The 144,179-nt window shown below is 32.2% G+C and overlaps 5 protein-coding genes across 9 annotated transcripts in view; 2 read left to right on the top strand and 3 right to left on the bottom strand.

The window, feature by feature from the left end:
• Positions 1–296: 296 nt before the first annotated feature.
• LOC134712674 (transient receptor potential cation channel subfamily V member 5-like) lies at positions 297–58,913 on the bottom strand. Of its 2 annotated transcripts, none has more exons than XM_063574435.1 (16): positions 58,772–58,913; positions 50,823–51,291; positions 43,251–43,494; positions 37,075–37,230; positions 29,264–29,418; positions 28,044–28,187; positions 21,912–21,993; positions 18,999–19,114; positions 18,382–18,498; positions 16,554–16,661; positions 15,490–15,641; positions 13,600–13,709; positions 12,820–12,926; positions 8,745–8,906; positions 7,680–7,892; positions 297–3,830 (listed from the first exon to the last, which is right to left on the bottom strand). In XM_063574435.1, the coding sequence occupies exons 2-16, from the start codon at positions 51,099–51,101 to the stop codon at positions 2,982–2,984; spliced, it is 2,994 nt and encodes a 997-aa protein (XP_063430505.1). In that variant the 5' UTR covers positions 51,102–51,291; positions 58,772–58,913; the 3' UTR covers positions 297–2,981. The 2 variants fall into 2 exon arrangements, with proteins under 2 accessions (XP_063430505.1, XP_063430515.1); XM_063574445.1 differs by lacking the exon at positions 13,600–13,709 and adding an exon at positions 14,896–15,005.
• An 865-nt stretch (positions 58,914–59,778) lies between these two features.
• On the top strand, positions 59,779–65,528 carry LOC134712682 (cysteine-rich DPF motif domain-containing protein 1-like). The gene is made up of 4 exons (XM_063574459.1): positions 59,779–59,881; positions 63,377–63,485; positions 64,415–64,498; positions 65,222–65,528. Exons 1-4 carry the CDS (start codon positions 59,787–59,789, stop codon positions 65,240–65,242), a joined length of 309 nt encoding a protein of 102 aa, XP_063430529.1. The 5' UTR covers positions 59,779–59,786; the 3' UTR covers positions 65,243–65,528.
• An 18,927-nt stretch (positions 65,529–84,455) lies between these two features.
• Positions 84,456–86,958, bottom strand: LOC134712685 (prostaglandin F2-alpha receptor-like). The gene is made up of 2 exons (XM_063574474.1): positions 86,033–86,958; positions 84,456–84,848 (listed from the first exon to the last, which is right to left on the bottom strand). The coding sequence occupies exons 1-2, from the start codon at positions 86,888–86,890 to the stop codon at positions 84,507–84,509; spliced, it is 1,200 nt and encodes a 399-aa protein (XP_063430544.1). The 5' UTR covers positions 86,891–86,958; the 3' UTR covers positions 84,456–84,506.
• Positions 86,959–90,617: 3,659 nt separating this feature from the next.
• LOC134706300 (uncharacterized) lies at positions 90,618–94,630 on the bottom strand. Its single transcript, XM_063565118.1, has 4 exons — positions 94,557–94,630; positions 93,588–93,693; positions 91,325–91,479; positions 90,618–90,926 (listed from the first exon to the last, which is right to left on the bottom strand). The coding sequence occupies exons 1-4, from the start codon at positions 94,615–94,617 to the stop codon at positions 90,793–90,795; spliced, it is 456 nt and encodes a 151-aa protein (XP_063421188.1). The 5' UTR covers positions 94,618–94,630; the 3' UTR covers positions 90,618–90,792.
• Positions 94,631–99,725: 5,095 nt separating this feature from the next.
• The window catches only part of LOC134712692 (copine-8-like), a 46,806-nt gene continuing 2,352 nt past the window's right edge, over positions 99,726–144,179 (top strand). The window contains exons 1-21 of one of the 4 annotated variants that reach the window (XM_063574505.1): positions 99,743–99,839; positions 103,213–103,300; positions 104,068–104,171; positions 104,789–104,828; positions 105,722–105,795; positions 106,183–106,211; positions 107,439–107,467; positions 107,925–108,028; positions 116,398–116,502; positions 117,111–117,152; positions 118,047–118,125; positions 120,613–120,666; positions 134,608–134,669; positions 135,226–135,378; positions 136,902–136,974; positions 137,632–137,759; positions 138,208–138,310; positions 139,538–139,595; positions 140,432–140,505; positions 143,712–144,015; positions 144,046–144,179. The exon at positions 144,046–144,179 is cut by the window's right edge and continues 2,352 nt beyond it. In XM_063574505.1, coding sequence (XP_063430575.1) covers positions 99,772–99,839; positions 103,213–103,300; positions 104,068–104,171; positions 104,789–104,828; positions 105,722–105,795; positions 106,183–106,211; positions 107,439–107,467; positions 107,925–108,028; positions 116,398–116,502; positions 117,111–117,152; positions 118,047–118,125; positions 120,613–120,666; positions 134,608–134,669; positions 135,226–135,378; positions 136,902–136,974; positions 137,632–137,759; positions 138,208–138,310; positions 139,538–139,595; positions 140,432–140,505; positions 143,712–144,015; positions 144,046–144,179 — 1,905 coding nt within the window. In that variant the 5' untranslated portion in view covers positions 99,743–99,771. Of the gene's footprint in view, positions 99,840–103,212; positions 103,301–104,067; positions 104,172–104,788; positions 104,829–105,509; positions 105,565–105,721; positions 105,796–106,182; positions 106,212–107,438; positions 107,468–107,924; positions 108,029–116,397; positions 116,503–117,110; positions 117,153–118,046; positions 118,126–120,612; positions 120,667–134,607; positions 134,670–135,225; positions 135,379–136,901; positions 136,975–137,631; positions 137,760–138,207; positions 138,311–139,537; positions 139,596–140,431; positions 140,506–143,711 lie in introns of those variants that run through there. The other 3 variants (XM_063574486.1, XM_063574495.1, XM_063574515.1) reach the window with 3 other exon arrangements.

Raw genomic sequence — 144,179 nt, forward strand, 5'->3', positions numbered from 1 at the left:
AACTATCCCAGAAAAAATTAATCAAGGGAGAATGGGAATGAAAAGGTGAGAAAAACAATCATTGAATCAGGAAAAATCCAGATGACAATAAATTTTTATTTATATTAAATCCAAGGGAGATAATTCATTCTTCTCATAAACTGTTTTGAAAAAAATATATATACATAGGGCTAGTTTTGGTGGATTTTGAGGGTAAAAGTGATCTGTAAAATTAAATGTTTAAAATTGAAAAATTGCAGACTTGGAGCCAGAATTTATAAATACCACTATCAACTAAAAAAAAAAAAAAAAAAATCTTGAGAACCAGGAAAATTGGAAACACAAAAATGAACAATTACTTCTTAGTGCCCATGGGTTGTGGGCTACATATTGGTGCTGTGAAGTAGGTTTGTAAGAATAACTGTTATGGCCCTCTAAATAAGTGCCAGGATAAGTCTTTTCCAATCCAATCCCCTATTTTTTCTGGAATAGTTAAATTGTAAATTCTTTTAAAATATTAATTTCTCATCCTATGTAACAAAGACCATAAGCAAGCTAAAATTATATTAATTAAAGCTAAAAATACAAAATTTTATTTGTAATTTGTATTTGTTGTTTGACAGTATGCTTTGTAACTTGCTTAGGACAATTTTATTGTAAAATCATGATTCATGCTAAATGCCACATTGCAACTTCACTGTTTTGTTATTACAGATATAAGATTATTATCACAGTTGCTTTTATGTAAAAAAATATTTACACTTAAAATTCTAACATAATACATAGATGAATATTAAACTGAAATACATGGAGAAAAACAATGATATGTTACGCTTTCACTCTCAATATTAGTTAATGATACAATCTATCTTTTACTCATTAATAGACATCAGCTGTACAATACAATCATTCTTTTAATCAATCTAAATTTACAGTGAAAATTAACAGTGGCATTTCAACATCTGATATTGCAATGGGGACTACTCTCTCTTGGCACAAACAGACTAGTTTATACAAAAATTAAATGAACATATTGCACAAGACATCAAAACCACTGAAATCAACTAAAACATCACAACACGAAAAAGTTGTAATTTTGATTTTTGAAACATTTTTATTATAACAATAAGAATTTCTTAACTAAGAATCTATTCATTAGAAAGTACAATATAGATTCATTATTCCTTTCCTTTCACATAAAAAATAAATAAAATGCTATAAAAAGGTTCTAAAGACGTCGATATCTTAAATTTAAGCAATTTTATACATTAAAATCAATTGAGAATACATGAATCAGATGACCTAGCAATGAAAGACAAAAAAACATTAAACCCAAAAATATGTAAGACAAACTCGAGCGTTAATAACCAGAATGACTGAGAATTAAGCAACTTGTAATTAGTTGTATTCATAAAAAAATTGTAAGGGTTATGTGAACCTTGTGTTTCTCCTACTTTTGCAGTTAGTTGAAGGCTCAACAAAAATGGGGACAGAATCATTATCAAAAAAAATTTCCCTAGATACTATCTTTTGATTGTAAGATGCTTCTGACCAGGTTTGGTAAAAACACAGGATGTTTTATGAATCTAATAATGTTTTTAAAACTTTAACTGCAGGCCGTATGTACTGTTTACTGGAAGAAAAATTAATAAGTTCATATAGAAATAAAACTAAAAGAAACATAATTCTCTCTTTGTAATTATGTTAAAAATACTGTAAATTCTCAAAATTTTTAAGTGTTTTCATTTTTTGGAAAAATTGTGAAGGAACAGGCGTTTGAAGAAAAAAAATCTCATTTTATATTGCAAAAGCATGAATTTTAAGAAGAATTTCCAGAAATTGCAAAAAATATTCTCAAATTTGTGTACTTATTCATCGATTGCAATAATAACAAATATTTGAAATGAAAATACTACTGTTATGTTAGTAGTCTATATCAGGAGTCGATAGCTTACTCAAAATGGAACTAAATGAATACATTGTCTCCCATGCATAAAGTTAGTATAAACCCAAATATTAGTCATTCAGTATTAAAATACATTGAAATGTTTTGTTTGTGTACACATACTCCATAAAATGTAAAGATAACAAAAACAAATTATTACCCTTTGAAAAAATATTAAAACAGTCATTTAAAAATAAAACTATCTAAAATATAAGTAAATAAATGCAACTCTATAAACATGTATAAAAATAAATAGTATTAACAAATAGATATAAAATAGATTTTTAAACTAGACTAAGGAAATCAATGGACGGATATCATCAATCAATGTGTAATATAACAGGACACAGGACATGTCTGTACAAACATTTTGTACAGTACCGTTTATATTACAAGCAGTTCAAATATAAATATTCAGCAGTATTTTTTTTGGTTCAAACACCTAAATTTTGGCAAAAAATAAAATGCAAATCATTAGCCAAAGATGTTATCATACCAATTACTCAGATTTTATGTATACTTTTGGTAAATACATCTGATTCTGAAGTGGTACAGTTTCTAACATATAATGTACTTTGTTGGTAATGACTTATCTCTTAACATTTATTTAATGGAATTGAGATCTAAAGAAATACAATGTGTGTGGTCACTTTACATTGCTCTGAAAAAGTTTTTTCCAATAATGATTATGGCTTTGAAAGGCACACATAATTAATCACTTATTAAATTATTTCTTATGGCATTTTCTCAAAAGTATTGAATAATTTTCATGGCCTTTTCTTAAAACTATTGAATTATGTTGTATTTCTTTTCTTAAAGTATATATTTTTTTATAGGTTTTGCTAAAAAATATAACTAAATACCAAAAGAAGAACAATGTAAATTCCACAGGAATGGCTAAAAATTCAAAATATTGAATACATGACGAAATAATCACTGGGTAAAATATTTTCAATGTACAAATGTTAATAACTTTTTAAACATAAACTTAGTTTATCAACAATTAAATCAACAAATTTAAAAAAAAACAAGAAAACAATATCACAATTTTGAGACATCATCCTTCACTTTCTTTACTAGAATATTCGGCTAATTGTAACAATGATGTTGTTGATGAGGATCTAGGTGGGTCTTTCTTTTTGCCCGGTGACCCGTGACGTTTATGGTGTTTTTTGGACTTTTTAGGTGATTTTTTGGGTGACTTTGCAGGACTTGCTGCTCCTTTAGAGTCTGAGTCATGACTAGCAATTTCCTCTTCTGTCTCTAATTTTGGCACAATCCATGATTTTTTCGGTCCCTCCCCTACACTAAAAAGATCTGAATGGTCACTACCTGAAGCATCCTTATCCTCTTTATCACTATCACTTTTGACTAAAATCACTTTATCCTCCCTGGCAGTACTTTTTGTTACATCTAAATCAGTACTTTTAGAGAGATCGTCCTCTATATTAGTACTCTTTTTCTTGGTGTCCATATCACTATTACTTGATTCATCAGTAGATTTCACCTCGTACAACGGTGATATTTTATTGACCGTTAAAGTACGTAACGATGGTTTTGGGCTAGATTTTGGAGTACCAGGTGGTTTTTTGACAAATTTTTGAAATGTTCGAGGTTTGCCATTAGGTATGGCTGCACCGTTACTTTTTACGTTATTTTCTTTGTCAGTTTGACCTGATTTTTCTATAACATTAGCGTCTGTCACTAATGCTTTGCCCTTTGTCAAATCTATGTCTTTTGTCCATGCTAACTGTTGGATTGCTGCAGCAAATGACTGATTGTTATCATCGTCACTAGAATCTCCATCATCGTGAGATCTTTTTGGCGCTGGTTTAAGTATGATTGGACCAATAGAACCTTTAGCTCTCTGTACCTTCATCTGTCTGACAACTTCCTTACCAACTCTCTGTAAAACAGAAGATTATTTCATTTAAATATAAAATTCAACTACAACTAAACAATTTTTTTCTTCGATTCTATTTTTTATGCGCTTGGGTAGCAAAACAGCATTAAAATAAAGGTCAAAAGATAAAAAAAAATCAGGACACGAAAATGTCAAGGTCAAATGAAGGTCACAATGAAAGACAAGTTTGCCGACCTTCTAAAACATGCTTGGTATAAAATCAATCCTAAGTTTCAGAGAAGGGCTTGCATGAAAGAAATGTTAAAGAAACCAAATTGATAAAATGATGAAGGAAACATACAAATCTTGGGAAGCTAATGAAAAGCCTTACATAAACATGTACTTTGAAGACTACCTGACACAAGAGTTTAGTAATTCAGGAGAAAGAATTCAACTGGCTTGTCAACAAAATCAATTAGTCCATAGGACACATACAATACTCTGTAATACTGGTAATAAAAAGTTCTATCAAGAATTCTACTAAAATATTTGGTATTTGGGGTAGGAGGGGTCCTAATCCTGAAATCACAGACTTTAAAACAAGAAATCAAGAAATCATGGGCTTAAAAATACGAAATCCAGAGGTCCCGAAAATTCGAAAAAATAATTCCCGGATCCAGAAAGGGTCAATCACGAAATCCAAAGCTGAAAAACACCTGATCCCAGTGTCCCGTTAAAGGTCCTATCCCCCCTCATATGAATAAAAGGATAATTGATTGATTCTTGTTTACTTAATATCCAGTGGCAAATATTTCATGCTTTACAGGACAACAAACAAAATGAGTGTTATCTGCAAAACAATACTGCAACCCAGCAACAAAAAACAAAACAGGATATCTAGCACTATAAATAAATGGAGATACAGAATTATTTCAGCCTCCATCAAGATGGGTATCTGTATAGTACATGTATTTAAAAATCTGAATCAGAATCAACCAAAGTCAATATTTGGTAGATACAATGAATCAAGCTCTAAATTGTCATAAAAAAGGTAGTTTTCACATCTCAAACCATGTATACTTTATCATCCATTCTGACAAAGACAATTTGCTGTACCAGTATATGCATATTTTAATAATATATATATATATTTTTTTTTTTCAAATCAGACTAAATTCTAACAATCCTTACCTACTTAAGTACATGTACTTGACCAAATATTTTTAGGAATGAAAAACTTTTTGTTTGAAAACAAACCATGGGCAAACTAACTAAACAGGCATAGGACTAAAAAACTAAATATATTAGTGTAAAGCCCTGTCAATTAAATGCTTTACAGATATTGCATTTTTCTATGTAAGATAAAAAAAAAATTGGCATTTGGTTAAGCTATCTATATTTTAAAGATAAACATGCATTCTGGAATGATTTTTTCCAGTGTTTTCTAGTAATGTTCAACTATAATACTTTTTCTCCATTTTACGTTTGATTTCCTAGCAACTTTAAGCCATTACTTGGTGAAATTGTTTTATTAAAAAAAAATCTTCTGCTGTTGTTGTCTCTGAGACACATTCCCCGATTCCATTCTCAATACAAAGATTCTGAACAATTATTATCTGGCATAGTGGTAATTTAACTCATGGAATTCATAGCATAATTTCAGTCATGGAATGGTTCAAAGAAGCTTATACCAGAGAGGGAATGTTTTGATTATGAACACAAGTTTATAAAACAATTAGCTAAAATTGAACCAAAAATCTTATAACTACAGGTGCATTGGACATAGATTCATTCATTATGTTTCTAACACTCCAATTTCTCTTCTATAAAAACATATTATAAAACCCTATGCACCATAAATTCACTAATATAGAAAAAATAGTTATTGAAATAGGTACGAAGCAGTATTTTTGTAATATTTAAACAGGAGTTCAACACAAAAGTTACAGAATATTAAAAAAAGGAGGATAAATTTGATCGAGCATAAAATGTAGGTCAAATCAGTTAACCAATAGAATTTTTAAGTGAAATATTGCTTATATATTTTTACAAGTTTAAAAAAAAAGACTTTAATAGAAAATACACATAAAAAAAATAGAGAATTAAAAACAAGAATAGACTAGTTCATGTCTTAGACACCTGTGCTTGAAATCCAATGAAAGCAATCACTCAAATCTACTGAAAAAAATTGTGCATTTGAAAAAAATATCTATTGCTTAAAAATCAAGTTTTCTATGGCCAACTGTAGGCTAAAAAAATCACTAAGATAAACAAATAAAATCACCTAAAAATCTTTAGAATCATACCATGATGTGGATTACAACAAATATTTATATATTGTAAAAAAAAATCTTATCCATTTACTAGAAAGGGTGAATATTTAAATAGACTTTTTGTTTGTGTGAATGTTTGTAATTGTATATATATTGATACTTGAACAATTTAATTAAAATACAGATTCTACGCCTAAGCTTACAAGTATCTGAAAACACTCCATTCTACTTCCTGGTTTACTGACTTTTGGGATCCTTAGGTTTTTTTGTAGTAACATACATCCTTCAAAAATTTGGAGGTGGAAATTTCATTGGTTGATATAAAATTTATCAGAACAGAAAGAAGTTGAAGTGTTCTCAGATCCTAAGCGAAACATACAATCTGAATTTTAATCAGACTGACAACTGAATGGGTCGAGACAGATTGTGCTTATATAAGTACATATGAGTGACTGCTTTATAAGTATGTATATCAACAACAAATGAAGGTTCAATAATAAAGAAAACGAAATGAAAACTTTAGATTATATCCAAAGGATGATCTTTCCAAATACAATGTCATGTCCAAAAGTAAGACAGAATGAAAATGGTAGCTTATGGAAGGCTGTACCATTCACATGGAATATATGGGCAGGTTTTACTGAAAAGTTTTCAATTATGTTTTAAATGAAACACTGTTTACCACTTACCACCAAAGGTATACTTGTATTTCTATAATCTATCTGGGTTAAAAATAAATTTTGTAACAACAACCCCTGCCCCTCCCACTTTCGTTGTTGAGTTTAGTATGGATCTGCAAACAGTTTAGTGATTCATCAGAGAAAGATAGTCATAGCCACTCTGATCATAAGATCAAGATGAGAACCCTGGACTGTAAATATTAATTCCACAAAAAGATGACATGGAGAATGAGTATCAATATGGAAATAAGTTTAAAAGAAAGTTTACAGATACTTTAGAAAACTCATATACAGTGATATATCACTCTTTTAAAAGTGTTTCTCTTAAGAGAATGGATCAAAAGAGAGAAAGTATTTATCAGTATACATTACAACTAGTTAATGCTTTTGTTGTTTTCATTATCAACACATCAGCCAACCTCAATAAGGGATATCTATATACATTCAAGAGTACAAAAATAGTTACCTTTACCGCTCTCTGCAATAAGTCACAGTTTACAAATGTAATATCAATATTTACAAAATCTCAACTCCTAAGTTCTACGATTTGTTTAAGAACATAAGTTAACAATTATTTTTTTCATAGATCTCTAAGTATATATAGGTACCAATTTCAGTGTGCATCCTTCCTATATAATATATAGATATGGTATGGCATTACCTTTATCTGGAAATCTTAAGACCAAAAGTTAAGGCAGCCAAATGAAATATTGAATCCAAGTTTGAATGCCATTTCCCTGTATAACACGTGTGCATCCTTCCTATATAATATATAGATATGGTATGACATAACCTTTATCAGGAACTCTTTAGACCAAAAACCAAGACAGCAGAATAAAATATTGAATCCAAGTTTGAATGTCATTTTGCTGTATGACATTAAAACAAAGTGTATTTCTTTTCAATTTTATTTTAAAATCTTGACTATGATTAATAATGAGACAATGAACTAGACTAACCTTCCATGCACTAATAGCCCCTTTACGTTGACTAGCTTTTGTTTTATTGGATGTTTTGATGACCATTAGGCCTCTTGTTTCTGATACTTTGCCTTTGCCTTCACCAAGATCACAGTCTTCAGTATTAGTTAATTTAATGGAATACTCTTGTTGAAATTTCAGAAGCTGTTTCCTAGTAAACGACCTCTCTAGAACCACAACAATTTTAGCCCACTAAAAATATACATAAAATGGTTCAATATGAGCAATTGTAATTGTTAAAGGTTTCAAATAACGTACATATACAAAGTCAATTTCAAATGTGAGATTATACATAAAATTGTCATTCTATAAACTTTATGTTATGATAAGGAAAAAATCTTATTAGTTATTTTATTTATCCACGATGAGAAGTTGACACAGTTTAGAGCTTTTAGTGACACTATTTATAAGTGTATTTTGCTTTGAGACGAAAAATTGACAATTGACAAGCAAACTTTATGTAATATTTATGCATCTTCATATGAAATTGGAATATGAAACCTGAAAGACTTTATTCAATGAATCTAAATTTGACACTGTACAAAAAAATCAATTTTTTTAGCTGCTTCCCTTAGGTCAAACATAAATATTCATTGACAATGATAATGGAAATAACAAATCAGTATATGTGAACCGGTATTGTGTGGTGTTTTTTATTTTAATTCCATTCGATCTTTTGTTAAGCTAAACACTTTTACTATTTTAGGTTTTATTTTTTATTAAACTTATTGTGCTTTGCATAGGCAGCAGCTTATTTTGTTCAGTCTGGCAATCCGCAAAGGGAGACAACTTATTTTGAATTTGTGAAATAACAGAATCAAATCAGTTATTGGAAATTATAGAATTTAAATGTTTTTCATACATGTCTTAAGTTAAACCATTTCAATTGATATTTATATAGTGTGTCTTTTTGTATATTGTAATGTTACACTATTATCTCAGGTAAAGATGAAGGTTGGCATCTGTTAAAACCGCTGTATTTGTATGAACCAATCCTACATAAAAAAATATATATACAAATCCTGACCCTGTACAAGAACATACCTGTTTTCTCCACTCTTTCTCTGATTTATTTATAACTTGTGTATAAGTATTGCCCATCATAGCTATCAACATGTTTAACAGTAGTATTGGTACTAATATCATAAAAACAGCAAATACCACTTTTGTCAAACCTGGATACTTTGTATAGTTGAAATCTTGATACTGAAATAATATTAACATGTATCTATTACTCTCTGCTATTTAATAGTATTCTAACATTCTCTATTCGTAAAACAAATGTACATATCATTTTTGACTTCATTGTCCAATGTTGTCACCACTTAACATTTATTTTCATGATAAACTATATATAGTATAAAATTTCTACTGTACTTTATATTGTTGACAGTTAAATGTATTCAAATATTGTAGAAGTACATTCACCAGTTATATTGCTGCCTCATTCATGTATGCAGCTGCTTAATATTTACTGGTATTCACTTGTATTGTATACTGTTTAAAAATGTAATTCCAGGATTTCAAACTCATATTAAACAGACAAGGCTCAAATTGTCATCTGACACATCACTTGTATGTAAAAGATTAACCATTTACAAGTTCAAAATAAAACAAAATAGGAAATAATAAAATGTTGTGTTTTTTTCATGGTTATAAAAGGCAATGAATTAATTTAAAGATCTTTAAATAATAGAGATGAGCTGTCTTTATACATTTGACATGAAATAGAATGGTTACTAAAATATGTTTTTAAATGGAAACTTTTAGGAATTATGAACTATCTTGACAGTTCTAATATGAAATTAAACATAATGAAATGACTTGACTTACAACTGGATCTCAAATGATCAGCATTATTAATGCTGAGTTCACAGGTAATTCGAATTCAATTCACATTAACTAATTCGAATTAGTTTAATTCGCATTAGAAACGTTTTACGCCCCAACATCAATTCAAATTCGAATTACAATGAGTGTCAAATTCGCTTTACTGTCCAAACCACGTTAACTTTTAATTTGTATTAGCAAAAGCGTATTTCTAATGCGAACTAGTTAATTTGAATTAGCCAATTCGAATCAATTCAAATTAAAAAGAAGAGTGTGTGAACGCTATAAGCAAATTCGATTCGCATTCGATTCAAATTGCATAAGTTGAAGAGATGCATCAAATACACTCTAAAACAATGTACAACTACTGTGGATTCATTAGTATTCGTTGGAATTTTATTTTCATGGATTTAGTTGGCGCAGGTGACCAACAAAATTTACTTTTATAGAATAACAAATTTCACATAGGTTTGCTGGATGCAAACTTCGGCAAAACCCTGAAATTAACATGTAAGCTTTCCTTAATCAACGAAAAATTGGTTCCCAATAAGTGAATCCACAGTATAGAATATTGTTTTTTTCAGTAATAAGGTAAACAATCTTTATAAAATTAGAAACAATAACAACATGAATACAACTATTATTTGTACATTACTCAAGCTAACATGATATTTTTAAAAGATTTCCTCTACTGCTAATGTAAAATAAAGAAAGTTCCTTAACACTGAAATGTTTAGAAATTCAGATAGAATCACTATAAGTATATTAAACTGCATCATATCTTAACCTGCTTCATAGCTATCTGAACGTTTCTATTGGGAGCTATTGCTCATTTTTGAAAGCCATACTTTGACCTTTATTTTTATACATTAACATCAGGGACTCTGTTGAATGAACTTGTCTGATTGGCAATCATACCACATCTTACCGGTATATATATATGTGTCTTAGTATTGAAAGCCACACAAACACATATTGATATTTAACTGTTTTGGAATTTTCCTGGATACCAGGAAGTTTCATAAACATTTCCTAGAGAAATCTGTCCTGAATCCATTAAACTCAACACTTATTTAACTGGTCCATTTTGAAAACTGCAGGCTTTTTGTTAACAGCTTATCTGCTATTTGTTTTTCTGTGGACAGAGGTTTATCCCTTTAACCCTACTTCCTTTGTAAGACAACATACATGCCACTTTACTATGTTTTTTGAACCCTCTTTTTAAATCCATATGAATGTTTGACATGACACATCAAAAGAGTCAAACAGCAAGAATACAAGACTAGAATCTCAGACAAAACATTTCTAAAATCTCTGATACCCTGGGTACCCTGGGAAGGTTTTCCTATCATCACTGTCGTCAGAAACTGGAAATCTTATCCTTAGGTGTCTTAAAAGATTTCCCTGTTTTTGTTCTATCCCAAGGTTAAATCTCAACATTTATCTTTATTCTGTAACCCTATTTGACTACTCATAACGATTTCTTTTTCTAAATACTTTTATTTCCGAAGACTTTTTATATCTACCATTGTCTAACATCTAAAGCATCAATAGTAAAACAGAAAAAACAACTTTACTTATTTCGCTCTTTAGGAAAGCATATAAATAAAAAGAAGTAAAAACAATTGATATTTTACAGTATAACTATAAAGATAACTTACCAATTACTAATATTTCTAAGCACATGTAACAATGTCTAAGCACATAAAACAATGGGTAACACAAACATCCAACAATGCAAAAAGTGTGAAAATAATCTAAAATGTGCTAAAAGAACTACATATGATATTCAAAGATACCTGAGAAGTATTTCTCCTGCTTAACTATAGCATGCATGTGTGAAGAAACATAGGTATCAAAACATTGGTATAAAGTGTCATGTGAAAGGGTTAACAATCGGGACATTCTTTACATGTGAAAGGGTTAACAATCGGGACATTCTTTACACAAGACATAGACATTGTCATGCAAACAAGTTTATATCAAATAATGTTTCTTGGAAGTGAAGATTAATGCTATCAGAAATGAAACCTTAAAAAAACAATGTAACTGGCAAAAAGAAATTTTAATAATCTTTACACTAAAGGTGAACAAAACAGGATGAAGCATTTTCAGCATCATACATATACCAAAACAATTTAATAATGCATTCCCATGATTTTTAATTTGAATGAATTAAACAAGATTTCCTTATCAAAATTACTAGTATAAATTCTGAATGCTATCAAATCATTTCCTAATAAATGTTGTCTCAGCGGTAATATTTGTTTTTTATGAATCAATCAGTTTTGCCACTTTTAGATAATATATTTGCAAGATTTGTTTAAAACTAAAAATGTATTCCTGAAAAGAAAGCATAGAGTTCTTCTGATTAAAAATAATTTCCTTAATCATAGAGGTTATATTTCATGATATTTCCACAATGACAGCACACCAGACAATTACAAACACAGTAATGTATTTGCATGCAATAAACAGTCATTCACATGAATCAGTATGCTGTTTTCACATGCAATCAAGTTACTTTGGAATTTCATGCAGAACAGGTACTGTGCACCATAAAACACATGGTCTCCTTATTTTTTGTTCTTTGTTCTCCCTATTTCACATATTGTTCTATTTGATTAATTTCCTTTAATTTCACAATTAAAAGACATGATATGGTTCTAAATTAAGATTTGATTAATTTGTGTCAATATTTGCTTATTTGTGGTTTCCTAAAAATAAATCTGTCAAGAATTCCGTTCACCATAAATAATTATTAGGATCAATATATATAGGAAGATCAAAAAATATATTTTGTAATTTTTTCCCACTACCCACTTTGATAAACCCCCTCTCCCCCCCCCCAGAAAACAATGCATGTGATTTAGATGTGCATTATAGGGATGGTAATGACTTTTTAAAAACTTGTTTCCCTGTTAAATGACAATTACACAGATTGTTTTTTCTGAACTTTACTACTTTGTCAAGGAGTATCCAAGCACACATTTTAAGTGGCGTTGAATGATAGTAGGACAGTGAAAAATCCCTAAACCCCTACTCTTAGTGAATTATTTGGTCAAAATTCTATTGATTGCCTCCCTTTTTTCTGTATGTCATCATGTTAATAACAGATGATCTTACATGCTTCATGCTTGGTAATAGTGAAGGAAAACGCAAGGATGTGACGTTTTGTAATCAATTCTTATACAAGGATGTTATTAGTATTATATATGATGGTTTTCAGTACAAATATACCGTACAGGGAGTGTGTATATCATGATTATTATATGGTTGTTATACTGACCTTGAATTCACCCAAGGTCATCTGAAACAAAGTCATGATGGTATCTCCTATAGTGAGAAATCCTTGAGATTGATTATCTGTTGACCCTTGGAACAGGAAGTAAAAAGCTAAAAAATATCAAGACAAAAAATAATGTTATTTTAATAATGAAACTGAATGTTCAGTTCATAATGTACATACACAATCGAATATAAAATTCACTAATGAATTAAAACATTATGTTGCCCTTAAGATACCTGGTTATTTGAAATGTTGGAATGCTGTTTCATTGACTTATACTCTCCATTGCTGTTTCAATGACATAAACTCTCCTCATCCCTTCATTTTTTATCAATACAAAATCTGTTAAAGATTAGGTGATGACTTGCTGACCAGTTCTGCTAATACATTTATTTTCAGGCAAATGAATCTTATAATCATTTGTTTTCTTATTGATCATCTTTATCCACAGATACATGTATGTACTTTACTTTATCCACAGCCTATAACTTCCCCTTTAGTATGAGACCACCTAGGTCCACTAACTCTCCATTTTCAGTGACTACTGTAAATTCAGAAATGATTGCAATGTTTTTATCATTGCCAAAAATGTGACAGGGTTATAATTGCAATATTCAATCTCCCATTTTGAATTTTTTATATGAATTAAACAGTAGTTTTCTCAATTTCTGAATAATCAAAATCGCATTTTCGTCTCAAAATGACAAAATCGCAATAATAAATGCACACAATAATTTCTGAATTTACTCCATATAACATTTAAATCAGTGTACATCCTACCTTGTGTAAATCCAGCTAAAAATATGACATATATAACACCAAATCTGACCAGGTCTCCCATACACATTTTATAGATCATTGAAACAAATGGTCCCGTCAGCTTGACACTTCTGTAAACAAATCATTGTTATGTAGTGCATGGTTCAAACAGTGAGGTTACTCAAAGCATGGTAGGGCTGTATTTGTTAATATTTATTCTGCATGAAAGATTGTATAACTGTATAGATGCACTTAATAACAAAGAAGAAAGAAACATGGACTCCATGGTCAAGAAGATTGATCTTACACATAGTACTGAGTACACGAAGTATAAAACTTTCTTTTTATTCCTTTGACCATTCTATTTAGAGAGAAAAACATTTTTGGAATGAGAATAAACTCTTTTATTCAAATAAACAAAATTAAAATACAATGAACTATAGTTATTGCAAAAGAAAGCTTAATACTAAACATGCTTTATGTACAAGATTTATGTTTATATCTTATCTTTACAATAATATTTATTCTATAAATGTAGGAAAAATTGACTATCAAAATTTACAACAAAAAAAAAAATCTTTCTTTTTATTTGAATGCTGACATCAATTCTGCAATAAAAACCTTGAAAAAATGTACACTTTTTTTTTCAGCTAAGTCTGCTTATTCATCATTAATTTTGGTTGAAAGATGTTTTACACTGTAAACACAGCATATCTGTTTTATCAGGCACAACAAAGTCATTGTATAGACTGTTTGACCAAACCATATTTTGAAGACTTTTACCCTGTTATTTATGCTATACTGGTTAAATAATAAATAACTATATTGTAAAACACAAGCTTCTTCCCTCCATTATCATCTCTGATTATAACATGTAAACCGTTCATGCATAATAATTAAAACTATTACAATATACTCAAATCTTGCTTAAAAAATGACCACACCAAATAGATTAACCTTTGGCAAATGGTTTGTTGAACTTAATCATAACTGGTTTATTGATTCACAGAGATGGACAATTAACCTTTTCACTATCTAAATGACTATGAGTTATCTCATTTTTTGCACACCAAAATGATAATAGTGCTGATTCATAACTTATCATTTAATAAGAACATAAAATAGGCGAAAAATCTTCTAAAATTTGTCTTAAAAACATCTCTTATTCTTCTCCATTGATTTTTCTTAAAATTGACCTTATGGTTATTAACTATCTGGTGGATCTCACACTTTAATGTGATGCAATATTAGATAACACGCTTGAAGGATTAAACAATCATGGATATCAAATATGCATTGCAATCTACACACAAATACCTCCAGAAAATTGGGCAATAAATATAGCAAATATAATGCTAAATTTGAGAAAATCTGTTCTAAGCATAAGATACATCATAACAACCATAGCTCCTGTCCCTGGATACCCTCTACAATTTATAAATATTCAAAATATCTTGCTATGAAATTTTCTTGAGATTTTATTCTTGAAACATGGTTTTAACAATAAAACTTTCCAAGTTCTCCATGTATATTTGTCGCTAAAATACTTTTATAATAGTCTATGCTAGATACCTGAATCTTTTTTTGGTTGAAAACGAAAATTTAGGCAAATACTGCAAAACCCCATGTATTTTCAAATCTCAATGGCACAATTCATAGCTAATTGGAATAATGGCTTTTACTGGTTTACCAGAATAAATAAGGCTGTCAATATTTCAATGTTATAACACAAAAAAGCTTAATTATCATTTAAATGTCAGTTTAAAAAAAGAATTTATTAAGCATTTACAATGTTTTGATGTATACAGAATTTCACAAAATATACTGTTTTTTTAATTGGCAAACTGCATTAAAACTGGATCAACAAAACACTAAATCAGTTCTGCTTTATTCCAATAAACCTTACTTTACCTTGCAAAAAAGAGTAGAAATGACCAAGCTGTCGGAGTTGCTACAATAAGCAGTATATCTTCTACATATCGTAACCTCAGAAAGCGGAATGGTATACACGCCAGAAGCAGAACACATGACAATAAATATAACGTAAGAGCTGGAGCATGTCTCTGTAATACAAAATGGTACATAATTAAAAACATACTGACTCTGTGGTAAGAAGTTATATCTATATAAATAGATACTTCTCTAGGTCATAGAATCAAACCATATAAAATGTTGCATGAGGGAGAAATTACGAAATTATACATCCCATTATTGTGTTATTGTGCTATGGTCAATTTTTGTATTCTTGTCTTTCATTTTGCTTACACTATGTGCTTTGTCTATATGCCTTTTTATGTTTCTTTGGCACATATATTCTTGCTTTTATAGTGATTAAAATGATAACACTATGTTGACCACATTATCCCTAAAAGTAAGTGAGAGGTTTATAATAGGCTAGCTATACCACCAGGTTTAATCCACCATTTTCTTTATAAGAAAATGCCTGTACCATGTCAGGAATATGACAGTTGTTTTCCAATTGTTTGATGTCTTTGAGCTTTTGTTTTTGCCATTTGTTTTATATGAACTTTCAGTTTTAAACTTTCTTCAGAGATCAGTATTTACGTATTTGACTTGTAGATTTCGAAAAAGAGTAGGCTAATGCCGCTACAAGGCAGCACTCGCACTAGCAAAGTGGAGAGGGATTAATATAAGTTGCAAAACTTGTTTCCCAATCCACTATAAATAAATATGTTTAAACTACGTATTTGACTTTTTGCTATTCTAATTGAATAAAAGAACCCTTCTTAGTAAAAAGAAACAAAATGCGGAGTGCTAAGTAGATGAGCAGTCTATTGTAATTTCCAAGACCTAAGTTTGATTGTCCCAGGAACTGAACTAAAGACCTCTTTCACCCAAGACAAGCAGACTACTATTTTTAATTGACAGCATTGGCCTACACAAATAAAGTCAGTGTCCAGAACTGAAGTAATAACTTTAAAACCATGATGTCTATGCAATTGGATGGTACTTACACAATTATTTACAAAACTCCAGAATCCCTGAGCTCCTATTTCAAAGCAATCTACAACTAATGTTACTATACATCCTAAAACAGTTAATATTTCAGCTACAAATCGAATCTGAAATAAAGAAAAAACTAAATTGTGAAAAGTAGTCATGAATTGTAACAATCTATTAAATGTAATGGTAATAGTAGAAAGAACATATATCTATAAATCATTAACAACAAGAATGTGTCAATAGTATACGGATGCCCCACTCACACTATCATTTTCTATGTTCATTAGACCATGAAATTGGGGTCAAAACTTTAATTTTGAATTAAAATTAGAAAGATCATATCTTAGGAAACATGTGTACTAAGTTTCAAGTTGATTGGACTTTAACTTCATCAAAAACTACCTTGACCAAAAACTTTAACCTAAACTTCACACTATCATTTTCTATGTTCAGTGGACCATAAAATTGGGGTCAAAACTATAATTTGGCATTAAAATTAGAAAGATCATATCATGGGGAACATGTGTACTAAGTTTCAAGTTGGATTGGACTTCAACTTCTTTAAAAACTACCTTCACCAAAAACTTTAACCTGAAGCGAAAGGACGCACAGACGGACGAATGGAGGCACAGACCAGAAAACATAATGCCCCTCTACTATCGTAGGTGGGGCATAAAAATCAACGATACCATGTATGCCTAAAATTACAGAACAATTCTTTCAAATTTCACACCTCTGCACTTTTAACCAAGTAACTTTTATTTTGTCAGGATATAACAATTACATTTCAATGCAATAAAGTCATGAAAGTGTTTTAAGACAACATTAACTCATACACTACAGATTATGATTTCAGAATGGCGTTCAGATTTTTTTCAATCTTCAACCCTGATGTTCTTAAAAGGCTTTGCTCATTGTTGAAAGTTGTCTCATTGGTAATCATACCACAAAAAGGCACATCTTCTCTATCATATGTAGCCTTGTGAAAGAATTACAAATAAACATAACCAAACAGCACTTTTTAATGTCTGATCTGTGCAAGTACTGTAAATTCAGAAATTATTGCTAGGTTTGTATAAATAAAGAATATCATATGGCTTTTTCAATATCCCATCCGTATCAACCTGAGACACCAATATAATTCCAAGAGCTCTGCTCAAGGGATTATATTGGTTGAGGGTTGATACGGTGTGTGATATTGAAAAAGCCATTTCATATACACTTTGGTTTATTATATACATATATACTTCAAGTAGATTTTTTTTAAGTGACATGAGGTCATACAGATAAGGAGGTTTGAAATGATGTCATACAGATTAAAGGTTTGACATGACGTCATCCAGATAAGAAATTTGCAACAGTGGCAGCAATCGATGACGTCACGTCATACAGATTAAAGATGTGATAAAGCCTTTGCAACCATGCTGATATCGATAACATCACTGGTGGTTGATACAGCACACTTGCCAATGATTGTATTACACATACAATTTATCTGTATTTACTACTAAGTATATAATAAATGCAAATACATGTTGTAATGCAACTGGATGGGTATTGCAATAATAATAACTCACATTCTGATAACTGATGCATAGATTTGTAAGAAGTTTTTTCGAAATCGCAATAATTAAATTCACATTTTTGTCCATTCTTGTAAAATTGCAAAAATACATGCAAGCAATGATTTCTGAATTTACAGTACATGTTTATTCATTTATAAATGATCAATAGTTTAATAACGAAATAAATCACTTTCAAATTTGAAGAGCATATGACAAAGAATATCAGGGCATAGCCTATAAAACAGTTAAATGGGGTAAAACAATAAATACTTACAATATCAGAGGAACTATGTATGGCAAGTAGGTCATCTTCAGGAGGTCTGGTATATACAGATGTACTGATTAATGCAAGATGGAGGAAGGCTAACACCAATCGTATAAAAAATCGTTTCTGTAAAGTAGAAAATTGTGTTAATAATAATAGAGCACCAAAAAAGATTTTGTCTTCAGATATTAATTCATGGGTTAAACTACAGACAGACATACAGACATCCAGGGGTTAAAACTAAATGCCCCCTCCAAAGCTTAAAAAAATTATTATTCCTAGTCAACTATATTTTTTTTTGCACTTGTGAACAGTCTAGAATGCCTTAGAATGCACAATTTTCCATGTTAGTCAAATGTTTCAGGGGGCCAGCTATGAATAATTTCTTAAATATTCCTCCTCATCAAAATCTGACAATCTGAAAATTTTAATTTACATGGCCTAGTTTATCAATCTCACAGTATTGATGGTTTTCTAGCATGATCTAAAATATAAAATAAACTGTTATTACTCAACGCACATAATAATTGCATTGTATTTTTTTCTAATTTCCTTCTTGCACACTCATATTTGTTAAAATATAAAGGATTTTTACCAATAACTTATAAGTATGATAATATTTATACCCTAGCAAAAGTTTTCCATTTTTCATCCAGTAACTGCCTCATAACACCACCTTCTAACATCTCTAAATGTTCATCTGTTTCTCCGTTGATTATTATCATCAATGCAGAATTAAAATCTAAAAAGAACAATTCTAATAGTTTTAATTTCTTTTACAAAATGCATACATTATCCTTAAGTTACAATTGAAAGATCAAAGAGTATGCGGATAAAATTTTAGTAAATTAAAATGGAACTAATCAATTAATTACTATATAATGTATATTAGTAATCTATGTTACCAATGATAAAAAAAAAGAAAAGGAAATATCTCTGCCAATATAGACTGGTGCTTTATATCCAGAAATAGAAAGAATTTGACGTCTTACATAGAAAATTGTTTGAAGCACTTTTTGGGATGAAAAATATGAAAATAACATGTTATAAATTTCATGCATCAGAAGCGTTCTCAATTTCCCTTCACCAGGAACTCTCAAAGCTGAATATTTGAAAGCCAAGCTAAGAACCATAAAATATAAGAGCAATATAACCAAAAAGGATGAACCTTCATTTGAAACCATCAGTGTGAAAAGTTTGGGATATTGTGTGAAATTGTTTATGCAATTGTTTAACATATAACCTCTTATTTTTTTGGTTTTGTATTTACATTGTTGCGAGCCAAGGCATTGTGTTGAAGACCATACTTTGACCTATAATAGTTTACTTCCACAACTTGTGACTTGGATGAGAGTTGTCTCATTGGTATTCATACCACATCTTCTTATATCTATAGAGCAGACACTGTTAGCGTTAGTTTTTATTGAAATTATCTTTTTGTTTGAAAATCAGTAGAGGCAATCCCTTCAAGGATAGTAATGATTATAAATGATAATATTACTGTGATCATATTGAACAATTTAATTAATGCTTAATTTAGATTTAGTCTTCAGATAATAATTCATGGGTCAACTGACAACAAAAATACAAAGGACAAATAAGCTAATGTGGTAAAAATGCATTAAATGAATAATTCAAAGAAACTGGCTTACATTTAATGAGGAACAAAATGCATGCTTAATTGTAATCCATAATATAAATCAATCTAATTAATTCAGTATTCTAAGTAATCAAATAGAAACTTTCATAAGTTTAAGGGCCCCTTTTCAAATCATGTTCTAAGATGGTTCTAAAAAACGTTATGAACAAGTTAATAAAATAATTTTAATAAAAAACTAAATTTCTCCTAACCATTGTGGAAAACAGAATAATGGGATAAAACTATATCATTGGTAAAAGATATTCTGGGAAAACTTCGAACTAATAGCAAATCAACAGTTGGCAAGCATTTATGAAAACTGCCCATACTTTTACCTGTCCAATTTCCTGTTTGCAAATAATATTGACAATGGTTAATTGGGTGTTCATCTTAAATAAAAAATAAATTTGAATGGTAATATAAAAATTTGTAAGGGTTCCGCAGAACCCAGTGTCTCGCCTACTTTTGCTGTAAATTGCAGGCTCAACAAAAATGAGGAAAAAAAATCAATAAAAATATTCCTCTTGATACTATCTTATTATTGTAAGAAGCTTCTGTCCAAGTTTTGTAAAAATCTAGGATAGTTCATGAATCTAATAAATGTTTTGAAAACTTTAACTGCAGACTGTATGTAACGTTAACTGGAAGAAAATCTATGTCCATTTAAAAGTAAAATACAGAAAAAATGGAGTTATCTTTTTACAAAATTTACTTCTGGATACTATCATATGATCATAAATAAGCTTCTGTCCATGTTTGGTACAAACCAAGGATAGTTTAAGAAAGTTATTAAAATTTTAAAAACTTTAACCACAGAGTGAATGTAATGTTTCCCCGCAGAAAAACTAAGTCCATTTAAAAGTAAAATACTAAAAAAAAAGGATTTATTTTTTTACAAAATTTACTTCTGGATACTATCTTATGACCATAAACAAGCTTCTGTCCATGTTTGGTACTAACCAAGGATAGTTTAAGAAAGTTATTAAAATTCTAAAAACTTTAACCACAGAGTGAATGTAATGTTACCACCCAGAAAAAACTAAGTCCAGTTATAAGTAAAATACCAAAAAATGGAATTTTATTTTTACAAAATTTACTTCTGGATACAATCATATGATCATAAACAAGCTTCTGTCCAAGTTTGGTAGAAATCCAGTACAGTTTAAGAAAGTTATCAAAATTTCAAAAACTTTAACCACAGAGTGAATATTTGTGGACGCTGCCGCCGCCGACGGAAAGTAGGATTGCTTTGTCTCGCTTGTTCAATTAAAGTCGAAGGCTCGACAAAAATACCAGCTTAGCTATACCTATCTTCTAAGTATGTGCTAAAACCGTCAAAAAACTTTTAACTGTCCAATTTCCTGTTTGCAAATAATACTGACAATGATTTATTCATATGCAGTTGGGTTTTTTCTGTTAAAAAAAAAAATGTTTAAAGGTCAAATAAAAATACCCTGTCCAAGCAAAACCTAAAATTTTAATATATTATCGTTGATCATCTCAACAAATTTATTTTCTCGCTTGACGCTGTATGGTCAAAGCAAGAAAAGCAATTGAGTTGATGACCAATGATAATCTGTGATGGTTAACTTTATTAGAAACACCACATGCCTCCTTAGTTTCTAGCGATCATTTTCCATCTCAAGTGAGTAGTATGATATGAAAAATTATCACAAAATAAATCAAAGGAAAAATGCACAAAAAAGTAATAAGTTATCTTCTAAGCTACTTTTAAAAATAAATTCTCTTTATTCAAAAGCGAAAATTGCAAATATTCATTATTTTGAAAAAAATCTCATAATGGTTGTGTATGCTCATACAAGGTTGTATTTTATTTCAATTAATTGACCTTCCTTTTCTACAGGGGTGAGTTATGAACATAACTGGTACCCTGACTTACTTGAATCTCCTGTAGGTCCTATAGAATCTATTGAGTGAAGAGGGTAAACAGAACAAGTTATATTGCTGTATCTCCAAAGTTCCTGAAAAATAAAATCAACATTATAAGTATCAGTTGATCTAATGTTCACAAACAAAATCAGATTACGATATTTTAAAATCCTTTCATTCTAGCAAAGTTTTTTATACTCGCCTATCAATTTGGACAATAATTACTGTGGATTCATTATTATTTATTGAAACCAATTTTCGTTTAACCACAAAATCTAATGCTCAACAAATAACACATTTTCAACAGGTTTATATGCAGACCTTGGAAAACAACGAAATCAATTTAAATATCCATAAACATGTAAGATTTCCTAAATCCACGAAAATAAATGAATCCCCAGTAGGTCGAAATAGATGAAACCAAAGAACATGACAATAATTAGGTCAACAGTAGATCAAACTTAAGACAAAATTACAATGAGTTTTTTTTTTATCTACTGGTTCATTACAATCATCAACCAAATAATAATTCAATATCTGTAAATTATGGCTGCCAACTGTGACATTCCCTACCCCCTCCCCATTTATCCATGAAATTGTCTTATTCAAAAGGCAATAATCATCTCAAAAGTATGCCACAGGCCAGGGGATCTCCAAATACAAATGACACAGCTGTAAGTTAAAATTGACTTATTTTTTGCATGGAAAGTCATAATTTTTTTAATTTTCCTCTTTTAACCACACATTCTATTTTTGTTACCTTAGCAGTCATTGTCTTTGATCAGAGTAAACAGTTGACAAAAGCTTGAAACATGGATGATTGTGACCAAGGTTTGGTTTAGCTTTCTCAGTAGCTATTGAGAATAAAGTTTACAAATGGTAGATAGATGGGCAACATGTCAAGTAGCTAAAATGGATTCCCTCGACAAGGTGCACTGAATAAATACAAAATTCACAACAGTCACTTTTGCCCAAGTTCTCCGGAAAAAAAATGATGTGCAAAAATAAAGTTTGATTGGAGGTATTGTGTATGTATATAAAGAATGACTCGTCTTTTTTGAAAAATGGCAATATAAATATTTGCTTTTGAAAATTGTAACCCCAAAATTTGCGTTATCAACAAAGGATGTGCATGACTGAATTGTGTACTGAAATATCTCAGAAGAGGTTACAATTCAAAAGGGTTGAATTTGCAGATAATATATGGTATTTTTCATACCTTTATAGAACATGTATAGAGAAATTGAAACGTCCATGTTTTACTATGGGAAGCCCTGAAGATAGAGTTGGGTGCTCATTTTCGCCACATCTTTCCATGTTTTCTTCAGTTTATGTTCAGGTCTTTATGTTTTCAAAGTATACTGATATTTCTATATGAAGTTAACTTCAAAAGCAAAATATTCTTAGCTTGAAAGCGTGTTTGTTTTGAGTAAAATCATCTGAAAAGTTGGATTAAAGGGTGTTTGAAATTTCCCAATTTTTTGTCAACGGGGGCCACATATTCGCCGTTTTTACATATCTATTTAAAACCAAATAACTGCAGCTTTAAACAATATTTATCAAATAAATTTCATTATAGAGGAATAGCTGACATTTGAAAGGTGTAAAATATCGAAATTTAGGGCAATCAGTCAAAGAATTACTAAGAAATGCTTCTTTGAACTCGTTTTTGTCATTTAGGAAATTGGCTGAAAAACGTTGTTCATTTTCGGTCCTTTGCTGTAAGTGCCGAAATTTAGTATAATTTTCAAAAATAATCATATTTGTTATAAAAATATAATTTAACGGCATATTTCTTCCATTTCAACCATCCTTTGAAGTTTTTACAAAATCATAAAACGGCGAAATTGAGTCCACAGCCAATATGAGCGCCCCACTCTACATTTGTTAAAACAAAAGGAAACAGCAGATGCACAATGTCTATATGAACTTTTTAATGTTTAATCAGTCCATTGATCTATTTTTGTTGTTGCTGGAATGCAGACACACCCCTACAGTATATGTCCCCATTATTGTTAATTCACTACTTTAGAACAGAGTAGTTATTTACTTAAGAACTTGATTACAATAGATCATTTGTTTAAAGTTTATTTGAAGAATAACCTTTAAATCTCTATTAAATATTTGAAAGGATCATCACATGTTTAATTGTCTAATTAAGCCTGTCACAAGTAGTGACCTCTTTCATCTCATATTTACACATGTAGTCAAAATCTTCTGCTTTTCTGTTGCTTGGTAATTCCATGTTTTTAATCAATACACCCTTTCTAAACATGGAGGTTTAAATGCTACTAGATAAATGGAAGACAAGTGCTTTACCTATCATTTAATGTTGACATTGATTACCTCTGGATTCCAAACTGGAAATTGATTTATTTATAATTCATATCATTTCTTTAAAGGGACAACAAGATACAAAATACACACTCAGTGTATTTCAATTTAAGAGTTTTTATGTAAAATTCAATTCAATCAAAAGAAGAACATCTTGGATGAGAGTGTTGCATTTCCTGTTTAAAAATCAAAGCAGGGTAGCGCTGGAAAGGCAGTATCTATCTTAGAAAGGAAATCAATGCTTTTACCACTTCCTTTTTTAAAATTTCTTTTTTAAAAATAAATATCTGTATTTGTTCCTAGTAAACAAAATCTCTTTTCCATATTAAATGTTAAGCTGTAATTAAATTCCTATTAATAGGTTTGGTAATAGCATTAAGTCCAGGTCAGATTTAACTTCTCAATTTTGGCGCCAAAAATTGGTAACATTTACTACCATTTTGTTCTTAAAATTAACTAATTAAGGTATGAAAACTAAAAGAACCTAATTACTGATCCTGGAAAGAAATTGGGCACCACAATGTTATGATTCTGGACCTTAAAAATTTGTAAGGGTTTCCGTGGAACCCAGTGCCTCGCCTTCTTTTGCTGAAAATCGCTGGCTCAACACAAATGAGGAAAAAAATAATAAAAATATTCCTCTTGATACTATCTTTTGATTGTCAGAAGCTTCTGTACAAGTTTGGTAAAAATCCAGGATAGTTAACGAATCTAATAAATGTTTAAAAACTTTAACTGCTGTTAACTGGAAGAAAAACTAAGTCTATTTATAAGTAAAATACAGATACACAGGTACAAAATATTCACAAAATTTCCTTCTAAATACTAGCTTTTGATCATAAACAAGCTTCTGTCTAGTTTTGGTACAAATTAGAAATAATATAAGAAAGTAATAACATTTTTTCCACAGAGTGAATGAGTTGTTTCCTGGCAAAAAATCTAAGTCCATTTATAAGTAAAATATGGAAAAAATGTGATTTTATTTTTACAAAATTCACTTCTGGATACAATCTTGTGATCATAAACAAGCTTCTTCCATGTTTGATAGTATTCCAATATAGTTTAAGAATGTTATTAAAATTTCAAATACTTTTAACTACAGACTGAATATTTGTGGCCGCCGCCGCCACCGCCGCCAACCACACCACTGACGACGAAGGAATGTAGGATCGCTTAGTCTCGCTTTTTCGACAAAAGTCGAAGGCTCCACAAAAATTAATATGGATATCATGATGTACCCGAACAACAGGCCAAGCGTGATGTATGGAACTCTATGACGCCAACTGAATGAATTTTACAGATTTTTAGTGTGCCTTACTAATTATGATCTAGGTAGGCTAAGAGGAGTTTTGGGCATAAACAACTGGTTTACCCTCCCCCCCCCCCCCCCACCCCCCCTCCACCCACCCACCCATCCTCAAACAAACACACCCTTATTGTTACTAAGTCAGGTTTTCTAGATCATGTGTTGTTCACTGTTGTTGTATATGTCTATTTTTTCAAAGGGATGGTGTGGTCTATTTAATATTTTTGTTAAATATCCTGTCATTTTACTAACATCTAAAATGCTTCCAAGCATTATCTATCAATTTCAATACGGTAAACAAATTTAATTTTTGTTACAACATATTTAATTCAGTCCTGTGTTTCTATATTTCTTGGGACATTAACTAATACAAGTGTGATTTTACTTTGCCAAATCTAATTAAATTATTTTCATTTCACCGTGACACTTGATACTGGCTTTAATAAGTTGAAAAGGTCAACGCTGGACAAGGAATTGATTATGTTGTTTTTTAATGATCAACTTTCAGGATTTTTATTTGCACTTTTATAAGTCTTAATCAAATTTTGGGGTATTGTTTCAAATTAACTAGTCATTTTCGAAACAAAATTAAAAACTATTATAAATAATGGACCAAAAACCTGATGAAACCCTGTTCAAACATTATTTATCAATAAAGTTCTGTTGAATTTTCATTAGAAAGTCATTTACAAAGAAGCAAAGCCATAACACAGAACTGATATCAACGTTCTAACATTGACATAATCTTTATTAATTTTTAAGTACTAAGACTTACACTGGTTATGGATATTGAATTATGTTTGTTGCATGTAGTTTTCAATCCATCTTTAAAAGCACATTAGTTACAAAATAACAGGATTTTCTGCACAGTTTATTTCTAAATCAATTTTAAAAGCTAACAAGGATTAATTGAAATCTGATTAAGAAACAATTATTAAAATAATTTCTATTGAAACCACATAAACAATGAAATTATTAAATGAATGAATATAGTAATCCTGAATCCTGATAATCTGATTTAATTATTATAAGTGCAGAGACCCTGATATTTATTAATTAATCCTATATATTGTAAAAGGTAGCTTTAAAGTACATGTATTACCATTGTCAAAGTTTACCAAAATTCTAAATTGATCATCTATCAATCTTTAAACTTACATCAGTACATGCACACAATATGTGATGCTTAACACCACCAATGAAAGTTGTTGGTCATGGTAAATTAAAGTCATTTATGCTGGCCTGTTTGTGGGAGGGGGTTCTATGCATGAGTGATAGTGATGAGCGGCTGGAATATGTTACTTTTTCAAGCTTCATAATATATGCAAATAAAAATATGATAAATCGGCTCTTTATATTACAAGTATCTGAAACTGCCGAATCATGCACAGTATTTTAAAAGATGAGATTCAAACCGCAGACATGAATGCATCAAATGCATTTCACCTATAATTGAAATAGAATAATCAAAGCTTGATATACAGTTAAGCTATATATAATGTGTATGTTAAAAAAAAATCAGTGCCAGGTATAAATAAATAATGGTAATGGAAAAAGAAGTAATTAATTTAAACTTTAAAAATCAAATCTGGTATGCTCTTAATACCTAGTTAAACAATTATATAATATGTCTATACAGTGAAACCTTAAAATCAATTGTAAGTAAAGAAAGAAAAAAAACTAACAAAACACAAAAATAAAAAATTTTGAAATTTTGAAATTTCAAATTACCTTACGGATTATCAATTTAATAGACCAAAGAATAAAAAACATCTATGTACTTTTGGCTTAATGAAGAATCCAGAAGGGATACTTGATATTGGTTTTATTTACAATTTGTTTACACAATGTGTAGGCAATAACAATTATAAGTTTATTTTTAATATGATCATACCATCACAGTGGAATCAATAGAGTAAGCCCGACATTAATTAAACACGACTGATAAATGGGTCAATTCATTTTTTATCTATATTACACTAGGGATAGTTAAACAATGTATTGATTTGACCTGCTCAATGACTACAAAATTGATCTGATTCATAAAAACTACAATAGAAAACAGAACCAAATATTTAAATAGTCCTTATACTGCTTTAACACAAGTTCTTTTAATGTGTTTTCAGAAAGACCCTTCTATTTTTCTGTGAATTCAAGAAGAAAAAATTTAAACATATTCCATGAGACAAAATAGATGACTTTGATCACGTTTGGTACCTGCTGGTTTTTCAGTTTTGTTGTCATGAAAAATAACGGCTGTCAACAGATTTTCATACATGTAACCTGAATTATGGGTTTTTCTTCTATTAAAGTTTATATAGTGCTGGTTGACCTAATGATGTTTGCTAAAGGTGTTTAATGGGGAAAACGTTATTACTCCAATGGTATATAGACAACCTGCAGAGTGGTTTTGGCTCAAACAAGCAGCAGATGATAGTTTTGCTTATATTGTAGACTCTAATTTTAAACTCTGACTTTTCACTTTTTTTCAGGTTTACTCACCAAACTATTTAATTCAAGCATTTCTTTGAATATCTTTTGCCGCCCTAATTTACTGGCAAGTGTCAAAGGAGTAAGATTGGCTTTATTTCTGATGTCTGTTTTGGCAGGTTTTTTGTGGTGTTTAACAAGGTATTTGTACATTTCCTGGAATAAAAAATAAAACATAAATCATGCCTCATTATACAGAAACTTCTACATGTACACATTTATTGTACTGTATGAATAGGGTTTTCTACTTCAGTCAAATATATTAGTTATTGCAAAATTTTTAATTCCAATGTAAGCCAAAGTAAGCAGTTTAAATTTGGTTATTGCCACAGCTATATTACAATATTACAACTATTCCACTTTCTAAACAATACATTATTTGTTATTTTTTGTCCTTTAAAGATTATCCTTTCTAGATTGGATGGTGTGCTACAAATGCTAAGATATTTTTTGACACAACAATAAACATAGATGCCAACCCCCTTTTGACACAATCAGAACAATCTATAAAATTTTCAGTAATTTTGAAAACTTTTCAGTAATCATTCAAAAATGTGCATTTACCAAAAAAATTACTGACAAATGGTTGCAAAGTGATGCCCAATAACATGTTTTGAATAACATGTTTTGAATAACATGTTTTGTTAAACACGTTATCTGTTGTATATACTCCATTCATTGATTGTTCAGACGACCTGGACTTGAACATTTTCGTCTTGTCCAAGAGTAGTACAGAAAGGGGGAAAGCTACTTCATAAAATGAAAGTTTGCCTCTTCGCCTTCGAATGTTAGTTAATTACCGATAGGACGATAACTCATAAGAAACAGGAAGCACTACAATGGAGTTTTCTAAATACCAGACCGGGCTGGAATAGCTATGATGAAAATCTGCATTTTACAAAATTGAATGGCGGCAATTGAAATTCGACTTTGATCGTAATAGTGTAGTTTTGATTGCAAAATCAGAAAAATTACGGAAAAATCGTAATGGTTAGCATCTATGAATTAACAATTTCGGGACAGTAAAGTTCCAGAGCACTCAAATACACCTGGTTTTGGGAAAGATACCCTGAAGCTAAGTCTAGTTTTCTATGTATAATGTTTTGTAGACTCTTGTTGGTCTTTTCATTTGTTTATATTTTGCCATGTGGTTGTCGCTTTTTTTTATTGAGGAAAAATGATCTTTTGTATTTTGATTACCCTCTCATATCTAAACAATCATAGTCACTTACAACTTGATCATGAATCACAGCCATATGAAGGCACGTGTTTCCAAAAGAGTCTTGAAGATTAGGATCAGCTCCATTATTAATGAGGTAGTCATAGATTTCTTGATTTCCAATACATGTAGCAAAAGACAAAGGGTATTCTCCATAGTAAGCATAACCTGCAAATACAAAATTAAAATTTGCTTTATAGTGAAATCGTCTTTAAAAAAATGATATATTATATTATCATAAAGCTGCTTGTGACTGTCTCATACCACATCTTCAAATATCTATTTCCAGTATTGGATTACATTTACATGTATTAAGTTAAAATCAAACTAAAGAAATGGTGAACCAATATTATTTGCTTACCTGAATACTGACATGCAAATAGTAGTTTCCATGTGTCAACTTTCATAATTATGATGTTTAATGTTTTGGGTTGCAAGAAAAATGTGTTTATGTCAGCTATGCATGAACATGAACAAAGATAAGATTCTCCAGGTCTAATTTTTACTAGATTCTTACCATATTTGAACTCAAATTTGATATAACCAAAATATTATCTAAAATTTAAAACTGATTTTTAAATGTGAACCATTCTTGAAAAAAGATATATATGTTTTTATTACTCTCATATTCATGTCTGTTCCCAGTCTCATGGGGCAAAGTTTAAATAATTAATATAATTATCTTGTCATGTTTCCTAATTTTTATGCTTATTTTTCATTTAATACATAATGAACTACTATTTAACCTTAATTTTATCACAAGATTAAGCATGATGTTTATTTTGTTGTTATAATAAACCATTTATGAATAATTCTCAAAAATAACAATCAATGAATAAAGCTGAATATTACATATCATAAGGTATAATTCTTATAAAAAACAAATTAGTCTGGTATAACATACTGAAACTTGTCCTTATCAAACAATTCATACCACACATGGTCTAGATATTATCATCAAACCAAAAACTAGTTTAGCACTGAAATCAGAAAGACCATAGGCATAGTAAAACTTTAACCTGAAGCAGGAAAGACGAAAGAACAAACAAATAAACAACACTTTTACTATGAGCTCTTACATGAGGGCATAAAAATGAAAATGGAGATGTATTGAGTTCTGGAGTCATTCAGGAATACCCTACATATTCTTTCATTCCTATTTTAAATGATTTAAACAAATTTAACTTTATACTTCCATCTTATACAAACACAACTTAAGCTGAAAGAGTTTGTTTTTGACAGTTTCTGCTGTATTTAATGCTATTAAAACCACAAAGTAGATTATACAAGTACACATGAATTTTAAATACCAAGTAACCTATACTTCAAAACCGGACCACAGCCTGAAGAACAGTTGGTACTTATTTTTCATTTCAGACCAAATAATTAGCTGAAAAGGCGCATATCAGCTTGAAAAACATTTTTAAATACTGCCATGTCACATCCTTCCTTTTCTGTGAACAAAAATATACATGGGTGAAGTGAGAAGTAAAAAGGCCCATCTTTATCCCTAAACCAAGTGTTCAAAACTCTGTGAAAAGATTTTGATCTTTCAACAAAAAAATGTTTATATAAAATCATAAAACTTTTCATTCCATTATTATATGCAATGCCATAGGAAGGAATGTGTTGAATAACCTTTTAAAACCTTTTATTAAAGCCTTCTCTAATAGGAGTAGAACACATTAAATTTTGATGACATAAGTGCAAAAAAGGTTTAACGTTATTCAGTGATACTTATATATAAATGTGCTTTACATAAACTTCCAAAACATCAAACAAAATTTCTTCTTGAATACAAATCAATTATCACAAACTTTAAAGAAAGCTTTGTTCGTGTTAAGATATAATTATCTCTTGACTGTGACAATGCATTTTCAAATTTCTAAAGATACAAATCATAATTTGATTTTATTATGTATGTAGCTACAAAATATACTGGAGATGTTTAGTAAACAATGGTATAGGGTTATTCAATCAAGATGGTAGTCAACAAGAATAGATTTTGGAAATAATATATTATTCTCAAAATAAAATATCTTAAATTTTAAATGAAGTTAATAAAATTGAGAATGAAAATGGGGACAACAAATTGGCCAAAGAGCAGGTTACAGCCCAAGGCCACAATATGGTTTTATCACAGAGAGAAACTTGCAAGGTGGCCTCAGTTGCCCCCTTTTGACTACATGTAGACAATTACTTTTATCCTTGACGACACGCTTTCTTTAGAAAAGCTAAAAAGATTTTGTTGCTTAATGTGAGGAATCCTTATAACAATGATGTTGTTCTTTTACTATTTTGTCCTATGCATGTAGTTTTGAATAAAAGGAGTAAAAAAAACCTCTGAGAAATTAAGTGATAACTCATTATTCATTATATCAATTGAGAGAAAACATAAGAGATAGTGATCTCATAAAACATTAATCCTGTTGAACAGGAATTTCAGAATAAGACATTTGTTCAAGAAATTATAGCATCACTCCCATTACAAAATCTTAAAACATTTCAAATATAATCATATTGCCATGATGTTAATGGCCATGGCCATGGGGAGAACACTGGGAGAGCTGTTATTAATATAATAATGTAAGATTACAAAGAGAGACAAAACACAGTCAAATCACTTTCAGATTACAATTTCAAATAAAAAATAATTTAAGAAACTTTAACCAAAGAGTGAAAATTTGTGGACGCTGCTACCGCCACCAAGGACAGAATGTAGGATTGCTATGTCCTGCTTTTATGACAAAAGTTGCAGGCTTGACAAAAATGATCTTTGGAAATATAAAAATAGGTTACAATGTTGTATTGTTATCTCTTTGGCTTTCAGGCATAGCAATAAAAACAACTATTTCTTTGCTTTGGGTTTTGAAAAGTACACTGCATGTTGGGATTTTGTGTCATGAATTTTAAACAACCTATCTCTTCTTATGTCCTCAAGAATTTTAGTTTGATAATCTGTTTTATTATTCTATTGATGCTATAAGTCAGATTCATATGTTGTAACTTTGTCCCATCATATCGTGCCTTAGTCCCATGTTACGATATCATATTATCTGTTAAATATTGAACCACTGAAACTAATTGGATAATTCACTTGACAACAAAAGTCACTAGTATTCTTTAGAGTAAAAAAAGTAACCTATTTTCAAAGAAATCCTGATCAATTAATTGCACCTATCAATATTCCTCCCATTAAAATGAAACAATCCCCCAGACAGATCGTGGGTAATGTTGGATATTACGCAATATGTTAAACTGTTAAACGTTGATATAAATAATTCTCATATCATTTTCAGTATTGGTTTCTGTATGAACTTTTATAAAAGATACACTGTATTAACAATTGATACTAAATTTGTGACGTTATTTGGCAGAAAATGAAAGTCCATTTATAAGTAAAATACAGAAAAAAATGGAAATTTTATTTTTACAAAATTTACTTTTGGATACTATCTTATGATAATTAACAAGCTTCTGTCCAAGTTTGGTAGAAATCCAGGGAAGTTTAAGGAAGTTATTAAAATTTCAAAAACTTTAACCACAGAGAGAAAAATTGTGGCCGCTGCCAAAGGAATGTAGGATCACTATGTCTCGCTTTTTCAACTTAAGTTGAAGGCTGGACAAAAACAATAACAGAGGGAAAGAACAACTGATGTGATTGATGACACAGATCATATATAACATGTTCATAAGATAGAGAAGTATTCAATCTTAACCAATCTTGGTCAGTTATTTAAGAAAACAAAACAAAACAGGAATGTGTCCATAGTATATGGATCCCCACTCGCAATATCATTTTCTATGTTCAGTGAACCATAAAATTTGGGTCAAAACTCTAATTTGACAATAACATTAGAAAGATCATAGCATAAAGAACATATGTACCAGGTTCAATCCACCATTTTCTACATTAGAAAATGCCTGTACCAAGTCAGGAATATGACAGTTGTTACCCATTCGTTTGATGTGTTTGGACTTTTGATTTTGCCTTTTGATTTTTGATTTTCCTTTTTGAATTTTCCTCGGAGTTCGGTATTTTTGTGTTTTTACTATGTACTAAGTTCCAAGTAGATAAGACATCAACTACACCAAAAACTACCTTGACCAAAAACCCTATACCTGAAGCAGGATGGAGGGACCAAAGGACAGACAAACAAAAAACTGATGCACAGACAGAAAAACATAATGGCTTTTGGTTGGTCATGAAAATAAAGTTAACTAATTAAAAACTCAAAATTTATCTGCATTTATGAATATTTATAAACTGAAACCTAACACAATATAATGAACTCAATATTTTTAAGCCTTATAAGAAAGTCACCAGTTTTGTATTTTTCCAAAACCAATTACAATGTATTTCCATTCAGTCAAGACATTTTGACTTAAATTGACCAAAATTACCAACTTAATGGTCTTTAAAAAAAAAAGTAAAATTCACATTTCAAAGACGTCATTCATATGATTTGTTCAGATTAATTTAGATTGCCAAAATTTGCATTAAATAGTAAAAAAAAGCCTTTCATTTATGAGTTGTGGAAGAAAAATGAGCTCCATGGTTAATGCCTCTGATAATGTCTGCATTGATTGGTATTGAAAAGTGAGGAAATTTAAACTTAATCAAATCACTGTAATGTTGTGAATGTTAACAGGACAATCTTTACGTCAATCGAAGCTAAGAATAGTCACATAGATTGCATTTGAAGGCTTTTCTGTATTTGTATAGAAGAAAATTATTGTTGATTTCTCTTCAGAATTAAATCTCATTGCTCAATTAAAAGACAAATTTCATAACTGAACGTAATTATTATCCAATGTAAAATATTTAATCCATGAAATGGATCTTTTTCATATTGAAATCAAGGTGTTTAAATCCAACAAAGTGATTTCTATTATTGGTACATATGACCTTTTTAATGAGAAATTGAAGTCGATTTCAAACCCAGACATTATAATCCAAAGATTCTATCCAGTAATTCTTGATCCATATGTTTTAATGTTTAAGTTAAAGAAAACAAAATAAACATAATAGTATTGTACTTTCTAACTTGCAAAGCCTAATACACTCTTATGTTTAGAAACTGCTAAATGGAAAAACAAAAACAAAATTATCAAACACTGGACTTGGTGTCTAACAAACCACTTATCACTGTTAAGCAGCTCACAGAAAATAAGGTCATTCTGTTCAGAAAATATTAGGTTAATCTAACATACTATTGTACTATCATTGTTAATCAGCAAAACCTTTAAATATGATCCCAAAAATTGTCATTAAAGTGCCATAACTCCTGTAAGAAGTCTGATGATTTTGATAATAATAAAAGGAAGAACTAAACATTTAAAACATTTTGACCTTTTGGTCCTCCAAAGATAAAGAAAACTATATGTATCTGGATTAAGTCTATTATGTAAGGATGATTGATTGATTGTTGGTGTTTAAAGCCACTTTGAAGCACCACGTTTGTGCTAATTCTGAAGCCAGTTTTTATTGCTGAAGGAAGCTAGAGTGCCCAACGAGAGCCATCGACCTTTGATGGAAAACTGACAATTAAGATTGGAAAAGTGCACCCATACAAGCAGGGTTCCCAATTAAGATTGGAATAGAGTGCACCCTATAAGTGGGGTTCAAACTCACAACCTCAGTGTTGACACCTGGCTAGTGATTCGATAGAAGAACAAGAACGAAAAGTCTCAAGCAATTAATCATGTAAAGTAGTTTGTTTCTTTGATGTACAATAAATAAATGTTCTTATTCATATTAAACTATTTACTATTTATAAGGTAATTAATAAGAGTTAGCAATCAATTATTAATAAGTATAAAATATCACATATGATCATTGTCATTAAACTAATATATTGAATGATTGCGGATTGAATTCTACTTATAAAGCTTGTTACAACTGAAAAGCATACGTTTAAGATACCGTAAATTACAGTAAGGTATTTCAAATGGTCACTCATACTCATCTACATATGTACAGATGATTGTGTATCAAAACAATTTATTATTTAAACTTGAAATTATTTTTAATTATGGAATTTGCTTAATTTTTTGTTATTGAATTTTTTTATAAATTCCATGATTATTCTGTACTGAAATGTTCTGTGCAGCACACAACACTTTCTATTACAAAGAAAATAGTATATTTTCAATAGTATGTACTGTGCCGCGCACAACACTATCTAACCAAAATACATTGTATGGAAAGTGTTATTTACTGCTCAAAAGATCATAATACAAAATAAACATAGAATTTATTGAGAATATTACTATGTCACTATGATCCAATACCCTTTACCCCAATGTGATCTACTGAATAAGACTTATTACAGGGTTTGTAATAACATGAAGGGTACCACATGTGGAGCAGGATCTGCTTACTCTTCCGGAGCACCTGAGATCACCTTCAGTTGTTGCTGGGGTTTGTGCTTGTCATTCTTTAGTTTTCTATGTTGTGTTTAATGTACTGTTGTTCGTCTCTTTCTTTTTTAGCCATGGCAATGTCAGATAATTTTGACTCATTAGTTTGAAAGTCCCACTTTATATTATATATACAACTCGTCTAAACATCAGCCCAACAATGTTAGATCTGTAAATTAGCTTTCGCAAATTTTTTGTTCTTCCCTCGTTATATATATTATGCTCCTTGTGACTCCATTTTATGGAAATAAAGTATCTTCTATATTTATATAGCTAGTATCTTTTGCCTCCCTTTTAGTTCAATAATATGTGGTTCATAAGTGCTTACACTTCTGTCATATCTTATGATCAAAATGATTACATTGGCCTTCAAGACCTTGCAATCAGTTTTCAAGTGCAAAAACACTATGTATCTACTAACATATCTTTTATTTCATCAAATTGCCTCTAGTTTTTATGATAAATCAATCCACAAAAACACATTAAATTTGAGAGTTTTATATATTTTCTGAAATGTCATAATAGCAAAAACAATGTTCTAGATCTAGTGAAGATTTCAACTTAATTGGATCACATCAAAATATACACAACATCTAGAACATTGGTTTTGGTTCCATGAATCTGAATCTGAATTTCCTTAATATTTTTTGTTTATAAACAAGGCTTTAAAAGTAAGTTTTCTGTCCAGTAAAATGATGAGATAGGACTATGTAAATTTAAAGCCAATTATTTACTGATAACTTCAACATCCTAATGAAGTCCCTCGTACAGAACAGATTGAGATTTACCAAAGCATTTCACAACTTAGTACAATGTACCAGTTGGTTTCTGCATTAAAAGAGTATTGGGTAGACAATTTAATAAATTATAAAAGGTCAATATAAGAATAATATCATCTTTTTTTTAATGAAGCTTAGAAACATGGGAAGGGTAAAGTTTACCAAGCTCTTCAACAGCTTTGTGCCAATAGAAAATAATCAATGCTCATCTGACATTGACCCATTGTTTATATACTTTAGCTAAAAATGGCTACAATTACATTTATTAAATTGTTTACACAAAAATTTAAATTATTTTACATCCCTTAACGAGCTAAATGAATGTGAGAAAACATGATTTAACATGAAATCGGCATTGCTCAAAAATATCCTTATGTTACTATGTATGGTAATCTTTTAAGGAAATTTTTTTTTTCTCGTTTGAATTGTTTTACATTATCTTATCGGGGCCTTTTATAGCTGACTATGCGGTATGGTCTTTGTTCATTGTTGAAGGCCGTATGGTGACCTATAGTTGTTAATGTTTGTGTCATTTTGGTCTTTTGTGGATAGCTGTCTCATTGGCAATCATACCACATCTTCTTTTTTATAATACAGCATATTGAAATTGTCAGATACAAACCTTCGTAATCTGTATCTTTCGTTCTTCCCTTTTTCTGATCCTCAGGAAGAAAGAAACGACCGCTGGCCCTTTCATTGATATTAGCACCATTTTCAATTAGGACCTTCACAGCTTCAACACTTCCAAAAATAATAGCTATATGCAAGGCACTTTCACCTATAAAATAAAATAATAGCTATATGCAAGGCACTTTCACCTATAAAATTAAGTATTCTGTTTATTATGAAATAAATTGTAGCTGAATTGTGTCAATACATAGGAACAAGAGTGTACTTTCTGGAATGTCTCACCTGTTTTACTGATTCAATGTGATTGAATGCTATGATTAAAGCTTTTACTTAAAGGTATCACAAGAACCTAATATATATGTTCAGTGGTTGTTATTTGTTGATGTGGCTCATAACTGTTTCTCCATTAGACCATTGGTTTTTCTGTTTATATGGTTTTACACTAGTCATTTTCCCGGCCTTTATAGCTTAGTGTTTGGTGTGACCAAGGCTCTGTGTTGAGGGCCGTACTTTGACTAATAATGGTTTACTTTTATAACTTTTGACTTGGCTGGAGAGATGTCTCATTGGCACTTATACCACATCTTTTTATTTCTACCTGTCAATATTAATTTTTACATTTTGAGCCATGTTTAATGTTTCGTACTAGTTTGGGATACAATAATATACATTACACTGACATGACTAAATGCAGTTAAGAAAGTAAAGGAAAATTAACTATTTGAAAATCACAGTCATCTCTATTTCTGAATATACCGTTAATGTTTTAACAAAAAACAGACAGAATCTGTAAGCCATTAATTGCTGGGTTGCTATTGTGCTTACATGTAACTAAGAATTTACCTTTTACTTTATATTATTTATACAATAGGGCATAAAACATTTTACACATGAAGTATTGAAGGTAACAGTCCATACAAAATATGCTGTATCACGAACTTTATTGCTTTTGGCTTTAAAAACATCATTGAATTTTACAATGGAGGCCATAAATGTGATTATTAAATCAGGATGATAACTAATACTTTCTTTGCCCCTGATTACACCCTTCTATTAATTTACCAAACATGGTGTTAAAAAGACATTTCTGATGTGAATTTAATTGGTAAAAGCTACACAAATGTTTACCTTAATTAAATATGGGATGTTAGTTTATACCTCGTTTATCGATTTCAATACAACGATTTTTGCTAAACACTGTTTTGAATATGATTTAGTGATTTAATCATTCCCGAGTCATCAGATAATATCCAAGGAAACTGAAATTGATTTCAAATGAAAAACACATTTTGGTTTCATACAAGAATACAGCCCTCCTCAATAACTCTTGAAACTGTCTAAAAGTTTGAAATTTATTCATTGTACACTTCTGGTACATGTTTAATGAAAAGCTTTCAATATCAAGATTTGATCCATCAACAAATTCAACATTTTGCCAAATTGAGGTATTCCTGTTCATCTATAGTCATATTTGTCTCTTATTTTCTACTATGAATCATTCATCACAGTTCGTGGGTTACCAATTTGCATGAATTTTGTGGGTACAGATAAACCACAAATCTAAATGTTCAACAAAAGGAATACTGTGAATTCACTTATTTTCGTGGGTACCAATTTTTGTGGATTAAGGAAAAATTACATATTCGTAGATATTTAATTTCATAGTTTTGCTGAAGTTTGCATACAAGCCTATAGGAAATTTGTCATTCTTTGAACTTTTAATTTCGTAGTTCACCTTTAGGTGTCATACCACCAATTACTCCCTCAAATTTAGAACGTATGTGAAAGTAGGCCTACTCGGACAAAAAATAGTGCATTTGATGTCATTGTTCACCTAAACTAACCAATAAATTTTCAGAAATGAAACTTTTGTTGAAAGAGAAATATATCAAGACCATTTTGAGCCAAATTTTATCTGTCTAGGAGTTTGCATTTAAAATTGAGGATTAATACACTCCATGGTATACTAATTTAAGATTTTCAGAAAACCAGGGGTTATTTTTAGTGGTACCTCCTTTCGGAAGCTCTCTTCTTTCTTATATGATTTAGAATGTATATTGAAAATTGGCATGCAGAAAGGTGACACCTGTACAATTCAGGATATACCTAGTTTCTATGAAGTTAAACTTAAGGTAAAATATTTAGAAAGCTGTGAAAATTGCAAAATTTGGTTGAACAGATAGGGACTTTTAATTGGTGGTATGACACCTTTAAGCGAAATGCGGTGAAACATCAAATTCAGAAAACAATTGTTTTTTTTTTGTCTTAACTGATCTTATGAAATATAACTAGGCACATTTCAATCTTTTTGGGGGCAAAATGTCACATATTGCATATTTAGAGCCTAAAACTTGAGTTTGTGCTATTTTGAGCTTTTCTCACCCTGACAATATGCTTTAATATAAAAAAATGTCCTAAATTGTTATAAATGCACAGAAAGTTGTATCTGTGGTGTTAAACATTAAAACATAGGTTATTTACTACCCCCAAAAAAATTTTGTCATGCAGATTTAATGAATTTTTTTTATTTTTACCCCTTATATCATTGCGTCATACTATTTACTTGGAAGATAGCATAGCCTAATGTAAACACTGCAGAAACTCACAAAAATACCATTTATTATTCCAAATGAAATTTTTATATCTTAAATTTTATTAACTGATGTAAATAAAAACAGTTTAATGACCATGACTGCACTTTTGATCAATTTGTAGTACTTTACTGACACCAGATGAAAAAAAGGGGGGTCAATATTCCTTGACACTTCAATACCTTGGATTTTTTACTAAATTCATTGCAAAAACTGTTGAAAGTCTTTAAAGTAGTAGAACAAACAAGGAAAAATAAGCAAAAACTGATCTTGATATTGAAAGTTTATGTTCCTGTAGCCCAAAATGAAATTTTCAAGTATTTTCTATCAAAGTCATACATTACAGTCAGTTTAAATTGAGCTGTGAAATTTTTAATATAAGTTGCATTATGCTCAGAAAGGCTGTTTTTAACTTCAAATTGACTAAGGATTAAGAATAAAGCAAAACAAAAGATTTCTAATCAACTTTTTTGTCTCTTTAAGCGAAATGCGGTGAAACATCAAATTCAGAAAACAATTGTTTTTTTTTTGTCTTAACTGATCTTATGAAATATAACTAGGCACATTTCAATCTTTTTGGGGGCAAAATGTCACATATTGCATATTTAGAGCCTAAAACTTGAGTTTGTGCTATTTTGAGCTTTTCTCACCCTGACAATATGCTTTAATATAAAAAAATGTCCTAAATTGTTATAAATGCACAGAAAGTTGTATCTGTGGTGTTAAACATTAAAACATAGGTTATTTACTACCCCCAAAAAAATTTTGTCATGCAGATTTAATGAATTTTTTTGATTTTTACCCCTTATATCATTGCGTCATACTATTTACTTGGAAGATAGCATAGCCTAATGTAAACACTGCAGAAACTCACAAAAATACCATTTATTATTCCAAATGAAATTTTTATATCTTAAATTTTATTAACTGATGTAAATAAAAACAGTTTAATGACCATGACTGCACTTTTGATCAACTTGTAGTACTTTACTGACACCAGATGAAAAAAAGGGGGGTCAATATTCCTTGACACTTCAATACCTTGGATTTTTTACTAAATTCATTGCAAAAACTGTTGAAAGTCTTTAAAGTAGTAGAACAAACAAGGAAAAATAAGCAAAAACTGATCTTGATATTGAAAGTTTATGTTCCTGTAGCCCAAAATGAAATTTTCAAGTATTTTCTATCAAAGTCATACATTACAGTCAGTTTAAATTGAGCTGTGAAATTTTTAATATAAGTTGCATTATGCTCAGAAAGGCTGTTTTTAACTTCAAATTGACTAAGGATTAAGAATAAAGCAAAACAAAAGATTTCTAATCAACTTTTTTGTCTCTTTAGGTGTCATACCACCAATTACTCCCTCAAATTTAGAACGTATGTGAAAGTAGGCCTACTCGGACCAAAAATAGTGCATTTGATGTCATTGTTCACCTAAACTAACCAATAAATTTTCAGAAATGAAACTTTTGTTGAAAGAGAAATATATCAAGACCTTTTTGAGCCAAATTTTATCTGTCTAGGAGTTTGCATTTAAAATTGAGGATTAATACACTCCATGGTATACTAATTTAAGATTTTCAGAAAACCAGGGGTTATTTTTAGTGGTACCTCCTTTTGGAAGCTCTCTTCTTTCTTATATGATTTAGAATGTATATTGAAAATTGGCATGCAGAAAGGTGACACCTGTACAATTCAGGATATACCTAGTTTCTATGAAGTTAAACTTAAGGTAAAATATTTAGAAAGCTGTGAAAATTGCAAAATTTGGTTGAACAGATAGGGACTTTTAATTGGTGGTATGACACCTTTAAGCGAAATGCGGTGAAACATCAAATTCAGAAAACAATTGTTTTTTTTTTGTCTTAACTGATCTTATGAAATATAACTAGGCACATTTCAATCTTTTTGGGGGCAAAATGTCACATATTGCATATTTAGAGCCTAAAACTTGAGTTTGTGCTATTTTGAGCTTTTCTCACCCTGACAATATGCTTTAATATAAAAAAATGTCCTAAATTGTTATAAATGCACAGAAAGTTGTATCTGTGGTGTTAAACATTAAAACATAGGTTATTTACTACCCCCAAAAAAATTTTGTCATGCAGATTTAATGAATTTTTTTTATTTTTACCCCTTATATCATTGCGTCATACTATTTACTTGGAAGATAGCATAGCCTAATGTAAACACTGCAGAAACTCACAAAAATACCATTTATTATTCCAAATGAAATTTTTATATCTTAAATTTTATTAACTGATGTAAATAAAAACAGTTTAATGACCATGACTGCACTTTTGATCAATTTGTAGTACTTTACTGACACCAGATGAAAAAAAGGGGGGTCAATATTCCTTGACACTTCAATACCTTGGATTTTTTACTAAATTCATTGCAAAAACTGTTGAAAGTCTTTAAAGTAGTAGAACAAACAAGGAAAAATAAGCAAAAACTGATCTTGATATTGAAAGTTTATGTTCCTGTAGCCCAAAATGAAATTTTCAAGTATTTTCTATCAAAGTCATACATTACAGTCAGTTTAAATTGAGCTGTGAAATTTTTAATATAAGTTGCATTATGCTCAGAAAGGCTGTTTTTAACTTCAAATTGACTAAGGATTAAGAATAAAGCAAAACAAAAGATTTCTAATCAACTTTTTTGTCTCTTTAGGTGTCATACCACCAATTACTCCCTCAAATTTAGAACGTATGTGAAAGTAGGCCTACTCGGACCAAAAATAGTGCATTTGATGTCATTGTTCACCTAAACTAACCAATAAATTTTCAGAAATGAAACTTTTGTTGAAAGAGAAATATATCAAGACCATTTTGAGCCAAATTTTATCTGTCTAGGAGTTTGCATTTAAAATTGAGGATTAATACACTCCATGGTATACTAATTTAAGATTTTCAGAAAACCAGGGGTTATTTTTAGTGGTACCTCCTTTCGGAAGCTCTCTTCTTTCTTATATGATTTAGAATGTATATTGAAAATTGGCATGCAGAAAGGTGACACCTGTACAATTCAGGATATACCTAGTTTCTATGAAGTTAAACTTAAGGTAAAATATTTAGAAAGCTGTGAAAATTGCAAAATTTGGTTGAACAGATAGGGACTTTTAATTGGTGGTATGACACCTTTACCCACGAAAATTGGTATCCAACAAATCATAAAGAATCCACAGTATATAGACTTGTATGAAAACTACTGTAAAACCATGGAATTAAATATCCTAGAAAAGACTTTTTTTCCTTAATTCACAAAAATTGTTACACATCAAAATAAAAGATTTCATAGTAGTTTCATAACACAGATAATTATTTGATACTTTTTCTGTACTTGATGAAATTTAAAAAAAAGCACTCAGTGTGTATATTTCATTTTCTCTTTGCAGATCTAGATCAACTGAAATAAAATAGAAATGATAAGATAACCCTGTTTGTCTGGGCATTTCCTTTTACCCTTTAGAAGACCACTTTCGAGTTAACCAGAGTTTTGTCCTTCAGTAGAAAAGTTCATCAATTTGTTGTGCCTTTGTCACATCATTGACCATTTCTATTAAACTCAAACTTACCATAATATTCTTCTCCTTCATAACGATCCAAAGCCATTTTTGGAAAGTGTTTCATGAGAATTTTAGCAACTTCCAAATGTATAGGTGTTGACACAAGATAAAGAAGATGAAATGGAGTCTCCCCCACACCCCCACGATTATCCATATCCCAACACACTTCATGATCGTATAATTTGTTAAACTCATCTTCCTGATATTCTGCTTGCAGATCAGCATCTGATTTTGTTTCAAAAACAGTTGATCCCTATAAAAATAGTAAATTTATAATGATTAAGCATGTGTAAGTTCATTTTAACATAATACATCATAAAGAATGCTTTTTTATTGTATAAATAAAATTGAAAATATAGCCGTGGTGTAGTGGTGAGCGCATCAAACTACTAACACAAAGTTTTCTGGTTCCATCCTGGCATCAGGTGAAAATTTCAGGGACTGAATTTTGACTCTCCCTTGACACCATTTGCCAGTATAATCTTGAGAAAGGATAATAGTCCTTTGGAAGTGGACAATAGATGACTGACCTGTGTTAAGAGAGATTGATATCTTGCATGTTAAAGACACCCCTGTAGATTTTGAAAAAAAGCAGGCTTATGCTGCTTCAAGACAGCACTCGCACCCACAAATTTGCAATAACTTGTTTCCCAATCCACTATAAAAATTATGTTTAAACTTGTGTCTTGCCAGTGAATGCTGCCGTCAGTGTAGACTGTCAAAAACTAGAAAAATACAGATTATTTTGTTCCAGACACTTAAATGCATTTTTAACCTTGAATAAACTTATGTCCAAGTTTAATACCAGTCCATGAAGGTACAACATGGTTATTGATGTCTAAAAGTTCCAACCCCAGACTGCATCAAAATGTTAACTTCAAAAGTTCCTACCCCAGACTGCATCAAAATGTTAACTTCAAAAGTTCCAACCCCAGACTGCATCAAAATGTTAACTTCAAATCAAATATTGATGTCTAAAAGTTCCAACCCCAGACTGCATCAAAATGTTAACTTCAAATCAAATATTGATGTCTAAAAGTTCCAACCCCAGACTGCATCAAAATGTTAACTTCAAATCAAATATTGAAGATTTACAAAAGAAATCAATGTCTTACTTCAAAGATAGTATCTTTAAGTTAACAAAAAAAATAAAAGGATTTATAAGTAAACTACAGAAAACTGAAATAAAAATTTCCAGACTTCATTATAGATACTGTCTCTTGATAATTAAAAGATTCAATCCAAACCCTTAACACCATCGATAAGAATTCCAATAAAGTAAGTCTGATAGTAGGGAGAGGTTTGGCACCAACAAACTAGTTTTACCCCACCACACTCTGTATATGTTGGTCCCAAGTCTGGAGGCTGTAATTCAGTGGTTTCACAATGTTTACATTTGTCATGTTGGGCCTATAATAGCGGACTATGCGGTTTGGGCTTTGCTCATTGTTGAAGGTCATACTTTGAACTATATATAGTCGTCTAAAAAGACAAATTTTCACTAATATTAAATGCAAGCATAAGTTTTGAATTTACAGTGCATATTATATGAAAACCTTTTTTCATGCAATTCTTCATTTCAGTGGAGGATATTCCACACTCCATTGAAACTGTACCCGTCTGAGTGTCATGATTCATTGAAGAGACAGTGTTTGTTGCTATGGTCAAGGATTTGTAGAGCTCCATTAATGACTATACAAATCCTTGAAATGTTACATCAAAATTGATATTATTTCAATAATGTTTCTATTTACTCTTCAAATCATTACAATAAAAAGTTTTTTCAGTAAATTACATGAACAGGTTTATTGAATATTTACAAAGTGTTGTTTATCATTGCAACTGTTTTCTTGGTGTCTGTTGTATTTCCATAATAAACAATTGCCAATCAATGAAACTGACCAATCAAAACCATCATGACAGATTAAATGTAATCATTTTGTTATAACTTAATTAACAGCAGATGAATAGCCAGGTGATAATGACTATGTCTAATTCAATATTCTATAGACATTAAATCATTTCAGATTTATAGTCAGTGTATATTGCATGTTGAGTTTGTATTCTGGAATTGATTTTCTCACTATAAGATGACTGTATTAGATGTTACTTCCACAGTTGGTACTCACTTTCCATAGGAGATATAATTGCCTTTCACAGGGATGTGAATGGTTTTATTAACTACACAGCTATCCTCAAGACAACTATTATTGGAAACAAAAATATCAATACTTAACAAACTAGTTAAAACTACCATATACAATTAGACACGACAACTCAATATCATCATTTTAATGACGTACATTGTATTTCAACTGTTAAAAGAAGATTTTGTCACGAATTTATAAATAATTTTCCAATGAAATAAATTTTCAACTTTCTACTATTTTTTACTACTGGCACTGTATCATGCAAGACTAAGAACCAAACATCACTAGTTTCAGAAAACATACATCTTTAAACAAGAGTTCACATGCTCAAATGTCTGGCTTTCTTTGCTCACCATTGATTTTTTGATGATAGTCAAAATATAAAGCTTTAAACTACAAGTATAACTTGAATTTAATATAATCAAAGAAAATGACCAAGATATACATGTACACCTTACAATCATTCAAACGCCAAATATAGTTGACCTATATATATATATATATATATATTGCTAACAGTTTCTAAGAAATATACATTGCACATTGTACTTAACCAAGAAAACTTAACAATGACCAATGAACAATAAAAAGGAAGTCAAGGTCACATGAACCATGATAGAAAAACATGTACACTGTACAATCAACCACGCATTAAATATAATTCCTATTGCTTATAATATCTAAGAAACAAACTGAACCATGAAAACTTAACATTGACCAATGCAATGAACCATTAAAATAATTAAGGTCAAGGTCAAATGAACCTACCAAACAGTCATATATACACCTAAAATGATGGTTAATCCTTCCATACAACAAATATAAATGACCTATTGCTTATAGTTTAAGAAAAACAGACCAAAACACAAACAACTTTACACTGAGCAATGAATCGTGAAAATGAGGTCAAGGTCAAACAAGAGGCTGTCACAACGACAGCAAAACGGATTTATTAATATTTATTTGTGTCCTGGCAATATCACAAGAACCATTACTGATGAATGGTAAAAGTGAAAATTGTCAATATCAAATTTGACCTCTATTTTGTCATCAGTATCAACATATTAAAATTTGAAAAGCTAAGATTGAATGGTTCATGAGAAAATGCAACAACGTGAATGGAAACACCATTTTACAATCTTTCAAGAACCATAACTCCTGAACGGTAAAAGTCAAAATCGTCATTATTGAACTTGACCTCAATTTGTCATCAGTAACAACAAATTAAAATTTGGGAAGCTTTGGTTGAATGGTTCATGAGAAAATGCACGGACACGACTGGAAACACCATTTTTCAATCTTTCAAGGACCATTACTCCTGAACGGTAAAAGTCAAAATCGTCCTTATTGAACTTGACCTCTATTTTGTCATCAGTAACAACATATTAAAATTTGGGAAGCTTTGGAAGAACACTTCATGTGTAAATGCACGGACACGACTGGAAACTCCATTTTTCAATCTTTCAAGAACCATAACTCCTGAACGGTAAAAGTCAAAAATCATCATTATTGAACTTGACCTCCATTTTGTCTTCAGTAACAACATATTAAAATTTGGGAAGCTTTGGTAGAACATTTCATGTGTAAATGCACGGACACGACTGAAAACTCCATTTTTCAATCTTTCAAGAACCATAACTCCTGAACGGTAAAAGTCAAAATCGCCATTATTGAACTTAACCTTCATTTAGTTGTCAGTAACAGCTTTGGTTGAACGGTTCATGAGTTAATGCACGGACAACATTTGATTGCCGCCCGCCCTCTAGCCCGCTGTACATCCCCAATCCAATAACCCACATTTTTGTCACAAAAATCCGGTTAATAAAACCTGTGAGACCTGTGAACATCAAAAATTATTTATTTCAGATGACAACTACCAGCTAGACATGTACATCTTACAATAATTCCTTACCCGAAATGAAGTAGACCTATTGCTTTATAGTATCTGATATATGGACTTAACCATGAAAACTTAACCTTGTTCACTGATTTTTGTTTTTTTATTAATACCTTTTATATTTAAAAAATCCACATATGTAACATTTGTAATCCCTAAAGATGTTTGCTGCTTTGTTTCAAAATGACCAAGAAAAAAAAAGAAAAAAATGCCATTTTTTAACGCAAACTTAACTAATTTCACAAAAAATGAATAAAGGGTCCATGTACTTGATTTCAAGCTATAAATGTTTAAAATCAGTACAAAAATACATCTCTTCCAGGATATGTCACAATATGATGTCAGGTTAAAAATTATTTTATGTTAGTAACATCAACACTTCCTCCGTAACTGAATCATTGCTTTAAAGGTAGCCATGTATAGGGGATCCAAATTTTTAGCTGCAAATTATCAGCCTAGATTCTATCTTGGGAGATATATGGTACATCATTGCAACATGAAACATAATCAAAAATATATATCTTTCATTTTTGTCGAGCCTTCGACTTTGGTCGAAAAAGCGAGACTAAGCGATCCTACTTTCCGTCGTCGTCGGCGGCGTCAACAAATATTCACTCTGTGGTTAAAGTTTTTGAAAATTTAATAACTTTCTTAAACTATACTGGATTTCTACCAAACTTGGACAGAAGCTTGTTTATGATCATAAGATAGTATCCAGAAGGAAATTTTGTAAAAATAAAATTCTATTTTTTCTGTTTTTTATTTATAAATGGACTTAGTTTTTCTGCGGGGAAACATTACATTCACTCTGTGGTTAAAGTTTTTAAAATTTGAATATCTTTCTTACACTGTACTGGATTTCTACCAAACTTGGACAGAAGCTTGTTTACGATAATAAGATAGTATCCAGAAGTAAAGTTTGCAAAAATAAAATTCCATTTTTTCTGTTTTTTACTTATAAATGGACTTAGTTTTTCTGTGGGCAAACATTACATTCACTCTGTGGTTAAAGTTTTTAAAATTTCAATAACTTTTTTTAACTATCCTGGGTTTGTACCAAACTTGGACAGAAGCTTGTTTATGATCATTAGATAGTATCCATAAATAAATTTTGTAAAAAAATAAATCCATTTTTCCATATTATACTTTTAAATGGATTTAGGTTTTCTGCCAGGAAACAACACATTCACTCTGTGGTTAAATCTTTTAAAAATTTAATAACTTTAATATACTATTTCAAATTTGTACCAAACGTGGACAGAAGCTTGTTTATGATCAAAATCTAGTTTCTAGAAAGGAAACTTTGTTAATATTTGGTACCTATGTATCTGTATTTTATTATAAATGGACTTAGTTTTTCTTCCAGTTAACATTACATACAGTCTGCAGTTAAAGTTTTTAAAACATTTATTGGATTCATAAACTATCCTGAAATTTTTACCAAACTTGGACAGAAGCTTTTTACAATCAAAAGATAGTATCAAGAGGAATATTTTTATTGATTGTTTTCCTCTTCTTTGTTGAGCCTGGGAGTTACAGCAAAAGTAGGCGAGACACTGGGTTCCGCGGAACCCGTACAAATTTTTCTTCAAGTCAACTTTACGAAACAAAAAAATTTCAATGTATTCCTTTCAAAATTGGAAATTTTTGTATAACCTACATGTAGGCATGTAGCTTGGAAAAAAGCTTTGTGATTTATTCTTTTTTGAAAGATTTGGTCATAAACTACATTTTGGCGAGGTTAAACAAATGTTTTTGTTTTTTTGTATTAAATAGACCCCGAACCCCTCCATCTACAGTTAGGGAGGGCTTAATTTAGACATCCTTATCCACAGAGTGTGTCTCTGAAAAGTTCAGATTACTATTTACTAAAAGGTTTCGAGAATTTAAATCTTTCAGTTTTTGTAAGAAATAGTATTTTACTTGATGTAATAAAAATAATGATAACATTTTAGAGAACAGCATTTACATGCTTATCAACTTGTATGCCATTTATGGTCTGCATGTAATTGAGGTGGACAAGTTTTGTATACAATGTATACAAAACTTGTCCACCTCATATTTACATCACATCTCCTATTTTTAGTAGTTTAAACATTGTGCCAATTTGTCATTAGTGTGACGTACAGTAATCCAATACTGAAGTCCCAGCAACCAACAAATCGTTCCCCAACAGTACCCAATATAGGTACAGTGTAAATAGATCAATGTGTAATGAACTGAGCTTTACTACTGAACAGGAGTATTGATCAGCACTGAGGGATGTATTTAATTATATGATCATCCTCTAGTGAAGTCAAAGGTACATGTCATTTGTATACAGATAGGATACTACACTAGTATTTTCAATAGAAGCACTAGTTCTGCACTGGTAATGCACATCTAAACATCCATTTCTAAAGTAGATGTTATTAAATTAACTGTTTGGTTATAGATCACATGTTGTTCAATTTTGTATATTCCTGCAGATGGCGCTATCAAATTGACATTTAAAAAAACTTAAGGACTGCTGGTTCATTTTGCTGTTCCAACACAATTATAAAATTTTAAAAATGGAAATGGGGAATGTGTCAAAGAGACAACAACAGGACCAAACAGCAACACAGTGAGAAAATCCCATAGACAGAGGTGTGCTTTAACTGGCCCTGAATTACCAAAAACTGTACTAGTCAGAATATAATATCATGCCATTGGTTTAGATATCCATTCTTTAGGACTTTGTTAAACATGTTTAAACAATCGAAATGTTTTGCATTTTGAATATATTGGAAGTAAATTTATGATTGCTGGTGTTTAACACCACTTACAATGTACAGCACTATTGGGTATATCATGTCATCTAGCATTAAATGGTGGAGGACCAGAAAAGTCTTTTAAATTTTGGAAATAAAGCAATAACAGGCATGATAGAGGAATGAAAGAAGGAGGAACAGGTGAAAGCAAAAAAAAAATACCCTTATTTATTACTTTGGGTTTAATACAAAATGTAACACAATAACTTCCTAAAAATATATTTACATCTATATATTTTCAAAGCTGTGGGTTGACTTTTATCTGTTTTAGCTCTTAGCGTAATGTATCTCAAATCTATATCTGAGTTCTGATCAGATATTTGTGTCTTTACTCTGTCAGTTTGGTGTTCATTTCACTTTGCAAAATCCATGTTTACATGTGTTATAAAAAAAATTAATACATGTAACCCCACTTTAAGGTAACCTTGGAATATGGATTTTCAACTGATAGATATTGATAGTTTTGACAATAATTTTCCAATTAATTTCTTTTTTATCAGATCCATCTCAGAATTCTGAAGAAAAAAAATGATTTAATCACCTAAATATTAATGGAAAAGTTCGAGTATTTAATAAGGACCTTAGAACAAGGGTATAAAATGAGGTTTATGCTTGGCAGTTCTTAGACTTAAAGCCAATTACAGAAACATTAAGATTAAAACACGGACTGTTTTTGATGTTGCCAAATATTATGTCATAAAGTCTAATTTTCAGTTCTTATCTACAAAGTGTCTAAACCTACTTGTCTCTTTGCTATACATCTCCTTTGCCATTTGATGTGGTCCAATGTTGTTAACATTTTCCCCTGTCCATTGTTATATAAATAGTCCACAACTTCAGTTTTGATTATTTTTTCAACTGCAAAAACACCACCATTTTTGTATGCATCTATTAGACGGCCACCACCACTAAAGTTAACAAATTTGTAAATGGGATTTCTCGCCATTTCTTTGTTTTGTTGCCGCCATGCTGAATCTGGATCCTCATTATTCTTACGAAAACAGAGATTTCCCATTTTCATTTGGAGAAACTTTTTTTCTTCTCAGTTTTTAAGGAATAAATGCATATGTAAGATACAGATGTGATAATATATGACAGAAAGTAAATCCTTCTATACTATTTAATGTTTTTAAAGTTATGATGATATCCATTGTTGCTCAGCATTGAAATCACATGTTCTTGTCCTCCTCACTCCATGTCTTATTTTATATCTAAAAAAATAAAATCAGAAAATTAATTATATAATCAATAACAATCTGGTTATACATTTGTATGTGAGTCCACTTCAGCTAATGTTTGAAAACATATTGAGCTACTACAGTCAAAACAAACGCTGAACATTAAATATGTGCAGTTAAACTCAGTTTACTTGGAGCATGGTACAAATGTAATTCATTGTCCAACATTTTGCCTTGTACCTAACATTTCAAATAGGTTTTATTTTAAATAAGGATAAGTTGCTTGCAGTGTAGATGATAGAACTTATATCTATACCATTTGATTTTTCTTGCTTTAAGTATGGATAATAATACATTACAATAATTAAATTATTATCCTTTTTCCTCTACATGTATGTATTACATGTACAATATTTTACGAAAGTACCTGATGAAGTCGAATAACAGAAATTTAATTCACGTTCAACAAATCTTAGTGTGCTTTTTTCAAAACAATACACATTTCTATTATCCTTAGCACCCACACTTGAGAATTAAATAAGTATACAACAAATGTCTATACCAAAGACAACAACTGTGGTATATCAAGCACAATGCTTGTAAATTCAATTATATTTCAAGTGTTATTTCCTTTTAATTCAAGGAGTTGCAAGCATACTTGATTGATGGTAAAGTATTAATGGCTTTATAAGTCGAAGGCCAAATAAAAACAATGTTATCAGAAGGTCTTCTAGTATAAAGCACTTTTTTATTTTGATACTTTAAAATTTGTTTACATTTAATTTATTACCTTTCTAATTCTTTAACAATGTTGATTTCACTATGTACAAACATTATATATATGTAATCTCTGGGTCTGTATGCGATATGTCATTAAATTCACCTTAACTGTTTAATCCTTGACGGTAAATCCACAATGAAATTGTTTGAAGTATACATGGATCATATAAGAAAACCTAAACACAAAAGCCCACATGCCTGAAACTCTATACCAAGTTAGAAAATAGGAAAGAAATGGAGATGATAACAATTTCAGAACAGAAATTGATTCAGATTTATTAATATATTCCAAACAGGAATCTTCACATTAAATTATTCAATAAGACCATCTTATACATTGTATATATATATATATATATATGAACACGACTTAGGCCATTTTTCTGAATAAAGAAAATGTTTGATCTTCACATCAAATTTTATAATCATGTACAAATGTACATTAGTTCACTGTCAAATACAAACCTCATACTGTATTTACATGGTATCACACACTTTTTGCCATCTGACAGCCTGTTATTGCTGTCTAAATTCTTTTATGATAATCATGTTTATTTGACTGTTTTGAAGGTATTTTATCAGTTTTATCAATAATTCAATTTGAAATATATGGTTTGATGGGCTTGTGGCATTTGACGACAAATCTATCAGAATGAACAAAATTAAGTGTGCCACTGCTACAAAATTTTTCATCTATATCATTGAGAAAAGATAACTTCAGTGCTGGACTGACAACCTATAGCTAACTTTCCTGATTTATCATGTTAATAGAAGATTTCGAAAACAAGTAGTTTTGACTTGACATTTGTACATTGTACATCCCTATCATATAAGTTCAACACATAGAAACAGACACACAAAGGTGTTAAAATACATTTAATCTCTTATAAACTTATTTAAAACCATATATTATTAGAGTAAATACACTTATGACATCTATTTCTATAAGAGATGCATTTAATAGGACTTCGCTGACTAAAATGCCCCCATGGAGATTTTGAGAAGTTGACATGTATGCATGTCTGACAAGTATCATGACATTATGAGATATGAGACTGTTGTATTATTGAACAGATTGATAAAAGTATTCGTTACAAATTAATGTCTATAAAAAAATTGACACCATTTCAAAAAGGTTCAAGTGTGCATTTTTAAATGCTCTTTATTCAATTAAATATCCATATATCACCAAGAAAATTGATGTCAGTTTTTGGTTTTACAAGGTATTTAGAAGTTAACAAAGTACTAATAGCAATGTTTTTAAAATTCAATACTATAAATTATATTGTTTGCTACCAGTTCCAAGCCAGATCTATAGTGGATCATATCAGTAGACAAAAGTATAGTGAATAAATCTTCAATACTTTACAAAAGTCTAATTTCAGATCTTGCCTCGAGCTGTTATAAAAATTGTGTCTTTGAGTTAATTATTTTTGTAAAATTAGAGTGTTTACAAGGTTAACCATATACAGATCTTAAGAGGATCAGATCAGTAGACAAAAGTATAATAAAATTGAGAATGGAAATGGGGAATTTGTCAAAGAGACAACAACCCGACCATAGAAAAAAACAACAGCAGAAGGTCACCAACTGGTCTTCAATGTAGCAAGAAATTCCCGCACCAGGAGGCGTCCTTTACATAATGAATTTATTGTAAACAGGACTTTAATTGATAAGTTTTGTATAAAAATAAACAAGAGTGCACACACTGAAATGTCTCACCTTCTTTACTAATCATTGATATTATGATGATCGTCCTAAATATAAAGCTTTAGTACTACTGTTACATAAACTCAACATTAACCAAGAAAAACATTGATCAATGAACCATGAAAATGATGTCAAGGTCAGATGAACCATGCCAGGCAGACATGTACAGCTAACAATTCTTCCATACAACAAATATAGTTGACATATTGCTTATAAATTAAGAAAAAGACCAAAACATAAAAAAACTTTACAATTAGCAATAAATAGTGAAAATGAGGTCAAGGTCAAATAAAACCCTGCATGACAGACATATAGATCATAAAATATTTCCATACACCAAATGTAGTTGACCTATTATTGCAATTAGTATTAGAAAAAAAGACCAAAACTCAAAAACTTAATTTTGACTACTGAACCATGAAAATGAGGTCAAAGTCAGATGACACCTGTCAGCTAGACATGTACACCTTACAATTATTCCATACACCAAATATAGTAGACCTATTGCATATACATTGTATATAGTTTAAGAAAAACAGAGCAAAACACAAAAACTTAACTATAACCGATGAACCATGAATATGAGGTCAAGGTCAGATGACACCTGCCAGTTGGACATGTACACCTTACAGTCCTTCCATACACCAAATATACTAGAACTATTGCTTATAGACTTATTCATGTAGTATCTGAGATATGGACTTGACCACCAAAACTTAACCTAGTTCCCTGATCCATGAAATGAGGTTAAGGTCAGGTGAAACTGTCTGACAGGCATAAAGAACTTTCAAGGTATGCACAAACCAAGTCATACCAAGTATAGTTATCGTAATACTTATAATAAGAGAGAATTTAACATTACAAAAAATCTTAGCTTTTTTTTCAAGTAGTCACTGAACTATGAAAATGAGGTCAAGGACATTGGACATGTGACTGACTGAAATTTCATAACATGAGGCAATTATATACAAAGTGTGAAGCATCCAGTTCTTCCACCTTCTAAAATGTTATAGCTAATACCGTCGCCAGATTATTGTCAAGTTTTCTGCAACAAAAGTTGCAGGCTCGACAAAAATGAATACAATATTTATAACATTAGGGGGTGGGACAGGGAGGTCTCAAATTCCTCACACTTCACTCCCCCTCAACCCAGCTGCCTCAACCCCTATAAAATATAATTTTTGGCATACAGTGTAAATGTCTTTAACTACGTGCTAAGCTGACAGAAAAAAAATGGTCCTGAACACATCAAATTTTCACAAAATTCATCACTCTAATTACATGTAGTAAATGTAGGTTTAAAATTTGTATTTTTCATAAAGTTTCATTAAGTAAAATTTCTTACATCTGCTGCAAATCATTAGATCAAGAAAACACCTAAATTATTTTACAAAACATACATTATGTGGTATGGGCTTTCCTCATTGTTGAAGGCTGTACGCCGAACAGTGACCTATAGTTGTTAATGTTTGTGTCATTTTGGTCTTTTGTGGATAGTTGTCTAATTGGCAATCATACCACATCTTCTTTTTTATATTTTTCAATCGATAGATTTTCACATTCAAAAACTTTTAAACTCTCTAAAAATAATCCAGCAGGTCACGAATGGAATCAACAGTATTTCTTATATAATAGCTTGGTTCATGTAAGAAAATAAATGTATACCTTTATTCAAAGATTAGGGCTAAGGCATACTAGACTTTTAATGGAGAATGAAAGGTTACATTACATGCAATATATACTCTGTGGAAAATACAGTATTTGAGGAGTTACAAATTGTTGAAAAACACTATATCATATAAATATATTTACAAAATAAGTAGAAAAGTTTGTACCAAGGAACTATTTGGTTCAGATCAAGTGAAAAAATGGACAATTCAATTTGAAGGACAAGACCCTGAAATGGGCTGTGCAAGTAAAAATCTATGTGTTGTTATGCTATTGCACCAATTAGCATATCATTTGTACAACAAACCATATTTCATTTGTGCTAAAATTATACATTTCATTTAATTTGCACCAATAAAACATAGGTATGATAGTACATGTAGTAAAATGAATATAATTTATGTATTAAATGGAAATAGCTGTGTTGTCTTCATTTTGACTAAGCAATTTCTCAGACAATCTTTTGGATGATTATCTAGTTAACTGATAGTCAAATTACTGTTTTTTAAATCTTCAATACTTTACAAAAGTTTAATTTCAGATCTTGCCTCGAGCTGTTATAAAAATTGTGTCTTTGTGTTTATTAGTTTTGTAAAATTAGAGTGTTTTCAAGGTTAACCATATACAATGACGTAATCAAAATACAAGATAATTGATCTGACAAATTAATTAGCAATACAATCTTCTTTATGCATGTAAATTTATTAATGATATTTTCAATTGAATATATATCTAGAGTACAGCACCGAGCATAAAGTACAACAGGTTTTAAATGAAGTTGTTACAATATGTACATGTAGTTATACATGAGGAATATTCAGTCAACATTATATATAGATGATTTTTTTTTTTTAATTCTGTACATTTTTTGTATGTTATACATGTAACTTTAGCCTTTTTGAGATATTTTTATTTAGCCCTAAAGGAATATAATTTTCAGTGTAATAAATGTTCAAGAGAATTTACATATATAGTAAAAAAAAATTAAAAGTGCATTATGGCATTTGTTAATGCCAATATTTTATAAGAAAATTCAGAAAGCTACATGTACTTTCCCTGATACTAACTTGATCCCTTGAATACCATTGAATACAATCCTATATTCACAGCATTTGTCATCTAAAAGTTGTTGCCCTTATTAGTTTTAAGGAATGTGCAATATTTTCTCCTGAATTGAAAACAAAATTTGTTTGCACAGTAAAATGATATTCATATTAATAATAAACAATTTGGGAGATATTGGACCTATTCAAACTCATGTCTGACAGATAAATTAAGGGCTAAACCAAAAAAAAAAATAAACTGTAATATTTAATGTAACCTGATTATTTGGGGCACAGAAATACTCAAGAGTCAGAATCTAAAGTAATTGGCTGTCAATTACAAATGAATTACATGACTACACATTAAAGAAAACATACAGTGTTTACATGAGGGGATGGGGACCTTTATCAGGGACTCCATAATCTGGTGTTTTTCAGCTCTGGATTTCAGGATTGATCCTTTTTGGCTACTTTGAGATCGTCGGAAGTTACATTCATTTAAATTGGGACCTCAGGGTTTCATATTTTTAAGCCTGGGATTTCGGGATCAGAACTCCCTTCGTACATGTACTTGTAAATTTGATATTCTTTGTTTTCGAAAAAAAATTGAGGGGTGGTTCAGTTTGCGAAATTAATCTGGATATCAGGTCCATTTGCGCCCAATACAATTTCGCACCCTACATGTTCCCACCTAGCACGATCACACTCTACACGTTCGCACACAATTTTAATTCAAATTCCAGTTGAATAATTGGAAAATCATGATTGTTGTTTTAAATTGCAATGGTGTAAATATGGAATGTATTTATAGCTTGGTATGAGTTAAACATTGAAGATTTTACATGATAAAATTTATTCAACACACAAAAAAAAATGTAGTCAGATTCTCATTTTATTTTGAAACAAGTCAGTGAAACAAAGTTATAGCAATACACTAACCAAAACATGATTAAGAGTTATTCAACACAAAAAAAAAACTTTGACAGAATCCCACTCACGACTTTATTTGGAAAGGATTATTATTTTTTTTAACAATAAACTCTCCAAAACATGATTAATATTTATTCAACACAAAAAAAAAATGCTGTCTCACTTTATTTAGAGACAATGACAATGATTAATATTTTTCAATTTTTCAATTACAGTAGAAAAATCAATAAAAAAATCAGGAAAATTTCCCGAATTTTCATTCTACTAATGAACTCAAAATCGTTAACTTTTTTTTCAGATCTACCTCCTGTTCCTGTTTTCCCCGCATTTGCGCAGATATCTGTCATGTATGCATGAGACTTTGAAAAACAATTATATTTATCAGTCTAGTGAACATGGTGAACTATTAAATTGGATCTCAATACAAATTCAATTTTAATATTTTTTTTATATGAAAAAACGTTACCTGATTAAAGCGTTTCTTTTGTTTACATCGAATATGACATCATAACTAAAAGAACGTCACAGCTCAATCCCTTACAACAGAACCAAAATCGGGAACGTTACATACGGTATTTCGGTTTCTTTTATTAACATGTTTGAATTAAACAAAATAATACATACAGACTTCGTCCCCATTCACAGGTTATGCCTGCCTCATATTATTTATAAAAATACACTTGCCAAAACTTGATTACAAGTTATTAAACAAAAAAAACAATTAAAATTGAGCGCGAACATGACTTTAAGTGCGAAAGTGAAAGGGGGTGAATATGAGTGGGTGCGATTGGGAAGGGTGCGAATGGACCTGGATTCATAAATCTGTGGCAGTTTTTGTTGTGCTGGTAAATTTCTCCATTTACTTCGGAGCACTCTGTCGTATACAGGTACAATGTATAAGGTTACCAATTGAAAAGTGATGGTGTTAGGAAAAAAAATAAAAAATATATCACTAAAAGTTCCTTTTTTACATAATCAGTTTATTCACTTTATTGTGTGTAAAAGTCTTATTAGGATTTTACACATATAGTTTGATGATTGTGGTCATTATAAGATGAACGCAGATCTAGAAGAAGAAATAATAACCTACATTTTTGTATAGCCATTTAGGGGACAACTTGACCAGATTATGGCAGATATTCTAAAACCTACAATCTGGTCAATCAAAAATTTATCATTTAAAATATTTGAAAATCACAAAATGTTCATTCCAATGAACTGTCACTTTGTTTACTTTTTTTGTTTTAAAAAAACGAGGGATTTATGCGTTTCCATGACATTTTGTAAACAGTTTTTCTATTTTTAACCGACTGTCGATTTCTACATTGGAAGCACGTTCTTCAGAACGACAGATTTATTATGATATGTAAAACATGGCTTACCTATGACAATAGAAGAAGTTATTTAATGCACACTTTACACTTAACAAAAGTGTTTTTCACTTGTCAATAAATTATTTTGCTCCATTTTATGTCAACACCACGTGATCATTTACGTAACAGGAAATGAACGTAATTTTGATTAAAAGCTACTTTCGGTATGCAAAACCCGAGACCAATCTCAAAGTGATTTGATTGTCCAAATTTTCTATACAAAAATATAATTTTTAGGAATAAAATAGAAATTTGATTGAGTATGAAAAGGCGTTTTTGATTTATTGTTTGTTATTCTTTAAAGACTTTCTGTAAAGTGTATTTCTCCAAAAAGTGGGTCTCACTAATAAGCAACAAGAAGCGTCAAGAAGCGACAAGAAGAATAAGTTTAGCGACAAGAACCGTCAAGAAGACATCTACATCTACATCTATACTTGAAAAGGGTACTTTGACCCGTCACTCAAGTATAGTTTAACTTTTTACGTCCTCCAACATGACAATAAACTTTCTATATTTACAACCAATGGTTCCAAAACTATGCTAAAAATTCATATACAGGTGCAGGTTAAAACATTTCTACCAGTATCTAGACTATTTATCAACAAGAAATCATTCTGTTTTAGAATAGAGAAATATTTACTTAATTTTATTTGTAATAAACGGGCAGAAATAAATATTTTTTTATAATATTAATCAAGGATTTGTATAGTTTGTATTTAAAGATGAAGAAATTAAACATTTGTGAGGAAAAAAAGGACTGGTTGGGTAAGCAAGATGACATTTTTGCAATTACAAAAGATGAAAGATCACCTATTGTTCTACGAAGGGTAAAAAAATGTAAACTTCCAAAATTGATCAACTCAATAAATTAAAAGTACACACAATGTTAACTGAACATCAAATGTCTTCTTGTCGCTTCTCGACGCTTTTTGTCGCCTTTTGTCGCTAATTAGTGAGACCGCAAAAAGTTATCCACAGCCCGTATTTGTGTAAAATTACAATCATTTTAAATTTCCGGTCCACCATGGAAGAAAACAAGCGATTTTTGTGTCATGCTTGTAAATTTTCAAGCACTTATCAATATTTTGGGACAAATCCAAATTTTGCAAAGAATATCATGTAAGAAGTCTAAATCATTATCTAAACTTTTATCTAGGTTTTTGTATGAAACTGGCTATAAGATAAGCCTGAAGAGTGAAGTTTATAATTTTGGCCCCATCAAAAAATTATGAGAACCATTATAAATTTACAGAGAACAAATGTGAGCCAAAATTTGTTCCTGTGAAAAAAGTTCCGGTGGAACATATTTCATATGAAATAAGTCCCGGGAGAACTTTTTTTCCTGTGAAAAAAGTTCCGGTGGAACATATTTCATATGATGTCCTGGGAGAACTTTTTTCACAGACAATTTCTATATAATTTGTTCCATCTCTATGAAATAAGTTCCGGGTTGGTGAAATTTGTTGCTTACCTAGTGAAATAAGTTCCATGTTTGTGATATTTGTTCCTTAACTGGTAAAATAAGTTCTGGATTTATGAGAATTGTTCCTCACCTGGTGAAATAAGTTCCATGTCTGTGAAATATGTTCCACTGGTTGAACAAGTTATCTTACATACTGAGCACTTGTCATCAGTGAGTTTAAAGTCATTAAAAAAAAATCATGTATTATATTGAAAATGGGATTAATAAAAAATGTGTTAACATCCAATTTGGATCATGTGGAGTAAAACAAAAGTTTAATAACTTACTCAATTTATAATACTAAAAATGACACTTATGAACCAGGAAAGAGCAGAATAAAAAAATAATAATAAAAGTCATTCCCAAAAAAAGTATAATAGTTAAAGATGAACATTTGTACTTTTTTTTGAAAAGGACTAAGTGACTGATCAATTATATTAAAAGACATAAAGAAACAAAATACACACTCTTTTAAAACTGTGCAATGACCATAGCTAAAAACATGTATGATTAGAACACCCATGACAGATCAACAGGCAACAAGGAGATCAAATACCACATAAATGATAAAACATACATTTTAGATATAAATTATGATACATGATCATCCCTTTTATTTCTTATCTTCATCCTACAGTCATGCCTTTAATTACAAATGTACCCCATGCTAGCACTGTACTTATTTTCTCAGTGTGAAATAGGTTGGAGCAGAACATTTTCTGAAAAATGATTGATTTCTATATATTTAATACCTTCGTTCAAAACTAATATCACAGGAACTTATTTCACTTATTTTTTAAAATTTTAATATTGGAACAAAACTCATGGTGCTGTGATTTTTGTTCCTGGAACTTATTTCGTACTTGGTTGAAAAATTAGTTCCGGAACAAATTTTTTAGTGCTGGAAAATATTTTCTGTGACATAAGTTCCGGTGGAACATATTTCATATGAAATTTGTTCCGGCGGAACAAATATCACGCCGGAACAAATATTTTGTTACACAAACTCCACCCCTGATGTGTAGATTGTGTTTTTGTCTGGTTTTTAACCGGATTTTTGTGACAAAAATGTAGGTTATTGATTTGGGGATGCTCGGCGGGCGGGCGGTCGGCCGGGCGGCAATCAAATATTGTCTGTGCATTAACTCATGAACCGTTCAACCAAAGCTTTTAAAATTTTAATATGTTGTTACTTACAACTAAATGAAGGTCAAGTTCAATAATGGAGATTTTGACTTTTACCGTTCAGGAGTTATGGTTCTTGAAAGATTGAAAAATGGTGTTTCCAGTAGTGTCCGTGCATTTACGCATGAACCGTTCTACCAAAGCTTCCCAAATTTTAACATGTTGTTACGATGACAAAATAGAGGTCAAGTTCAATAATGATGATTTGGACTTTTACCGTTCAGGAGTTATGGTTCTTGAAAGATCGTAAAATGGCGTTTCCAGTTGTGTCCGTGCATTTACCCATGAACTGTTCTACCAAAGCTTCCCAAATTTTGATATATTGTTACTGATGACTAAATGGAGGTCAAGTTCAATAATGACGATTTTGACCTTTACCGTTCAGGAGTTATGGTTCTTGAAAGATCGTAAAATGGTGTTTCCATTCACTTTGTTGCATTTACTCACGAACCATTCAATCTAAGCTTTTCAAATTTTAATATGTTGATACTGATGATAAAATAGAGGTCAAATTTGATATTGACTATTTTCACTTTCAACAATCATCAGTAATGGTTCTTGTGATATTGCCAGGACACAAATAAATGCTAATTAATCTGGTTTGCTGTCGTTGTGACAGCCTCTTGTTTTTTCTTTCTTATTTTTATTTTTGAAAAAAGAACTGCCATACTTACTTAGTTTTCTCGTTTGAATTGTTTTACATTGTCTTATCGGGACCTTTTTCGATGTAAGGCGTCAAAGAAAAAATTATAATAGCCTTTCAAGACGTCATAATTATTTGGACTATCAAACCACATTCTTTTTCATATTACCAAAATGTTCTGGGTTACTCTGTTTTTGATTGTAATACAAGGCATGCATTACCTTAGTCCAAATAATTATGACGTCTGGCAAGGCTATTTTAATTTTTTTCTGGGACGCCTTCCTAGGACGTCACAGAAAAATAATAAAATGGCCGTCCAAGACGTCATAATTATTTGGACTAGCATTACCTGTGAACAGGTGAAAGGGGATGAATTCTGTATGCATATTTGTTTTTAACTCAAACATATTTTAACTTCAAAATTGTTAAAAAAAGACACGGAAATGACTTAACGATCCAAATTGTGTTCTGTGAATAGTGAATTTAGTTGTGAGTTATTTATGTTATGATGATTCATATTCAATGCATGTAAACAAAGAAGGGAAATGTTTTTTTTATATCTTCTTCTTCTTATGGTATCCAGTTATCCATCAGATTTTTGATGATTACTAACTGCTGCGCATGCGTAGGATCATAATAAATAAATATTTACAAAATAAAAGTGCCAAAAAATAAACAAATACTTACATGACATGTGGTTAAAACTATTTACATAACTACTAGGTTTACTGTTCTATATTGTAGAGAACAGTAGGTGTTAACTGTTCTCTAAAAATATTTAAAGTGGGAGAAAGTACTACCTTTATACCTCTAGCCAATGCAGAAAAGCAAACTCATAACAATTTGCACATTAACATTCAGTTCTTGAAAGAGAAGTCCAAGTCTGATGTCAGAAGATGTAACCAAAGAAAAAAAAGAAAATGACATTATACATAAATAACATCATCAGACTACTGCAGTGAACTGACATTCCAGCTCCAGACTGTAATTAAACTGATTGAAAGATTATGTCTTCATCATATAAATATCAAACTACCTTTTTGATACACAAAATATAGTGCATTGATCATAATATTCTATACATCCTATGCATGAACATTTCCAGAAATTTATGAAATGTAATATATGCTCAGATATTCAAGTCACAAAACAAAGAAAGTTATCTTTAAAAATTGGAGTTATCTCCCATTGTCCAGAATTGTCATGATTGTAGTTGAATCAATTTATTGACAATGCAATATTTAATTTGACTTCTTCCTCATAAATTAACACACAATCTTTACCCTTATGTGCTTACAAGCTTTATTTTCTTTTTGTACTCTAGTTTAATGGAAGACTCATATTTGTGCAAGGATCCGTTCAGTGCTGAAGGAGGCTTTATTACTCTTGGTTCACACTGTTCCATGTGTCAGATGTCCGTCTGCTGTTCTACGGTAACATCATTACTATGCTAGCTGTTTGTTATGGAATGTAGTGTGAAATTATTTTAAAGTATGACTTTCATTTCTCCTGTCCATGGAGATATAACATAAAAATATGTGGTTCACACTGAATAAGGAGTATAGCAGGTACATGTAGTTAAAAAGTCAGTGCACCACATTTTTGAGGTTATTTCAAATAGACAGAAAAATAGTAGTCATTCCTAATAATTTAAATTTATATTTTTTTTTAAAGTAGTAAATCATGAAAAGATTTTGATGACGTCAGAGTTTCATAACAAATTATGTAAATCTGCTTATAGACAAAAAACTATCATCTAATGACAAGATTTGGTAATACGTTTTGGTTATAGGAAAACATAATAGAAGATAATAAAACTTTTTCAAGGAGAACTTTGAACGAGTGAAAAAGGACTGAAATAAGTTTTTTTTATTGAAAATACAAATTTCATACTCTGGAAATAAAATTAAGAATGGAAATGGGGAATGTGTCAAAAAGACAACCGGACCATAGAAAAAACAACACCAATAGGTCTTCAATGAAGCAAGAAAGTTCTGCACCCAGAGGCGTCCTTCAGCTGGCCCCTAAACAAATATATACTAGTTGAGTGATAATGAACATCATACTAATTTCCAAATTGTACACAAGAAACTAGAATTAAAATAATACAAGACTAACAAAGGGTAAACTAAGAGGCTCCTGACTTGTTAGTATTTCTCAATTACTGTGTTTTTAACTAAATTATTTATAACCTTTGATTTATTCAAAATTTGCAAAAATACCATCGCCAAGTAGCTGAAAGTATAAAATTAAAGAAATGTGCTTCATTTTGATGAACTGTAAAGAAAAATAAAAAAAAATAGTTCTGTATCTTTGACATTGTTTGACAGACAGTTGAAATATTAAATTTTATGTTTTACAGGATTGCAGCTTGTTTTATACTAAGAGATTTTGTATAGATTGTGTTAAATCAAAGATTGGACAGTTTCCTCAAGAAATTCAACAGGTTAGAACTACATGGTTATTCATTAGTATTATTAACTTTTAACTATATGACACTTTCAATGCATATTTTTGGTAGATACATGCATGACCGTTGGTTTTCCCGTTTGAATGGTTTTACACTAGTAATTTTGGGGCCCTTTATAGCTTGTTTTTCGATGTGAGCCAAGGCTCCGTGTTGAAGGCCGTACTTAAACCTATAATGGTTTACTTTTTAAATTGTTACTTGGATGGAGAGTTGTCTCATTGGCACTCACACCACATCTTCCTATATCTATGGTCTAGACTAGCAGCTGCATGTACATTGTACTAGTCATAGCTACTTTCCAGATACTTAGCAATGTAAATTCGTATTCAGTTGCAGCTTAGATATACTGGCTGAATGATATGACTTAAAGACAGTCCCTGTACCTCCTCACAGGCTTTTTATTGCTAATTAAAAATCAAGTTTAAAAAGTTACCAAACATTCATGCAACTTAGCAGAAGGATTTGACCAATTCTCAGATGCCTAAAATTTTAATTGTCTTTTTTTTTCTTTTTTTTTTAAAGTATTTTTTTTCAAGCTCTCATGTTTCCATGACTTTGATTAGATTTTCATGCACATGTTGTGTTTGCAATACAGACACTTTCAACATGTAATCAATTAATATTGAATAGTGATGAATCCAGTAATTATTTAGATAATATTCTGATCAGAACTAATGAAATATTTTGTTTTATCTTCAGGAAATTTCACGTAAAACTTGACAGAAATAAGAACAATTTAATCATGGATGTCAAAAGCCATCACAGAACTTGCGACTCAGAGCTTTTTATGTTCCAGTAAAAATCAACTTAGATCCAAAGACAGTCGTTAGATTGATACAAATTCCAGAAGAATATGCAGAGATGATAAAATCAAAGAAATCATATCAATGTTATAAAAAATATGATGTTCAAATCTTTCTAAAATTGAATTGGACTATAAATATTTGGAATAGAAAAGACAATTTATTACTTTTCATCCCAAATAAATTGCCATTATATACCAGTACATTAATATTTTATTTCTTCTCCAAACACCATGAAGCAAATAAAATTTGAGATTGTGTAATAAAATAAAATGACCATAAGGTTTTTAATTTTTTATTTATTTAAGGTGGATCATCAGTTTATTATATCACCTCAGATTATGCTTTGACAAAAGAAATATTTTAACATGGTTTTTTTCAAAAATACAATAAAAAGTATGTGTCAATGTGCTATTTTCAAGCTACAAATCATGCAAAATTGCCAAAATCTGCATAGGTATTTCATGAAAAAACACATTCATGTGAATAAAAAGAAATCTACAAGGTAGAAATGAGAAGAAAGAAAAAGAAAAAAATACCTCTGAACTTGTTTTTTTTTACTGCAAATAATAAATTAAAATTTCCTTATCATACCGGTTTTAAAAAATATACATTAAAGTTGTCTCCCCTTAGATGGATAGGGTTAAAAATTGAATATGAAAAAAATATATCTGGTATTTGTTTAAACATTTTAGATACTGTTAGAAATCACTTTTTTTCCCAAAAAAAGTCTTGACACTTACTGGTAGATTGTAGATGTGTCATAATTTGCAGTCTGAGGCAATACAAGACCAATTGTGTATTGCTATTGTACAATCAAAGATGGTGGTATACAGTGAATTTGGGTTTTAATACTCTTATTGTTCATGTCTAAATATTTGTTTTTTGTTCACTGTTTCTATTCAGGTAAATAGATAAATGGCAATTTAAACCTTTACATTTGTATTTGTTGAAGTCCATATCATATCCACTTGAGTTCTAAGATGTCCCCTGATGTGATTCGTGATAACAAATTTTCAAGGTGTCCATTCATTCATGTTTCTGTCAGATGTCTGCCTGTCTAGGTTAACTATTGTGCTGCTTGCCATATATTTTTTATTGAAAATTAGTGCTAATCAATTTTTTTTGAGAGAGTTATGCACCTTAGAAATTTCAAATTTATTTTTTTTAAAAATGCATTCTAATAAGCCCTCTCAAGCCTACATTTTTCATAAGAATATTATGAAATCTATACTGTAATGAATATTATTCAGTTACCTTAATTATGTTATTAGGAAGTTCTAAGTTTATCTGTTAGGAAGTAGGCAAATGTTTAAATCCTTTCACTTTCGTTTCTTAAAGTCATAAGAAACCTCAAATCAAAAAAAAATAATGCATATGTTTTTTATAACTCAATCGATAGTTTTCATTGTAAAACTTATGTACATATACTTTTTTCTGAAGAAAATTCTTTAATTTATTCATATTTAGAAGAAGTTTACTTTATTTGAATTGCTTCCTTCCAGCAAGCAATTCCCGGGATATATTTTCCGTATGCAAGGTGACCTCAGTGTGACCCATCTCGTAAAAATCCGGTGACCACAATACGCATGGATGTCCTTAAAATAAACTATTATCTGAATTTACATGTTAAACACGTGCTCAATTTCCATGCTTTTTTGTTTATTTTTCGTCAATTGTTGACAAACAGGTGACAATCGTAATTGAGGAAACGATGATAGTCCGTTGGACGGGGACGATAAATGGCTGGCCCGTGTTAAGAGAGAGCCACATCTCTTGCACGTTAAAGACACCCTTGTAGATTTCGAAAAAGAGTAGGCTAATGCCGCTACAAGGCAGCACTCGCACCCGCAAAGTGGAAAGGGATTAATATAAGTTGCAAAACTTGTTTCCCAATGCACTATAAATAAATATGTTTAAATTAATCGTTAAACTTTGGCTTTAAAACACGAACTTTAATTACCTGCCATATTTTCACAACAACACTGACCGATTGAAAAAAAAATTGACGATTATACGAACTTTACACGAAAAAAATGATCAATTCGAGCACAGAAGACTAAGTTTATGATGTTTGTATGCATTGGTTTAAAAATTGGAAGAACATTATTGTTCACCGGTCACTCGTTTCTTATGACTTTAATGAAGTACCTTGATATCGGTTGTAATACAGAAAATGATTTCCGAAGTTTTGGTACTGGTTCCAATCCTATCTATTTGAAAAGTAAGTGCTTGATATTAAATTACTTTAGGTGTTATATTAAAACGTAACAGTGATACGGAATATATTTATTTCTGTTAAGAGATTATATGCATTTTGGTTAGAGATAATTCTAGAATATTAGTAGAGTTTCTCACAATGTTAATCAGTTCGGTCCTCAGAGCTCCTAGAGTAAAGACTAAAGAAAAGGTAATTATAACTATTTCTGAAAAAGAAGTAGCTTTCCAAGGACCTTTGGTTAAACTTTTATAAGCAAGAGCCAATTGTTCTATCTGAATAAGGTGGTGACATATTGTCCTGTGGTATATAATTAAGGTGACAAAGTGGTACTGTCCCTTTGGACCAGTGACACCTTGGCCCTGAATAAGGACCAGAGGCGCACTGGAAACCATAATTCCATATTACCTTTGAATCAAAGAGCTTAAGTACTGTAAGGCAAATAGGTTTATAGTCATATATCATATACTATTGAAGTAAGGTTAAGTCATAGTTAGGTTAAGGGTTTCATTTTGTATAATTACCGGAAGTAATATTTTGTTAAATGTTATTAGGCTTTTATATCTAAGGTTGAATTAGTTCTTGAAACACGTTACCATTTGTAAGGGTTAGCGAACGATACACAACAAATCCAGGGAAGTAAACCTGGTACGGATCTACGGGTACATAAAGTACTATCTGGCGTGTAGGACCCCCTCTGCACGTTACGAAATTTGATGGCAGCGGTGGGATTTGTTCGCTGTATAGTTGGTTAGTTGGATATATCAGTCAGTATAGTCGGACATCCATTTGTTTTATAAATATGGATAAAATTGAAAATTTATCTGCCCAATTGTAACCTCATGATATTCAAATTGTTAAGAAAAACCCCGTCAACTTGTCCAATAAGAAATCACCAGGGAAAGCCACAGGGACAAGCATGAGTAGCGTAGAGATATTAAGGTTGAAACGTACGATAAGTCAGGTGATTGGAATGACTACCGGCCACATTTTGAGTCTTGTTCCTCTATTAACGGTTGGGATAAGCTCGAGAAAGGGTTGTACTTAGCGGCTTCCCTTGGAGATCAAGCTCAAGGTGTTCTTGGGGATTTATCAGATGACAAGAAAAGTCATTTTGAACAGTTGGTGCGATCACTAGAAGAGAGGTTTGCTCCCCCAAATTAGTCAGAGTTGTACCAGAAACAATTGAAAGAAAGGAAGCAGAGGGCTTCAGAGACGCTTCCTGAGGTAGGACAAACGATGCGCCGGCTGGTGAATAAAGCGTACCCCACTGCTCCAGGAGAAGTCAAAGAAACATTGGCTAAAGAATACTTTTTGGATGCATTGATTAATACGGAAATGCGTATAAAAATCTAACAATCCCGTCCCCCTGACCTTAATTTTGCTATATGTTTAGCTGTAGAGTTAGAAACATTTTACAAGGCAGAAAAGCAATTTGAAGTAGGGAAAGCCCATTTATGAGCTGTAGACAATGATGAACAGGTGGTTAGAGTCTGAGTATTATGATAGGTTGTCGGATAAAATAGAGGGCCTGTTAGCAGCATTTAATGATCAATTGGCAAATATGCGTAAAGAGTTAGATGAATTTAAGAATAAATCCAACATGTCTGGACCAGTTGATAGGTCAAATTTCTTTGCTATAATTGTGGTAAAACCGGCCACATGGCTAGAAATTGTAATGCTCCTAGAAATAGGAGCCAGAACAACCAAGGATCACCAGGACCTTCGGTTAGGCGTACGAACAACCGTAGTAGTACACGGAAACGTAAATCTTTGTACCTCTGCTCTAATACTCTTAATAATGAGGCAGGGCTCTATGTAGAGTTATTTATAAATGGAATTCATGCCAAGTTTCTTATTGATACAGGGGCTACAGTTAGTTTGGTGTCGGATACTCTATTTGAGAAATTAAAATCCAGTGATAGGCCAGGGGTAAGGCAGGTCACCCAGGAAATAATAGCAGCTAATGGTGAGTCTTTAAAAACAGTAAGGCACTGTTTTTTTAAGCGTGGTAGTTTTCACACTGTCATTGAAGGTGTAATAGCAGGTTTGTCAGTGGAAGGTATTCTTGGGCTATATTTTCTGCAGACAAACGGTCGAAAGTTGATTTAGGCAATAAAGTACTAGTAATGGAAAGGGATAATCAACACATACCTTTGTTACTGCAGGGAAAGTTAGGCGTTTTTCGGGTGGCAGTCAAAGATAAAGTTAGCATAGCCCCAAGGTCAGAGGTAGTAATCCAGGGTGAAGTACTGAACTATGATTCAGCTGTTCAGGTGACTGGCATTATTGAACCCAGTGAAGAATTCCTTGATAGAGGATAGGCTCTTGTAGGGAAGTCTGTTCTTATGTCTGATAAATCAGTTCCTGTTAGGCTATTAAATCTAAGTGACAGTGTCCAAGTATTAAATGTCGGTACTGTGGTCGGAAATCTTAGTGGAGCGGAAGTGGTTAGTCAGGTGGACAATCACAAGGATTATGCCCTTACTAATGAAATGGAAAAATTATTAGATAGGTCTAGTGAGAATCTTGGACATGGACAAAAAGACAAGGTCACAGAGTTGTTATTGGAATTCAAGCATCTTTTTGCCGCTTCACATTCGGATCTGGGACAAACAAATATTGTGAAACACAGGATTGGCACTGATGCTGCAAGGCCAATAAAGCAGCCACCACGGCGCACCCCAATAGGTCTTAGGGAAGAGGTAGATCAACATATTAACGATATGTTGGAGAGAAACATTATTGAGCCCTCGGAAGGACCATGGTCCTCCGGAATATTGAGAAAGAAAGATGGGACCACTATGTTTTGCGTAGACTATAGACAGTTAAACACATGTACTATCAAAGACGCGTATCCTTTGCCCCGAATTGATTATTCGCTTGAGCAGTTGTCAGGAAACGAGTGGTTTTCAACTTTGGATTTATGTTCTGGATATTGGCAGGTAGAAGTAGAGCCATCAGATCGTCATAAAACAACCTTTGCCTCCCGGAAGGGTCTTTATCAGTTTCGCTGTATGCCATTTGGTCTGGTAAACGCCCCTGCCACCTTTGAGCTTCTTATGGAGAATGTTATGGCAGGGCTCCTAAGGGACATTTGTCTCATATTTCTAGATGATATCATAGTTATGGCTAAGAATTTTGATGAAATGATACATAATTTACGCCAGGTTTTTGTAAAGTAAGAAGGGGCAGGGCTTAAACTCAAACCCAAAAAAAGTGTCATTTGTTTGCTTAAAAGGTAACTTTTCTCGAACATGTTGTTTCTGAATCGGGTGTTGCTACCGACCCCGATAAAACTAAGTGTATAAGGGAATGGCCTGTTCCCCAGAACGTGACAGAGCTCAGACCCTTCTTGGGTTTGTGTGGTTATTATAGCCGGTACATAATACATTTTTCAGATACGGCTAAGAACTTACACCAAATGACCGAAAATGGTCGCGAATTTCTGTGGAACAATGATAGTCAGGAGGCCTTTGAAAAGCTGAAAGGCAAATTAATCAGTGCCACAGTCCTCAGTCATCCCAACTTCTCCCAAACATTTATTTTTGATGCGGATGCAAGTAACAGAGCGATAGGTGGTGTTTTATCACAGGTTATTGATGGCGAGGAACATGTTATTGCATATGAGAGTAGGACCCTTTCAAAAACAGAGCGCCGTTATTGTATTACAAGGCAGGAACTGCTAGCCGTGGTCCATTTTGTTAAACATTTTCGGAAATGGAAACACGGGAATATCTATTGGGAGATATATACTCCGTTAGCAGGTGCTGCTGGAATGTTGCTACTTCACAATTGAAAAGCTGAAATCATCTCTTTTGTCGTAAAGTTTTGTTTTCGATCGACCCTCATTGTCAATTTCTAGATGTAAGTCAATATATGAAGCCGACTTGACTGTATCTGTAGTATTCTTTATCTTTTACTAAGTGGACAGAGAGTCATCCCATGCCCAACATTGAGGTAACTACAGTTGCAAATATTCTTATGACTGAGGTTATTTCTAGGTTTGGGGTACCAACTATTATCCATTCCGATCAAGGTAGTCAATTCGAGAGCCACCTGTTTAAGGAGATGTGCAAGTTGCTTCAGATAGAAAAGACCCGGACGACTCCTCATCAACGAAATCTGACGGGATGGTTGAACGATTAAATAAAACTCTTGCTACCATGCTCACGGGGTATGTAAATGAATATCACTCCAATTGGGACGTATTACTACCTTATGTCATGATCGCTTATCGGTCCTCTCAACATGAGACCACTGGTTACACCCCCAATAGATTAATGTTGGGAAGAGAACTGTCTACCCCCATGATCCATATAAGGTGATTAAGATAAACTCAAGTGTCACATACACCGTCAATTGTGGGCGTAAGGGAGCGGGTCAAGTAATACATGTTGATAGGATGCGACCTTGTCCCCAACAAATACTAAGGGGAGAACTTGTTGACGAACAAAGTCCTGAGAAAACAGGAGAGCTAGAAACAGAGATTCATGACAAAGAAGTTATCATTGACTCTTTGCCCTTATTAGATCTAGATGATCATGAGGATGTAAACAATGATAGACCAAGGAGGTTTATAAAACCTCCATCGTGGATGAAGGACTAGACTACGAACGGTAAATTATGTGTTTTGAGATGTAAATAGATAATGTAAATATGTATTTTTGATATTAAATATGTTTTATTATTTTAGATCTAAATTTGAAATATGATAAACACAAAGACAACGCATAAGCTTACTAAATATTACTAGTATTTTATATACATATACATTTTCATGTATCTACAATCTGTCGATACCTGTAACATGTTTTTCTCTGGCTGTTTATGACGTCTTTACACTAAATCCATTGTATGTTGGATGTGTACGGATTGATTGTGTAGTCTTAGAGGCATGATTTTTTTATTAGTTGTAAGTGGCTTTGAACTAGCTGTCAGATAACTGCGAGTACTCTCAGATTTGTTCATTGTGTCTTTTTGTGTCGGGATGTATAAGTACCCGGCCACGTCCACTTGTACTTTTTGTCTATCTGATGAGTTAAGCCTTTTTCAACTGATTTTTACAGTTCGTTCTTATGTTGTACTGTTATACCACTGTCCCAGGTTAGGGGAGGGTTGGGATCCCGCTAACATGTTTAACCCCATCACATTATTTATGTATGTGTCTGTCCCAAGTCAGGAGTCTGTAATCCATTGGTTGTCGTTTGTTTATGTGTTACATATTTGTTTTTCGTTCATTTTTTTAAATAACTAAGCTCGTTAGTTTTCTCGTTTTAAATGTTTTCCATTGTCTTATCGGGGCCTTTTATAGCTGACTATGCGTAATGGGCTTTGCTCATTGTTGAAGGCCGTACGGTGACCTATAGTTGTTAATGTTTGTGTCATTTTGGTCTTTTTATGGGTAGTTGTCTCATCGGCAATCATACTACATCTTCTTTTTTTTATATAAACACAAAGACAACGCCAGGAAAATCCTCACAGGAAATTTACAGATGTCCTGTCTGTGGTGAAAGGTTCCTCACCGCAAAAGAGTGGAGTGATCATATAATTACATGTTGTGAGAAAAAGCGGGTATCAACATCTTTCATCTGCAAAGAACCGGCGTGCACCTATGCAGCCCTCTTGGAAAGAGATCTTATGAGTCACAGCAAGAGAAAACACCAGAAATCTGCAGTAGCTGAAAGTGATACTGATTCCGAAGAAATTCCATTTAGCCAGAGACCGACTGGGTCATTTTGCGTTGATATAACGTCGGTCACTCCAGAGGTCGCAACAAGTCCGGAGATGGCACCAGTGAGGAAGGCAACTAAACCTCTGCCAGTGTTTGGCTCGACCAAGAAGAGACAGCTGATGGAACACCTGGCTGATAGTGTGGTTCCGGTTAACGTTCCAAGGACTTCTGCAACCGCAGTCAGAAGTAATTTGTTAGTGGCTTCTTCAATAACCTCACCGGTATTATTCACAAATCCAGTGGCACAAACACGTGTAACTTCGTCGCTTGGAGGTGGCGTGTTTCTTCAGCCGACATGTGGTCAGGTTGTTCCTGCCAAGAGGATGATTGAAACCCAAACCCCCTAGGATGATCGCTCATCACCATCTTAAAGGGACCGTTAGAACCTGGTATGAGGAAGGAATAAAGGTGGAGGAGACCACTGAAGAAACTTGGGACGATTGAGTAATCATTATACAATGTGTGAGCATATATTCTACATGGAAGCCAATGAGGCTGGATATCGTTACCTCGTTCCAGAGCATGTGGACGAATAGAGGCAACAGTGGTATACCGCTGTTCAAAACTCACAAATCCATGGACAAAAAACAAAATCGGGGTAACAAACTAAAACCGAAGGAAGCGCATTAAATATAAGAGGAGAACAACGACACAACACCGAAACGGACCAGGCATCAGACAAAACACCACGAGAATAACAAATATAACATGAAAACCATATACATGAATTTGGGATAGACAAGTACCGTGCCACGTCTTATCTAAAAAATAAGAGAAAACACAAACGACTCAAAGTTAAAATGCAACACACACAGAAACGAACAATAATATAACAATGGCCATCTTCCTGACTTGGTACAGGACACTTTTAAAGGGGAATAAAAGTCAGTTATAAGTTTAGAACGTTTGCAGTCTTAGTTATCAGACTGTGAGAGGACACATTATTTGATTTTGAGTGTACTATATGGTAAAAGATACCCGATATTATTATTGTGTTTTTGTTTTCATTTTATAGTATGACCGTCTGGTCGGAGTGGGGACGTTAAATCCGATGCCCCGTGTTCAGGAAATGACACGTCATGTGCACGTTAAATATCCCTTTGTAGAGTTCGTTTAGAGTAGGCTCCTAGGGGCCGCTACATAAGCTAACTTTTGCAACCTGGATTATTTCGGAAGATAAAGTTTCCAGTGACATTTTAAATTGATACATGCTTTTGGTATTTAAATTTCATATAGTAAGGGTATTGCGTTCAGTAGTTTTGTTTGGAATCCATTACCCCTTGGTAGTAGTATTGGTAGGTGCTGGTTGAAATCTGAGCATATGGTAGATGTATTGCGTACGAGCTGATAAGGGGAACATTATTTTGTTCTATTTATTTTGTCTAGTACCATGGAGAGTACTTTGCATTTTGAGAACATGCTCAGTAGTTACTTTCGAATAGATAGTTGATAGAGTTTGGGTCTGAAAAAGGGCCAGAGGTCGATGATTTAGCTCGAGTATTGTAAATGCGGGGCGCATTTCTGTTGAAGCGTGGGTAATGTGACGAATATCATTCAGTTACCTTAATTATGTTATTAGGAAGTTCTAAGTTTATCTGTTAAGAAGTCGGCAAATGTTTCAATCCTTTCACTTTCGTTTGTAATTTACCTCTTATTTCACATGTCAATGTGACTGAGTGTTTTTAAAATAAAGCATATTGTATTGTATTGTATTGTATTGTTTCTTAATGCAGTACGTTGATAACGGTTGTAATACGGAAAACGATTTCCGAATTTTTTGTACTGGTTCCAATCCCATCTAGTTGAAAAGAAAGGAATACATTTATTTCTGCTTAGGGATTATATGCATTTTGGTTCGAGATTATTCTAGTATATAAGTAGAGTTTCTCACAACGTTTATCAGACCGACCGTGCAAGCGCTGTATAGCCAGTCAAGGTTGTTAAAAACTTGTTGTCTTAATCAGTTCGGTCGTCAGAGTTCCTAGAGTAAAGACTAAAGAAAAGGTAATTATAACTATTTCTGAATAAGAAGTAGCTTACCAAGGACCTTTGGTTTAACTTTTATAAGCAAGAGCCAATTGTTCTATCTGAATAAGGTGGTGACATATTGTCCTGTGGTATATAATTAAGGTGACAACGTAATACTGTCCCTTTGGACCAGTGACACCTTGGTCCTGAATAAGGACCAGGGGCGCACTGGAAACCATAACTCTATATTACCTTTGAATCAAAGAACTAAAGTACTGTAAGGCAAATAGGTTTATAGTCATATATCATATACTTTTGATTTAAGGTTAAGTCATAGCTCCAATAAAGCGTCCCTTGTGTTATGTTAAGGGTTTCATTTTGTATACTTACCAAAAGTAATATTTTGTTAATTGCTATTAGGCTTTTATACCTAAGGTTGAATTAGTTCAGGAAATACGTTACTATTTGTAAGGGTTAGCGAACGGTACACAACAAATCCAGGGAAGTAACCCTGGTACAGATCTACGGGTACTTAAAGTACTATCTGGCGTGTAGGACACCCCCTGCAAGTTACAATACGAATGGTTTATATCAGTAATGTCTTACGCTCTTTTAAAGATATTAACCTATATTATAGTTAACATTGTAAGCAGTGTATCCTTTAAATGGAAAATAGTGGATATGTTGTATTTTTTTATGGCATAGAATAACTAAATCCACTTGGCATACTCAAATTAAAAGAAACAGAATCTTTGATGTAGGACTTCATCTCAAAAGCTCAGTGGGTTTCTGCCCTCAGCAGAACAATTGGTTGCTCCTGACTGCATACCCATGACAGCTGTTGGAACCTATTCCGGCTGTTCTACCTCTGTCTGTTGAGTCAAGGGCATATAGGAATTATCATGTCTGCCCTATCACACTGTAGGTTTCTAGAGAACTTCTTTTCGAAATTAATTGATTTTTTAATAGAATGTTGGACCATTGGAGATACCTTTTTGGAAACTGATTGAACTTTTAAAGAAATGTTAAATACCATTTAAGACGGGTTTAGTTTGAGATTTTTCCTCATTTTTCACCTCTTCTGTTCCAGAGTAAAGGTACTTAATTGTTGAAAAATACCAAATTTTGTAGTTTCTGAATTATAAATGGAGAAAACCTTTGTGAAATAGATTGAAATTGAATGTATTGGACTACTGAAGACAGTTTAATTTGATTTTCATCATTTTAACTTTGACCATTCCAGAGTTATGGTACTCGATTGTTGGAAAAATTCAAAATTGTGCTGTTTCTGTTTGATGAATAGATATGACTTATTTGAAATAGCTTGATTTCAATTGAATGTTATGAATAAAAAAAAGACAGGATATATTTGATTTTCTTTATATATATTCAATTCCAAAGTTATGGTACTTGTTTTTTTGGAAAACTTTAAATTTAGTGGTTTCTGTATAACTTTAATAAAGAATTTCTTTCTGAAACTTGTTGAAATTATTATTAAATGGATTGTACCATTTATCAAATGCAAAGTTTTGATTTGCATTGTTTTCACTTACGTATATGTCGAAGTGTTTTTGGTAATTGGTAGCTGGATTTTTTCAAAAACCTTTTTTTATAAAAGGAGATGTGGTAGGTTTTCCAATAAGACAACTATCCACCAAAGTTCAAAGTTTGCTTCAGAATAATAAATAGATACGCCCTTTTTCATTGTGGCATCATTTACTAAATCTCGATTGTCACTGGCATGATAGCTAAATTTCCAGGCTATACTGACGGTCATCTGTACCTTGAGAAGGCAAGTGTTCAACATCACATGTAATTCATATAAACAGGGGGATTCAACCATATTTCCTCATATAAAAGCATGAGTTGTCAAATAAAAAAGAGGACAAAAAACCCTAGAACCGCCACCACGTCATTTTGTTTTTCCGAATAGCTTTAACATTTGGCACAACTTTTTGGAATTTTGGATCCTCAATGCTCTTCAACTTTGTATTTGTTTGGCTTTATAACTATTTTGATATGAGCGTCACTGATGAGTCTTATGTTGACGAAACGCGCGTCAAGCGTACTAAATTATAATCCTGGTACCTGTGATAACTATTTAACTACAGTTATTGAGAAAGGAAGATAATTCAAATTAAAAAATATTGTCTATATGTGTTTCTCACTAAATACGTTACAATTTTAATCTTTCACCTCAAAATGAAATCAATCTTTATAGCACATTTGAACTCTATAAATCTTCAAAATAAGATCAACAAAGGTGCACGAAAATATTGACAGATGCAAGTTAAAAAACAGTTTACTTGCATTATTAAAGGATACTAAAGTTCTTTATCTTAACTCCTATACATTTCTAGGAATTTGATTGATTGGTTAAAAGCGTCTGCGTGGAGACTGTGTATATTTCATATTAGGTTGGTATACAGGCGGGGCTTATTTCATACACGGTTAGTAGTGGTGTTACGTCCCTTTACATTCCATATTAGGTAAGAAGGGAGGCGGGGCTTATTCCATACACGGTTATTAGTGGTGGTATGTCCCTTCATAAAAAGGGTAATTTAAGATAATTAAGATGGAAATAAATTCATAAAACACATTTTTAAAAACCTAACAAGATGTTATTGTTGGCATCTGTTTTTGTAGGATCAATGAAAGTAGTTTCTTAATGCTAACGGTATTGAAGACTTGCTCATTTTGATAGGTCACCAGTCTAAATTTCACACGTTAAGATAGTCGGTAAGATAAATCCGTTACATAGTGTGCTAGTGACGTAATACAGTATATAGGAATGTTTGTATGTTGACGGATGTTATGGTACAAGTATCATGTTGTGTCTTCTTTAATAAACATGTAGTACTAGTATGCAGCACTTATGTTGGTTTTGCTGCAAGGCAATGTTTTATTCTGAACATCTTTGCTTTACATCTGACTCCTCTTGGCTACAGCTTGGTACTGTAGAATTTGTAGCATTTTTGAAGTTTTAACTTACTTTTATTGGTACCGATTCAATATCTCCTTAATTTTATCATGCCCATTTTATATAAATTTTATTGTTTTATCAATGCTATATTTTTCAAATCTTTTTGTTTTAAAAGTTTTAAACGTGGGCTTTTATATTTTATTGTTAATACTTATATATGTATATGGAAATATATTGTAAAGCGCTTAGGGTAATTTTAATATTATATAATGCGCTGTTATAAATACTGTATAATAAATAATAAAATAATAAATAATAGCATTGATGTTACACTTCTGGTTTCTTGGTAGTGGTTAATTAAAAACCGGGCTGATCTTCTCTCTAGTTTCTGTATATTAAGGTTGTAAACGGGTTCATAACTAAGAATGCATACTCAAGCAATGTTTAACTAGAGTTGTGAAGTATACAACTTTTGTTAGTTGTTGACTGTGATGCAGGTTTCCGAGTTTGGATTAAGGCTATAGTTAAATGTTTGTATTTTTAGATATATGCTTTCTCTGAGTGTTCGAATAATTGGTTCTAGACATTGTTACACTGCTGAATCAGCCATTCAATTCTAAATAATGTTCCTGGATATTATAACTTGTAGGGTGCAGTTTACGCATTTTGGTTACGCATAGAAGTTGGCTATGTTGAAATCCAATTTGACAATCATATTCCAATCTTATCAAGATGTTCTAGTCTTCTTGTGTTATTTTTCAAGTTATCCGTCTGAACAGAACACAGCCATCTGCAAATAAATGAACTGTTAATGAATGTACATAGACAAGTATGTCGTTGGTAAAAAGTAGGAGCAGAATAATCCAAGAACGCTGCCCTATGGTTCTCCTGATTGGACAGATGCAGTGTAAGATTTTTTCATATTATTATTCATTTATAGTACAGGCCTCGCAAGGGAGTATTAATTTATCCTACTGTTGTATGTTCGTGTCGATTTGAGAACAACAAATGTGGGAATCATAGTGAACCAGTGCTTCTTTCAAATAACGTCAAAACAAGTTTGAACAGCTATTGATGATGTATCACACCCTTTTAAATGATTCAATGGTTGTTCAGCTTACTAGTCATGCTAATTGTTTGGACAGTGATTTCCAGAATCTGATAGTGTCTAGGAAAAAGAAGTATCGATATACTTTAGTGCTAGCATAAGGACTGAGAAATCGTGTTTTGTGTTCTCTTACTGATTGTCAATTTGTAGATGATAAGGCAATCTGTTTGTGTACTATATAAAACATGATTACTTCACATTGAGCTCTCCATATCTTCCAATTTAGTGTCTGTAGCATAGTTAGTTTTTCTACATTCATTTGATACAAATGGTGCGCAACAGCGGTGTGTAGCTTCTAATTTGTTTATGTTGTCCTTAGTAATCGGATTCAATATGGTGCTAGAGTATTCCATAAGGCATAGTTATACATGTTATACTCGGACAGTTTGTTGTGGTTCTTTGAAGATAAGCTCCGGTGGAGTTGCTTTCTTTGCAATGTTATCAATGTATTCGTTCTAATTTAATGTTTTGTTTATGGAAACACAAAGATATTTCGCCGAGACAACCTCCTCTATGATATAGCCATGGATGTTGTAGTTAACCTATGTTGAACTGAACTATGAGGAAAATTCAAAACGGTAATTCCCAAATCTAATGGCAAAATCAAATAGTGAAACACATCAAACGAATGGGCAACTACTGTCATATTCCTGACTTGGTACAGGAATTTTAAAATGATGAAAATGTTGGATTGAACCTGGTTTTTAGCACTAAACCACACAACTATCTATAGTGTAGAGAAGCGTGTTTGACGTCAGAATGTAAACGTCACACAGGAAAAGATATAGAATAATTTTGACGTTCAAAGTATTTTTAAAATTCTAATTTGACATGGGGAATGGTGGTAAACAGGGTTGAAAAAGTTTTGAAAGAACTAATTTCAGAAAAAGATCGAGATTTAAAATTATTCAGACGTTCTCTAGAATGCAGTCGTCTACGAAAAGTCTAACGTTTGATGATGACACATACTCTGGGAGGTCGCTAATAAAAACAAGAAACGTCAGCGAAAAAAGCTCTCTACCTTGTGGGACTAAATACTGTGCTGTCGAGATTTCTGATGATTTTCCTTCCAGGAGTACACATTGCTGTCTCGGCTATCCAAAAAATATTTCTGCCATTTAATTGTTGGCTCTCTAATGCCATAATGGTCAGCTTTATACAATAGTCCACATGCACTAGACGTTCTGTCAATAGTATAAAAAATATTGGAAATGGGAAGAAAATAGTGTCCACAGGCACTAGACATTCTATCAATAGTTTTATAATACTATTGACACAACGTCTAGTGCCTGTGAATAGTCGCTCTTGCTGGACTTTGTGAAAAGCCTTTGGAAAGTCTGTTTGCTCTTTATCGTCTATGTTTTGAACTAGGTCATGAATTGTGAGAATTTGTAAGAATTCACAAGATTGTTCTTTCCTAAAACCATGGTAAGCATTAGTCTCGATGGAGTGACTTTCTATGTGTTTTCATCTTCGCTAGCCAAGGGTTACGATCCCGGGCACTCCCGCGGGAGTGGATCGTAACCCTTGGCTAGCGAAGTTGTGATGTGAGAGAGAGAGAGAGAGAGTGAATCGTAACCCTTGGATAGCGAAGATGATGTGTTTTATGATATTGGTAAAGATGATATCTTCAAGTACTTTATCTAATATAACAATTTTTGAAGTAGTTTGTTTTATGCCTGGCTACGACCCCCGTTCTTGAGTATTTGAACTTCATATGCACTTTTCCTATCAAATGGTATAAATGTACTTGTAAATGGTCGACGGATTTTTGAAAATTGGTGCAAGTATGTATTTAAGGATTTTTTTTATTACAATAATTTTGTAGAGATTTTCATCTGGTCTTGTTGCTTTATGTCTATTAAGATTGACAGCAGTTTGTGTATTCCGTTTTCCAATGTTACGATGAAGTGTTTTTTCATATGTTGGTATGTATCTGATTTCTTTTCTATGCGATAGTCTCTTCTTTTTGCTGTTAAATTCTGAGGAAAACGAAGTATGTTTGCCTTCATTTTATAATCCGAAAATGTGCGGCAAATACGTCATAGGCAAACAATTCTTTTATCAAATATAGTTCATGTCAACACTTTACTCGGGGATAAAATTCCGCTAGCATTATTATACACAGTGGTTGGTTCTAGATTCAGTATATGTTCACTATAAAGTAAACTAAATAGATACAGTACTTGCATGCGTTTCTATAAATATTACATAATGAGAGTTGGACACGACAACCTTTATTAAATGAAATGTGCTTTTCGAGTTGACGACTGTGAAGAGACCAGAGGCGACCTGGAGAGACCGACGACAGCCAGGAGACAATGGTACTTGCGGTATAAGTCTTTGCAGCCCAAATTGCATCTCCTGTGAAGGGGAATTCACATTACACGCAATAAACCGATATATATCAAGACACATTCGAGGCTCTGCGAGTGCGAGGAAGAATGAACAGCCTATAGGACAGACTCAGGAAACGAATAAAGAACGGGAAAGGACAACGAGCACGGACATGGATGTACGTGTTTTATGGGAAAGTCTGCCAGAATGCTAGAGGTTTGAATATCCATCAATGTATAATAGCATGTGTGCCAACCCATTCTGGCAATCAACGCACAGAGAGAGGACGGAGGAGGAGACCATCCAGGAAGCAAAACAGTGATGATTACCTCCATATGAGACAGGTTGAGGATGAACACATAGAGCAGCTTGAAGAGATAAAACAACGTACATAAGGAGAATAGCTAAATATGATAGAACCAACAGTCAGAAGAGAAATATTAATGCCAAGGAAGGAAAGCATCAAGTGGCCAACAAGTGAAGGCAAACCAGTTGGAAAGCTTTCGGTGAAGATCTCGAAAATCAAACACTAGCAGGAAATATAGAAAGATAAGAGCAATGACGTCCATCACTTACAGTGTAGAAAAGGGCATATGTGGGTTGATTTCATCTAGAAAAAGAGAGAGAACACAAGGTCAGAGTAACCGCAGACAGGGGAAGATCAAGGAACTGACGTCCCCTCTGAATGTTGAAGAAGAGGTATATAGATGCTATGGTGGAGAAAAGTTTCCTCTACAACAGTTCTTAAAGAAGAAAAAAACATGGGGAAAATTAAAAACACTTACAAGAGCATAAACACATAGAAGAGACCGAAGGAAAAGGACAAAGGAAAGAGTTCAAGTCACAGTACACCCTTGACAGTATATGAAGAAATTATTTGGAGCAAGAGGATCTGGTAAATTAAAAAACTCAAAAGGAAGAAATGCAAGACCATCTCAGAAAGAGTCATGGTGATGAAAGGCGAGAGAAAATGTGATCACCAGCCCAGTAGTCAGCACTTTTTGTGAGAGATGAAACATTCGAACTAGCAGGGAAAAGATACAAACAGTTGGTGATAAACCTGTGAAATGTTGGGGAATATTTTGACGCTACACTAGCAGACAGTTAAAACACCAATATGCACACGCAGTTAGTAGATTGGCTATCGAACATAGGCAAGAATGGCATGCCAGGAAGATACATAGCTTGGCTGTATCAACATAGAGTCTTGTCAAGGAAGCATGGACGTTATGGGTACTCGAGTTTCCAGTGTCCAAAGTCGAGGTTTTAGAAAGTAAGATCGGTGCTTGTCTCAGACGTTGGCTTGGCGTACCAAGAAGTTTCAGCAGCGTAAGCTTACATAGTACTGGGACTAAATTGCAATTGTCACTCAAGGCGTTGACTGACGAGGTTAAAGTAACAAAAAAATAACAGGTCATGATGAAAGATGCCAAGGGTAGAGGAGTTAAACTGGCGATCTGGACAGGGAGAAAGTGGAAAGCAGAAGAATCAGTGAAAGAAGCAGAGACAATACTTTGACACAGTGTCATTGTCGGTGTCACAGCAGTAGGGATACAAGGGTTTGGTATGACAACTAAACCAAGATCGGATACAGCAGATGAGAAGGGTTAGAGAGATTTGGTACAGCAGGAAGTACGACAGATAGCAGAAGAGAGCAGGAACATCAAGGCGGTAGACATGAAGCAGCAAGGTAGCTAGTTAAATTTGCAAGGTGCTAAAAGCAGGGCTTTAACCTGGAATGAAATATGGAGTTTGAGTATTGTTTAAGCTTCCTATTGAGATCCAGTGTACGATGTACTACCACGTCTATCAATTTTCTATACATGGGGGTTGGTAGAAGATCCAATGTCATCTCTAAAACATATTGTCATCAAGTCAAGTGGAACTTAAAGAAAGTATGTACACATAGAGACCTGAAAGCGTACTGAAAACAATAGCAGCGAGTTTGGACATCATCGGGAGGAAGAAGAAAAAGAAAAAAAAACATCACATCCGTTAACTTTGTGAAGTATGTATAGAGCAAGAACAGCACACTTGAAGGCATTGGGATCCTTGCAACAGCAACAGACTGGCAATGTACTGCATATATATTCAGCAACGTATGAGCTTCCTTGCAGGAAAAGCACCAACATCGCCACGACCAGATTTGGTTCTATGGTCGCAGGTGACTAGAAACACAATATTGCTAGAACTGACAGTCCCTTTGGAAGAAAGGATGGATAAGGCACATGAAAGGAAGATGGCAAAATATCAACAGCTTGTAGAAGATTTGGAACAGAGAGGTTTGAGGACTTGGTGCTTTGCTATAGAAATAAGGTGCAGGGACTTTTCGGGACATACGGTTTGGTAAGCTCTAGGGACCTTCTGAGTGATTGGAGCTGAGAGGAGTAAGCTAATTTCCGAAGTGTGTATACAAGCAGAAGTGTCATCAAAATGGATATGGAGGGAGAGAGGTGAGATTTGGAAAAGTGGCAATAAGAGAAATGTGAAAAATGACATTGTGTGTAAATAATGGACTTATGAAAGAAGAGACTGTTTTAAAACAGCTCAGATGAAAACACCAATCAGTGCAGCAGTTACATCAGCTGATATATCGGGAGAAATGTAACCCACCCGTTATAGGTTCAGACTGTTCACCAGAGCCGGCACATCTGAAGGTTGCTGTTGAATAGCGACGAAACAGCCGAAGAAGGAGGACTCCATTTGAATGGTTATTGAACTGGATCAGAATTATTACGATGTTCAAAAGTAATGTAAATGATACAGAAGGCCCGAACAGCATGATTTATTTCAAGGACAGATACAATATGTAAAAATGTATAAGTGTAAGTTACTATAATTTTTATCCTCAATATATTTATTGACATTTCGATGACCCTATATGTATATAGTATTAGTAAGTTTTTCTGCCACTGCGGCAATTTTCACTATACTCATTATATTCATGTCTCTGTTTACATTCGGTTACCATCGGCGTCAAAGGAATAGCACCTAACTGCAGTGCTGTTGCATCATGTGTATCAACCTCTCTAGAGGAACAATTAAATCTTCCAAACGTCTTACAGATGATACTGGATTTTTTAATGTAATATATTAAACGAGTCAGCGTGTTTCCTCTTAACAAAAGATACACCCATGGGTCAAGAACTTGATTCCAGCTGGCAAGAACAAGTGATAGAATGTCAGCTTTTTCATTTCTTGGGAAACTATGGCTTTGGTTGATGATTATCCTGGTCTGAAATAAAAACAGATTTTTGCTATTCATTTATTTGTTATTTCATGTTGTTTGTAGGGACTTCATCATCGTACCTGCAGAACCGTTTAGCACCATTGTATCATGTCTAAATAATTCCTTTTGTTTTAAATATGATATAGTTCTACACAAGAGATGATAAATTAAGAGACTGTGAGACTTCTTGTCACTTTTTGTCTGGCCTTGTTAAAGGTTTTTTTCAAAGTTATAGAAGAATATGTCACTGTTGACAGCTATTGGAAATTAAGTACTGTTTGCTCGGACGTGTCATGCTATTTCATTTTGGACTCCCTTTGATAGGGTTGTTACAGTTTTCGTGACCCTTACTATTTCAAATTTGAATAGGGAATAACCGATATGATTTAAACTTTATATCAATTTTCTTTTCACTCGGTCTTTTCACCTTTGCTACCGGTGACAAAAGTTATATCCTTTTTCTCAAAATCATATATATTGTGCACTTCTATAAGTGCCCAATCTTTAACCAGGACATGAACTTAATAGCTTCCTGTTCTTCCTTGGTGACATACTAATTATAATATCTTAACAATATAATTTTAGGAAGCTTCTACTTGAGTATTGTAAGGTTCGTCAATCAAAAATGTCAACTATTTTGTAAAAAATGTTGAAGTAAACTATTATTTTTTGTGATTATGGTGTAAATGAAATAGTAAAATACTGATTAAAACAAATATGACACTTTAAAATCATCTGGTAAAACCCAAATAAGACAAAAACCAAACAACAAATCCACCAAAGTAGTTTTCTACAAGTCACCAACCAACATACCCAGCACACCTTTACCCATCCGAACCACAGGCACTTGTTATATCAATTAAGGTATAAGAGAAAAAAATCTGAGACAAGTGCCTGTGATCCGATCACCTTGATTGACTTTTATTTTCTTGTGGAGAGATCTAGTCATGGTGTTAATTTTTTTTCTATATAAAGGCTTTTTCCGTTATTTGCTGCGAAACTATGATAATTTCGATTTATAGATCCCGTTCCGCAAATGATCAAATAAGTATCGTAAGGACCTTAGGATGTACGGTTCCGCAGATAATCTTTTGTCGACCGTTCAAAGGCTGTATAGCCAGTAAGGTAGTTAAACATTTCCATCAACAAACTTTACCCCTTCAATGTATCATGAATACAACATTACTTACCATAAATGGCGCCCAGCAGACGGTAAACACAATAACTATCATAATGAGAAATATTGCAATAGAAATGTCTTTCTTTGATCTTGCTTTCCTGTTTGTTCTGTTCGATATACTTTCACGTCTGACATCACTCTTACTTTCGGAAATAAGCCTTGCAATCACACGCAGGTTCAATATTATCGTTAAACAAATACTCCCTAACCCAAGGAGGGAATAAATGAATCCATATATTTTATCCTCAGTTTTGTCGCCAAAGTAATTAAAAAAGCACCATGAAAAAGGGTAGTGTGCTACATTTTCACCCAAACCGATTATGGGCAGAATAGCAAATAATAAAGAAAAAACCCATACTCCAATTATCAAACTGTTCGCTAAAGTTCGTGTACCAATCGCATAATATGTCAATGGAAGAAGAATAGCTAAAGCCCTATCCACAGCCATCGCACTGACCAAAAGCACGGTCGCTAATCCTGCAAATATCATCATTACTGCCATGTAATGACATAGCAATACATTTTCTGACAAGTTAACTTTTCTGGCAAAAACTGCAAAAACGACTGGTGAAGTTGTTATAATCCCGAACAGGTCGGTCAAAGCTAAAGCTATTACAAATCTAGAAAATATGCCCCATTTATGCTTTTTCTTGAAACGGACAAGAACTATAATTGCCAGCATGTTTCCAAGTACTCCAAGTGTGAATGATAACACGGATGTAATCGGAACCGTTGCTTCTTGGTTTGTGGTAGTGTTCACAGTAGGCCAGGTTATGTTCTCTGCTTTTGTTAGTCCGTCCATAATATTCGAAAAGGAATGAAAGTCAGGAAAAATTGCAGTAGTCAAGGTAGTATTTGTTATTTCCATAACTCTGAAGTTCGTCCCAAAATACCGAATGTCTTCAATTCCTCATCCCTTTTGGTGACTAGCCTCTATACATGTGCCTGTCATTAAACTTCCTTTTATAAACTCACGTGACATTATTTTACGTTTAATTTTTTTTAAGTATGCATACTAAGTTATTAATTTCAGTGTCATTTGGTCTCTTGTTGATTGTTGTCTCATTAATTAATTATTTTTTTATAATGGTATATTTATGACGAATAAATATAATTGGCAATAATACCACATCTTCCTTTTTTATATATGAATTTATGCAATTATATTTCCCTTCAATTTTGTTTTAGTTCTGTATCTTAACCGTCTGGGGACCACCCATTATATACGCTGTCGTTCACACGCATGACCACTCTTTTCCATCCCGACAGTATTTTACGAAGTTGCATCAACAGAAAATAACAAATATTTTTTATAATTGATCCTGCGTAAGTTTTCATATTTCATAAGAATGAACTACGCTTTATCCAGGGGAGAAAAATAATCAGTGAGAAGCCTTGTTTTTGCTGGCGAATCAGTGATATGCCCAGAATCCCAAAGTGGTTTACATCTTACATTAAATAGATTACAAAAATATTGCATCGAAAATCAGATTTCCTGTGAATACTAATATAATATCAAAGTATTTTTTCATGGAAACAATAAATGACATGCAATATGAAAATAAGGAGATCAGGTATGATTGCCAATGAGACGAGACAACACTCCATAGAGACCGTCTAACGTAGAAGGTTAGCAAAAAAAAACATTACTTAAATGACTTCTGCTTTAAAAGAATAATAAAAGGGGATTGGAAAAAGGTTACAGGTGTTGAGTAACCGTCGTAGGTTAATCAATTATACTATTCATTTTCAGCCTTCTTGTAATATTGAGATATCTGAAAATTTCATTTTGGACTTTCATGGAATAAACTCTTTTCTAATGTTGATGACTATTACGAAATGCATGATCAGAATAATAACACCAAACTGAATACATGAATGGAAGCTCAACAAAGTAACGATACACCTAGGTTGGTCCCCTCCGTAAAACATTCAGTATGCCTTCGGAATATACAAATATTATCAAGAATTTCAATAACGGCCGGGAAACAGACTACGATACACCTTAGTGTGATCAACTGAGTCTGGCAATTCGAAGGAGGGATCGACTGCGAAAATATGCAATGCAATCTACATCTAAATAGTAAATATAAAACACGGTATGATTGTCGATGAGACAACAAACACTCTATCGAGACCCAATAATAAAAACAACGGTACCAATTTTGTTGCACCAGATGCGACTTTCGACAATACATGTTTCTTCAGTGATGCTCATGGCCAAAATATTTGAAATCCAAAGCATATATAAAAGATGAAGAGCTATAATCCAAAAGGTCCAAAAAGTATAGCCAAATTCGTGTAAGGAATCAGAGCTTTGCATGAGGGAGATACATTCCTTAATTTAGAATAACGTAGAATGTCAGCAAAAAGATGATTATAGTTTTAAAAGAATAATGAATGGGATTGGAATAAAGTTAGAGGTGTCGATCAACCGTCGTATTTTAATCAATCTCCACCAGCAGTGGTATCAACCCAGTGGTTGTAAATAAACTCATCAGAGACACCAGTATTCAAACGGGAAAAACAACGGTATAATATACATAAAAAGTAGAAACGAGAAACACTTATGAACTCTATCAAAAGACGACAACCACTGAACATCAGGTTTCTGACTTAGGATAAGTGCAAACAAATGCAGCGGGTTTAAACGTTTTAATAGGTACCAACCTTAACCTTTACCTGAAACAATAGTTTACTGAACATAACAACATAGAAAGGCACACCGTATAACCCCAATAACTTTTTACTTTTTTTTTTAATAGCTTTATCAAATAACTATTGCGAATTTATCAAAAGGTCGTCGGATGTCTGTTCGGTAAAAACCACGTGAAAAGAAAAGTAAACATTTGATTTATTGTTTTAAGTAGGACTTTTTTGGAATTTATTTTACCTTTTTCTGTTAAATTCAAAGTCAGTAAAGTAAGTTACATACACTCATTTAAACATATTTTATTTGGTATTACATATATAACAAAAAAGACCAGACACAACTTATCACAACTTGGATAGTCTGGCCTCCTACATGTAATAAGTAACTACAATGGAGTATAATATATATTCATATAAAGATATGCAACAGCAACATTCGATAATTATAGATTTATACAATAGTTTTATAAAAATAAAAAGGACGAAAGTTCACAATTTCACAAAAAGGATAGTCAGCGGCGTTTTACGTTTCCGCAAATTGGCATAACTTTTCCGGGGGGGAAAAGATGACATTTCTGAAAAAAAGGGCTTACGTTTCCGAGAAAATACTAAAGATTCCTGAAACAAAAATTTGTTGCTTTTTCGAGAAAATAATTAAGGAGTACTTTGAACTTTGTTCTATATGAAACATGCAACGACATGACATTTTTGTAACAGTAGTATGTATGGCATCTTCAAAGTCAATATGATCTATCTCGGGCAAGAGCGTGAGTCTTCGGGTAATGCAAACCGAATCAAATACAAAGTAGATCCTACATTTTGATCAAAAGTGGAAGTATCACAAACGCAAGAGAAATGTATTTACCATGTTACACCCATGTATCGAATAATTAATTGTGCCATTTATGAAAATATCAGTTTAATATATATCATTACATAAATGGTCATTGACATTTCAAGTTGGGGAAACCAGAGACATATAATACAATTGTATTATATGTCTCTGGGGAAACATATAAAATATAACGAAGAATTGGAACTTTGAAAAATTATCGGAAATGCAATACGCCCATAGTCAGAGATACAATCTGTCTAACAATTAGTGTCTTCGTATTGACACAGGTTATATCATATTTTCAGGTAACGACAGTTTTTTTTTTATTTTGCCTCAAATGTTTATTTTTAATTTTTTAACTGTAAGCTTTTTCGAACTGAAATTGGTTTCAAACGTTTAAATTATTTATAACTCTGAACATTAAATTCTGTCTGTAAAATTATCAGGAATTTATTCATTTTTTTTATTTCTAAGTAGTGACTAAAAGTTAAATCAATAAATATTTGCTACTTAAAACTTGGCAGAGGATTCAAGAAAATGTTTAACGAAAAAAAATTCACAAAAATGTCTAGAAATTCGTGCGACGTCAAATTTGAGCAATGTTTGATTGTCTGAGAAAAGACAGGTATTGATGTTTCTATTCAAAAAGGAGTATTGTGATGCAATAAAATGGATATAAGACATGACTTGCTGAAAAAATAAATAAACCAAATTTGTGATGCGTTTTAAAAATCCGTCAGTATATTTGCATGTTTAAAAGTGTGTTTAATTTCTAAACACATATCTAAGTAAACATATTAAATGTACCCATATTTGGATTTTAACACTTTTAAATGTGTTTTAGCATTAAAGTGAATACGTAATTAAATCCTAAGATGAACACAATTATTATTAGGTATTGTCAACCTAAACATGTTTATTTAGATTTGAGACATGTTTAGACCAAAACGTGTAAAAAAGTGCACAACATATGTGTTTAGAATTGTGTATAGTCTGTATACGATCTAACAAAAAACATTTTGACAGTGTTTTTTTGTTATTTTTTGTTATTTTTAGATTATACTTACAGCTGTTATTGAAATAAGTATATAAATCGTTACAGGTTTGATTGTAAAATTTGTTATTTTGTGTAATGAGTCGACAACATTGTCAAATCTCGTAATTATTCCCTGAATTAATATTAAAGTTAGCTCTGATTTCAAGCCACACAATTATGAAACAATTATTGTTACACAATCATGAATACTATTTTGTTCACTTCACTGTGTAAATTACAATATTTATCAATATTTCGGTTCTACTTGTGAATCATTCCCGCCACTGGAAAATATTGCCTGTTCATATGATGGTGGTTGCACTGGAGTTGGAAATACAGTAAACGGAACAGCCAACTGGTCACAGATTCCACTAGAGTTTTCTTCAATTATAAAAAAAAAAGTAGTTTTAGTTTTAACCGTTATATTTGTAATGTTATACTAATCATTTTAGATAAATGTGAAGTTTGAAAAACTCTTCAAAATATAATCAAAAATACTTTCGTTGCAAATATCTGCATTACATGATATTGTGTGTCAGTTATTTTATTTGTCGATCTAATTTCAGTGGACTGAATGTTTAGCTTTGGTCTCAACTCTTAACCAATTAACCAAATGAAGGAGTACTTGAAATTACTTTGATTGTAATTCCGAAAAAAATAATTTAAAAAAGACAAAACAGAAAACTGGTAAACGTTAATATCTTTAATTTTTAAAGAGATTCACAATAAAGGCGAATCTTGAAAACTACTGTAAATTATTTTAAGCATTGTTTATCTACCTGTGCTTATAATAGGAATCCTATCATGTCTGACCACCCTTCCAGCTGTTCTGTGACTGCGTGTACACCGACAACATACACCAACCACGATAGCTATAAACACGGTTGAGCCAATTATTACTGTTATCACTATTGCAGCCAGGGACGAATCTGACCTAAAAAGCATACAATTATGATAAAAATAATTTTATTTGCAAAATATACCCATATGGGTCATGCAAACACAAATACAAATATATATCTAATACAGATAGCGAAGAACTACAAATATAAACATAGTCATAAATAGTAATGTAACTTTTAATGGACATGGACCTCATTTTCGCAATTCTAAATACTAGTATTGTTTTATCAAGTCACTAACTTCTCTGAAATGCTCAGATTCAGGATTTAAAAGTTGTTTTAGCTTCAAATTAGTTGAAAAGAGGGACGAAATATACCAAAGGGACAGTCAAACTCATAAATCTAAAACAAAACGACAACGCCATGGCTAAAAATGAAAAAGACAAACAGAAAAAACAATAGTACACATGACACAACATAGAAAACTAAAGAATAAACAACACGAACCCCAACAAAAACTAGGGGTGATCTTAGGTGCTCCGGAAGGGTAAGCAGATCCTGCTCCACATGCGGCACCCGTCGTGTTGCTTATGTGATTACAAATCCGGTAAATAGTCTAATTCGGTATGTCAAATTCATGAATGGGAAGGGGATTGTAGTTACGACGTAAGGAACATATCCGATATCATTTGTGAAACGGTTATTCCATAACGGTCAACCAATTCGTGATGGCGTCCGTAAAATTTACGAAGGGATGATTTCAACTTCACCATTTGGAACTCTTGGTTACATAGCTTCCTTGTGATCAGTAACCCTCTATCAAGAAAATCATGATAGGAAATGCAAGCACGGGAATATCGTATCAATTGGGAGACATATATCCCGTATGCAGGTGCTGCTGGAATGAACAGGGTTTATATTACTAATCTTTTAAAATCAGCAATTTCTTAAAATTGAGGTCAGTTTGCAAATCCTTGGCAATACTAGTATAGAAAAAATGGTATTTATCATCAAGTTTATTACAAAGTTTATGAACGATTTCAAATTGGATATTACTATTTAACATGTAGCTTTCTTATGCACGTCAACTGATCTCAACTGTTCCCCTACCAATGCTGGTCCATTGGTTATTTATGTGCATCTTTAGAACATACTGGATCTATTAAGGAATCGTTTGTTATTGTCTTCGAATATTATAATCTATTCAAGTGAAGACTATTTTGTTTTAAACAAATCCCATTATACTCTGCATTATATTTTACATTCAATAACATTTATAAGTATAATGTATACAAGTTGAAGGCCCGCCTATATATTACAGTGCTTGAGCAAACATTTAGTCAAGACAACACAACCTTAAGTTTTACACTACAAGAAATATGTAAATAGCTGTAATTGTATCAATTTATTATATTGTATCATTTGTATTATATGATCTTATATTTTTTCAATGTATAAGATTGTATCTAATTCTTGTGCTTTACATTGTATCGTGTAGATTTTAATGTATTAACGCATTATGTAGCATCATATGCCGGCCAATACTGTGTCATATGCCTTACTATGCATCCGATACAATCTAATTTTAATATTGCCATAATTTTATTAGATTGCATCCGATAAGTATTCTATTGTAAAATTGAGAAAGGAAATGGGGAATGTGTCAAACCGACCATAGAAAAAAACAACAGCAGAAGGTCACCGCGAGGTTTTCAATGTAGCGAGAAATTCCCGCACATTCTATTGTAACATTATGTATATCATTGTACAATCAAGCTGAATCATACTAAGGTTTTATATTGCATCATGTGCATTATAGTATAACATGTGTATTAAAATGTATGATATTGTATCAGACGTGTAATTAATCATATCATAAGTTAAAGAATGATACCAAAGATGTAATTCCAGAGGAAGTATAAACGTGCGATCACAACCGATGCTAAAAGAATTGCAATACTTTTTTCATTCAGTTTGAAGAAAACGAATTTGATGTGGGATCCGGATTGAATTTTAAATCATGAAATTCTGCAGCACGATATGTCTTGCATCAAAAATGAAATATCCAACCATCACTGCATAAGGGACCTTGACAACGATTTTATGAAAAATAAAAGATGTGAGACGCATTCCTTGATCCCTCCACATCATAAAAACTAAAAACGTATACCGTACACCCGTGCCAACAGCGCACACTTACCAATAACCATCACAGCACGAATCGTCACAACATCCAGAAGAACAATCAAACGTTGTTATTTCATCTAATATGTCATCATAATATGTACATACTTCAGCACCTACATCTAAAGAGTGAAAAGATTGTGTAGTATTTTTGTTAATCATGTTCCAAAGAGGGAAAATGTGGTAAGTTGGTATAAATCCTACAGTTTGTACATTTGTTATCATAAGAACACAAATTTTCTATACTATTTTTAGTCTTCTATTTATTTTCGTTGATACCAATTTTAGTGGATTGAGGAAAACAAGCATTTTTGAGGATATTTGATTTCGTTGTATGGCCAAAATCTGCATACACCCTTATACAACTTTAAAATTCATGGTGGACCTGTAACCAAGAAATAAAAGAAAATGGGCAGATTCATAGCAAGTAAGCTTACAGAGATACCGGCCGAAAACGCCTTATCCGGCAAAAAATGTCTTTTCTCATCTATTTTTAATTCAGAACATTACCCTGGCCTTGGACTTTTTGACCTGACATGTAAATCGTCTGGTCACTCGTTATAAGTGACTATATATGTCAGTTTGATTTCGATTTCTAAAAACCATCGAACAATTCTCCAGAAATCCCTTTCTTTGCTGTTTTAGTCTTTTTGTATTTATTACCTTGACCTTCTGCGAGTAGACCTCACATTGAAATAGATTGTTCTCGCATTATAGGGGACCACATTAGCCTCAGTAACGTTACCCGGTTATTATTATTAACAATCTTAATATCTTGAAATAAACATTAAGTGTCGGACGGATCATTGAATAACGCGGGGTGTAAACATATAAATCCTTCCGTAGGAACTACGAAAGGTATAGATTAAATATTCATAAACGTTACAAATACAACTTATAAAAAAATCTGTCTCTAAGTTGAGGATATTTGGTATTAATGAAGGGAAAATTGAAGGATAGAGGAAGCGCTATAATTAAGTTTTACCTGATAGTAAATTTAAAACTAATAATACTACATAAATAAAATATCTCTTCAAATAAGCCATCTTTGTTATGATACTTATCTAGAATTACAACAAATGTATAGGAGATAAAGTATCAACTAATTTAAAATGAGATAATATTGATAATAATAAATTTTACTGTGATGGGGATCGATAGGCTATTTTTCCTTTGTTAAAATGAAAACAAAACTATCGACATCCTGCACTATCTATAACATTTGAAACACTAAATATGTAATTACTGCAGATAAAGTAAATTTAAATTTGTTTTATGCTCTCTCTCTATATATATGGCTAGGAAGTCTAATGTTAGCTTAATGAAACCTATCCAATTTTTGATTCATTTGATTAATAACAACTGCATGTGTCGATAGCACTTTTGACTCATTGTTTGACCACAAGTGTGTCATCCTCTAGTAATCAGTGCGTCATTGATGATACCACTATTGACTTACTGTGAAAGTACATTAATTCGTGGGTATCAATTTTCGTGGTTTGAGCAATATTTACATGTTCATGGGTTTTTAAATTCGTGGATTTTAAATTTCTAAAAACATATCTAAAAATTCAAGCCCTTAGAAACGAAGGTTACACATAGTCTGGATTGAAGGAAATTGCTAAGTAAGCATTGACTCCTGGAAATCGTAGTGATAACACTTGTTAACTCATCATAAAGTAATCAACAGATTAAAGACCATCAAAGGTGTTAATTAGGCCATAAACATGTCACCTAAAGAGTAAAACCTACCGATGTGGATCTTTCCATGTCTTGATTTGGACAATTGTTTTTTTTATTTCGTTGGACACTTAAATTCGTGGATCCAGTCATCCAAGAAAACCACGAAAATTGGTACCCCACGAATAAAAGTACTTTCACAGTATTGTTTAACCACAAGGGTTTCATCCTCTAGTTACCAGTGCGTCAGTGATGATACCACTATTGACTTGTTGTTTGACCACAAGGGTTTCATCAAACAGCAATCAGTGTGTCAGTGATGATATCACTATTGACTGTCTGTTTGACCACAAGGACTTCATACTTCAGTAATCAGTGCGTCAGCAATGATACCACTGTTAATTGAATGTTTTGCCACAAGGGTTTCATCCTTCATTTATCAGTGCGTCAGAAATTATACCACTGTTGACTGAATGTTTTACCACAAGGATTTCCTCCTTCCGTAATCAGTGCGTCAGAAATTACACCACTGTTGACTGACTGTTTAACCACAAGGATTTCATACTCCATTAATTAGTGCGTCAGTAATGATACCACTGTTCACTGACTGTTTTACCACAAGGGTTTCATCCTTCAGTAATCAGTGCGTCGGTGATCATACCACTGTTCACTGACTGTTATACCACAAGGGTTGCATACTTCATTAATCAATGCGTCAGTAATGATACCACTGTTGACTGGCGGTTTTACCACAAGGGTTTCGTCAAACAGCAATCAGTGTGTCTGTAATGATATCACTATTGACTGACGGTTTTACCACAAGGGTTTTATACTTCATTAATCAGTGCGTCAGTAATCATACGACTGTTGACTAAAATTAAAATTGAGAATGGAAATGGGGAATGTGTCAAAAAGACAACAACCCGACCAAATAAAAAAACAACAGCAGAAGGTCACCAACAGGTCTTCAATGTAGCGAGAAATTCCCGCACCCTGAGGCGTCCTTCAGCTGGCCCCTAAAAAATATATATACTAGTTCAGTGATAATGAACTCCATACTAATTCCCAAATTGTACACAAGAAACTAAAATTAAAATTATACAAGACTAACAAAGGCCAGAGGCTCCTGACTTGGGACAGGCGCAAAAATGCGGCGGGGTTAAACGTTGTTTGTGAGATCTCAACCCTCCCCCTATACCTCTAACCAATGTAGAAAAGTAAACGCATAACAATACGCACATTAAAATTCAGTTCAAGAGAAGTCCGAGTTTGATGTCAGAAGATATAACCAAAGAAAATAAACAAAATGACAATAATACATAAATAACAACAGACTACTAGCAGTTAACTGACATGCCAGCTCCAGACTTCAATTAAACTGACTGAAAGATTATGATTTCATCATATGAACATCAGGCACAATCCTTCCCGTTAGGGGTTTAGTATCATACCATCATAACATATATGAGAAGAACATACCCCGTGTCATGCCAACAACTGTTTTTAGAATAAATGTGTTTAGTTCAGACGCAAAGACCTTATCAGTGACTCAATATTAACGCCAAAATATGCAATCTTAAATGACTTGACAACAGTATCGTAATTATATCCCTTCTTAATAAGTCTATTCAAAGGTTTTGTAAGTTTCTGAGGTGAATACTGACACCTTTGTGCTTTATAAAGAATATTTCCATAAAAAATTGGATGTGAAATACCTGAACGTATAAGAAGTCTGAATGTTGAGCTATATTTACGAATGATGCCCTTATACCGATGATAAAATTTAGTAAATGTTTTGACTGACTGTTTTACCACAAGGGTCTCATACTTCAGTAAATGATGAACATCATGATTGGTTACATGTTTATGCCCCATCTACGAGAGAATAGGTGCATCATGTTTTCTAGTATGTGCTGTCCGTTCGTCTATGCATCAGTCCGTTCGTTCGTCCGTCCTTTCGTTCGTTCGTTCGTCCTTTCGTTCGTTCGTTCGTTCGTCCTTTCGTTTGCTCGTTCGTTTGTCCCGCTCCAGCCTAAAGTTTTTGGTCTTGGAAGTTTTTAATGAAGTTGGAGTCCAATCATCTTGAAACTAAGTAAACATGTTCCCTATGCTATGATCTTTCTAATTCATTTGCCAAAATAGAGTTTGGACCCTAATTTCACGGTCCACTGGACATATAAATGATAGTGCGAGTAGGGCATTCGTGTCTTGTTAGTATACAAACATTCAAAGTATTGCAAACACGTTTTAGTTTATCTCAACTTTTTTAGTCTTTAGCTCTATTTATATTTTAGTTTACTAGCTCTCACTCTTCTAGCCGTTTATCTCGATCAGGAACATATATATTGATATACTGTTCCCAGACTCTATGTATTTTACATCAGTTTTACGTTTTCAAAGTTCTGAGTTATGGATAATCCAGAAAGCTGTTCTAAACGAATCAAAGTCGGAGGGTAACTTTCTTTTTTTGATTTTATTTAACGACCATTTTTTAATAATTTAATTCTGGATATAACACGGTCTTCTGATTGGTTGAAGTCGTTTTGTTTATCAGCTCATAAACATAATTTTGTCATGTGACCGTGACGTCATCAACGTTTTTTTTTCATGATTTACTCCGGTATAAAATGGAATTAAGAATCAAATTTTAAGAAATGACTGTAATATTTGTTCTGTCTAGTCGAAATAACATGAAAAATGTGGTGCACACTTTTTAATAACCCGCTACGCTATTGCTATTTTAAAATTATTTGGGGATTTTTTTGGTTGCATTGATTCAATATACGAATAAGGAAATAATTAAATCTAATCTTAAGTCGGAAGTAAAATTTGGATAAAATTTGGATAACATATAGAAATCGATTTGACAACGTTTTACTTTGATATTCTTTTAAATTGTTCTATTACACAACAAGCGATTTCAAGTCTTTAGATAAAATAAGAAAAAAGAAGAAGATACTAGAGTGCACAGATACGGCTACCTATTACCCAACCAGTATAGTCATTTGAGTCTATAAAACTACAAGATACGGCTACCTATTACCCAACCAGTAAAGTCATTTGGGTCGTTAAAACTACAAGATACGGCTACCTATTACCCAACCAGTACATAAGAGATACGGCTACCTATTACCCAATCAGTATAGCAATTTGGGTCTATAAAACAACTATAAGACTGTTAATTTAAGCCCTAAGCTAAAATATATCATCCCCACTGAACACAGGTACTTGTCTCAGAAAAAAATTCCTATATACCTTAATATATGAAGTCTATGTTTCTGTATCTGTCTGTCTGTTTTGTTTGGTTTTTTTTTTACTTCAAACGTATTTTTTTTTCTGAATACTCCGCCAAACCTCTTTTATAAATTTCACTTTCGATCTGTTTGTAATTAACCCATGCAAGTTTGAACAGTACTGAATTTACTATAAAAACAATTATATGTGGAACTATACTTACGATTTGAAAAATTTGAAAATGAATTGATATTTTCTAATTCAGAATTTTTATATTATTCCCGCATAATATATTAATTGTTTTAAAATGTTTTCTTTACACATACTATGTGTATATACACCTGTGTTATCCTCTTTCCTAGTATAAAGGACTGGGATTTGCATGAACAGAAAGGTTAGTTCTGTCTTCATATTTCAATTGTTTCAACTACTGACCATATTGATCATGCATATATGGTGCATAGATTTAAATAATAGATATTTATAGATATTATTCTTTTTATTTTCAGTATTCTTATTATATATAAATGTGAGCATGAACAATCCTTAAACCCATTATATTGTGGGTTAATTTCTCCACAGGCTTCAGCTATCATTCTCATGACCCGTGACACGGTGCCCTATCTATAGAAGGTTTTTTTTTAGTGTGGTGTCATTTTTGTTTACTTTTGTCTTTAATGTCTCTGATTTTGTCGAGAATGTATATAATCAAGGATTTGTATAACCAGAAACATATATATACACATATATGTATATCTGGTATAATATAGAAGAACACAGGAACTGTTATCTCGGATTGGGTTTTTTAATTTATTAACCTTAGTATATCCAACATATTTAGATATTTTTTCTCTGATACATTTGGCTGTTGTTGTTTATTATGTGTGCGTCCATCCCTTATTCTGTGACGCGAGTTTTTTTGGTTTATCCCATGGTAGGAGCAGGGACGTATATATAAGTCCTTGGTAGGAGGAAGCGAGGGTGGAAGACTTTTTTCCTTGGTTGTTTCAAAGGATCTATAATTATCGGTATTGACTGGGAAAAAAAGTCATCTGATTTCTGAGAAATGCTTCTATTTGTATTGCCATGGAAGAATGATATTGATTATTCCATAAAACTACATAGATGTGACTGATTGATTTTCTGCACATTTTGAAATACATTTTTAAATGTAAGAAATACTTCGGGAACGAATCGTGTCCTTTCCGTAATCCTTGATGACATTGCCTCTATATTTACCGTTTAAAACAAGGGAAAAGCCCGAGAACGTTGTTTGACGATTAATTATGGCGAATTTTCAGCCAGGGACAGCTGCGGTTCCTTCAACTCAAGTTGAAATCAGTGTATCCTGTCGGTTTGTATTCTTTTATGGTAGACATACTAGACTTTAGTGTTGAAATACATTTGAACTTAATTATTCGAAATGTCATTACTTCGCTGATCTCGTACTATAAAAATATATAGAGTTGAGAAAGTGACAAGATAAAGAGTACAGATACAGGAAGGCGTAGTTCAGATGTGAACAACCCTATATGGCACGCCGTATTTATATTTATTCAAATTTGAAGATATCTTATTTATTTAACAAGATATCTTATTAAGTATTAAGATATCTTTAATTTTTGTCGAGCCTTCGACTTTAGTCGAAAAAGCGAGACATAGCGATCCTACATTCCGTCGGCGTCGGCGTCGTCGGCGGCGTCAACAAATATTCACTCTGTGGTTAAAGTTTTTGAAATTTTAATAACTTTCTTAAACTAAACTGGATTGCTACCAAACTTGGACAGAAGCTTGTTTATGTTCATAAGATAGTATGCAGAAGTAAATTTTGTAAAAAATAAAATTCCATTTTTTCCGGATTTTACTTATAAATGGACTTAGTTTTTCTGCCAGGAAACATAACATTCACTCTGTGGTTAAAGTTTTTGAAATTTTAATAACTTTCTTAAACTATACTGTATTTGTATCAAACTTATACAGAAGCTTGTTTCTGATCATAAGATAGTATCCAGAAGGAAATTTTGGAAAAATAAAATTCAATTTTTTCCACATTTTACTTAAAAATGGACTTAGTTTTTCTGCCAGGAAACATAACATTCACTCTGTGGTTAAAGTTTTTGAAATTTTAATAACTTTCTTAAACTATCCTGGGTTTGTACCAAACTTAGACAATAGCTTGTTTATGATCATAACATGGTATCCAGAAGTAAATTTTGTTAACAAATAAATCCATTTTTTTTCTGCATTTTACTTTTAAATGGACTTAGATTTTCTGCCAGGAAACAACGCATGCACTCTGTGGTTAAAGTTTTTAAAATTCTAATAACTTTCTTATACTATTTTGGACCTGTACCAAACTTGGACAGAAGCTTGTTTATGATCAAAAGCTAGTATCAATAAGAAAATTTTGTTAAAATTTTGTACCTGTGTATCTGTATTTTACTTATAAATGGTTATAAATCTTCCAGTTTACATTACAGACAGTGCAGTTAAAGTTTTTAAAACATACTGTATTTTTACCAAACTTGGACAGAAGCTTCTTAGAATCATAAGATAGTATCAAGAGGAATATTTTTATTGATTTTTTTCCTCAGTTTTGTTGAGCCTGCGATTAAGAGCATAAGTAGGCGAGACACTGGGTTCCGCGGAACCCTTAAGAATTTTTATAAGATATCTTATTTAATTTGAAAGTAAATACGATATCTCTAATAATAGTTTATAAGATATCTCTATTAGTTTATAAGATATCTCTATAAGTTAATAAGATATCTTTATTAATTAATAAGATATCTTATACAGTATATAAGATATCTTACTTTCTTTTAAATACATACTTTATAAGATATCTGATTAATTAATAGAGATATCTTATAAACTAATAGAGATATCTTATTAACTTATGGAGATATCTTATATATTAAATAAGATATCTTTATAACCAATTATATAAGATATCTCTATAAGTTAATAAGATTATAAGATATGTTCCTTACGTCGTAACTACAATCCCCTTCCCTTTCATGAATTTGACCTACCGAATTATACTATTTACCGGATTTGTAATCACATAAGCAACACGACGGGTGCCGCATGTGGAGCAGGATCTGCTTACCCTTCCGGAGCACCTGAGATCACCCCTAGTTTTTGTTGGGGTTTGTGTTGTTTATTCTTTAGTTTTCTATGTTGTATCATGTGTACTATTGTTTTTCTGTTTGTCTTTTTCATTTTTAGCCATGGCGTTGTCAGTTTGTTTTAGATTTATGAGTTTGACTGTCCCTTTGGTATCTTTCGTCCCTCTTTTATATCTCTATTAGGTTATAAGATATCTCTATAAGTTAATAAGATATCTCTTTAAGTTAATAAGATATCTCTATAAGTTAATAACATATCTCTAAAAGTTAATAAGATATCTCTATTAGTTTATAAAATATATCTATTAGTTTATAAGATATCTCTATAAGTTAATAAGATATCTCTAAAAGTTTATAAGATATCTCTATTAGGTTATAAGATATCTCTATAAGTTAATAAGATATCTCTAAAAGAAAAAAAGATATCTCTATTAGTTTATAAGATATCTCTATTAGTTTATAAGATATCTCTATAAGTTATTAAGATATCTCTATTAATTAATAAGATATTGTATAAAGTATATAAGATATCTTACATCTTTATAAAGATATCTTTTAAATACATATGTTATAAGATATCTTATTAATTAATAGAGATATTTTATAAACTAATAGAGATATCTTATTAACTTATGGAGATATCTTATATGTTAAATAAGATATCTTTATAACCAATTAGATAAGATATCTATATAAGTTAATAAGATATCTCTAAAAGTTTATAAGATATCTCTATTAGGTTATAAGATATATCTATAAGTTAATAAGATATCTCTTTAAGTTAATAAGATATCTCTAAAAGTTTATAAGATATCTCTATTAGTTTATAAGATATCTCTATAAGTTAATAAGATATCTCTTTTAATTAATAAGATATCTTATAAAGTATATAAGATATCTGACTTCTTTATAAAGATATCTTATTAATTAATAGAGATATCTTATAGACTAATAGAGATATCTTATTAATTAATAGATATATCTTATAAACTAATAGAGATATCTTATTAACCTATGGAGATATCTTATTAAGTAAATAAGATATCTCTATTATTAACTATATAAAAGATATCTTATATAGTTAATAAGATATCTTATAAATGGATAGAGATATATTATATTTTAAATAAGATATCTTATATATTTAATAAGATATATTTATAAACATTTTAATAAGATATCTTATTTAATAAATCAGATATCTCAATTAATATATAAGATATCTCAATTAGTTTATAAGATATCTTATTTAACTAAATAAGATATCTCGAAATTGAATAAATATAATAACAGCGTGCCATAACCCTAACACTTTCTTATTCAATTTTAAATGTTTTCACTGATATGATAATTTTTATGTTTTTGAATGGCATATTAATAGTAAAAAAAAAGAAAGTAGCAAAATAAGTACAAAGAAAACATCAGAAATAAATAGAAATAGAAAATAATGCCCCTGTGGTCATATTTTATATAGGACTAGAGACTAGAAAGGTGAAAAAAATGTATTCAACACAATTTGTCATAGCATGCAATTTTTAAAAGGTATACACAAACATAAAGTATTTGTCTACATTTTTTGTTCTTTTTAATTTTTAGAAATCTACAAGACAGAGATGCATTTTCAAAGTCAGATCCAATTTGTGTTCTATCTAACAAAGATGTTCGTACAAATACTTGGTATGAGGTAAGTTAAAGTATCAGCTGTACATGCCAGTAAACAGTTAGAAGGTAAAATTGAAGGAGTAAGGGGTTAATGACATGTACAAACTGTATGTTTGAAGGGGTTCAATTGATTTGAATATGCAACAAATGACAGCAAGTTAAACACACATTATTATGAACATTTGAAGCTGACTAAAACAGTCAGCTGAGAGAGTCATCTCCCTGTAGTGTTATCAGCTTAGAGAGTCATCTCCCTGTAGTGTTATCAGCTGAGAGAGTCATCTCCCTGTAGTGTTATCAGCTGAGAGAGTCATCTCCCTGTAGTGTTATCAGCTGAGAGAGTCATCTCCCTGTAGTGTTATCAGCTGAGAGAGTCATCTCCCTGTAGTGTTATGTACCACCTTAATTACCATGTTATTTTCTGTATTTAAACAAATTAAATTCTAACTCCTGTAATTAAATCTTCTAAACTTGAGTTATTCAGTTGGAAAGAAGCAACAATAATAAATTAAATAATAGAATAAATAACTGGTTGTGGCATAACATGTATCTTTCTGACAGCTATATGAAAATAAGGAGACGTGTCATGGTTGCAAATGAGACAACAATCCACCATAGTTCAAATAAAGTGAATGTAAGCAATTTTACTTCAACACTGCATTTTACTAGATCTTTTGTTTGGATACTTTAAACTTTACATATGCATGCCACATTAATATTTGGGGATCATTGTCCTTGTCTAGTTATTTTTTTTTAACAAATTACAATTAACAATATAATTTGTTTCAGTTTGGAAGAACAGAAATGATTAAAGACAGCTTAAATCCAGAATTTGTCAAGAAATTTATGATGAATTTCATGTTTGAAGAATCACAGAAATTGAAATTTGAAATGTAAGTAAACTTTTATACACATGAAACATGAGGAATAATTGTCCGTGTTTGACATTGATGGATGTCTGGTTACAAGTTATTATTTGTATATGAATACTGTACAGGATAAACAAGTCCATGAAGTCCTTACAAATTAAACAACAAAAATAAACACAGACAACTATAAAATTATATGTAAAACCATAAGAATTTTGCTTCGAGTTTGCTGTAAGGTTGCTGGTGAGCTGGTCTGGTTCAAGTAGCCTGGTAACTTAATTTACTTTACCAAATGCCAGGAACCTCTTCCAGATGCATTCAATATGTAATGCCCTCCATCCTTGTCAACTCACTTTGTAGTACCAACATAGACAATTATTTATTGTTTGATTTTTTTTTTTAATCTAGATATCAATGAAATGCATCTGCCTGTTGCCGTTTAGCTCTGACATACTAATTATGAATATTAAAACAAAAAAAACAAGCACCTATCAAAAAAGAATAGACATAAAGTTTGTGTTGATAGCTTCTTGTTAACATTGATACTACTGTCTGTATCATATTCTATTTTCAGTATGATTTATTAATGTTTTGGTCCAAATGTAAATATTTTGTTTTAATAATTGCATTCTCTGTTACAGTTATGATGTTGATTCTCCAAGCTCTAGACTTGAAGCTCAGGTGAGATAAAAAAAAAACAACACCAAAACAACCTATCATTGTACATTGTATGCAAGTGTTCTAGGTCTTATGATAACAGATAAATGCACATTTTCACATTTATATTTGTCCCATGTTACAAGTGGGTCCTCTATGCACTGAGAAAAAATCCTGTACCTGGAGGTGAGCTTCAGCTGGGCCTTGAAGAATGATTAATATTAGTTCAGTGATATAGATGCCAAACTATCAGAGAATTACAGCCAAATAACAAAATAAAATCATCGACTAAACAAATAAAGATGCTGTGATATGATATATTTACCACAATTTTAGATATTGTTGTGAATAAAGGATAAAAAATATACATACACTAATACAGATAAGAGAAATTTAAAATTTCTTTAGTACAGCATTTGATTAATACCTTGATATAAATATTTTTTCTGTAATAAAGGCAGAATGTGCCAACTTTTGTTGCAGAGTTGATGAGTGAGAACATGGTCATTATTCATTTACATCAATATCTTTATAATAAAGAGTACAATAAACAACTTTTATTAAAAACAAAATAGAAATGTGTAATTATACCTCTTTGAATAGATACATAATACGTAATTGTAATTACAAAATGATGTACCAGTACTTCCTTTCATGTTTCCTGACAGTACATATGTACAAAAATGTACTAGGTAGATCAAAACAAGTTAAATTTTGTTGTTAAATGAGGTTTGCATTGATTGTTAGTAAGCCAATTTATGTGAGTCAAACAAATTTTAAACGACTTAGTTTTCCATATTAATTATTTTACATTACTAATTTTCTGACAGGATATAAAACATTTAAAATGTGACGTGCTGTATGATATAAAATTGAATTTCTTTAAAACTTTATTTTATATTATCTTTTTATTTTAGGACTTTTTAGGAAGACTTGAGTGCACACTTGGGGAAATTGTGGGGCTTGGTGGAAAGATTGAAAAAAAGTTGGAGTAAGTTGACATTTTACAAGAATTAAAATCATCACTCTGCATGTATTTGTGCCTAGTATACAGTTTATAGTTAAAGGTTTTTAAAAAACAGGGAAAAGGAATATATAATTTTTTCAAAGAGACAACAAGAGAATTGTTTACATAATGAAAAGACTTGGACTTCTTTGAAAACTTATAAACCTTAGACTAGTTTTCCTTGTAAGTCAAAATATAATTATAGATTCATTTTAACTGGAAATTTATTTCTTAAAGTGTAGGCAGTTTTATAGTAAATGAGGGTTGATTTAAGTGCACAGTTTACAGTTCATATTTGTTCTGTCAATTTTCTATGTAAATTTAAGCGTAATCTTATTTAGGTGCATCACATGTCTCACCTTCTTATTTCAGAGGTATTAAAGGATTGGGACAAATTACAGGTAAGACATGTATGTAACTGGAGAGGCCTTAGACTTTGGGTAGAGAGATGTTTTAAACACTTTTAGGCCTGTGTTAATGAAGATGTATTTAACAGTTTTAACAATGCTTTTTAAGCATTCATGTGATAAGAAATTAAAAAAATGATAATTGTTACTAAGTTGATTAGAATATATTTAATGCATAACTTAAATTATCAACAGAAATAGTATTTCTTCTGAAAAAAACTTATTAATTTTTGAAAATAACAATTGATTACATGTTGCTTAACATCCAGTCGCAAATATTTCATGTATTTGAAAGATGTAAACAATTATAACTGTGTATAACAACATTCGATCAGTGCAAAGCTTTCATGGGTTGTCAAGTTCCTTAAACCCCCCTAGAGGTAGTAGTAGAAGTGTATAAGATTTATAAAAAATGATGGATTTTTGTCACACTTTTGACTGAACTGGAAAATTAGAAAGTGTGTAACTTCAGTAAAGTCAAGTTTTGTAGTCTGGACCATTTGAATTAAGGCTTTTCTTTTTAAAAGATTACACAAATAAGAAAGAGGTCTTCAGGACTAATTGAAATCCAAACACTTACGAAATTCCTAACAGAATTTTTTAAGTTGATCCTGACAATTTCATAAGAGCACATTTATTTCACAACCCGTGAATGCTTGATTGATTGTTGGTTGCTGAACGTCCAGTGGCAAATATTTCATGCATATTCAGGACGAGAACAAGTTAATAAAATACAATTTGTAGGTTGTGTCATAATAGATGTCATTTGTGATGATGGTCTGGGAAAATTGGACTGCCACTGGAAAATGAGGGTACATGTATATTGGATAGGGACAAAAATTTTGCCTTACAACAGGCCACCTACAGGCCCCCAAAGAGTTGTTGCAATGGTTCTTAACGTACAAAGGGCGTTGCACTCTCTTTACACGAGACAACGTCCCCAATCTGAACGGACATGGCTGTGAACTTAATTCATCCCGCACAGCCAAATGGACACCCACTTCGGCAAGCGTTTTACTGCCAGTCAGAAGAAGACCAAGTGACCATATTTTATTCTCTAGTCACCCTTGGGGGACAACCTTTGAATGTATTGAGAACATAGTTTCAGCATTGAACAGTATACTCTATAATATGTTCAAGCACTAGATTTGAAAATCCCTCAGTAATCACACATGATTAATCAGCTGTGCACTCATAATATGATTTATATTCTACTTTCAGTTAGAGCAGAAGAGGTCAGCTCCTGCAAGGTAAGCTATTTTGAGGGTATCTAATATGTCATAATAGAAAAACAAATGATATGGAGTATTCAGTAATGACACAAAATCAGAGGGGGTTAGGATAAAGAACTTGTTCAAAGTTACAAATTTAACAGAAATTATGAATCTTTCATATGTCCATCTCTAAGATTAAAATACTAATTTTTCTTAAATGATTTAAATAGAATAATAATAACTCACTTGCACCTTCTGTTGATAAATTTATAATTATTCCAAAATGTACAGAGTTTGTCTGGTGGTCTTATTTATTATTATACTTTCTATATTTATTACATACTGAGGATTACTTCTTCAGCTTTTATATTCAAATCAATGTTCAGATTTTTTTTTTCAGAAATGTTCTAGTTTTGAAGTCACTTTAACAGTTAAAAATTGAGAAGATTTGAATGTGTAAGATATATTGAATATTTTGTTTTGTTATTAATAGGAGTCAGCAACGTTACATTTTAATGCTACTAAATTGGACAAGAAAGATTTTCTGGGCAAGTCGGATCCCTTCCTGATTTTTTACAAGGCAAATGAAGATACCAGGTAAATAGTAACATCACACCTGAAGGTTATGAACTATCTTGGATTTTATCTATTAACATTGAATTCTTTCAGCAAGATTATACTTCAAATATTTTACATTTATTTCAAGAAAAATAGACAATAAAAAATAAGCATTTAAAAAGAAACCTATTCCTTCCTACCAAAAATAACAATACCACATGTGACTTACATTTATATATAACAAAACGTTTGACAGTGCTTGGATTTTGTCAACATCTTTTATAAAATATTTTTTTTTTTACTGTTTTTCTATTAAAGCAATTTATGTGTGACAAGTCATTTATGCAACTGTAGATTTTGAGTACTGTTATCTTTTTTTAACTATAGATTGCATTTTTTTTTAAAGATTCTAGGAACAAATAAGTTTCTAAAAATCTCAATCCTTCAATATCAGATATAAATATGCACCTTTAAATTTTATAAGAAATTGTTATCTAAATACATATACAACCAGATGTTTGAGACAGCAACCTATTTAATCAAACATGATATCTAGAGGTCACTTTCAATATTTAAAAAAACATAAAAACATAACGGAAAGATAAACTCTGATAGGGATTCTGACTAACACCTAGATAAACTCTGACAAAGATTCTGACTAACATTCAGATAAACTCTGACAGGGATTCTGACTAACATTCAGATAAACTCTGACAGGGATTCTGACTAACACCCAGATAAACTCTGACAAAGATTCTGACTAACACCTAGATAAACTCTGACAAAGATTCTGACTAACATTCAGATAAACTCTGACAGGGATTCTGACTAACACCTAGAAAAACTCTGACAAAGATTCTGACTAACATTCAGATAAACTCTGATAGGGATTCTGACTAACACCCAGATAAACTCTGACAAAGATTCTGACTAACATTCAGATAAACTCTGACAGGGATTCTGACTAACATTCAGATAAACTCTGACAGGGATTCTGACTAACATTCAGATAAACTCTGACAGGGATTCTGACTAACACCTAGATAAACTCTGACAAAGATTCTGACTAACATTCAGATAAACTCTGACAGGGATTCTGACTAACACCTAGATAAACTCTGACAAAGATTCTGACTAACACCTAGAAAAACTCTGACAAAGATTCTGACTAACACCTAGAAAAACTCTGACAAAGATTCTGACTAACATTCAGATAAACTCTGACAGGGATTCTGACTAACACCTAGAAAAACTCTGACAAAGATTCTGACTAACATTCAGATAAACTCTGACAGGGATTCTGACTAACACCTAGATAAACTCTGACAAAGATTCTGACTAACATTCAGATAAACTCTGACAGGGATTCTGACTAACACCTAGATAAACTCTGACAGGGATTCTGACTAACACCTAGATAAACTCTGACAGGGATTCTGACTAACACCTAGATAAACTCTGACAAAGATTCTGACTAACATTCAGATAAACTCTGACAGGGATTCTGACTAACATTCAGATAAACTCTGATAGGGATTCTGACTAACACCTAGAAAAACTCTGACAAAGATTCTGACTAACATTCAGATAAACTCTGATAGGGATTCTGACTAACACCCAGATAAACTCTGACAAAGATTCTGACTAACATTCAGATAAACTCTGACAGGGATTCTGACTAACACCCAGATAAACTCTGACAAAGATTCTGACTAACATTCAGATAAACTCTGACAGGGATTCTGACTAACATTCAGATAAACTCTGACAGGGATTCTGACTAACACCTAGATTAAGTCTGACAGGGATTATGACTTACACCCAGATAAACACTGACAGGGATTCTGATTAACACCTAGATACACTTTGACAGGGATTCTGACTAACACCTAGATTAACTCTGACAGGGATTCTGACTAACACCTAGATAAACTCTGACAAAGATTCTGACTAACATTCAGATAAACTCTGACAGGGATTCTGACTAACATTCAGATAAACTCTGATAGGGATTCTGACTAACACCTAGAAAAACTCTGACAAAGATTCTGACTAACATTCAGATAAACTCTGATAGGGATTCTGACTAACACCCAGATAAACTCTGACAAAGATTCTGACTAACATTCAGATAAACTCTGACAGGGATTCTGACTAACACCCAGATAAACTCTGACAAAGATTCTGACTAACATTCAGATAAACTCTGACAGGGATTCTGACTAACATTCAGATAAACTCTGACAGGGATTCTGACTAACACCTAGATTAAGTCTGACAGGGATTATGACTTACACCCAGATAAACACTGACAGGGATTCTGATTAACACCTAGATACACTCTGACAGGGATTCTGACTAACACCTAGATTAACTCTGACAGGGATTCTGACTAACACCCAGATAAACACTGACAGGGATTCTGATTAACACCTAGATACACTCTGACAGGGAATCTGACTAACACCCAGATAAACACTGACAGGGATTCTGACTAACACCTAGATAAACTCTGACAGGGATTCTGACTAACACCTAGATAAACTCTGACAGGGATTCTGACTAACACCTAGATAAACTCTGACAAAGATTCTGACTAACATTCAGATAAACTCTGACAGGGATTCTGACTAACACCTAGATAAACTCTGACAAAGATTCTGACTAACACCTAGATAAACTCTGACAGGGAATCTGACTAACACCTAGATAAACTCTGACAAAGATTCTGACTAACATTCAGATAAACTCTGACAGGGATTCTGACTAACACCTAGATAAACTCTGACAAAGATTCTGACTAACACCTAGATAAACTCTGACAGGGAATCTGACTAACACCTAGATAAACTCTGATAGGGATTCTGACTAACACCTAGATAAACTCTGACAGGGATTCTGACTAACATTCAGATAAACTCTGACAGGGATTCTGACTAACATTCAGATAAACTCTGACAGGGATTCTGACTAACACCCAGATAAACACTGACAGGGATTCTGATTAACACCTAGATACACTCTGACAGGGAATCTGACTAACACCTAGATAAACTCTGACAGGGATTCTGACTAACACCTAGATAAACTCTGACAGGGATTCTGACTAACACCTAGATAAACTCTGACAGGGATTCTGACTAACACCTAGATAAACTCTGACAAAGATTCTGACTAACATTCAGATAAACTCTGATAGGGATTCTGACTAACACCTAGATAAACTCTGACAAAGATTCTGACTAACATTCAGATAAACTCTGACAGGGATTCTGACTAACATTCAGATAAACTCTGACAGGGATTCTGACTAACACCTAGATAAACTCTGACAGGGATTCTGACTAACACCTAGATAAACTCTGACAAAGATTCTGACTAACATTCAGATAAACTCTGACAGGGATTCTGACTAACACCTAGATAAACTCTGACAGGGATTCTGACTAACACCTAGATAAACTCTGACAGGGATTCTGACTAACACCTAGATAAACTCTGACAGGAATTCTGACTATAACCTAGATAAACACTGACAAGGCTATTGACTTTCATCCAGATAAACATTGACAAAGGGACTACTAACACAAAGGTTCCTGGTTCGATTCCAGTTAGGGATGAAACTTTCAGGAACTCAATTTTCGGCTCTCCCTCGACACCATTTGCGAGTATTGTCTTGAGGAAACAATGATAGTCCGTCGGAAGGGGAAGATAAATGGCTGACCCGTGTTAAGAGAGAGCCATATCTCTTGCACGTTAAATACACCCTTGTAGATTTTGAAAAAGAGTAGGCTAATGCCGCTACAAGGCAGCACTCGGACCGGCAAAGTGGAAAGGGATTAATATAAGTTGAAAAACTTGTTTCCCAATCCACTATAAATATATATGTTTAAACTATTGACAGGGTTTCTAACTTACACCTAGATAAATAATGTAAAAGCTTCTCTGATTTACACATAGATAAAAACTGAAAAGGCTTCTAACTTACACCTGAAATAATGCTTCTGACATACACCTAGATAAACACTGACAAGCCTTCTCTGACTTACACCTGAAATAATTCTTCTGATATACACCTAGATAAACACTGACAGGCCTTCTCTAACTTACACCTGGAATAATGCTTCTGTCATACACCCAGATAAACACTGACAAGCCTTCTCTGACTTACACATAGATAAACACTGGAAAGGCTTCTAACCTAAACCTAAAATAAGGCTTCTGATTTACACCTAGATAAAGACTGACAATGCTTCTGACTAAGGCCTGAATAAACACTGACAAAACTATTGACTTACACCTAGATAACCACTGACAAGGTTTCTGACTTATACCTATATAACACTGACTGGGCTTTCGACTTACACCTAGATAAACACTGACAAGGCTTCTGACTTATACCTAGATAAACACTGACAGGGCTTCCGACTAACACCTAGATAAACACTGACAAGGCGTCTTAAACTGGACCCCTGTTGTGTTCACTTATCGCTACACTGACAACAGGTATGGCCTAAAACCTGTGGTCAGAATTTTGACCACGGGATTTAATAATTCGACAAGACTAGCACATCATGGGCCAGGTTTAATTATGTGCTATACTGTTAACAAATCAAAGAAAAATTAGCACATTAATTACCCTACTGTATCTGAAGGCAGTGATTGTGCTAGCGCTCGTCACTTTCGTATTTTACGAAAAGGTTTTCGAAATGACGAAAATATTTCATATCAATTTCGTCACTTAAATTTGGAAAGTGTAAAAATATTTACACATCAAATTACTTGACTTCTACCTGTTTTTATGTTTCTGACAAGTTTATGACCCTCAGGTAATAAACGTTTACCAAAGGTGTTAAAAGTTGTGATGACAAGTAATCCGCCTATCGCCAATCAGATGGGTCACTAATCCCTTAATTATTTTTATAAAACCTCATAAATGACCATCATAATGATCTGTTTAAATTAAATCAGTCAGTCAGCATTTCATTTTTATCATTTCTCACAATTCTGTCGTATTTTCGTCATTTGAACAAAATGATAATCTTCCCGGACATTTCAACTTTATTTAATTTCAAATTTCCCTTACGATCATAATTTGCAGTTTGAGGTCGTAGTCTCGTCATTTTAACGTATTTTCGTCATACTTTATATAAATATTCATTAAAAACTTTCAACAACTTCGATTAAAAAGAATGAACTTTATTCGAAACGTAAATAAATATTTTCACTTGCAAACAGGTGCTTCCTGTTCTATGTATTGCGCATGCGTAAAAGTTCGTAGATGAATCCAGTTTTATTCTGAAATTATTATTCAATTGTCACTTCCCGTTTTCATTTCTTTTCGTTTAAAAATCGAAAGTAAACGTGATCTACAGTCTACAGTCATTAGAATCGTCACATTTAGTATAGATGCAGATCCTTCTATCCAATATTAAAGAAATTGATTCCAAATAGATATTCAAACGTATTTTCAAGGATATAAATGATTGTGAAGTGAAAAAGTCGTTACAAGTTCATTTGTGCAGTGGTTTAAAAATTAGAGGCACCCAACTTTTGTTGATCAGGGGTGTGCCCTGAAAATAACTGAAGTAAAGCTGTGAACCATATTACCAGATCCCTGTTCTTATCTCCATATCTTAGCATCACATCAGTCAATTCATTCAATATTGCCAATAACTGCCTACATTAGCAATCCTAAAGTCTCCAAAGATCCTAGACTAGTCCTTGAAGGACTTGGACATATATGTATAGCTAGCTTGATAAACATCCTAGACCCCTTGCTATTATAAAAAATAAGGCTGATTTTTATCACGCGCAAAAGTGACTAAAGCCCTAAAAATCCTAGCTGAAACCCTGCTGAAGGGAATAAAAGGTACCGGCTCAGTTTGTCAAGAACATGCTAACACACTCTTTGGTCATTTATCTTCGCTACTACCATGGGGTTAATTAACAGATACTTGTTTATTTTGCGGCAACGCAGTATTAACATTTGAGGTCAATTTCCTACAACTTTAAATGGCCAATTTTATTAGCAAATCGTTGAATTTGTAAGACTCGTCCAATTAATACCAATGTGACAATAGCTCCAACCCGTTCCTTCGGTGCGAAGCTTTATATAGAACGGCGGACCAGTTTAAAGGCATCTCTGACTTACACCTAGTTAAAACACTGAATAATCTTCTGACTTACATTCAGTTTAACACTGACAAAGCTATTGACTAACACCTAGATAAACACTGACAAGGCTATTGACTAACACCTAGATAAACATTGACAAGGCTTGACCAACACCTAGATAAACACTGACAGGGCTTCTGACTTATACCTAGATAAACACTGACTGGGCTTCCAACTAACACCTAGATAAACACTGACAAGGCGTCTCTGACTTAAACCTAGTTAAACACTGAATAATCTTTTGACTTACATCCAGTTAAACACTGACAAAGCTATTGACTAACACCTAGATAAACACTGACAAGGCTATTGAATAACACCTAGATAAATACTGACAAGGCTATTGACTAACATCTAGATAAACACTGACAGGGCTTCTGACTTATACCTAGATAAACACTGACAGGGCTTCCAGCTTACACCTAGATAAACACTGACCCTTTCGGAGAACCTGAGATAACCCTCAGGTTTTGGTTGGGTATGTGTTGTTTATTCTTTAGTTTTCTATGTTGTGTCATGTGTTCTATTATTTGTCTGTTTGAAAATAAAATGACAATGTCATGGCTAACAGAGAAAAAGACAAACAGACAAATAATAGAATTATTTTCAATCTATGAGTTTGACTGTCCCTCTGGTATCTTTCGCCCCTCTTTAACACCTAAATAAACACTGACAAGGCTTATCTGACTTAAAATTGTTTTGTGTTTTCAGCTTGTCAATCCATTGTAAATATATATTCAATCTGAACATTTCTGTACTAATTTATATCTTTGCTCATATATGTATAGGTAAATAAGCTAATATTTCAGTACAAAGTAACATTTCTTTCTATGTGTGTTTTGTTAACAATGTAGCTATTTCTCATATGTGAGCTGCCCTATTGTCTTATAAGTCTGAATGATTTACTTTTCTCAAGGCTGTTTTTTATTAGAATTGTTTAAATCACATGTACAAGCATACATTTATTTCTTGTTCTTAACAGTTGGATGATGCTTAAAAAATTGCATAAATTAAAATTGCTAATGCTTTCATAAGCTTTGATTTTGTATGTTGTTTTTTTATTTCAATTTCAGAACAGGGTAACAATTTCATTATAATCCTTGCACTGTACCACTTCAAACTTTCAAACTCTATATACATCTTCATATACTCAGATTTTTAATGAGGAAAAGACCTCACTTGGCAAATGTACTTCCACCTGCTATTTCCATCAAACTTTTATAGTTAATTATGTCTATGCTAGAAATTTGCTGAACTAGGTTATATATCTACACAATGTGCATCAAACAAAAAAATACAGATTCTTGTAGTTTGTTTTGACTAGTATTTCTAGAATAGCACACCTTATATACACTCCAGACCAATTATCTAATACAAGATAAAAGCAAAATCTCATTTGTCGTGCCTTTGTTGATGCTGTATGGATTGAAAGGAGTAGGTCCGGTAAGGGCTGATTTTGGCCTCAAATTTCAGGTTCATCGAACAAAAGATTTGGGACACTTTTTAAACACTTAAGTGTGTATTAAAATTGATTCAATTAGTTTGTGTAAAAGATTTTAACTGATTTCGTCATGAAAAACGCTCAGATTCAAACTTAAATATGAAAAATCTAACAAATATGCCAAAAACGTCACTTTTCAGATGTTTTTTGTCAAAAATGAAAGTGGCCCCATCCGTGTTCATCCTCAACCTTTATATATGTTATGTATTATCATCAAATACAACTTACATTTCAATATTATGAATGAACACGAATGCGGCCACTTTCATTTTGGACAGAAACCGTCTAAAATTTAACTAAAATGCTAGAATTGTGAAGATTTCAGTAATTTAGCATGACTTTATGATGCTAGTTCTGGATATATGTGCATTTTATTGTAAAAAAAAGTCCTTATTTATGTGGCAGAAGCATACTTTTGTAAAACTGCTATATTTTAGGGCCAAAAAGGGGTCTTACTGAACCTACTCCTTTGGCTAATAATCAACAATTGATTTTAAAACTGCATTTTCAATAAAGTTTGAATTTTTTACATATATATCTAGAGTTTACATTTAATACGATGATGGACTGTTTTAGAATTAGAAATGTTTGCATACATTTAAATTTAATATGATAAGGTTGATGTACAATAGACAAAAGTGTAATATTATTATAACATATAAGTTATGATTGTCTGTTTTGTCAATGAACAGGTTAAACATGGGTTAAATGACATTTTTATTTATTACAGTTACACAGCCGTACATAAAACAGAGGTGATAAAGAATACTCTGAATCCAACATGGCGACCTTTCTTAATACCTCTACGGACATTATGTAATGGAGATTATGACAGGTTAATATTTCTAAACTGCTTCCAATTTTATGATTCAATTGAGTATAAGAATGGTATATTAAGATTTTTACCTAATTGTATATAATGGAAAAGGGTAAGAGGATTTTTTACCTAAATCATTGTTTCAAAAATATTTTTGTGCCTAAGAAAATACATAAACTGCTGACATGGCCCAAATTAAACACTTAATTTTTTAAGTAGCAGAATGAAACATAATTACCAAAATGCTTGTTTTTAAATTGCTTGAAGAAAACTATTCATTTTAAGGGTGTACCCAACACTTTGACTATCATATATTTGGCTCGTTTAATTTCATGAAATTTTGACAAAATATTTTCCTTGAATTGTTAACACAAACTAAAAAATTTCAAGAAATTTGAACCACACAATTTACACAAATAAATTCTTTGGATAAATAGCAGTTTGACAAACTCTAATGAACATGATATAGGCTCTAAATAAAATTTCAATCAAATATTGCCATACAAGTTTTTGCTGCTAATTACTCCTGTTATGCAAATTCAACTTTTCATTATGGGAATATGAAGGAAAATACCTTCTGTATCAATACAACTTGGTACTGATAAAAAGTTTATTTCTATTTTTAGATCTATCAAAGTAGAATGTTATGACTGGGACAGTGATGGGAGGTAAGGTATTGTTTTATTATGTGGTCATTCACATGGTCACTTTGTTATGTGGTTATTCAGATGGTCACTTTGTTATGTGGTCATTCAGATGGTCACTTTGTTATGTGGTCATTCAGATGGTCACTTTGTTATATGGTCATTCAGATGGTCACTTTGTTATGTGGTTATTCAGATGGTCACTTTGTTATGTGGTTATTCAGATGGTCACTTTGTTATGTGGTTATTCAGATGGTCACTTTGTTATGTGGTTATTCAGATGGTCACTTTGTTATGTGGTTATTCAGATGGTCACTTTGTTATGTGGTTATTCAGATGGTCACTTTGTTATGTGGTCATTCAGATGGTCACTTTGTTATGTGGTCATTCAGATGGTCACTTTGTTATATGGTTATTCAGATGGTCACTTTGTTATGTGGTTATTCAGATGGTCACTTTGTTATGTGGTTGTTCAGATGGTCACTTTGTTATGTGGTCATTCAGATGGTCACTTTGTTATGTGGTCATTCAGATGGTCACTTTGTTTTGTGGTCATTCAGATGGTCACTTTGTTATGTGGTCATTCAGATGGTCAGATGGTCACTTTGTTATGTGGTTTTTGAGATGGTCACATGGTCATTTTACATTGATAATTTTTTCTTTATTATATCACCCTTTTAATAAATGTACCTATTTCAAATTTAAGATTTTAACTGATTTGAACTGTTGATAATAAGCTCAAATAAATATGAAAGATCATCAAATCAACAGAATGAGTTGTATCAACCCATAGATGTTAGATACAAATTGATTTCTTTGATAAGCTTATAATTTATAAAAACTATAAGTTTGTGGAATTTAACATTATTTTCATTCATTCCATTTCCACCATGTATAACATGATGACATATTTTTCAGCAGCCATGATTTAATAGGAATTTTCACAACAAATATGAATCTATTAAAGAAAGGTCAATGTCCTGATAATGATTATGATGTAAGTATTTAGTAATTTTTAACTGGATTTTTGTGACAAAAATGTCGGTTATTGATTTGGGGATGCTCGGCGGTCGGGCTGGCAGTTGGGCAGGCGGTTGGTAGGGCGGGCGGGTCGGCGGCAATCAAATGTTGTCCATGCATTAACTCATGAACCCTTCAACCAAAGCTTAAAAAACTTTAATATGTTGTTACTGACAAAAAAATGAAGGTCAAGTTTAATAATGGCGATTTTGACTTTTATCGTTCAGGAGTTATGGTTCTTGAAAGATTGGAAAATGGCGTTTCCAGTCGTGTCCGTGCATTTACGCATGAACTGTTCTACCAAAGCTTCCCAAATTTTAATATGTTGTTACTGGTGACAAAATGGAGGTCAAGTTCAATAATGACGATTTTGACTTTTACCGTTCAGGTGTTATGGTTCTTGAAAGATTGAAAAATGGTCTTTCCAGTCGTGTCCTTGCATTTTTGTCGAGCCTTCGACTTTAGTCGAAAAAGCGAGACTAAGCGATCCTACTTTCCGTCGGCGTCGTCGTCGGCGGCGTCCACAAATATTCACTCTGTGGTTAAAGTTTTTGAAATTTTAATAACTTTCTTAAACTATACTGGATTTCTACCAAACTTGGATACAAGCTTCTTTATGATTATAAGATAGTATCCAGAAGTAAATTTTGTAAAAATAAAATTCCATTTTTTTCGTATTTTACTTATAAATGGACTTAGTTTTTTCTGCGGGAAACATAACATTCACTCTGTGGTTAAAGTTTTTAGAATTTTAATAACTTTCTAAAACTATTCTTGGTCTGTACCAAACTTGGACAGAAGTTTGTTTATGATCATAAGATAGTATCCAGAAGTAAATTTTGTAAAAAAATAAATCAATTTTTCGGTATTTTACTTTTAAATGGACTTAGTTTTTCTGGGGGGAAACATTATATACAAATTTTCTCATGAACCATTCAACCAAAGCTTTTCAAATTTTAATATGTTGTTACTGATGACAAAATAGAGGTCAAGTTCAATAATGGCGATTTTGACTTTTACCATTCAGGAGTTATGGTTCTTGAAAGATCGTAAAATGGTGTTTCCATTCACATTGTTGCATTTACTCACGAACCATTCAATCTAAGCTTTTCAAATTTTAATATGTTGATACTGATGAAAAACTAGTGGTCAAATTTGATATTGACAATTTTCACTTTCACCAATCATCAGTAATGGTTCTTGTGATATTGCCAGGACACAAATAAATGCTAATAAATCCAGTTTGCTGTCGTTGTGACAGCCTCTTGTACAAGACTACTAGGAGGGAGGACAGGACCTTTTTTCAGGACGTCAGGATAAGGTGTTTTTAAGCTCAGAATCTAGGATTTTTTTTGAATTTTGAGACGTTGGGATTGGAATTTTTTCAAATGCGGGACCTTAGGATTTCAGGATTTTTTAAGCCTGGGATTTCAGGATAGGACCCGTCAGACCCCCTACTAGTATTACTTGTAGGCTACCAATATAACATGTTTCTGGTTTTTTTTTTCTTTACAACATCTCAATGATATATAGCTTTTTTATATATAAAAATTGGAAATTTTATGATACATGTAATGATGTTTATGAAGCTTATTTTTTTAAACTTATGGCCTTTTCATTAAGTTTATTTAAGAATATCTAGAAAATGTTTTATGATATTTTCATTCCCCCACCATAGCAGAGAGGCATTAAGTTTTACCCTTGTACATCCAAAAAAGCTTTATTTTGCCTCAACTAAATTTTAAGAAACTTTAAATAATGCTTATTACCACAAAACACAGATCAAGTTTGAATTTTAGTGGCATCACTTTTACTGGTCTAGAGTTATGCTCCTTTACGAAGGAAAAATTCAGAAGTTTTCATTCCCATTCACTTACTTTAGTTTGCCAAAACTAAATGTTATGAAACATATACACACTTCTTATTACCACAAAACACTGATAAAGTACAAATTTGGGTAGCATTTATACTATAACAGTTTTTGGAAATATGTTCCTTTATAACATTATATGCAAGCAGTATTGAATTTATTGTCAATCAATACATAATTTAACATATGCTGTTATATTTCTCCACTTTTGGTAATTTAGGTAGCATGATATATTTATATAACTCATCATAAACCATACCCGTAGCCAGGGGGGGTTTGGACGAACCCCCCCCCCTTGAAAACAAATAAGCACTGTTAAAGTCAATGTTCTGTTCGAATTGTGACTGTTAAAGTCGAGTTTGTGAGTCCAACGAACCCCCCTTTGAAAATTCCTGGCTACGGGCCTGTAAACATAGATGTCTTTTCACATTTTTTTTGGAATATCTACAGACACCTCTGAAAAATGGAAAATGATTACTTTTACAGCATATTTTAAACATTTATAGATGTATTCAGAGCATTTAATATCATTTATAATCAAAATGTTCTTCAAATTAAACTGCTTTGTATAACTTATACTCTTTGTTATTTCAGTGTATTAATCCCAAGAAAAAGGCTAAGAAAAAGGGATATAAGAATTCAGGACAGGTACCATAAATTGATCATATACAAATAATTACTGTTGATTTATTGTTCTTTGTTTAGTTTGATAGTTTATTAGAGAAAACTCAGCCGCAGAAGACTGCGTAACAGGAGCATATTTATATACACAATATTAATTACAACATAGTTCATCATACAAACATAATACATTTTTAAATTATACATCTTCAAAAATAAGTTTGTGTTTATTACAGTTTTAAATTAGACAAGCATCTTTTCTACCTTTTGAATAAAAATTGACAGCTTAGACAGCACATTACTATTACTATATTTAAGCATGCCAAGTACTTTTTTTTCATTTGGATATTTTAAATAATATGGAGGTATGAACTTCCCCCTTAAATCCTTAGCTTCATAGTTAGTACATTTACATATAAAGTGGTATACATCTCCAAGACCAGCTTTACAAAGTGGACAAATCCTCTCATTTCGTGGTACATTTCTCCATCTTCCTGTTTCGATGGGAAACTTTGTATTACATACCCTCAATTTACATATGTTTACCCTATGACCCCGCCTTAATTTTAACAGATATGGTTCCAAGCAAAACTCTTCTTTAAAGTGTAGATAAAATTCCCCCCTTGATGAATTGTTTATATCTGAGAACCATTTTTGAATAAACTGGTCCTGGAGACGCTGCCTTACATTAATTTTAATATAATTATAATCAACATGCTCCGGAAAATTATATAGTTCACAAAAGCCACAATCATTAAACACAGATTTTACATAGTTAAACCACTTAAAATTACAACCTTCATGCTCATGCATGTACCAAAGTAACTTATAAAGTTTACCCGATAGTTTTTTATCATTTGTTGCTAGCTTGTGCCAAAAACATACCATTTTTAACTTGATCTGCAGTTCAAGCGGAAATCTTCCAAGTTCCCCATATACCATAAAATTTGGCGTAGATGATCGCACACCCAAAGTGCGCTTACAAAACTGTAGATGTAACTTTTCAGTATTATTTTTATTTTCAAACCCCCATATTTCCGAGGAATAGGTCAAAATAGGAACCACCAAAGCATCAAATAATTTTAGCTGTAGATCAATCGGAAGTGAGATATTTTGTATCTTCTTGTAAAGAGCATAAAGTGCTTTTTGAGCTTGGTCTACCAATTTTTTACGAGCTTGAAAGAAATTTCCGTTGTAATTAAACAGCAGACCAAGATAAACATATGAATCTTTAATTTCAATAATTTCATTACATAATTTAAAAGTAACAATCTTATTATACTTTCTCTTTGAAAAAATTACAATCTTTGTTTTTGTAACATTAACAGTGAGTTTCCACTCAAAACAATATTGCTCAAAAACATCCAGAGCCTTTTGTAACCCTTCTGCCGATTCCGCAAAAATGATTGTGTCATCGGCGTACAGAAGAATAAATAACTTGATATACAAATCAAGATTCTCTGTAAATTTTCCATTAATAAATTTTAGACCATCCACAGAGTTTTCATCCAGATATTCCTCCAAGTCATTAAGGTATAAGGCAAAGAGAAAAGGTGACATTTTTTCTCCCTGTCTTACACCTACCTCACACGGGAAAAAATCTGTTTTCAGTTCTCCATTTTTAACACAAGACTTAATATCTGTATACATGCTCAATATAACTTTAAACATTTTCCCACCAATATTATATTTTAATAGTTTTTGCCATAGTCCCACCCTCCACACTGTGTCAAACGCTTTTCTAAAATCTACAAAAGCGCAAAATAATTTCTTTCCCGAACTCAAATATAATGAAATTTGAAATTGTGGTATATCAATTTTGTATTGATTTTATAGGCAATACAAAAATGATATGTTCAAAAAGGAAAACATTTTGAATAGGCTTGTATGCAGACTTTGACAAAACCACAAAATAACATATCCAGGAAAAATTCAATTTTTCATTATCCATGAAAATTGGTATTAATGAAAATAAATGAATCTAGAGGCTAAGAAATGGTTTACTCAGCAATTCCATTTAGTGATGGCCGATTCATGTCAAATATTTAAAGTTTGTCCGTTGTAATTAAAAAATGAGTAGAAGATCATTTTTTTCATTTTTATACGACCGCAAAAATTGAAAATTTTTTGTTCGTATATTGGTTTCACGTTGGCGCCGTCGACATTGTCATCCGAATACTTTTAGTTTTCACACTCTAACTTTAGTTTAAGTCTATAGAAATCTATGAAATTTAAACAAAAGGTTTATGACCACAAAAGGAAGGTTTTGGGCCCAACAGTGTAGGAATTAGGGGCCAAAAGGGCCCATATAAGCATTTTTCTTGCTTTTTCGCACCATAACTTTAGTATAAGTAAATAGAAATCTATGAAATTTTAACACAAGGTTTATGACCATAAGAGGAAAGTTGGGATTGATTTCGGTAGTTATGGTTCCAACGAATTGGGAGCCAAAAGGGCCCAAAATTAAATTTTGTTTGTTTTCATAAAAAAAAATCAACTATTGGGGTTCTCTGATATGCTGAATCTAACCATGTTTTTAGATTCTTTATTTTTATTGTATATTGGTATCATGTTGGCTTTGTCTAAGTCATTGTCGTTGTCCGCGTTGTCCGAATACTTTTAGTTTTCGCACTCTAACTTTAGTTAAAGTCAATAGAAATCTATGACATTTGAACACAAGGTTTATGACAACAAAAGGAAGGTTGAGATTGATTTTGGAAGTTTTGTACCCAACAGTTTAGGAATTAGGGGCCAAAAAGAGCCCAATTAAGCATTTTCTTGGTTTTCGCACTATAACTTTAGTATAAGTCTATTGAAATCAATGAAATTTATACACAAGGTTTATGAACACAAAAAGAAGGTTTGGATTTTGGGAGTTGAAGTCCCAACAGTTTAGGAATTAGGGGCTAAAAAGGGGCCCAAATAAGCATTTTTCTTGGTTTTCACACCATAACTTTAGTTTAAGGAAATAGAGAAGTATGAAATTTTGACACACGGTTTATGACTACAAAAGGAAGGTTGGGATTGATTTTGGGAGTTTTGTTCCCAACAGTGTAGGAATAAGGGGCAAAAAAAGGGCCCAAATAAGCATTGTTCTTGGTTTTCGCACAATAACTTTAGTATAAGTCTATTGAAATCAATGAAATTTATACACAAGGTTTATGAACACAAAAAGAAGGTTTGGATTTTGGGAGTTGAAGTCCCAACAGTTTAGGAATTAGGGGCTAAAAAGGGGCCCAAATAAGCATTTTTCTTGGTTTTCACACCATAACTTTACATAGGAAATAGAATAATATGAAATTTAAACACAAGGTTTATGGCCATAAGAGGAAGGTTGGGATTGATTTCAGGAGTTTTGGTTCCAACGAAGTAGGGGCCAAAAGGGGCAAAATTTAAATTTTGTTTAATTTCATCAAAAGTTGAACTATTGGGGTTCTCTGATGTACCGAATCTAACCGTGTATTTAGATTCTTATTTTTTGGTTCGGTTTTCAAATTGGTCTATATTAAGGTCCAAAGAGTCCAAAATTAAACTTAATTTGATTTTAAGAAAAAATGAATTCTTGGGGTTCTTTGATATGCTGAATCTAAACATGTACTATTTTTTTTTTTATTATGGGCCCAGTTTTCAAGTTGGTCCAGATCAGGGTCCATAATTAAACTTTGTTTGATTTCAACAAAAATTCAATATGTGGGGTTCTTTAATATGCTGAATCTAACCATGCATTTAGATTTTTAATATTTAGGACCGGGTATCAAATTGGTTCACATTGAGGTCTAAAGGGTCCAAAATTGAACTTTATTTGATTTCATCAAAAATTGAATTCTTGGGATTCTTTGATAGGATAAATCTAACCATGTATTTAGATTTTGGATATTGGAATACCACAAAGGGATGGTAAGAATTGTCTTTGGGAGTGATGGCTCTCACTGTTAAGGAATTAGGTTCAAAATGGGGGGATAAAGGGTTTTCAGGTTAATGGACAATTACTTAATTACAAAACATAATTTAAAAGCAGTGTGCGGTTGTTAATTGAAACTCATTTTAATATCTCACCTAAACTGCTCTTAAATTATGTATATTGGAAATTTGCCAAAAATTTTAATATTAATAAATTCCATTGGAAATTTGCCAAAAACTTCATTGAAAGTTTGCCAATATAAAATGTTGCATTGGAGTTATCTTTCTTTGTCCAGAATAGTAGTTAAATTAACTTAAATCATGACTGTATGACATTTTATATTTTATGATGTATTTAGAGTAGTTATTGTTGAAAACTCCATAAGAAATTTGAATTGAGATTTTTAGAATAAGGGAAAGGGGGAGGTAAAAAAAATTGGTGGGGTTCAATTTTTCCTTATTTCAGATTTCAGAAATGATAAAGAAAATTTCTTCAAATATCAAAGGACTAATATTCAACAGCAAACTGAATTGCTCAAAAGCAAAAAAAAATCAACATTTTAATTTCATTAGACCACATTCATTTTGTGTCAGAAACATATGCTGTGTCAACTATTTAATCACAATCCATATTCAGAGCTGTATCCAGTTTGAATGTTGTGTCCATACTAGCCCAAACCGTTCAGGGTTCGACCTCTGCGGTCGTATAAGGCTGCGCCCTGTTATGGTACAGCAGTCAATGTTACTTTTTCATGTTATCCCAGTTTATCAGGTACTTAAAGAAATTGGTCATCTTTATTTGGTGTATGTAATTATTATAAGTTCTACTTGTCTATCAGGCAGGGTTCATCTGACCTTGACCTCATTTTCATACATTATTGGTCAGTTTTTATGGCTTTGTCGGTTAATCATTTACTTTCAGCAGTAGGTCGACCATATCTTGTGTATACAGGAATTGTAAGGTGTATATGTCTGTCTGGCAGGGTTCGTATGACCTTGACCTAGAGTTTGCGAAATCTTTTTTCCCCTGATGGTCCTTGAAGAAAATCTGCTGGTCCTCACTATCAATCTATTCAAAATTTTGGTGGTGAAATCCTGAGGACTGCCACTTTTCACGAACTCTGAATTATTTCATTTCATTTCATTTCATGGTTCATTGGTCAATATTAATTTTTGCATATTATTTTTTCTTCCGTTTATCAGGTACATTAATCAGTAGGTCAACTACATGTATATTTATTGAATGAAATATTTGTAAGGTGAACATGTCTGTATGGCAGGATACATTTGACCTTTACTTCCTCATTATTATTAAATGATGATGTAAGAACAAGCAGACAACTTTGATGATTAGTTGTCTGATTGGCAATCAAACCACATCTTTTTATTTTACAAGACATTTCAGTGTGTGCAAACTTGTTTAAACGTCTAGGACCAAAAGTACAAAAAACATCAGGGTTTATATTTCTGTTGATGAAATTAAATTTTTTGCTGTTAATTAACCCACAAGATCAATTTAGCCTGGATTTTTATATGAACGCAAAATTTGAAAAAAATTTCGTCGTATATTGCTATCACGTTGGCATCGTCGTCGTCTGCGTCGTCCGAATACTTTTAGTTTTCGCACTCTAACTTTAGTAAAAGTGAATAGAAATCTATGAAATTTTAACACAAGGTTTATGACCACAAAAGAAAGGTTGGGATTGATTTTGGGAGTTTTGGTCCCAGCATTTTAGGAATAAGGGGCCAAAAAGGGCCAAAATAAGCATTTTCTTGGTTTTCGCACAATAACTTTAGTTTTGAGTTATTAGAAATCTATGAAATGTTGACACAAGGTTTATGACCACCAAAGAAAAGTTGGGATCAATTTTGGGAGTTTTGGTTCCAACAGTTTAGGAATTAGGGGCCAAAAAAGGGCCCAAATAAGCATTATTCTTGGTTTTGGCACAATAACTTTAGTTTAAGTAAATAGAAATCAATGAAATTTAAACACAATGTTTATGACCACAAAAGGAAAGTATGTAATGATTTTGGGAGTTTAGGTCCCAACAGTTTAGGAATTAGGGGCCAAAAAGGGACCCAAATAAGCATTTTTCTTGGTTTTCGCACCATAACTTAAAAATATTTATAAATAGAAAACTATGAAATTTAAACATAAGGTTTATGACCATAAAAGGAAGGTTGGTATTTATTTTGGGAGTTTTGGTCCTAACAGTTTAGGAATAAAGGGCCCAAAGGGTCCAAAATTAAACTTTGTTTGATTTCATCAAAAAATGAATAATTGGGGTTCTGCCGAATCTAACTGTGTATGTAGATTCTTAATTTTTGGTCCTGTTTTCAAATTGGTTTACAATAAGGTCCAAAGGGTCCAAAATTAAACTTAGTTTGATTTTAACAAAAATTGAATCCTTGGGGTTCTTTGATATGCTGAATCTAAAAATGTACTTAGATTTTTTATTATTGGCCCAGTTTTCAAGTTGGCCCATATCGGGGTCCAAAATTAAACTTTGTTTGATTTCATCAATAATTGATTAATTGGGGTTCTTTGATATGCCAAATCTAACTGTGTATGTAGATTCTAATTTTTGGTCCCGTTTTAAAATTGGTCTACATTAAAGTCCAAAGGGTCCAAAATTAAACTAAGTTTGATTTTAACAAAAATTGAATTCTTGGGCCTCTTTGATATGCTGAATCTAAACATGTACTTAGATTTTTGATTATGGGCCCAGTTTTCAAGTAGGTCCAAATCAGGATCTTAAATTATTATATTAAGTATTGTGCAAGAGCAAGAAATTTTCAATTGCACAGTTATAAATTCAGCAATAGCAAGAAATCTTCAATTGCACAGTATTGTGCAATAGCAAGAAATTGTCAATTGCACAGTATTGTGCAATAGCAAATATTTTCAATTGCACAGTATTGCACAATAGCAAGAAATATCTAATTGCATAATATTGTGCAATAGCAAGAAATTCCAATTGGATTTCAATTGGAGTTATCTTTCTTTGTCCAGAATAGTAGTTGAATCAACTTAAATCATTGTTTTATACAATATACAATGTATATTCACTTTTACTACCAACTGATAGATTAAAACAATCTTTACCATTCAGTCATTGTCAGTGATAACAAGCACTTTTTTTACATTTTAATATTTTATGATGTATTTAAATGAGTAGTTATTGTTGCAAACTTCATTAGAAAGGAGTATGTTCGATAAGGTCCCAAAATGGCCCCCTTTTTTAGCGTTAATTTAAAATTCGTATTTATCTACCAATATCACGATAAATTATAGCTAATACATTGACTAGCTAGGGTATAATCCATTTTGTTGAAAATTTTACGTTTCTGTGTTTAATTATGACGTCACAAGTTGTACTCATATTGATTTTTCACGAAAAAATCAAGTAAAATGGTCGAATTTCCAAAGATTATTGGACAGGAAACATAGAGCGCATACGTTGACAACAAAGATCTTTTAAAACAATGTTTGTGAAGACATTTCACATGTCTCATTTGAATCTTAAGCTTGTCGACGCCTGCGCTCTATGTTTCCTGGTCCTTTATTTGGTTAAAATCTAGCTGATTTTGTCACATTTCACCAAAATCCCTTATCTTGACCTTTTTTGGATGTAAAAATCAACGTGTTAGAATTAAACTTTGACAAAAACAGTTCTGTTTAACTTTCTAACATGTCTTTAGGGCAACTTTCAACATTTATTACCTTGTAACTATTGAACTTTATAATTGGGGCCAAATATGGCCCTTATCGAACTTACTCCTTTGAATTGAGATCAGTTTTGAAATAAGGGAAAGGGGGATGTGAAAAAAAAATTGGGGGGGGAGGGGGGGGGGGGTCAATTTTTTTCATTTCAGATTTCATAAATAAAAAGAAAATTTCTTCAAACATTTTTTTGAGAGGATTAATATTCAACAGCATAGTGAATTGCTCAAAGGCAATTTTTTTTTTTTAAAGTTCATTAGACTACATTCATTCTGTGTCAAAAACCTATGCTGTGTCAACTATTTAATCACAATCCAAATTTAGAGCTGAATTCAGCTTGAATGTTGTGTCCATACTTGCCCCAACCGTTCAGGGTTCAACCTCTGCGGTCGTATAATGCTGCGCTCTGCGGAGCATCTGGTTAGTATTCATATTGTCGTCTGATAAATGTCATGCTGATGAGGTTCACAGTTTTCTCTGCATTCAAACTGTTATTGTTTGAACCTATCTTGGTTTTCTTACTTCAACAGGAAACTACATGTGTTAGATACTATTGGTCTTGGGTGATTTGACCTTGTGTTATTTGGAAATTGAACCCCCTTAAATTTTCCTTATACCTGGGGTCAACAGAAAACTGTAAAAAAACAACAGGGCCAGAATAGTGTAATTTTCAATCAAAGTCATTGCCCTATATTAGTTATATATAAAGTTGAATTCTTTGATTCACTGATTTTACATCATGATGACTAACAAAGAGGACCTCATTATTTTAGTAGTATAGATTTTCAAGATAATGGTGAGATCTTAACACCGGATATGTTCTTAAATAACTGATGGCAATCTCAACTAAGTTTACTAATTCTGTATTACATTAAATAAATATAAATAACAAGTTGTTAGTAATAGTACATGTACAGTGTATCAAAGTCACGTGATATCATTTGACCCTTAGTGTATATTTTATCCAGAAGATAAACTGAATTTTGCCAAGTATGTGCCACCACCATTACAAATAAAACCTGAAGACTCATTCTGTTTCAAACAAATATATTTAGGATTCGCCAGTCCATCACTAAGCAGTACTTTACTATCCTTTCCATCTTTTGATATAACTATTATTCTATTAGATATCTCATCTGCTACAATAATGTTACCATAAGTATCTGTACAAAGTCCTTCTGGTGCCTCTAAATCCTGTGTATATTGCCAGATCTGTTTACCTGATTGATCAACACAGTGAACTGCTTTACCATTACAGTCACTATAGATTACTCTGTCATTACAGTAAACAAGGTGATACAGGTTGGTTTGACTCTCTACTTGTATTGACTTCAGTGTATTTCCTTCCAAGTCTATAATACGGATTTCATCTATATGCAATCCTACAACAAGAGAATTATCTGATGATAATAATCCACAGCATACTTTGTCTAATGTGATAACTTTGGTAACTGTTTCTTTCTCCATATTGAATATTTTAATGGCTCTCTCATCAGGATAAGTTAATGCTATAGTGTTCTGATTGATCTGTGTAACACTGAAGGCTTTACCAGGTATGGGTAACTGTTTCTGTAGTTTACCATTAGAAGTAAGTAGGTTAACTTTGTCACCCCATTCCACTATTAATATAAGTCTTCCATCCATCAAACAAATCATGTCACTTATATTCTTCATATTGATCTTTATCTTTTCCTCAATATTCATGGTCATGTTGTTTATGTTGGATTGTTCTTGTGATTCTACTTGTGCTTCCCTACTCACACCTGTCTCTTTCTTCAAATCCATATCTGTTTTAACAACTGTTAATTCTCCTAAGGATCCTAACTTTTTTATCATCTTCTCTACTTCATTGTTTTTCTCCATTTTGATGTTAAATTCTTTTGCCCTGTCGTCTTTTTCCAGATCATCTATATATCGTTTACATTGATGTACTTGTTGTTCAATCTGATGTATCCCTAAAAATGATTGGAGTTTTGAGGCATGTGGTATGACTGAATGTAGCTGGTCTTGCATTTTCTTTAAGTTTTTCTGTTTTCCTCCAATTTCAGCTATTAAATCTGTGGCTTTTGATTTTTCCTGATTTAAGATGGTATCTGCTTCTTGGCTAATCTTCTTTTCTAGGTGGGTTAAATGTTTATCTATTTCATTGCGTATTTTCACAATGAATTCTTTAATGCTTTGATATTCTTGTTCTCCTCTTTTAATGTTTTGTGATTTGTTATTTACAATTTTACCTAAGAGATGTAAGATGGAGTTAATTTCTTTCTCTACAGATTCTTTAGGTTTTTCAATCTTGGTTTTCTCCACAACGCTAGCTAAACTTTTTATTCCCATACACTTTGAATGACTATTGGAAATACATTCATCACAACAAGGCATTAAATGACTGGGGCAGTACAGGTTGAGTTGTTGACCATGTTTGTCACATTCTGTTTTGATAGCTCGAACAGACGGGGTATAACTTTTAATATCAATAGTTTTGTGATCACGTGACAATCTATATCTTTTGTGATGACCAGAACATGTTGAACACAATCCTTCATCACAGTTGTAACACCAGATATCAGCTTTAGTGTTTACTTTTCCTTCTTCACAAGGTCCACATGGAATAGGTTTACTGGATGCCATGACCTGAAAATTCAAGATAAAAGTTATATTTGCATTCTTGTCAATGTCCAAATAGTTAATGGTGAATGGATGGTGATATTTGGCCAGAAATGACAAATGTAAAAAAAATAAAAGGACAAAACTAACACCCTGATTCATGGATAAAACAATGAAGGTATTTAACAAATATGATATACAACAAACTACAACCACTAACTGAACTGCAGGCTCTGGACAGGCACATATAGATTCTTCAATGGTTTTATTTTGTTTCTGTATATTTGTTTATCATGCATATACCCTGTTATATTGACCTGCAGCCACTAGATGTCCTTCTAGTTGATTACATACAACAAAATTAATTTGAATATATAATTCTCAATCACATTGACAGATTCTAAAGTTGATAATAAATTTGAATAAAAACACTTTGTTTTTAAGGATACACATTGGTTACACATTACTCTGCAGTTAATACCTACAAGTCATTTTAAAATAACTAATATTATTACCAAATACCTGTTTATGTTGTTATGACAATAATTTAGTTCTCGTTCACCATTTTTTCAATGTCAACCAACCAGGAAGTTATTTAGAACATGCCTATACCTGATTCATCTTATCAGTAAATATTTAAATGACAGAGAAGATAACTGACCCAAATCATAAAAGTTAAAAATAGTTTTCAATCATTATCGAGTGGGATTTAAATTTTCTATAAGTGGAAATTTGGTATACATGTTAATTGATTCTATATACAGAAACATTTTTTGAAGAATATTGATGAATTTTTTTCTGGTCCAATTTGTATGAACACAAAATATTTGCTATTTTCAGAGGTGGATTAAGAAGGGACCCCCTTTTTTCTGGGAAAAATTAGGTTAATTTTATTGGAAATTGCTGAATCATGACTGGAGCAGGTCCCCTCTTAAACAGTCAGTAGGCCCTCACTTTAAAAGAAAATATATGGATCTGCCGTTCATTTTATTTTATAGTGTGATGTTGCCATAATTTTTAACCTTAGTCCATTTGTTGAAACAATGATTTCTATGCTTAGTATAACAATTGTTTCAGTTTAGGAATCATCCTTTCAATAGATATTTCAATGAGCCTCACTAGTAAAACAAGATCATTGTTTGTCCTGCCTGTCAATAAATATTTCAATGAGCCTCACTAGTAAAAACAAGATCATTGTTTGTCCTGCCTGTCAATAGATATTTCAATGAGCCTCACTAGTAAATCAAGATCATTGTTTGTCCTGCCTGTCAATAAATATTTCAATGAGCCTCACTAGTAAAAACAAGATCATTGTTTGTCCTGCCTGCCACAAAAGTTGTTGTAATTTTTTTTTTGTGAGAAAAGGGATTTATATAGTCAGCATAAACTATTAGTAAATTATATAAAGCTAAATATTTCAAAATGTAGAAGACCTAGATTCTTTATACATAGTATGTAGATTATGTATTTTACAACGATTCTGTCTTTCATTTGTCCATTGTCATTGACCTCATTTTCAAGATTCAGTGACTGCTTGAAATATCAGTTATTAAGGTTAAAGCTTCATGAGTAGGTCCATTTAAACAAAAGGTAAACTATATGTGGTGTATGGATTGATTTTATATTGAAAAAACATTTATAAAAAATAATTTATGGTAATTGAAAAGGGTCTTGCTTCTGCGGGAGGGCATCCAGCCATTTTTAAAAGAGGGAAGGGTTGGTTCCAACTATATGCCCCAATTTAAATGCATTGCTGGTAAAAAAAAAAAAGGGGGTGTTACAACCCCAAGGAACCAATCCCCCACTGAATCCAACACTGATCTGGTAAGATGACACCATACCTTGTGTAAACAACAAAATTTTATAAAGTGTAAACCCGTCTTGCAGGTTTCATGTGACCTTGACCTATTTTTCACAGTTTAGGGTTCATTAATTATTGTTATTTTTTTTCATTTTTTTCAGTGTATCTGGTAGATTACACAATTGGTCGAATTATATTTGGTATATGGAACTATTAGGGTTTATACATGTCTGTCTGGCAGAGAACTTATGACCTTGATCTCATTTTCAATGCTTTTTTTGTTTGTTTTTGTTATGTTTCCAGGTACATTATTCAATAGGTTAACTACATTTGTTGAATGCAATGTTTATAAGGTATGTGTATGACAGGGTTCATTTGACCTTCACCTGCTTATTATTACTTCATTTTGAGAAAAAGCAGGCAACTTTGATTGATAATTGTCTCATTGGAAATGATATCACATCTCCTAATTTTAATAAGGCATTTCAGGATGTGCAAACTTATTTAAACCTTGAGGACCAGTAGTTTTAGCCTAGAGTATTTGTATTGTCATCATATTCAGTCATGAATTCAATTGTAGAGTGCACAGTTTTCTATGCTTTCAAACTATTTCTGCTTGAACTCATCCTTGTTTTTGTTATATTCAACAGCATAGTGTATTGCTAAAAAAATAAAATATTAAGTTCATTAGAAAACATTCATTCTGTGTCAGAAACCTATGACTATGACTATACCAATAACTGTGACGGTTAAAGTATCCCACTAAATATGGTTAAAGTATACCAATAGCTGAGGTTAAACTTTACCAAGAATTGAGGTTAAAACTATACCAAGAATTGTGGTTAGAACTGACCAGTTGTTTTTGTCATTGTATATTAAGACTTGTTACTATTACTATAATTAGATTAAAGCATTCGATGCTATCCGACCGCTATAAAAATCATTTATCCTTAGAAAATCTTGATTCATCTAGCCGTACTAACTATATCAGTTCATGCTTGCAACTGAGACACTTAATGCACTGAACCCAAAATTGTAGCAAAAGGCTAGCTCGTTTCAATATATATAATTTATCATTTCTATTATAGCTACACTGAATTAATATTGTTATTAGTTTACACAATACAATGCTTGGATACTGCATTCATGTATCGTTAATTATACCACGTGTACTTTCGATCTTTTATTTTCTTGATCTTTGGTTTGATCGCAAAAAATACCATTTACTGAAAAAAATGATATGTTGTTCTTATAATGTGTGAAAAAAAAACGGTCTTACCTAATCATTTAAGACTCCAGCCCCAACCGTTCAGGGTTTGACCTCTGTGGTTGTATAAAGCTGGGCCCTGCAGAGCATCTGTTTTTTTTTGTTGAATTGCTGTCTCATTGACTTTTAATTTACATGTTTTTTTTCATAATAATTAACTGTGTTAAAATCTAAGTTTTTCTGATTTTTATGTCCCACCTACGATAGAAGAGGGGCATTATGTTTTCTGGTCTGTGCCTCCGTTCGTCCGTTCCTTCGACCCGCTTCAAGTTAAAGTTTTTGGTCGAGGTAGTTTTTGATGAAGTTGAAGTCCAATCAATTTGAAACTTAGTACACATGTTCCCTATGATATGATCTTTCTAATTTTAATGTCAAATTAAAGTATTGACCCCAATTTCATGGTCAACTGAACAAAGAAAAAGATAGTGTAGAGCTCAGGTTAAAGTTTTTGGTCAAGGTAGTTTTGATGAAGTTGAAGTCCAATCAACTTGAAACTTAGTACACATGTTAACTATGATATGATCTTTCTAATTTTAATGCCAAATTAAAGTATTGACCCCAATTTTACGGTCCAGTGAACATGTAAAATGATAGTGCAAGTGGGGCATCCGTGTACTATGGACACATTCATGTTCAATATCAATGAAGTTGATTTTTTTATATCTCTTTTAGGTACACTTACTCACTTGCAAGATAGAACAAAATCCCACATTCCTTGATTATGTGAAAGGAGGGTAGGTTTTTAAAGAGACTATATTCAATAATAATTACTTAATATATCTGTCTGTTTCAAATATTGAAATAAGAAGGTATTTTATGTTTGCCAATGAGACAATTCTCCAGCAAAGACCAAATGACATTGAAATTAACAACTATAGTTCACGGTAAGGTCTTCAACAATGAGCAAAATCCATACAATATAGTCAGCTATAAAAGGTAAAAAAAATGAATAATGTAAAACAACTATAACTAATGACCTGATTTATGTACAAAATAATGAATGAAATAACAAATACATTTGTTAGATTGTATTCTACTTGGTTAGGCAAAGCATTAAAATTGCAATAAAATTTGGACAAGTTTACATGATTAAGTTATCATTTTGGGAAGGGAGCTTCAGAAAAATTGGAATGAATATAACCAAATAACAATCATGTGTAACCAAGAAAGCACATGTAGTAATCTGTCCCACTGTTATTTGTTAAAGAAATATATATATATGAAAGATTAGATTTAATATGTTATTTACTTCTGTTTGTATTAAGCTAATATATATATTTTTCTTTCTAGAACATCATTAAATTTCACAGTTGCAATAGACTTCACAGCATCTAATGGTAACCCATCACAGTCCACATCATTACATTATCTTAATCCGTATCAACCAAATCAATACTCAGCAGCCATTCAGGCTGTAGGGGAGATAATTCAGGATTATGACAGGTAAATACATTACATTATCTTAATCCATATCAACCAAATTAATACTCAGCAGCCATTCAGGCAGTAGGGGAGATAATTCAGGATTATGACAGGTAAATACATTACATTATCTCAATCCATATCAACCGAATCAAAACTGAGCAGCCATTCAGGCACTAGGGGAGATAATTCAGGATTATGACGTGTAAAAACATTTCATTATCTCAACCCATATCAACCATACCAATACTCAGGAGCCATTCAGACAGAAGGGGAGATAATTCAGGATTATGACAAGTAAATGCATAACATTATCTCAATCCATATCAACCAAATCAATACTCAGCAGCCATTCAGGCAGTAGGGGAGATAATTCAGGATTATGACAGGTTAATACATTACATTATCTTAACCCGTATCAACCAAATCAATACTCAGCAGCCATTCAGGCTGTAAGGAAGATAATTCAGGATTATGACAAGTAAATACATTACATTATCTGAATCCATATCAACCAAATCAATACTCAGCAGCCATTCAGGCAGTAGGGGAGATAATTCAGGATTATGACAGGTAAATACATTACATTATCTTAATCCATATCAACTAAATCAATTCTCAGCAGCCATTCAGGCAGTAGGGGAGATAATTCAGGATTATGACAGGTAACTACATTACATTATCTCAATCCATATAAACCAAATCAATACTCAGCAGCCATTCAGGCAGTAGGGGAGATAATTCAGGATTATGACAGGTAACTACATTACATTATCTGAATCCATATCAACCAAATCAATACTCAGCAGCCATTCAGGCAGTAGGGGAGATAATTCAGGACTAGGAGAGGTAAAAACATTCCATTATCTGAATCCATATAAACCAAATCAATACTCAGCAGCCATTCAGGCTGTAGGGGAGATAATTCAGGATTATGACGGGTAAAAACATTCCATTATCTGAATCCATATAAACCAAATCAATACTCAGGAGCCATTCAGGCTGTAGGGGAGATAATTCAGGATTATGATGGGTAAATACATTACATTATCTCAATCCACATCAACTAAATCAATACTCAGCAGCCATTCAAGCAGTAGGGGAGATAATTCAGGATTATGACGGGTAAAAACATTCCATTATCTGAATCCATATAAACCAAATCAATACTCAGCAGCCATTCAGGCAGTAGGGGAGATAATTCAGGATTATGACAGGTAAATACATTATGCTTTATCTTATTAATCCTCTAGATATTTGTTTTACATTGTACTTGATTTGTTTTTGACAACTTTATATGTGCTTGAATAAAATAATGCAAAAAAAAAATTGAACATTTCTCTTACTTCAAGAAAACCTTATCTTTCAAACTTAGGAAGCTCAAATTAAATTCTTACTCTCAGATATTAAAAATATTGTTGTTTCTAGCTGTTTTTTCACTGTGCGACATAAATAAAAAGAAGAGAAAAATAAAAAAAATGTTATTATATAATATTGAAGCATAAGGAATGTAATAACTCAAATGAAATATATATATTTTTCAGTGATAAACAGTTTCCTGTGCTGGGATTTGGTGCAAAACTCCCAGACGGATCAGTATCACATGAGTTTCCATTGGTTAGTTTGTTATTAATAAAAAAAAAAAGTGGAAACAAAACTACACGAAAATAACAGTGATGTACCCTTGTAGAACCTGATCTTTGCAAAAATCAAACTATTAATTGAATGTAGGTCATACTGCTTGAATAATGTGGATGCAGTAGAATGTAAGGAGATGTGGTATAATTGCCAATGAGAGAACTTCCTAACACAGACCAAATGATTTAAAAGATGACAACTATAGGTTATTGTATAGCCTTCAAAATAAGTAAACCCATATGACATAGCCAGCTAAAATTCCCCTAAACAACAATTAATTTAAGCAAGAAAACTTATTGCATGATAAATGTGAAAAACAATGAAAGAAATTCAAATATGAAATTCAGCACTAAAATACAAACACTGGCCTTTGTTAGTTTTGTATTCTTTTTAAATTTAGTTTCTTGTGTACAACTAGAACTGGTATATATATTTGGTTTAGGGGCCAGCTGAAGGATGCCTCCGGGTGCTGGAATTTCTCGCTGCATTGAAGACCTGTTGGTGACCTTCTGCTGTTGTCTTCTCTATGGACGGGTTGTCTCTTTGACATATTCCCCATTTCCATTCTCAATTTTACTTCTGTTTTTATTACTTTTGTGGAAATGATTTTCTTATTTATTTTGATTTTCTTTTCAGACATTTAACCCCCAGAACCCTTATTGTGCTGGACTTCAGGGAATACTATCAGCTTACTACAATGCTCTACAAAAAGTGCAATTATATGGACCAACTAATTTTTCTCCAGTCATTAATCATGTAGCAAGGTAGGTGTGCATCATTTGGAAAGATACTGATATAAGTTAAACATTATATAGATGAAATGTCAATGTTGTGGCATTAGTTACAGAAAACCCCTCTGAAATGTGGCTTGAAGAAAATAATGCTACAACAAAAGTAGTCAAAAACAATAGCAACTTAGAAATCTTTGTTCTTGCACTGCTTGTCTCATTTTTAAGATTTTTTCCTAAATATTTTAAATCTAGACACACATTATCAAGAAATACACATTCTCAGAAATTTAACATTTTTATATTGCCCATATGGTCTACCAGGTTTCAATGTGGATTGGTGCCATTTAGAATTTTATCGCCTATGTAACTTTTGACCAAAAATCATCTTACAAAATTTAAAATATTAAAGATAATGAAAGTTTGTTTGTTCATTTATTTACATGTTTTCAATAAAGTGTATTCCTTCTTTTCTCTCTTTAAGGTTTGCCGAGACCAACAGGGATGGAAGCAATTACTTCGTATTATTGATCTTAACAGATGGAGTCATAACAGATTTGCATAATACTATTGAATCAATTGTTAAGGTTATTATAATTTACGTTTTAAATCCTGTTGCTTAGGGAACCTTCAGAACTGTAAGAATAAGTTTTTGTCTTGCTCAATGAAGTTAAAAAAATCAGGATTTAGGCATGCTGTTCCTGATGGCAGTGTCAACAGTGTATTAAGTTTATGATAAGATCAGTTTAAGGGGAAACCCCCTCATCATATTGACTTAAAACCTTTGTGTTTAGGGTCAGTTTGAAGGGAACCAATCTATCCATGATATAGAGCACCACCAATTTTTACTGCATATGTAACACCCTCTGTGATATAGATCACCACCAATTTTTACTGCATATGTAACACCCTCCGTTATATAGATCACCACCAATTTTAACTTCATATGTAACACCCTCCGTGATATAGAGCACCACCAATTTTTACTGCATATGTAACACCCTCCGTGATATAGAGCACCACCAATTTTTACTGCATATGTAACAACCTCCGTGATATAGATCACCACCAATTTTTACTGCATATGTAACACCCTCCGTGATATAGATCACCACCAATTTTTACTGCATATGTAACACCCTCTGTGATATAGATCACCACCAATTTTTACTGCATATGTAACACCCTCCGTGATATAGAGCACCACCAATTTTTACTGCATATGTAACACCCTCCGTGATATAGATCACCACCAATTTTTACTGCATATGTAACACTCTCCATGATATAGAGCACCACCAATTTTTACTGCATATGTAACACTCTCCATGATATAGAGCACCACCAATTTTTACTACATATGTAACACTCTCCGTGATATAGAGCATGACCTTCTTTGATAGTAATTTATTTTCATTGGTATTCTGTAATTAGAATATGGGGTAAAATTTCTACTCAGAATGGGAACCATGTTTTTTTCTTAAGTATAAGGGACACATGTTTCATATTGGAGAAGATAAATAAATTTTACCTTTTCCTCAAAGTATACATATGAATAACTTTTAAACAAACATGTTATGTTATTTACAAAACTGTATTTTACATTTGACAAAAGAAAAGGTGTTCATATGATCTTGTATTTTATTATTTAAATAATCACATGACTGGTGTTCCCACCAGATTAAAATTATAGTATATGCACATTCTTTTTGGAATTTAAGCAAACATTTTGGCTCTTGGTACATAAGGAAACACTTCAACAGTAAAAGATTGAATTCTATTGATTTAAGGAATAAGTATTTATTTAATTTCAGGCTTCCAATCTTCCATTGTCTATTATCATCGTGGGAGTCGGTAATGCAGAATTCGATGGTAAGATTTTTATTGCCTGAAACTCTTTGTCAAATTATTGAAATGTAGTATGACTAATGCACTGATACAATTATGCCTCTGAAAAGAATGAAACAAATTTACAATATCATAAATATCTTTAAATAAATTAAGTTCATGAGTCAGTAACTTGGCCATACTTATTTATGTGATGAAGGTGTCAAATAAGTAAGATGAAGGAAAGAGATACGGTAATATGTCAATTAGACAGCAATACAGAGCTTCAAATAATTAAAAGACATCTAACATGTCTAAAGGGAAAAATACAGTTGTCAACAATAGACACATGTCAAGTCAAGCTCTAAACCATGACAAGTCAAATCAAGTTTTATATGAATTATTTTTTCTTTAAACCAAAAAAGTAGGATGTTTTTAAAAAAAAAGAGCAGAGGATGGGTTATTTCATGCCCTCAAATGAAAACATATTTCATCTTCAAACTATCTGAGCTTTACAAAAAATCATTGTTGAATCAAAATCTTTACTTTTTGACTTGTTCATGGTTAGAAATGATATTAAACACAACTGTCTACCAAAAAGTTATTTGAACACTTAATTTATTCAAAATTTGAAAAATCACTTGTATGACATTGCATTGAAAACAATTGTGTTATTGAGGCTAAAATTCACATATTCTTCAAAGTCTTTATTCTAATGCTCTGAATATGTTATTTGAAATGACTCCAGGCAATATTATTTGGGGTCAATTTGCAGAGATTTACAGGGAACAAAAAAGATTTACAATTCCTTACGAAAAATGACTTCACATTTATTTGTATCTAACATGAAACCATTTTGAAATTGATTTGTTTTACTGTAGCTATGGATGTATTAGATGCAGATGATAAAAGACTATGTTCTAATGGTAAATATGCAGTGAGAGACATTGTTCAGGTAAGTTTACACACACTTTGTGTGATGACTTTCATTTATGATGTGACATCACAGAAAACGGCCCTTCTACAAAATTATAAATAATGTGGAACAGCTCAAACAAGAAAACTAACTGCTTTATTAGTAATAATCCAATTTACTGAAAACAAATATGAAGGACCTTGATAAAAAAAAATGCCTAAATCACAGGTCCTTCACATGGAATGAGCACAGAAAGAAATTTACAGAGCTTTCTGTATATTTGATTAGTTTAAATATACAGTGTAAGGGTGCAATAGAAGTTATCAAAATTTTACATGACAAACATGAACTATTTTTTTTTATAATTGCTTATGAGACAATGGTTTAGGAAAAAACACCAAAGCTGTGAAGAAGTACATATTTCAAATAATACACATCTACAACATATTTGTAAATTAATGATACATATCTACCAATGAAAACTTTCCACAGGTGCTATCCAGCGCTTTGATTTTATCTTCAACCAAAGAGCACTTGCAAGGAACAACTACATAATTTAAAACAATGTCTAAAACAACACAAAATGTTTGTGGTTCTTGCATAAGCTCAATGTTCCACTGTGAAATATGTGTGAAAATATGCAAAATTGTTATTTTTGGTAGAAGTTGGTATGGTGGTAGCTTTCAACCACTGAATATTATAATTTTTAGCTCACCTGGCCCGAAGGGCCAAGTGAGCTTTTCTCATCACTTGGCGTCCGTCGTCCGTCGTAGTCCGTCGTCGTCGTCGTCCGTCGTCGTTAACTTTTACAAAAATCTTCTCTGAAACTACTGGGCCAAATCAAACCAAACTTGGCCACAATCATCATTGGGGTATCTAGTTTAAAAAATGTGTGGCGTGACCCGGTCAACCAACCAAGATGGCCGCCACGGCTAAAAATAGAACATAGGGGTAAAATGCAGTTTTTGGCTTATAACTCAAAAACCAAAGTATTTAGAGCAAATCTGACATGGGGTAAAAATGTTTATCAGGTCAAGATCTATCTGCCCTGAAATTTTCAGATGAATCGGTCAATCGGTTGTTGGGTTGCTGCCCCTGAATTGGTAATTTTGAAGAAATTTTGCTGTTTTTGGTTATTATCTTGAATATTATTATAGTTAGAGATAAACTGTAAACAGCAATAATGTTCAGCAAAGTAAGATCTACAAATAAGTCAACATGACCAAAATGGTCAGTTGACCCGTTTAGGAGTTATTGCCCTTTATAGTCAATTTTTAACCATTTTTCGTTAATTAAAGTAATCTTTTACAAAAATCTTCTCCTCTGAAACTACTTGGCCAAATTAATCCAAACTTGGCCACAATCATCTTTGGGGTATCTAGTTTAAAAAATGTGTGGCGTGACCTGGTCAACCAACCAAGATGGCCGCCACGGCTAAAAATAGAACAAAGGGGTAAAATGCAGTTTTTGGCTTATAACTCAAAAACCAAAGCATTTAGAGCAAATCTGACATGGGGTAAAAATGTTTATCAGGTCAAGATCTATCTGCCCTAAAATTTTCAGATGAATCGGTCAATCGGTTGTTGGGTTGCTGCCCCTGAATTGGTAATTTTGAAGAAATTTTGCTGTTTTTGGTTATTATCTTGAATATTATTATAGTTAGAGATAAACGGTAAACAGCAATAATGTTCAGCAAAGTAAGATCTACAAATAAGTCAACATGACTAAAATGGTCAGTTGACCCGTTTAGGAGTTATTGCCCTTTATAGTCAATTTTTAACCATTTTTCGTTAATTAAAGTAATCTTTTACAAAAATCTTCTCCTCTGAAACTACTTGGACAAATTAATCCAAACTTGGCCACAATCATCTTTGGGGTATCTAGTTTAAAAAATGTGTGGCGTGACCTGGTCAACCAACCAAGATGGCCGCCACGGCTAAAAATAGAACAAAGGGGTAAAATGCAGTTTTTGGCTTATAACTCAAAAACCAAAGCATTTTGAGGAAATCTGACATGGGATAAAAATGTTTATCAGGTCAAGATCTATCTGCCCTAAAATTCTCAGATGAATCAGTCAATCGGTTGTTGGGTTGCTGCCCCTGAATTGGTAATTTTGAGGAAATTTTGCTGTTTTTGGTTATTATCTTGAATATTATTATAGATAGAGATAAACTGTAAACAGCAATAATGTTCAGCAAAGTAAGATCTACAAATAAGTCAACATGACCAAAATGGTCAGTTGACCCGTTTAGGAGTTATTGCCCTTTATAGTCAATTTTTAACCATTTTTCGTAAATTAAAGTTATCTTTTACAAAAATCTTCTCCTCTGAAACTACTGGGCCAAATTAATCCAAACTTGGCCACAATCATCTTTGGGGTATCTAGTTTAAAAAATGTGTGGCGTGACCTGGTCAACCAACCAAGATGGCCGCCACCGCTAAAAATAGAACATAGGGGTAAAATGCAGTTTTTGGCTTATAACTCAAAAACCAAAGCATTTTGAGGAAATCTGACATGGGAAAAAAATGTTTATCAGGTCAAGATCTATCTGCCCTAAAATTCTCAGATGAATCGGTCAATCGGTTGTTGGGTTGCTGCCCCTGAATTGGTAATTTTGAGGAAATTTTGCTGTTTTTGGTTATTATCTTGAATACTATTATAGATAGCGATAAACTGTAAACAGCAATAATGTTCAGCAAAGTAAGATCTACAAATAAGTCAACATGACCTAAATGGTCAATTGACCCCTTAAGGAGTTATTGCCCTTTATAGTCAATTTTTAACAATTTTCATTAATTTGGTAAATTTATGTAAATTTTTACCAAATATAGTTCTCTGTTACTAATGGGCAAAGTTCATGATAGATATAATTGTAAGAAGCAAAATCGTTCAGTAAAGTAAGAACTTCAAACACATCACCATCACCAAAATACAATTTTGTCATGAATCCATTTGTGTCCTTTGTTTAATATGCACATAGACCAAGGTGAGCGACACAGGCTCTTTAGAGCCTCTAGTTCAAGATATTACATTTGTACTTTGTGGATTGCTTTCAATTATGTTAACAACAAATTCACCTTCTTTTATGATCAGTCCATTTTCTAGACCAAATTGGACCCCGACTAAACCTCCTTATTTATTGATGGTCTACTCTTAAATAACATTTAAATGAGTTCCTATGGTATCTGAGCATGCTCATTGTTGTTCTATTATTTGTTTTCCAGAATATGAATTTTTGTTTCAGTTTGTTCCATTTAGAGATTTTCTTGGTGGGAAGTTTGGTAGTAATATGAATATTTCACAGGCAGCATTAGCTAAAGAAGTACTGGCAGAAATACCTGATCAAATAATTCAATACATGAAAGCTCATGGTGTCAAACCAAAACCAGCTAAAGCAAACGTTCAACTTCCAGGACAACAATCAAATGTTCCTAGTCAACCACCACCTTCATTTCAGCAATCTCAAGGTCAACCAGGGTATCCTCAAGGTCAAGGGCAGGCAATGCCACAAGCTGGCTATCCTGGCCAAGCAAGCTTTAATGGAAGGCCTCCACAAGGAGGTGGACCTCCAGGTGGACCACCTTATCCTGGAGGTCAGAGTGGACCACCATCAGGTAGTGCTCCACCCTACCCACAAGGCCAAGGAGTACCACCAGGTAGACCTCCTCCACCACAAGTAGGGTCACAGCAAAGTGGTGCACCTCCATATCCT

Source organism: Mytilus trossulus, chromosome 1 (genome assembly GCF_036588685.1).
Source record: "Mytilus trossulus isolate FHL-02 chromosome 1, PNRI_Mtr1.1.1.hap1, whole genome shotgun sequence".
NCBI classification, from domain to species: domain Eukaryota; kingdom Metazoa; phylum Mollusca; class Bivalvia; order Mytilida; family Mytilidae; genus Mytilus; species Mytilus trossulus.

What these genes read in the sequence shown, in the direction of transcription:
- LOC134712674 (XM_063574435.1), bottom strand. Translation starts at nt 51,101, where the DNA reads ATGAAAATGGGAAATCTCTGTTTTCGTAAGAATAATGAGGATCCAGAT. An exon ending in TGACCTTGGGTGAATTCAAG is followed by an intron (nt 8,907 to 12,819) that starts GTCAGTATAACA and finishes ATATTATTTCAG; the next exon opens with TATCAAGATTTCAACTATAC. An exon ending in GGGCTATTAGTGCATGGAAG is followed by an intron (nt 3,831 to 7,679) that starts GTTAGTCTAGTT and finishes TCTGTTTTACAG; the next exon opens with AGAGTTGGTAAGGAAGTTGT.
- LOC134712685 (XM_063574474.1), bottom strand. Translation starts at nt 86,890, where the DNA reads ATGGAAATAACAAATACTACCTTGACTACTGCAATTTTTCCTGACTTT. An exon ending in TCTGCTGGGCGCCATTTATG is followed by an intron (nt 84,849 to 86,032) that starts GTAAGTAATGTT and finishes TTTTTATTTCAG; the next exon opens with ACCAGGATAATCATCAACCA.
- LOC134706300 (XM_063565118.1), bottom strand. Translation starts at nt 94,617, where the DNA reads ATGGCTTATTTGAAGAGATATTTTATTTATGTAGTATTATTAGTTTTA. An exon ending in TCGTGCTGTGATGGTTATTG is followed by an intron (nt 91,480 to 93,587) that starts GTAAGTGTGCGC and finishes TATGCTTTTTAG; the next exon opens with GTCAGATTCGTCCCTGGCTG. An exon ending in GATTCCTATTATAAGCACAG is followed by an intron (nt 90,927 to 91,324) that starts GTAGATAAACAA and finishes TTATAATTGAAG; the next exon opens with AAAACTCTAGTGGAATCTGT.
- LOC134712682 (XM_063574459.1), top strand. Translation starts at nt 59,787, where the DNA reads ATGGAAGAAAACAAGCGATTTTTGTGTCATGCTTGTAAATTTTCAAGC. An exon ending in AATTTTGCAAAGAATATCAT is followed by an intron (nt 59,882 to 63,376) that starts GTAAGAAGTCTA and finishes TTTGTACTCTAG; the next exon opens with TTTAATGGAAGACTCATATT. An exon ending in TGTCCGTCTGCTGTTCTACG is followed by an intron (nt 63,486 to 64,414) that starts GTAACATCATTA and finishes TATGTTTTACAG; the next exon opens with GATTGCAGCTTGTTTTATAC.